The following is a 144,179-nucleotide window of genomic DNA, read 5'->3' as shown; positions in this document are numbered from 1 at the left end:
TAATATACAAGGGAATCCCCCTAAGATTAACAGCTGATCTTTCAGAATAAACTCTGCAAGCCAGAAGGGACTGGCAGGACATATTTAAAGTGATGAAAGGGAAGAACCTACAGCCAAGATTACTCTACCCAGCAAGGATCTCATTCAGATTCGACGGAGAAACTAAAAGCTTTACAGACAAGCAAGAGCTAAGAGAATACAGCACCACCAAACCAGCTTTACTACCAATGCTAAAGGAACTTCTCTAGGCAGGAAACACAAGAGAAGGAAAAGACCTACAATAACAATCCCGAAAAAATTAAGAAAATGGTAATAGCAACATACATATCAATAACTACCTTAAATGTAAATGGATTAAATGCTCCAACCAAAAGACAAAGACTGGCTAAATGCATACAAAAGCAAGACCTGTATATGCTGTCTACAAAAGACCCACTTCAGACCTAGGGACACACACAGACTGAAAGTGAGGGGATGGAAGAAGATATTCCATGCAAATGGAAATCAAAAGAATGCTGCAGTAGCAATTCTCATATCAGACAAAAGAAACTTTAAAATAAAGACTATTACAAGAGACAAAGAAGGACACTACATAATGATCAAGGGATCAATCTAAGAATAAGATAATAACAACTGTAAATATTTATGCACCCAACACAGGAGCACCTCAATACATAAGGCAAATGCTAACAGCCATAAAAGGGGAAATCGTCAGTAACACAATCAAAATAGGGGACTTTAACACCCCACTTTCACCAATGGACAGATCATCCAAAATGAAAATAAATAAGGAAACACAAGCTTTAAATGATACATTAAACAAGATGGACTTAATTGATATTTATAGGACATTCCACCAAAAACAACAGAATACACTATCTTCTCAAGTGCTCATGGAACATTCTCCAGGATAGATCATATCTTGGGTCATAAATCAAGCCTTGGTAGATTTAAGAAAATTGAAGTCGTATCAAGTGTCTTTTCCAACCACAATGCTCTGAGACTAGATATCAATTACACGAAAAAAATCTGTAAAAAATAAAAATACATGGAGGCTAAACAATACATTACTAAATAACCAAGAGATCACTGAAGAAATCAAAGAGGAAATCAAAAAATACCTAGAAACAAATGACAATGAAAACATGACGACCCAAAACCTATGGGATGCACCAAAAGCAGTTCTAAGAGAGAAGTTTATAGCAATACAATGCTACCTCAAGAAACAAGAAACAGCTCAAATAAGCAACCTAACCTTACACCTAAAGCAATTAGAGAAAGAAGAAAAAAAACTCCCAAAGTTAGCAAAAGGTAGGAAATCATAAAGATCAGATCATAAATAAATGAAAAACAGATGAAGGAAACAACAGAAAAGATCCATAAAACTAAAACTAGGTTCTTTGAGAAGATAAACAAAATTGATACACCATTAGCCAGACTCATCAAGAAGAAAAGGGAGAAGACTCAAATCATAGAATTAGAAATGAAAAAAGAGAATTAAAAACTGACACTGCAGAAATATAAAGGATCATGAGATCACTACAAGCAACTCTATGCCAATGAAATGGACAACCTGGAAAAAATGGCAAATTCTTAGAAAAGCACAACCTTCTGAGACTGAACAAGGAAGAAACAGAAAATATAAACAGACCAATCACAAGCACTCAAATTGAGACTGTGATTAAAAATCTTGCAACGAACAAAAGCCCAGGACCAGGTGGCTTCACAGGCGAATTCTATCAAACATTTAGAGAAGAGCTAACACTTATCCTTCTCAAACTCTTCCAAAATATAGCAGAGGGAGGAAAACTCCCCAACTCATTCTACAAGGCCACCATCACCTTGATACCAAAAACCAGACAAAGATGTCACAAAGAAAGAAAACTACAGGCCAATATCACTTATGAACATAGATGCAAAAATCCTCAACAAAACACTAGCAAACAAAATCCAACAGCACATTTAAAGGATCATACACCATGATCAAGTGAGGTTTATCCCAGGAATGTAGGATTCCTCAATATATGCAAATCAATCAATGTTATAAAACATATTAACAAATTGAAGGGGAAAAACCATATGATCATCTCAATAGATGTAGAAAAAGCTTTCAACAAAATTCAACACCCATTTATGATTAAAAAAAAAAACCCTAGAAAGTAGGCATAGAGGGAACTTACCTGAACATGATAAAGGCCATATATGACAAACCCACAGCCAACGTCATTCTCAATAGTGAAAACTAAAACCATTTCCTCTAAGATAAGGAACAAAACAAGGTTGCCCACTCTCAGCACTATTATTCAACATAGTTTTGGAAGTTTTAGCCACAGCAATCAGAGAAGAAAAAGAAATAAAAGGAATCCAAATTGGAAAAGAAGAAGTAAAAGAGTCACTGTTTGCAGATGACATGATACTATACATAGAAAATCCTAAAGATGCTACCAGAAAACTACTAGACCTAATCAATGAATTTGGTAAAGTTGAAGGATACAAAAGTAATGCACGGAGATCTCTTGCATTCCTATACACTAACAATGAAAGATCAGAAAGAGAAATTAAGGAAACACCCCCATTTACCACTGCAACAACAACAAAAAAAATACCTAGGAATCAACCTACCTAAGGAGACAAAAGACCTGTATGCAGAAAAGTATAAGACACTGATCTAAGAATTTAAAGATGATACAAACAGATGGAAAGATATACCATGTTCTTGAACTGGAAGAATCAACATTGTGAAAATGACTATACTACCGAAAGCAATCTACAGATTCAGTGCAATCCCTATCAAACTACCACTGGCATTTTTCACAGAACTAGAACAAAAAATTTCACAGTTTGTATGGAAACACAAAAGACCCCAAATAGCCAGAGCAATCTTGAGAAAAAAAAATGGAGCTGGAGGAATCAGGCTCCCAGACTTCATACTATGCTACAAAGCTACAGTAATCAAGACAGTATGGTAATGGCACAAAAACAGAAATATAAATCAATGGAACAGGATAGAAAGCCCAGAGATAAACCCATGCACATACGGTCACCTTATTTTTGATAAAGGAGGCAAGAATATACAATGGAGAAAAGACAGCCTCTTCAATAAGTAGTGCTGGGAAAACTGGACAGCTCCATGTAAAAGAATGAAATTAGAACACTCCCTAACATCATACACAAAAATAAACTCAAAATGGATTAAAGACCTAAATGGAAGGCCAGACACTATAAAACTCTTAGAGGAAAACACAGGCAGAACACACTATGACATAAATCACAGCAAGATCCTTTTAGACCCACCTCCTAGAGAAATGGAAATAAAAACAAAAATAAACAAATGGGACCTAACGAAACTTAAAAGCTTTTGCACAGCAAAGGAAACCATAAACAAGATGAAAAGTCAACCCTCAGAATGGGAGAAAATATTTGCAAATGAAGCAACTGACAAAGGATTAATCTCCAAAATTTACAAGCAGCTCATGCAGCTCAATATCAAAAAAACAAAACAACCAAATACAAAAATGGGCAGAAGACCTAAATAGACATTTCTCCAAAGAAGATATACAGATTGCCAACAAACACATGAAAGGATGCTCAACATCACTAATCATTAGAGAAATGCAAATCAAAACTACAGTGAGGTATCACCTCACACCAGTCAGAATGGCCATCATCAAAAAATCTACAAACAGTAAATGCTGGAGAGGGTGTGGAGAAAAGGGAATCCTCTTGCACTGTTGGTGGGAATGTAAATTGATACAGCCACTATGGAGAACAGTATGGAGGTTCCTTAAAAAACTAAAAATAGCACTACTATACGACCTAGCAATCCCATTACTAGGCACTTACCCTGAGAAAACCATAGTTCAAAAAGAGTCATGTACCACAATGTTCATTGCAGTTCTATTTACAGTAGCCAGGACATTGGAAGCAACCTAAGTGTCCATCGACAGATGAATGGATAAAGAAGATGTGGCACATATATACAATGGAATATTATTCAGCCATAAAAAGAAACGAAATTGAGTTATTTGTAATGAGGTGGATGGACCTAGAGTCTGTCATACAGAGTGAAGTTAGTCAGAAAGAGAAAAACAAATACCGTATGCTAACACATATATATGGAATCTAAAAAAAATGGTTTGAAGAACTTTGGGGCAGGGCAGGAATAAAGATGCAGACGTAGTCAATGGACTTGAGGACACGGGGAGGGGGAAGGGTAAGCTGGGACGAAGTGAGAGAGTGGCATGGACTTATATATACTACCAAATGTAAAATAGATAGCTAGTGGGAAGCAGCCGCATAGCACAGGGAGATCATCTCGGTGCTTTGTGACCACCTAGAAGGGTGGGATAGGGAGGGTGGGAGGGAGATGCAAGAAGGAGGAGTTATGGGGATATATGTATACGTATAGCTGATTCACTTTGTTATAATGCAGAAACTAACACACCATCGTAAAGCAATTATACCCCAATAAAAATTAAAAGAAAAAAAAAAGTTGAGTTAAAGAATGGGAAAGTTAGGATATAAAGACACAAATGGTGCACTATGAGAAAAATTTAACAAAGTTAAATGTAAATAACTATTGTTAGTTGGAGTAAAAAGTTGAACAAAAACATAAAAAATAATGATTGAAAGAAGAGATATTGAAGGTAGCATGTATTCAGTTAAGAATGGCTGAATTCCGTGCACCGCAACCAAGCATAACCCCTGCTCCCTGCAACTACAGAAAGCCGGCATGCAGCAACGAAGACCCAATGTAGCCAAAAAAAAAAAAAAAAAAAAGAATGGCTGAATTTCAGATTATAACATAGATGAAGACTGCAGCTTTCCATTACTAGAGCAGATAAAACTAAAGAAAACAGCCACATTCCATAAGACTAAGAAAATATTTTTTAAAAGATGAAGGACTGAAGATAAAATATTTGATTGTACTACAAAAAGCTTACATTTCTCTGTTACAGTACAAAGATTTTCAAACTGAATTAAGAGACATAATCTAAATACACACTGCTTCCAAGAGACATACCTAAAATAAAATGGCACTAAAATGTTTTTAAAGGATAGGAAAAGATTTATCAAAATGAGAACAAACTGCTTGTAACTAAAATTTAATAGAATCAAGAATTGACTGTCCGACACTAACAGGATTTTACTATTCCAGTAAATTCTTGCCCAGGAAAATAAAGTTTCAAATAACATTACTGTTATTGTGAACTCATAAAAATCCATTATGAACTCATTAAAATCCAGTTATCCAAACAATAGACAGCTCAACTTGCCTCCTCCTTGGGCATTAGGGTAAATAACTCCCTTCTCAGGAAAAGTGATTTCTCAAGTAGGTAAACTTCTCTGTTATCTAAGAACTGTTTATTCATCAAGACGTCCTTCAAAACTCTCATCTTTCTATGTCCACCTATCCTAAACTATAATATCAAAAACTTTGCACAATTGTATTCAGGTTCCTGTATTGAATACCCACCTTAAACCAAACCACAAAACTCCTTAAATATCCACCCATAGGTGTTTTTCTATCTTACTGCAGTTAAGTAATAAAGCCATCTTCAGTTGAACAATGTCATTTGAGTGTTATTTTCTGAACTGTCAGTCAACAAAATAACCTCAAAAAGTTAACACCAATTATCAGTTAAACTAAATGCTATTATAATTAAAAACAAATTTGGATGTTATTTTATGTTGATAAAAAGATGTCATCCACAACAAAGAAACAACAGTCACAAACCTTTAAATGCTAAATATGAAGTCAAATATAAATCAAGTTCAGAGTATTAAATAAAGAAATTGGCTGAAACAAAATAGTTTCTGCACAGGGAGAACTTCTGACAGATCAAGTAGTCAAAAAAGAAAAGAAAAATAGCAGACAAATGCAAATTAAAAAGTCGGAATGATGATTTCAGACAAAAATCAATGTTCAGGCAAGAAACAATAAACTGATAGGTAGCATTTCTTACTGAGAAGTAAAATAATTCAACTAATAATTTTTTGACAAGAATCAGGTTTTTTTTTTAAATTAAGGTATAGCTGATTTACACTATTAGTTTCAGGTGTACAACATAATGATCCAGTATTTGTATAGATTATATTCCATTTAAAGTTATTACAAAATAATGGTTATAATTCCCTGTTCTATAATGTATCCTTGTTGCTTATCTATTTTACACATAGTAGTTGTATCTCTTAATCCCATATCCCTATTTTTCCCCTCTCCACTTCCCTCTCCCCACTGGTAATCACTAGTTTGTCCTCTATACCTTTGAATCTGTTTCTGTTTTCTATATATATATTTATCTGTTTCATCTTTTAGATACCACATATAAGTAAGATCATACAGTATTTGTCTTTCTCTGTCTGACTTACTTCACTAAGCATAATATTCTCTAGGTCTATCCACAGTATTGAAAATGGCAGAATTTCATTCTTTTTTATGGCTGAGTAATATTCCATTGTATATATATTTCACTTCTTCTTTATCAGTTTGTCTGTTGATAGACACTTGATTTGCTTCCATATGTTGGCTATTGTAAATAGTGCTGCTATGAATATTGGGGTGCATGTATCTTCTCAAATTAGTGTTTTCATTTTTTCCAGACATATATCCAGAAATGGAATTGCTGGTAGTTCTATTTTTAGTTTTTTGAGGAACCTCCATACTATTTTCCATAGTGGCTGCACAATTTACATTCCCACCAATAGTATACAAGGGTCACTTTTCTCCACATCCTCGTCAACATTTGTTATTTGTAGACTTTTTGATGATAGCCATTCTGACAGGTGTGAGGTGATATCTCATTGTGGTTTTGATTTGAACTTCTCTAATAATTAGCTATAAGCATTTATTATATGCCTGTTGGCCATCTGTATGTCTTTTTTGGAAAAATATCCATCCAAGTTTTTTTTTCCCATTTTTTTAACTGGGTTGTTTGTTTGTTTGTTTGTTTTTTGATACTTAGTTGTATGAGCTGTTTATATATTTTGGATATTAATCCCTTGTGAGTTATATCATTTGCATTCAGTAGGTTGTCTTTAAGTTTTATCGATTGTTTCCTTTGCTGTGCAAAAGTTTTAAGTTTATTTAGGTCCCATTTGTTTATTTTTGCTTCTATTTCTTTTGCTTTAGGAGAATGATCCAAAAAAAATATTCCTGTGGTGTATGTCAGAGTATTCTCCCTATGTTCTCGTCTAGGAATTTTATGGTTTCAGGTCTTACATTTAGGTCTTTAAACCATTTTGAGTTTATTTTTATATATGGTGTGAGGAAGTGTTCTAATCTCATTCTTTTATATGTAGCCATCCAGTTTTCCCAGCACCACTTATTGAAGAACCTGTCTTTACTCCACTGTATTCTTGCCTCCTTTATCATAAATTAATTGACCATAGGTGCACAGGTTTATTTCAGGGCTTTCTATTCTGTTCCATTGATCTATGTGTCTGTTTTTGTGCAAATACCATGCTCTTTTGTTTACTGTAGCTTTGTAGTATGGTCTGAAGCTTGGAAGCATGATACCTCCAGCTTTGTTCTCTTTTCTCAACTTTGCTTTTGCTATTTAGGGTCTTCTGTGATTTCCATATACATTTGTTCTAGTTCTGTGAAAAATGTTTTGGGTATCTTGATAAGGATTGTATTAAATCTGAAGCCCAGGGTAACCAAAATATTTTTTTTGGTTTTGGTATAAGGGTAATGGTAGTCTCATAGAATCAATATGGGAATATTCCCTCCTCTTCAATTTTTTTGAATAATTTGAGGACAGGTATTAGCTCTTCTTTATATATTTGGTAGAATTCTCTTGTGAATCCATCCAGTCCTGGACTTCTGTTTGCTGGGATTTTTTTTATTACAAATTCAATTTCAGCATTAGTGATCATTCTGTTCAGATTGTCTGTTTCTTCTTGATTCAGTCTAGACAGGTTGTATCTTTCTAGAAATTTGTCCATTTTTTTCTAGGTTGTCCAATTTGTTCATAGTATTCTCATAAATTTTTGTATCACTGTAGTATCAATTGTTATTTCTCCTCTTTCTCTTCTTATTTTGTCTATTTGGGTCCTTTCCCTTTTCTTCTTGGTGAGCCTGGCTAAAGATTTATCAATTTTGTTTATGTTTTTTTAAAAAAGCAGCTCTTGGTTTCATTGATCTTTTCAATTTTTTTTTTTTTTTGGTCTCCATTTTATTTATTTTCTCTCTGGTCTTTACTATTTCCTTCCTTCTGGTGACTTTGGGCTTTGTTCTTATTCTAATTCTTTTAGGTGGTAGGTTAAGTTGTTTGAGATTTTTCTTGTTTCTTAAGGAAGGCCTGTATTTCTGTAAACTTCACTCTTAGAACTCTTTTTGCTGCATCCCACAGATTTTGGAGAGTTGTGTTCCCATTTTCATTTGTCTCTAGGTATTTTCTGATTTCCTCTTTGATTTCTTCATTGACCACTGGTTTTTTGTAGCATGTTGTTTTGTCTCCACATATTTGTGCTTTTCCCATTTTTCTTTCTGTAATTGATTTCTAGTTTCATACCACTGTGGTCAGAGAAAATACTTGATATAATTTTTAGCCTCTTAAATTTGTTGAGACTTGTGGCCTAGCATGTGACCTACCCTAGAGAACATTCCATGTGAACTTGAAAAGAATGTGTATTCTGCTGTTTTGGATAGAATGTCCTGTAGTTATCTATTAAGTCCAAATGATCTGTTGTGTCATTTAAGACCACCACTGCCTTACTGATTTTCTGTCTGGATGATCTGTCCATTGATGTAAGTAGGGTGTTAAGGCCTCTAGCTATTATTGTATTATTGTCAATTTCTCCCTTTATGTTTATTAGTATTTGTTTTATATATTTAGGTGCTCCTGTATTGGGTTCATATATGTTAATAAGCATAATATCCCCTTCTTGTGTTAGTCCCTTTATCATTATATAATGTCCTTCTTTGTCTTTTGTTGTATCCTTTGTTTTAAAGCCTATTTTGACTGATATGAGTATTGTTACCTCTGTTACCTTGTATTTTCCTTTTGCATGAAATATTTTTCCATTTCCTCACTTTCAGTCTGTTTGTGTCTTTAGCTCTGAAGTGAGTCTCTTGTAGGTAGCACATAGATGGGTCTTGTTTTTTAATCCAATCAGCCACTTTATGTCTTTTGATTGGAGAAGTTAGTCCACTGACATTTAAAGTAATTATTGCTAAGTATGTACTTATTGCCATTTATTACTTGTTTTCCAGTTGTTTTATAGTTTTTCTTTGTTTATTGCTTCTTTTTGTTTCTTCCCTATGGTTTGATAGTTTCTTTAGTTTCTTTGTGTTCCTTTCTTTTTGTGTGTATCTATTGAAGGCACTTGATTTTTGGTTACCCTGGGCTTCATATATGTTGACCTATAACTTTATCTACTTGATTTAAACTGGTAGTCATTTAAGGTCAAACATATTCTAAAAGATCTTTCAGGACTTTGAATATATCATGCCACTTCCTTCTGTCCTGCAAAGTTTCTGTGGAAAATTCAGCTGATAGTCTTATGGAGATTCCTTTGTGTATGACTGTTTTTCTCTTGCTGCCTTTAGAATTCTCTCTTTAGGTTTTGCCATTTTGCTATGATATGTCTCAGTGTGGGTCTGTTTGGGTTCAGCTTATTTGGGACTCTCTGTGCTTCCTGTGCCTGGATATCTGATTCCTTCTTCTGGTTTGGGAACTTTTCAGCCATAATTTCCTCAAAAACATTTTCTATCCCCTTCTCTATCTCTTCTCCTTCTGGGACTCCTATAATGCGAATGTTGGTCAGCTTACTGTTATCCCAGGGATCTCAAACTATTTTCATTTTTGTTAATTTGGGTTTTGTTTGTTTTTGGCTGTGCCATGCAGCATGTAGCATCTTAGTTCCCCGACCAGGGACTGAACCCATGCCCCCTGCAGTGGAAGTGCAGTCTTAACCACTGGACTGCCAGGAAAGTCCCTTGTTTTTCTTTTTGTTGTTCTGAGTCAATGATTTTCATTATTCTACCTTCCAGATCACTTATGCATTCTATCACTCAGTTTGCTATTCACGCCATTATTTTTTACTTTAGTTATTGAATTCTTCATTTCTGAATGGATCTTTTTGTATTTTCTACTTCCTTGTTAAAATTTTCACTATGTTCATCTATTCTTTTCCTTAATTCAGTTAACATTCTTATCATCAATGCTTTGAATTCTTTATCTGGTAAATTGTTTATTTCTGTTTTATTATTTATTTTTTCAGGGTTTTTCTCTTGCCTTTTCAACTAAGACCAGTTCCTCTGCCTTTTCATTTTACTTAACTTTCTCTGCCTCTATGAATTTAGGTGAAACAGTTACTTATTGCAGTCTTGAAGTGGTATTCTTATGTGGGAGGCATTTCTATACAGACTGTGTGTGTTCAATGCCTTTGGTAGGAGAGCTGGATTTGACATATATGCAAGTCACATCTTTCCTCAGGGTGTGTTGACAGCTATCACCTTGGTGGAGGTGGCACTAGAGATGCAGGAGCTAGAGGAGGAGATGGGTGTGAGGTGGCACTTCTCTCTGCTCACTGGCCTTCACTGCCTATGAGTGTCTGAACCCAGGTTGCTGGGGCAAAAGTCCTGAGGGTGATGCCCGAGCTAGCTCTGTTTTCTTTAAATGTGCACTTTCCTCTCTCTCAGCACCAAGACTCTCGCCCCAGAGTGGGGGAGCAATGAAGCAAGGGAGGCCTGCAAGAGCTCTCAGCCCATGTTGGCCATAGAGGTCCGAGTATCTCTGATGCACTGCCTGTGCAGATGCCCGCAATTGTTTCCCTCACTCTGCTCAGATGCAGCCATGGATCAAGTCACCTTTGTCCCTCTCAGCTGATCACTCCACATAGACTGCCACACTCACTCTGTTGTGGAACCACACCTCAGGGCAGGCGGGGCCTGCATGAACTCTCAGCATATATTGGGGCATGAGCAGTGGTGGAGTGGCCACCACCAGATTTCTGGGCTACTTCTGAGGCACTGCTTGAGTAAGCGCCAACAATGGCCACCACTGCCCCACCCAGGCTCCACCCCGGGACCAGGTCACCTGTGTCACATGGCCAAATCTTCTCCCTGGTCAGGGCAGCCCTAGATCTAGTGCCATGCTTTGATGTGGAGTAAGGAGGGCTGGAGCATTCACTCAACTCAGGACAGTTTCAATCCACCCTTTCCATGCTGCTCCAGGAAAACCAGTATGTGTACACTCATCGCAAGCAGAGTCCAGGCTTCCCACAGCCCTCCTGTTAGTACCAACAGTCTTCCCACCAGTCAATGGGGCTTGTCTTCCCTGTGTAGGTCCCCAGGACTGGGGCACTCACTCTCCCAGGTGGGTCTCCAGCTGTGTATTCTCTTTTCCTCTGAGTCCCCTCCCAGGGTACAGGTCCCAACCATATCACTTATCTTCCCTTCCTACCTAATTACATGTGGGTCTTTCCTATAGCCTTGGTTATATAGGAGTCTTTCTGTCAGTTCCCAGTTCGTTTTCAGTGAGAATTGTTCCACATGTAGATGGATTTAATATGTGCATGTGGGGTGGTGAGTTCCACGTCCTCCTACTCCACCATCTTGATCCGGCCTCATCTCATACTTTTCAATCCACAAATATAGATTAAACTCTGTAGCCTACAAAAGAAAATAGTATCTTCCCAAATGTATTTTGACCAGTGATTAAAAAAAAAAAAAAACTGATAATATATCACTCCGTAATAGAGAAATCTCAAATTCCTAAAGCAAATACTATTCAAAACACAGACACTGGTCACAGTGCCATAGAGCAGGAAACTAATAATTTATTTTAACTAACCAAAATGAACATGTAAAACATCCACCTACATAGCTATTGACTTAAAGAGCAAATTAAAACCATTACACATCAAGTAGAAAAAAAATAAAATAAGAGAACTATTAACCAACACTTATGGGTTATAGCCAAAGCTATTTTCACCATAATAAAAGCTTACTATTTTCTAGAAATGGTTGTTAAGTACATTATATGCATATTCTTGTTTAATTTTAACGTCTTTTTGAGGGAGGTATCACTACTATCTTTAGTTTATACACACTGAAACTGAGGTTTAGAAAGCATAACCTTGTAAAATGAAATTGGATTTATTGTGGGACTCTATTAACATATCATCTAGATCAAAGTAGGAAAAACATATATATAATCATTGCAATAGATGTCCAAAAAATGCACTTAATAAAATTCAATATTCATTCCCAATTTTAAAATTTTAAAGCAATTTCATGAACTAGAAATAGTATTGTTAGCATTATTAGAATATATTATCTATGTAAAGCCAAGAGCAACATCATACTTAAGAGTGAAGCTCAAGAAAAGCATTTCCCGAAGTTTATTTCATACAAGGCATTTTTGAAAAAGATCAAGGATTCTGCACTCATGTAACTGTGGAGAACTTGAACACTGTAAACTCTCCTTCCACATTTCACAATATATGGGCATATTTAAGGCCCTGGGAATCCCTGAAGTTAAAGAAAAATAAAATTTGTTTAACCTTGTGTTTTTCTAACTTACTTGGTCACAAAATACTGGTCCAAAATATCACCTATTAATATTCTACTGAGCACTAGGGGAAAGGCATTCCTATTAAACTACAAAGCCAAACAAGGTTGCCTATAATCACATTTAACAGTATTCTAGATCTGTGGCCTACAAAATGAAATAAAACCAAAATGAGTCAGGTCATACACTATGAATACTCTTGTTAAACATACACATAAAATGAGTAGAGGAAAACACACCAAAATGATAATAGTAATTATCTCTGTGTGATCAAATGACAGCTGATTTTATTTTCTCCTTTACATTTCCTATATTCTCTACAATAAGCATGTATTATTTTAGAATTAAAAAATTTTATTAAAACAGTATGTTGAGACTTCGCCCAAACAGAGAAAATTTTCTCAAAAAAATCATGAAACTAAAAATAGATAAAGTCAATAAAATACTGATAAAACCAATGTTAAGCACATCTGAAACTCTCAACTGAAACTTGTTCAATTGGTCTCTTATTCTAAGCTCACTCTGTATGTAGAAGCGAGTACAAACAATTATCAGCAAAGAGAAGTTAATTACAAATAATAGAGAAATAATCTGGCCCAAACAACAAAGAATTAATCCAAGTAGAAAAACAAAGAAAATCAGCTGAAAAGGGACTAATGGCTTAACGAAAAACAAATCTGGAGTAGTTGAATGATTTGAAATTTACAAAAAGAAGGAAAAAAAAAACCCATAAAAACATAGTATCTTCATAAGAACCAAAAGATGTGCCAAATTCGATGCCTAATATGTTTCTGCCCTCACTCGTTTTTGCATTGTTTCTTTTTCTATTGCCAAATTGATCTTTGCTGGCACTCCAACTATAGAAATATGTATTGATTCCTTTTCTATATATCAGTATAATAACTAGAGGCAGGGGTTATCAACTGGTAAGTTAATTCTAAAATTAAACAACAAGTTATTTAGAATTAAGTGACAAGTCAGAATGAGAGGTGAAGTGGGGTAGGAGGAATGGTTTGGTTTATAAAAGAGAATAACAATATGGTCCTTGCTTTTAATGAATTATAATTGACTTTCAGCTAACAAAAAAAATTCCTTAAAACAACTAGGAAGGGGCTTCCCTGGTGGCGCAGTGGTTGAGAGTCTGCCTGCCAATGCAGGGGACACGGGTTCGAGCCCTGGTCTGGGAAGATCCCACATGCTGCAGAGCACCTGGACCCGTGAGCTACAATTACTGAGCCTGTGCGTCTGAAGCCTGTGCTCCACAACAAGAGAGGATGCGATAGTGAGAGGCCTGCGCACCACCGTGAAGAGTGGCCCCCGCTTGCCTCAACTAGAGAAAGCCCTCGCACAGAAACGAAGACCCAACACAGCCATAAATAAAAAATAAATTTAAAAAAAAAGGGGGCTAATTAAAGTGATTTGAATTAAAAAAAAAAAAACTAGGAAAAAAATGTCAAAGAAATGTGAGTACTAGTAAAACTGGAAATTAAAATGGGCATTTTTCTATCTCCACTTTATCTGAGACCCAAAAGATTCAGAACAAAATAATAGATGGCAAGTACTCCCACATTCCATATCAGGTGCTAGGTCAACTACATGAAAATTAGAGGAGATAGTTGAAAAATGATTTTGCAAACCTTAGCACTTTAGCCTCCTAAAATGTGGAAGAAGAATTCAAGTTAAAGCAGGAAAAAAGAAGATAATTTCTTTGAAAAAAATAAAAATTCTATGCACCTCCATGTTCACAGCAGCATTGTTTACAATAGTCATTACAACATAGCCGTTGCAGCATAGCTATTTACAATAGCCAAGATATGAAAACAACCTAAGTGTCTATCAATGAAGGAATGGATAAAGATATTGTGCCATGTATATATATAATATTCCATGCATATATATATATGCATGCAATGGAATATTATTCAGCCATTAAATTAATAAAGAATGAAATTGTGCCATTTGTGATAACATAGATGGACCTCGAGGGCATTACACTAAAAGAAATAAATCAGACAAAGATGAATACTGTTTAATCTCTCTTTTATGTGAAATCAATCAATAAATCAACCAACCAACCAAGCTCATAGATATAAAAAACAAACTGGTGGTTGCCAGGGGTGGGGGTGGGGGGAGAGGGTGGGAGGAATGGGTGAACGGGTTTTGCTTTTGTTTTTTAGTTTAAATAAATTGAATTTTTAAAAATTCTGTGGCATTTTCTCTCCATCATCCCTCATCCCCACAAGGAAATGGAGGAAGGCCTTTGAACACCTCTTGGAGAACTTGATATTTATCCCCTGAAGTTCAGGAAGACACAAGGGTTTAGTGTTTGACACATTTCTGGGAAATGTTAGGGCAAAGACCACTACAATAAGCCAGACATGAGATGCTACAGGAATTAGCTACTCCTGTTGTACAAGGAGAGAAAATTCCTATAGTATTCTAGTAATTTCACTCTACTGCTCCGTTTCCATCTGTATCCATCAATTGATCTTGATCTATCCTATTCTCCTATTTACCTACTTTCAGCTCACCTTACCCAAATTTAATTCAATGCTATACCTCCTCTACCACTCCAAGGTTTTTGCCTCAAGTTATTTCATATGAACAGGAAAATTTCTTTCTTTCATCCTATATGCTGCCATTTTGCCTGCCCATCCAATAAAGATTGAACTTATTTTCCATCATTTAAATGCTAAAGGATATCATTTACATTCATCAAGTGGTTCTCCAAAGGCTTCTAACTGATACAAATGACATTTTCCATTGAAGGGAATAAGTGTTTTTCTCCAAAATATGAAAATGGCTCTGATTCCATATCAACTTCTCCTTTGGATCATAGTTCAAATACAATTAGATTTGACCACATGTTAAAGAAAAAAACTTAAGTACCTTATCCTATACTTTCTTCATTTCAGTTTCTCAAATAACCTTGTCTGTAGTATCAGAGGATAACACTCAGAAAAGTGATAATAAGTGCCCCCAAAATTCAAAGATAAATAACCAGCTCATGTAAAACACATTCTTTTTACTTTTGTGGTTTTATTTTGTCCATTGTCATGCCAAGAAGGAATCAAAAAGGAACTGACTTCTGACAAATTTTTACTTCAACCAGTTTGCACTAAAGGATTAAATTGAAAAAAATCAATGAGAATGGCAACTCCATTAAAACAATTAGAAATTAGAGATATGAGTGCCAAAAACACAGATTGAGATGGCATGAGAGTTGTTGTTATTTTGGGGGTTTCGGGTTTGTTGTTTTCACCATGGAGAGCTCATGATTTCAGTTGTCAAACCAGTAATATACTGTAAAACAGAACTGCCAGAAACCTTTCATAACTGAATTTTGGCATCACACAGATTATCATGTTAGACGAGTGAAGCTTCAGAAAATTCTGTTTTTCCAGGAACCTATGAACTGAGCCATTCTCCAGTATAAGCTCATAAGCCATGAATTTGATCCATTAACCATTCCGGAAACACAAATACCACAATTCACAGAAAAGCAACATATGTCAGAACATGAAAACATTTAACATACTATAACAGAATTGCCTACACGACTCATTTTATCAAGGGTTCAAAATAATTTAAGAACATCCTATGCACAGGAGACCAAAAGGATTTTTTAAAATCACTTTTATCACTTTTGCATTTACAATCAGAGTTATAGGGGTAGATTTATTCAAAAACAAAAATATTTTTTAAAAACTTTAATCTTTGACCTGAACTCTGAGCCTGGGTCCTTAGCCTCTGGTGTTAGATTAAGTATAACTTTTTTTCTTTATCTTTGAAGTATAATTGACAAATAAAAATTGTATACATTTAAGGTGAAAAAAAAAACTTTACTCTTTAAGGAGATATAGTAAACCATAATAATCACTTGGTGCCAACAAAAACCTGGCCCAAGGTAATGTTAATTCTAAATTGGATAGAGATCTATCAGCTGAACCCCTACCCAGAGAACAGAAGGAGGATAGAAAGGAAAGAGGCAGTAGGGTCCAATTATCCTGCTCTTTGTAAACATTCAGGGGCAGCAGTAGCCAAAATTGTCAAGTAGATTAAAGAAGTCTTTACTATACTGAGCCTCTCTATTCACAGACCGTGTTCCTCTTTTAAGAAATTGATCACTTCCACTTACAAGTCTCTCAGTGTCTTCAACTATCTCCACCCTTCTTGCTTGTTTGTGAAAAGAATCTTATAAGCTTATTAGTGATAAAAAAATTTTAACATTATTATAACTTTGCTTACATACAGGCTATTTTCACTCAACTTAGCTCGTGGGATCCTTACCACAACTCAGGGAGGGTATAAGAATCTCTGTTATACAGGTGAGAGACTTAGCAAAGAGTGGAGGAGTAATTTGCTAAATGTTAGAGGTAGGAATGGGGCCCCCATTTTCTGGATTTAAAGCAGCACAATATTGTGGTTAGATTGTGGGTTCTGGAATTGGACTCTCTAGATGTGATCCCTGGCATCATTCAAATAGTTGTGTAATCTCAAGCCAGTCACCCAGTCTCTCTTAGCTTCAGTTTCTTCACCTATACAAATGAGAATAATTCAAGATTCTACCTTATTGAACTGCTGGGATTATTAATTAATGCATGTAACATGCTTAGTATAATGTCTGGAATATATTAAATACTTAGTAAGTGTTTGGCTTTACAACCATTATCATTCCTTCTATACTTTGCTACCTCAGGCTTAATCATGAATTTCTACAAAAAATGAAGCCTGAATTTAATGAAAACTGTCTCACTTTTACAGCATCAAACAGAATAAAGGTAGTTAGTTTGGGCCTCGTTTTATATTCTGTTTGTTTCATTTTAGTTTTTGCTGGGATAAAGTAGGGGAAGGGCCCAGAGCTAAAAGTCTTCCCGGAATCTCTGAAAGCTTAAGATGCAGACAACAACACTATAGATTCATAGACACAGATTTCTGTACATAAAATTGAATTAGCCTAGGTATTTTAAGCAGAAGGGAACTTCATGCGAGGAATCAGACACTCATGAAATCTTTAGAAGCGCTGGAGTATAAGAATGATTGAATTCAAGGGCTTACTTCTAGAGCTGCAATCCAGAACCAGGAAACTGCTGCTGCTGCTACGACTACCTGATGACACTCAGGAAGCTTCTGACTAAGCCCTGGAACCTAAATCCAGCCACCCTGCCTCTGCCTCTAGACACCCATGAGTCGGTGGATGACAGTTAGAATCCTGAGTTTGGCTGCCACGACTGCCTCATGGCAGCACCATCTTGTCTGTCTCCACAAACAGCACCAGGAAGTAGGCATCTGTCTCATATCCACAGCTCAGATTAGTGGAATCTTACTTGCATGAAGCAAATGGGGCTGGGAGATGTGCTTTTAAGCTTTCCAGGCCCTCACGGGTAGTTGAAAAGAGTTGGAAATGATACCCAGCATAGTCCCTCTCTTTGGCTTCTCCACATCCATATATATCATTTGATATAAAATAAATTCTAAATAACAGTAGTAAAAACTACATTTTTCCACCTAGTACAATGTAAACATAGCTTATAGAAACATTAAATAGTTCATCCTTTCCTCAAAAGGAGAATCCAAAGATTTCAGCCATTAGATCTATCTCTATCTCTGGATGATGTTTCTTTTGTTACAGTTCAGTCACAGTCTGACTTTGACATTCTGTTACCTAAGGACTCAGCTATAAATTTAACTATCATAAATCAACATCAAAAAACAAACAACCCAATTAAAAATGGGCAGAAAACTTGATTAGACATTTTTTCAAAGAAGACATACAGATGGCAAAATCACTAATCATCAGGGAAATGCAAATCAAAACAATGAGATATCACCTCACACCTGTTAGAATAGTTATTATCAAAAAGACAACAAATAACAAGTGTTGGCAAGGATATGGAGAAAAGGGAACCCTCATGCACTGTTGGTAGGAATGTAAATTGGTGCAGCCACTATGGAAAACAGTATGGAGAGTTCTCAAAAAATTGAAAATAGCACTACCATACAACCAGCAGTTTCACATCTGGGTATTTATATAAAGAAAACAAAACAGTAAATCAAAAATATATATGTCCCCCTATTGTTTATCGCAGCATTACTTACAATAGCATAGATATGGAAACAACCTAAGAGTACATAGATGAATGAATGGATAAAGAAACTGTGGTATATGTGTACACTGTATTATTCAGCCATAGGGACTTCCCTGGTGGTCCAGCGGTTAAGACTAGGTGCTCTCAGTGCAGGGGGCCTGGGTTTGATCCCTGGTTAGGGAACTAGATCCTGCATGCTGCAACTAAGAGCCTGCATGCTGCAAATAAAGATCCTGCACACCACAACTAAGATCCAGCACAGCCAAATAAATAAATATATTTTTAAAAAGATTATTCAGCCATAAAAAAGACTGAGGTATTGCCAACTGTGACAACGTGGATGGACATAGAGGGTATTATGCTAAGTGAAATAAGTCAAACAGAGAAAGACAAATACTATAATTTCACTTATATGTGAAATCTAAAAAAAAAAAAAAAGAACAAACATAACTAAACAGAAACAGAGTCACAGATACAGAGAACAGGTGGTTGCCAGAGAGGAGGGGTAAGAGGAAGAGAGGAATGGGTGAGAGAGATTAAGAGTTAAAAACTTGCAGTTACAAAGGAAATGACTCACATGTATGAAATGTACAGTGTGGGGAATATAGTCAATAATTATGTAATATCTTTGTATGGTGACAGATGACAACTAGACTTATCATTGTGATCATTTTGAAATGTATAAAATATCAAATCACTATTTGTATACCAGGAACTAGCAAAATGATGTAGGTCAATTATACTTCAGACAAACAGACTCATAGAAAAAGAGATCAGATTTGTGGCTACTGGGCAGGGGGTGGGGGGAGGGAATCAAATGAATGTAATCAAACAGTATGAAAAAGGTACAAACTTCCAATTAGATAAATAAGTACTATGGATTTAATGTACAACATGATAAAGATAATTAACACTGCTGTACATTATAAATAAAAGTTATTAAAGGAGTAAGTCCTAAGAGTTCTCATCACCACAGAAAACTTTTTTTTTCTTTAATGTTTTATCTATACTAGATGATGGATGTTCACTAAACCTATTGTGGTAATCATTTCATGATGTTTAAGTCAAATCATTATGTAAGTCAAATCATTATGTTGTACACCATAAAATTATACAGTGCTTTATGTTAATTATATCTCAAAACAACTGGAAGAAAAAATAAAAAAATATTTTAAAATGTTCCCTCTAAAAAAATTAAAAATAAACATAAATTTAACTATCACCAACACACTGACTATAAAGTGGCAAAGGAAAGGGAAAGGATGCTTATTAATATATTAATGAATATATATATTCTCTATATATAAATATATAGAAGATGTTATGGAAACCAAAACGAACTTTATGACCAACACAATATGTATATATGTCTGTGTGTGTGTCTCTGGGTGTGTATATATATAAATTTAGAGTCTTGTTTTGTAAAACTGACTAGAAGGTGTAACTGTGATCAGATCAGAAGTAAATGAAAAAGAAATGAAGGAAATGATGGCAAAGATCAGTAAAACTAAAAGCTGGTTCTTTGAGAAGATAAACAAAATTGACAAACCATTAGCCAGACTCATCAAGAAAAAAAGGGAGAAGACTCAAATCAATAGAATTAGAAATGAAAAAGGAGAAGTAACAACTGACACTGCAGAAATACAAAGGATCATGAGCGATTACTACAAGCAACTATATGCCAATAAAATGGACAACCTGGAAGAAATGGACAAATTCTTAGAAAAGCACAACCTTCCGAGACTGAACCAGGAAGAAATAGAAAATATAAACAGACCAATTACAAGCACTGAAATTGAAACTGTGATTAAAAATCTTCCAACAAACAAAAGCCCAGGACCAGATGGCTTCACAGGTGAATTCTATCAAACATTTACAGAAGAGCTAACACCTATCCTTCTCAAACTCTTCCAAAATACAGCAGAGGGAGGAACACTCCCAAACTCATTCTACGAGGCCACCATCACCCTGATACAAAACCAGACGAAGATATCACAAAGAAAGAAAACAACAGGCCAATATCACTGATGAACATAGATGCAAAAATGCTCAACAAAATACTAGCAAACAGAATCCAACAGCACATTAAAAGGATCAGACACCATGATCAAGTGCGGTTTATCTGAGGAATGCAAGGATTCTTCTATATATGCAAATCAATCAATGTGATACATCATGTTAACAAATTGAAGGAGAAAAACCATATGATCATCTCAATAGACGCAGAAAAAGCTTTCGACAAAATTCAACAATCATTTGTGATAGAAACTCTCCAGAAAGTAGGCATAGAGGGTACTTTCCTCAACATAATAAAGGCCATATATGACAAACCCACAGCCAACATCGTCCTCAATGGTGAAAAACTGAAACCATTTCCACTAAAATCAGGACCAAGACAAGGTTGCCCACTCTCACCAATATTATTCAACATACTTTTGGAAGTTTTAGCCACAGCAATCAGAGAAGAAAAAGAAATAAAAGGAATCCAAATCGGAAAAGAAGAAATAAAGCTGTCACTGTTTGCAGATGACATGATACTATACATAGAGAATCCTAAAGATGCTACCAGAAAACTACTAGAGCTAATCAATGAATTTGGTAAAGTTGCAAGATACAGAATTAATGCACAGAAATCTCTTGCATTCCTATACACTAATGATGAAAAATCTGAAAGTGAAATTAAGAAAACACTCCCATTTACCATTGCAACAAAAAAAATAAAATATCTAGGAATAAACCTACCTAAGGAGACAAAAGACCTGTATGCAGAAAATTATAAGACACTGATGAAAGAAATTAAAGATGACACAAACAGATGGAGAGATATACTATGTTCTTGGATTGGAAGAATCAACATTGTGAAAATGACTATACTACCCAAAGCAATCTACATATTCAATGCAATCCTTATCAAACTACCAATGGCATTTCTCACAGAACTAGAACAAAAAAATTCACAATTTGTATGGAAACACAAAAGACCCCGAATCGCCAAAGCAATCCTGAGAAAGAAAAACGGAGCTGGAGGAATCAGGCTCCCTGACTTCAGACTATACTACAAAGCTACAGTAATCAAGACAGTATGGTAATGGCACAAAAACAGAAATATAGATCAATGGAACAGGACTGAAAGCCAGAGATAAACCCACGCACATATGGTCACCTTATCTTTGATAAAGGAGGCAAGCATATACAGTGGAGAAAAGACAGCCTCTTCAATAAGTGGTGCTGGGAAAACTGGACAGCTACATGTAAAAGAATGAAATTAGAACATTCCCTAACACCATACACAAAAATAAACTCCAAATGGATTTAAGACCTAAATGGAAGGCAAGACACTATCAAACTCTTAGAGGAATACATAGGCAGAACACTCTATGACATACATCACAGCAAGATCCTTTTTGACCCACCTCCTAGAGAAATGGAAATAAAAACAATAATAAACAAATGTGACCTAATGAAACTTAAAAGCTTTTGCACAGCAAAAGAAACCATAAACAAGACGAAGACAACCCTCAGAATGGGAGAAAATATTTGCAAACGAAGCAACTGACAAAGGATTAATCTCCACAATTTACAAGCAGCTCATGCAGCTCAATATCAAAAAAACAAACAATCCAATCCAAAAATGGGGAGAAGACCTGAATAGACATTTCTCCAAAGAAGATATACAGATTGCAACAAACACATGAAAGAATGCTCAACATCATTAATCATTAGAGTAATGCAAATCAAAACTACAATGAGATATCATCTCACAGCAGTCACAGTGGCCATCATCAAAAAATCTACAATCAATAAATGCTGGAGAGGGTGTAGAGAAAAGGGAACCCTCTTGCACTGTTGGTGGGAATGTAAATTGATACAGCCACTATGGAGAACAGTATGGAGGTTCCTTGAAAAACTAAAAGTAGAACTACCATACGACCCAGCAATCCCACTAGTGGGCATATACCCTGAGAAAAGCATAATTCAAAAAGCATCATGTACCACAATGTTCATTGCAGCTCTATTTACAATAGCCAGGACTTGGAAGCAACCTCAGTGCCCACCAACAGATGAATGGATAAAGAAGATGTGGCACATATATAAAATGGAATATTACTCAGCCATTAAAAGGAACGAAATTGAGTTATTTGTAGTGAGGTGGATGGACCTAGAGTCTGTCATACAGAGTGAAGTAAGTCAGAAAGAGAAAAACAAATACCGTATGCTAACACACATATATGGAATAAAAAAAAGAAAAAGAAAAACAAGTTCTGAAGTACCTAGGGCCAAGACAGGAATAAAGACACAGGCCTACTAGAGAATGGACTTGAGGATACGGGGAGGGGGAAGGGTAAGCTGGGACGAAGTGAGAGACTGGCATGGACATATATATACTACCAAATGTAAAATAGATAACTAGTGGGAAGCAGCTGCATAGCCCAGGGAGATCAGCTTGATGCTTTGTGACCACCTAGAGGGGTGGGAGGGAGACGCAAGAGGGAGGAGATATGGGGATATATGTATATGTATAGCTGATTCACTTTGTTATAGAACAGAAACTAACACACCATTGTAAAGTAATTATACTCCAATAAAGATGTTTAAAAAAAAAAAAAAGAAGGTATAACTGAGATTTATAACTTCCTTCCTCAACCACACATTCCATATTCCCTCTGCCCTCAACCAGATCTTAGCTAGTATGTGTTTTATACCTGGTGAGGATGTGCAAACCTTCAATCTTGGGGTGTCTTAGCCATGAATAGTCTTGCCAGTGTTGGGTTGCAACAATCTTTCATTAACTTTTCTATTTGGCAGCAGAGCATTGGAGACACTGCTGAGGATGCCCTGGGTTCCACACGTATTTCTTCTTGCCTTCACAGAGTAGCAAAACTCATGGTGGGCAGGATCAGTCACCGAGCTAACACAGCAGCCATTATTTTTTTTGCCTGTTGGTTCAGTGGCATGAGAGTCCAAAATGGCCAGGAGACCATCTCAATCTTCAGGTTCAACTGACGCATTTTTTTGTGTTCCTTAGTGGAAGCATACATCCATACTAAGACCTCTAAACCATCAGAGTTCAAGGTTTCTAGGACATTTACTTGGTGTAAAATGCCTAGGCATTTTGGCTTTGGTCAGATACAATCTGTTTCAAGATGGGAATCTCAAATCACAGGGTGACTTGTCTCTCATAATCTGGCATTCAGTCTCCATAAAGGCCTAGTAGTAAGCCAGGAACTGCTTTGCAGAAGGAAAACAGTTATTTGCAAGACAAAAAAAGGGGGAGTGTGATAATTAGTTTGGCTAACTTGGGGAGTAACAGAGTCCATTTATTCAATCAAATACTAGGCCTTGCTGTGTAGGTATTTTGTAGATATGGTTAACCTCCACAATCAGTCGACTTTAAAAAGGAGATTACCCTTGATAATGTAGGTGGGCCTCATCCAATCAGTCAAAAACCCTTTGGAGCAAAACTGAGGTTTCCTTCCATGAAGTTTTCCTCAGGATAGCAGCATTAGCTCCTATCTGAGAGTTTCCAGTCTCAGTTTTCCTTCAAGTTTCCTTCCTTCAAACTTCAGACTTTCCAGCTCCAACAATCAATTAAGCCAACTCCTTGAATTAACTCTATCTATCTGTATCTATCCATCCATTCTACTTGTTCTGTTTCAGCCAGGAAGAAGGGAGAACCCTGGCTCATACAAAGGCCATGACTGTCTTCAAAATCCTGGGGGACTGCAATAAATTCTCTACACAGAATCCCCTTCTGCAATTTAAGACCCTTGGATTCATAAATCCCAAGGTTAAGTAAAAGGGATCTTGGGAGAACTGATTGCATTATAGCCTACAACAGCTGAGGAACTCTTCTTGCTTTGGACCACACTCAAAACTGGCAATCTAGTGGGATTATTGGGTCATAGCAGAGGGCCAAAATATGGTATATATTGCCTCCAAAATATTAAAAAAAGCCTATAAAGTATTTTGTATGTGTGTGTGTGTGTGTGTGTGTGTGTGTGTGTGTTTTAGGAATTACAAAATCTATCAACTTGGCTTTGGCTTTAAATGGGGTATCTTGACTTGCCCCATACCACTGGATTCCCAAAAGCTTCACTCAAGAGACAGACCCCTAAATTTACATGGAGTTTATCTTCCATCCTCTGGCAAACCTAAGTCTTATAAAGGCATGTAGGGTGATACTAATCAAAGTGTGGTCCACATATCTGTGCTGGTCTGTAACCTGTTACTGGTCCACAATGAGTATAGAAATTGAGAGTAGGTACATAGAAATATTTATGGAAATTTTACAGAATGTAATAAAATAATTGGATTTGTATTTTCACACCTTTTTAATTTAATTTTTCTAGTAATATATTTTTATTGTATTTTATAAATACAGTAAGTGAGAGAGTGGCATGGACATATATATACTACCAAAAAGTTTGAATGGATTGGAAAATATAAAAAATTGGTCCATCATCCTTAATTATTTGATAAGCACTGATCTAGGATACCTGCTACTTTCTCCTCACCAGATTCTATCAGCTCAATGTTATCCATATGGTAGACCAATATGATAAAACTATCAAACGCCCTATGGAGTAGATTGTAACAAAGAGTGGGAGAGATGACATAGCCCTGAAATTAGAGGTATATACGACTCTGTTCTTGTCAGGTTAAGAGCAAACAGTTTCTGATGCCCCTTGTTTGGGGAGAAAGGGAGAAAAAGTATTCAGCATAATTACAGCTGCATGCCAACCACTGTGTTGATTTGCTCTAGCAAAGAAACTAATTAGAATCACCACTTGATTAAAATAATTGGGTTTTACTCTCTAAAACCAATCCATATCCATTCTATCTCTGGTGGTAGCACCAATCTCTGTGATTCTCTCCCCTAGATATAGAGTACTGCTTTTGATTTACTACTTTGAAAAGTAGGGGCAGTTCCAATAGTCTTTACTTGGCTTTTAATACCAAAAGAGCCCTTATTCCTTTTATCACCTGATCCTCAATAAGACATTTTAACCTGAGGACCATGGTGTTTTCTAGATCTCTAGGGATTATCAATATTTTAGAGTCACTAATCAATAATCCTTAAAATAACTAGTTTTTTTTTCCAGTGTTCAAGTGTCAGGAAAATGGCAAATCACTTGGGAAAGGCTAGGAAAAAGATTTATTGAACATACTAACAAAAGTATTGCAAGTACTTTTTCAAAAGGAACCATGAGTCAAGAAGTTGTAGGTGTGAGAACTCTCTCCAGTCTGAGATTTGAATAGGGATCCTTGTCTCTACATCATGTCAACTCAAGCCAGTTTCCATTCACCAGATGTAAAGGCTTTATTTTAGTTGTTTTAGTTATAAAAATAAACAGAACACTAACAGCTTGCCCATTTGATTTAATGTGGAAACCGTGATCAGTTAGTCCCCACAAAGCTCCCAGCCAGTCAAACCATTCTGATAATTATCCTTACTCTGCTTCGTATTGAATTGGCTGAATTGTGCCCCCCTCCCCAAAATGTTTATGTTGAAGCCCTAACCCCAAGTACCTCAGAATGTGACTGTACTTGGAGATAGGGCCTTTAAGAGGTTATTAAGTTAAAATGAGGCCATTAAGTTGGGCCCTAAACAATCTGACTGGTGTTCTTAAAACAACAGGAAATTTGGACACACACAGAGACACCAGGGATGCACATTAACAATTCTGCATCCAATTCCAATGTGTGGGGTTTTTCCCCAACACCACCAAGCAATTCTCCAACACCAGGTGGGTGTCCTAAAATTCAACTCGGTTATGACACTATCTACCCAGAGATAGCAACAGATTCCACAGGTTAAGTGCTTGGTTCTCCAAGACTGCCCCTCCACACACACACACACACACACACACACACACACACACACACACACACACACTTCAGACACTATTCAAAAGTTCAGGCTGTCACCTGTGTTCTGACTAACCAGCTATATAGATCAGAGGTTCCAACTACCCACTGCTAGAGTTCAATTAATTTGCTAGATTGACTCACAGAATTCAAAAACATTTTACTTACTAGATTACCAGTTTAGTATAAAAGGATATAATTCAGGAACAGCCAGTTGGAAGAGATGCATAGGGCAAGGTAAGTGGGAGGGTCTCAGAGATTCCACACTCTGTGAGCACAACACTCTCCCAAACCTCCACACATTCCACAGCCTAGAAGCTCTCCAAACTCCATTCTTTTGGGTTTTTATGGAGACTTTAATACATAGGCATTAAATCATTGGCCATTGACAATTAATTCAACCTCCAGCTATTCTCCCTCTCCTGGAGGTCGGGGGTGGGGGTTGGACTAAAAGTTCCAACCCTCCAATCACATGGTTGTTTCCCCTGGCAGCCAGTCTCCATCCTTAGATGCTTTCCAAAATTCACTGCATTATCATAAACTCAGGTGTGGTTGAAAGTGATTTTTTATGAATATCAAGATACATTTATCACTCTTATCACTTAGGAAATTCCAAGGGTTTTAGGAATGAAGACCAAATATATATTTCTTATTATCAATCACAGTATTACACATATGCACAAAGGAAAGGCCCTGTGAGGACACAGTGAGAAGGTGGCCATTTGCAAGCTGAGGAGAGAGGCCTCAGGAGAAATCAAACAAGCTGACACCTTGATCTTAGACTTTCAGCCTCCAGAACTCTGAGAAAGTAAATTTCTGTTGTTTAAACCTCCTAGCTTTAAGTATCTTATCACAGCTCTAGCAAACTAATGTGTCCACTACTGAACTTTTTAAGAATGCTGCTGCTTCCTTCACTAATGTATTTCTCAAAGGCTTTGTGAAGGAAACGTCCTCTGAGTTCTTTCAGAAGACACAGGAGGAAGAAATGAGTAACATACGATAAAATATACAGTTGACCCTTGAACAACACAGGTATTAGGGGTGCCAACCCTCCACACAGTCAAAAATCTGAGTATAACTTATAGTCATCCCTCCATATCTGCAGTTCCCCCATATCCACGGATTCAACCAGCTATGGATCATGTAGTACTGTGGTATTTACTACTGAAAAAATCCTTGCATAAGTGGACCCACACAGTTCAAAAGCATGTTGTTCAAGGGTCTACTGTATTTCAGCACTCATCACCCGAAGTCTTTGCATTCTTTTCTCCACAGAATATTTGGCAAGTTAACTTTATTTGGTGTTGACTAGCACTGAGTTCAGATTTTAGCCAATCAACCAAGTAAAAGATAAGTGTTAACTTGTTTGAGGTTAATTCCACGCAGCAGATGGCCTCTTATAAAGTATCACAGAAAACGTCCATGGTCAAGCACAGAAGGCTATCAATACTAAGTTGGCACTTAAGACCATTGCCTTACTCCATCATAATGCTGCAGTTGTGAGGCTTGAACCCCAATGGCTTGATCACACCACCAGAGAAGCTAGTGATCCTCTATGCCTGAATGCTCAAGTAGCAGGTGATGGCCACTCAAATTGTTAAAACAATTCCTATCTCCTTGAGCTGGCATACTGAATATAGAACCTCTTATAAGTCTACCCATATCCTTAAATTTAGCCCAATATAAAGATCTATTTTCTCCTCTCTGGTCTAGCACAGTTAGAATCCACACTTATACAGGTTTTCCAGGTTTCTGCTGATAGTTAACAATTTTTTTCACATGTAAGCCTTTTCCTCTGGATCAGACGTTGTAATGCTCCTGAGATATGCTGAGATTGACTTATGTCAAGGTGATGAGAAATGGTAGGGATGCTGTATGGGGAGAGTTGACATGGCCTTTCAAGGTAATTGCCTCATGAGAGATCGTTAAGTTGTCCATTGAATACAGGACCAGTCCCAGAGGTAGGAAGGACAGGCTGCAACTGCATCTTATGGTAAGGGAGACTCAGAGGAGTTTGGGTGCTTAGACTACTCAGATTCATTCAAGTCCACTCAAATATCCCCCATCCCAATTCTTAGTGTCTCAGTCTGTCCCAATCATCGTCCAAAGATTGACCCAAAAAAAAGAAGACTTGGTAAGGCTGTGAATTCAACTTTTGTTATAAGTAAGCAACTCATAAGATCAGATTGCAGTTTTATCAGCCTGCAACTTTAAGAAATTTTTCTAGAGTCACAGAAAGTTCCTGATCACAGCCATACCACCCCCACAGCCTTTGCATTTCTTATTCCTATTATAGGAGTCTCTAGTGGAAGCCCCTCAGTCTTCCAGAGCCTATATTCCATGGGCACTTTATCCCTGGGGACCCAAGGTGAGAAATTCAGTAACATTTGCCACTGTATGCTACTGACTATCAGGATCCAATTATCTGGTAATACCATAAATATCACTGCCTTTAAATCCAACCAAGTCAAACAACCAATCCAAACTCCCATCAGTCAAAATTTGGTCCAAGAAACAGACTTAGTATTTTTAACAGATTGGAACTTAATATAGGGAATCAGATGTTTACAAAGCTCTAATAAAAGCTGGCGTATCAGGAGTCAGAGTGACACCACTGGAAAGTTTGACGTTAGGAACACAGTGTTGAAACTCCATCCAGGAGTCAAGAAATTGCCACCACCACTTCCACAGCTTTCTCTTGACACCCACAAAGCTATGACTAGACTCTGAAACACTGATCCAGGGACTGTAGCTGCCTTCCTACACTCGCATCTGCATGACCTTGCTTGCCAGCTACATTGGCACCAGGAATATGACCTCTGCCTGACTTCCACCTTCCAAATCTCTCGAGTACATGCTATTATCAGAACATAATTTTCTTCCATCACCACAGCTGCGATAGATTCTTGGAAATGTATTTTTAAGGTTCCAACCTGTGTAATATAGGAAGGCACATAAGAGCATGAGACCTGAGTCTCAATTGACTAAATCCAGCAAAAATTCAACCACTTAATTCTCCTGGTCATCTAGAAGTTCTCTTCAATACAGCAGGAAATTTGCTGCCTTCTCCAGAACATCAGCTTATCCAGAGCTACCCCGACAAGAACAACAGTCTCAGATCTGAGGGTTTCTTATAAGTTAAGGGGTCACTGTTTGGGTTTTTTTTAATTGTTTCTCGGGTTTTCAAACATCTCTTTCTCAGCCTACTTACAAGAGCCTCTTTTGAAAAAAGAGAGTACAGTCAACACTTCACTGGCTCACAAAGTTACTTTGTTTTTGTATGCTAGCTTGCAAGCCTGGACTTGAGTACTAGTACATATTCTATGTATTATAGAAAAAAAAGAATGAGAAAGAGGCTGTATTCCTTTCCCAGGGCTGCCACAACTAAGTACCACAAAATGGATGCCTTAAAACAACAGAAATGTATTCTCTCGCAGTTCTGGAAGTCCAAAACATCTGGATGCCAGCGGTGTCATGCTAATCTCTGAGACAGAGTGGAATCAGTCTTTGCCTTTTGCTAGCTTCTGGTGGCCACCAATCCTTGGCATCCGTTGGCTCAAAGCTTCATCACTCCGATCTCTGCTTCTGTCATCGCATGACACTCTCCCCCGTAAGCCAGCGATTCTCCTCTTCTTATAAGAGCCTACCCTAATCAGTATGATCTCATCTTAAATTAATTACATCTTCAAAGACTCTATTTTCAAATAAGGTCACATCCACAGGTGCCAAGGGTTAGCAGACACAGTTCAACACATAACAGAGACAAAATGTAAGTCTCACAAAAAGTCAGAATAATCAGCAGCATGACTGTTCCCTGAAAATTTCGAGAAAAATGGCAGGTGAGGGTATGTCATAGCTTCAAGTATGATCATGGGCTTGAGTAATCTACATTAATATATGCAATTATACAAATAAAAAACACAGGTGTAAAAGATGCCAAAATTGTAAATTGAATTAAGAGAGATCAGTCCTAAGGAAAAAAAAAATCCTTATCTCAATGATATAACCCTTCTCACGGCACTAATTTTATCCAAAATAAATATAAAAATTCCTCTAAAAAGAGACTGATCAACTGTATAAATATGGACATCTGAAACTTTTTTGTTATATTTTTGTACACATCTTTTTTATAATTTCCTAGCTTCTAAATCTAACCTTCATTTTGACCTACTAACAAAGGTACAAAGTCTGTGATTCCATGTATTCAATCAACAAATATTTATTGACCACCTACTATGTGACAAGTGTTGGATGCTGGGGATTCAAGTTTAAGTAAAGCATGGTCTCTTCTCTCAAGATACCTCGTGGCAGTCTAAGAAGAAGTACTGAGTCAATACACAATTAGAGGGTCATATTATAAACGTAGATGTTAAGTACAGGGTGATATCAGATCAAGATAATAGCTAAATAACCCAAGCTGGAGGTGGGGTAGTCAGGAAAATCTTTGCACCCAGAGGAAGCAATTCTAGAACTAAATTATAAAGAGTGCAAAAGAGTCGGCAAAGGTGTTTTAGGCAAAGGAAACAGTATATGCAGGTACAAATTGTGAGCGACAACTCAGCACATTGGGCAAACTGCAAGAAGCTCAGTATGACCAGATTTAAATGAGAAGTGTGGATGGCAGGGGCCAGGGGGTAGAGGGAGGGCAGAGTAGTTATTGCTAAAACAAGGTCTAAATTATGAAAAACCTCCATGACTAGGGCAATGAAGAATGTGGTAAACTTAACCAGTGTTCACCAATATTCATTCTCCTCTCCTCTGAGCACATGAAAGAACATACTTCCACAGCTTGGAGTTAAAGGGGATGGAGGAGGTGTCTATATGAATAGTTCTTACCAATGGGCTGTGACAGAGTGATATATGTCACTTCTGGTCCAAAGCATAGAAAAGCAGCGTGGCACTTCATACGCTCTCTACTCTTGCTGCAGTGACCAGCAGTATCTAGATGGCTGGGCCTGTGCTAGCCTGGATCCTTGAGCAACTGTAAAGCAGAGCATCGACCCCATCCACCTGAACCATAGGGGCCATGCAGAATGAAGAAGACTTAAACCTTTGCTTTGTAAAGCCATTGAGATCTGCAGTTAATTTGCTGCCACAGCATAACCTAGCATTAACCTAAGTGAGGATGCAACTGCAAGAAAATTTCATCAAGAGAATTGCTTAATAAGACTTGTATTTTAGAAAGATCACATTGGCTATGAGGTAAAATTTAGACTAGTGGGGCCAAGGTTGGATACAGGGAGACAAATTAAAGGCTATTCCAATAATTCAGAGTTAATGGATACTGTCTCCCATGTTAGCCTAATTTACCTCTTTCCAACTAAACCTTAGGACACCAAGCATTGGGTAATCCCAGGTCACAGCATGACAGATGAGGCTTCCTTGGGCCCAGCCCTCCTCCAGCTTCACTGCATGTAGAGATTCCCTGCCAAACTCTTGTACTCAGGCAAAGAGTCTAAGATTAGTAAAAGTCTGGTTATGTTAAGAAAACCTGTGCTAGTAGAAAAAGTGCGTATGACAACTTGCCCTAAATTACTCTGAAAATCCCTTCTTTTGTGCAGCACTTACTCTGAACATGCAGCATTCTGAAATTCAGAACAGAAGAACGAGAGGGAAGAAAGCCCTCAGGTACCATTCACTGTCTGCCTATCCATAAATTGTTCAAAAATCTGGCCAAGATCTCCCTGAGCGTCACATGAAACACAAAGAAGTTACTAAGATGAAGGTACCATAGAAGCCAATATAAATGATCAATATGTGTGGGTGTTTGGTGTTAACAAATAATAATAGTGCACCATGGTGACACCCCACATAGTTACTGAACCAGCTGGAAATAGCCATATTTGGAGATAACTCTAGTCTGGGATTTAGACCTCCAGGCTACTAGGCTAGTCTGATGGTGAGACCCTTAGTGACCTTGAGCAAGCCACCCACCTTCAATGTGTCATTTCCTTTCACTAGCATAACAATGAGATTACTTTTCCCCTCAAGAACTCACCTGAGAGGTTGTAATTTATTAAGAATTTCAAATCTCTTTCATACACAAAGCCTGAAGTTCAAAGCAGTTTTGTATATGCCTAGACAGGGAGCCATAAATGCATTTGGTCTATACCAAGGGATTACTCTGCCATGTGTTACTGTTGAGAAATGAAGGACTTATATTAAAAATGCATAATTTAATCAAGAGAAAACCACTAATCAGTAGGAAATATGCAACCTTGATGTTATGGGATTTTTTTTTAATGTTCATGTTATTAGAGCTGCCACAATTTCTTATGAATCTATTGCAATGAAAATTAATGGAAGGGAGAAGTTTTGAAAGATAAAATGGGATCAAACCATGAGGTCCTCAGGAGAGTCTGACCCTCCTCAGAGGCAAATTCAGAGAAGTAAAGGCAGCATGACAGACACCAAGGCTGATTTTTCAGTTTCTTTTTCCAGCTGAAAATTACAGATTTGCAAGCTAAGTTGTGCACTCCTTCAGAGTTCAATAAACCATGTGGTCATTCTACTGAACCAGGTATACATAGTGGCAGATTATAAAGGTCATCTATAATACAGCCTCAGTTTGTCATGCACTCTCTGACTTATGTGTAGAGCTGGCAAAATCCCTGAAAATTCTAAGTGATCTTCTCAGGCCTTCCCATGGGTCAATAATTAGGTACAATCTTCCAAACAAGACTTTATGAGATGCAGCAGGGAGTCCTGTTTGAATCTTAGTCATGAACAAGCACATTTGACAATTTCATTAGAACTTCACTGGCAGGAAAATTGTTTAGAGGTTTAGGGCTGGGGCAAGTGGGTGTGTTTGGGCGGCGGGGGGTGGGGGTTCTCTTTTTTATTGTTTTTTGCTGAGAGAAAATGCAGAATAATAGATAAGGCAGAAAATAGGAAGAACAAAGTGGTGTCTCACTAGTTCTCAGCTGGAACCATCCAGGCAGCCACTGCGATTCGGAGCCCAGGGAAGTGGGGTTGGAGGAATATGACTTTGGCAGCTGTCAGGCAGGTTTGATTTGAGGAGAGGGGAGCACAGTTCAGGCCATAGCAACTCTCCTGTTTTTGAAGAACATAATTTTAAAGCTGTAAATTTGAAAAGCCTACTTACCACGATAACTCTACTAAAGTGTTTTTGTGGGCAGCAGTGGTGAGAATAGTTGTGTGACCTTTCATTAGCTGCATGTGCAGAGCTCCTCAAACTTCTAACTCATTGCCAATTTAGTCTCCCCAAGGGAGGATCAGGATCACTGGCTCTGGAACATTTAGTTTTCCTTTATGTGACTCAATAAGCGTTTATTGAGCACCTGCAGTGTGTAAGTTCCAGGCACTTAGAAAAAAGCTAAGAATGAGCTGCAACACCACCCTTCAAACTCAGAAGCTATTCTTCATCACTAAAGCCTTTAAAAAAGAAAACCTGTCTGGGAGAATGAAAAAGAGTGATGGGAGTAGATGGGCAAAAGAAGTTATGAGGAATCTAAAAAAAAAATACAACTGAACTTATTTACAAAACAGAAATAGACCACAGATATAAAAAGCAGACTTATGGTTACCAAAGGGGAAAGGGAGGAGGAAGAATAACTTAGGAATTTGGGAGTAACATATGCATTTGGGAGTACTATATATAAAATAGATAAACAACAAGGACCTACTGTACAGCACAGGGAACTGTATTCAATATTTTGTAACAACATATATGGGAAAAGAATCTGAAAAACATTATATCTGTACGTGTAACTGAATCACTTTGCTATACCCCTGAAACTAACACAACATTGTAAATCAACTACACTTCAATAAAAATTTTAAATTCTTTTTAAATTTTTAAAAATAAAAATAAATGAATTATATGCACCCTGGCAGGTGGGATGAAACAAAGAGAGGATAACAGGTGGGTGCTTGATAGAAAAGTGGGGGTCTTAAGTGGAAAAAAGGACTCATTTTCACAGTTTGCTAATTGCTGATCCCAATATTAAACAATTCATCTTAAATGTTATCAATCCTTGCTTTAAAAAGTGGTGAAAATAATATATAGGGTACCTTGCTTTTTAGAAAATCTCTGAGCTACCAAGGTTAAAGTAGAGCTGGGCATCTCAGTGGTCAAGTGGGTCTTCCGTGCATTGGTTCACAGGGCCATAATCTTCGTAAAGCTACAAGGGACTTCATAGGTGTGGCTCATACATTCTGCCTTCTACCTTTCTACTATGGATACTTAGGAAGGAGATTTTAGTTAACTGTGCAGGTTTGTTGGCAGAAGCAGAAATTATTCTAAGAAGCATGATTCTATTGTCACTTGATAATCTTTCTAACTCCAGGACACAAGTTCCTAGAATTATATTGCCTCTGTGGTCTCAGTTCATTCCAACTCTTCTGGCAGAGGTGGGACTGTATATCTCAGGCCTAGATTCCAGAATTAGGAAACCAATTGACTTTCTCCACCTAAGTGCATGGTAAATGAGACAATGTTAATGACTGTTTAATGATTTAGTTAACGTATTACACTGGCAATGTATAACTCTGGAAGAAATTGTTATAATGTTTTTGCCTATACTGCAATTTGCAAACTGGTAATAGAAAAAAATTTATCTTATCGTATTCCAGATAACAAATTTTCATATTTCCTTTTCATTTTAAATCTTTGTGTATTTATGTTTTGTTTTCCCAATATTAAGGTCATGGAGCATAGGAGTAAAGTCTCATAGCGCAGAACTATGCACATACTAGCTGCATCAAAACATGATTTACTCCTGGCTAATCAAAGAAAACATAACTTATATTGTTTAAACCTAACATAGAACATGGTAATCTTTTTTCAATTTAAGAAGTAGGTCAATACCTGTTGCAATTTATTCTTTGTATTTAAAATACTTTTTCAATTCCCACTGAGGCTATTTTATCATTTCTCATGGTATTTCATGCTTTATGAAGAACTTTCCCACAGTAATCCTAGGGAGCAGAAATTAGTCCTATTTTATAGATGAGTTTCCTAGGACCTAGAAATGATAAATATCATGTCTCAGATAACACAAGAATGAAGTAGTAGAAATGGAACTGAATCCAATGTGACTAAATCCTAAAACGTTTGTCCTGAACTCCCTTCCTCCTCCCCCTCCTTCCTTCCTCCCACCCTTTCTTTCTTTCTTCCCTACTATTGCTTATGATATCTTTTTTGAACATATATAAGCTGTAAGGACTTAACCTCATTTTTCCTTTAATATCTTATCAGAAAATTAGAAGGAAAGAACATAAAAAAGAAAGGAGGGGAGGGGAGAAGAGAGGATGACAGGGAAGGAAACTTTCTTGACCCAGTGTTCCCCTCTGGCTACTGTCCTTCTCTTTACAGTAAAATTCCTTGAGACAGTTCTCTGTACTAACTATTTTCAATCCTTTCCTTCCTTTCTCTCCTCTTCTCTATCACCAAGTATTTCCCCCATCATGCCACTGATACTGCTCTTGGTAAAGCCAGCAAGACCCTCCACATGAACAATTCTCAGACCTCTCAGCATCACTGAACACTGTTGCTCACTCTCTCTGCTTTAAAACACTTTCCTCACTCCACTTCTAAGCCACCAGCTTTCCCTGGTTTCCCTCTTTCCTCTAGGGATGCTTTCCCTCAATTCTCTTCAGTACTTTCTCATCATTACCCCAACTTTCAAATTTTGAATTTCCAGAAAACCACGGTTCTGGATATTGGTTCAAGACGGTGGAGTAAAAGGACTCACTCCCACTTGACAGAGCACTGGAATCACAATTAACTGCTGAACAATCATTGACAGGAAGACACTGGAACTCACCAAAAAAGATACTCCACATCCAAAGACAAAGGAGAAGCCACAATGAGATGGTAGGAGAGGCACAATCAAAATAAAATCAAATCCCATAACCACTGGGTGGTGACTCACAAACTGGAGAACAATTATACCACAGAAGTCCACCCACTGGAGTGAAGGTCCTGAGCCACACGACAGGCTTCCCCACCTGAGGGTCCAGCAATGGGAGGAGGAATTCCCAGAGAATCAGATTTTGAAGGCTAGAGGGATTTGATTGCAGGACTTAGACAGGACTGGGAGAAACAGAGACTCCACTCTTGGAGGGCACACACAAAGTGGGTGCATCGGGACCCAAGATCAAGTGGGATTTATGCCACGGATACAAGGATTCTTCAATATATGCAAATCAATCAATGTGATACACCATATTAACAAACTGAAGAATTAAAAACCATATGATCATCTCAATAGATGCAGAAAAAGCTTTTGACAAAATTAAACACCCATTTATGATAAAAAGAACTCTCCAGAAAGTGGGCATAGAGGGAACCTTCCTCAATGTAGTAAAGACCATATACGACAAACCCACAGTAAACATCGTTCTCAATGGTGAAAAATTGAAAACATTTCCTCTAAGATCAGGAAAAGGACAAGGATGTCCACTCTCGCCACTATTATTCAACAAAGTTTTGGAAGTCCTAGCCACTGCAATCAGAGAAGAAAAAGAAATAAAAGGAATACAAATAGGAAAAGAAGAAGTAAAACTGTCACTGTTTGCAGATGACATGATACTATACATAGAGAATCCTAAAGATGCTACCAGAAAACTACTAGATCTAATCAATGAATTTGGTAAAGTTGCAGGATACAAAAGTAAGGCACAGAAATCTCTTGCATTCCTATACACTAACAATGAAAGATCAGAAAGAGAAATTAAGGAAACAATCCCATTCACCACTGCAACAAAAATAATAAAATACCTAGGAATAAACCTACCTAAGGAGGTAAAAGACCTGTACTCAGAAAACTATAAGACACTGATGAAAGAAATCAAAGATGACACAAACAGATGGAGAGAAATACCATGTTCCTGGATTGGAAGGATCAATATTGTGAAAATGACTATACTACCCAAAGCAATCTACAGATTCAGTGCAATTCCTATCAAACTACCAATGGCATTTTTTACAGAACTAGAACAAAAACTCTTCAAATTTGTATGGAGACACAAAAGATCCTGAATAGCAAAAGCAGTCTTGAGGGGAAAAAATGGAGCTGGAGCAATCAGACTCCCTGACTTCAGACTATACTACAAAGCTGCAGTAATCAAGACAATATGGTACTGGCACAAAAACAGAAATATAGATCAATGGAACAGGATAGAAAGCCCAGAGATAAACCTATGCACCTATGGTCAACTAATCTATGACAAAGGAGGCAAGGATATACAACGGAGAAAAGACAGTCTCTTCAATAAGTGGTGCTGGGAAAACTGGACAGCTACATGTAAAACAATGAAATTAGAACACTCCCTAACACCATACACAAAAATAAACTCAAAATGGATTAAAGACCTAAATGTAAGACCAGACACTATAAAACTCTTAGAGGAAAACATGGGAAGAACACTTTTTGACTTAAATCAAAGCAAGATCTTTTTTGACCCACCTTCTAGAGTAATTGAAATAAAACCAAAAATAAACAAACGGGACCTAATGAAATTTAAAAGCTTTTGGACAGCAAAGGAAACTATAAACAAGACGAAGAGAAAACCCTCAGAATGGGAGAAAATATTTGCAAATGTATCAACAGACAAAGGGTTAATCTCCAAAATATATAAACAGCTCATGCAACTCAATATTAAAAACACAAACAACCCAATCAAAATATGGGCAGAAGACCTAAATAGACAGTTCTCCAAAGAAGATATACAGATTGCCAACAAACACATGAAAGAACGCTCAACATCATTAATCATTAGAGAAATTCAGATCAAAACTACAATGAGGTATCACCTCACACTGGTTAGAATGGGCATCATCAGAAAATCTACAAACAACAAAAGTTGAAGAGGGTGGGGAGAGAAGGGAATCCTCTTGCACTGTTGGTGGAAATGTAAATTGATACAGCCACTATGGAGAACAGAATGGATGTTCCTTAAAATACTAAAAATAGAATTACTGTATGACCCAGCAATCCCACTACTGTGCATATACCCAGAGAAAACCATAATTCAAAAAGACACATGCACCCCAATGTTCATTGCAGTACTATTTACAATAGCCAAGACATGGAAGCAACCTAAGTGTCCATCGACAGATGAATGGATAAAGATGTGGCACATATATACAATGGAATATTACTCAGCCATAAAAGGAATGAAATTGGGTCATTTGTAGAGACGTGGATGGACCTAGAGACTGTCATAAGGAGTGAAGTAAGTCAGAAAGAGAAAAATAAATATCGTATATTAACACATATATGTGGAACCTAGAAAAATGGTACAGATGAACTGGTTTGCAGGGCAGAAATAGAGACACAGATGTAGAGAACAAATGTATGGACACCAAGGGGGGAAAGCGGTGCGGGGGCAGTGGGGGGGATGAACTGGGAGATTGGGATTGACATGTATACACTAATATGTATAAAACAGATAATAAAACCTGCTATATAAAAAATAAATAAATAAAATTCAAAAAATAAATTTGGAATTTCCAATGACTTAGTTTTTGCTTTTCTATCTTATGATTTCATCTGGTCTCATGTCTTTTAATGCCATCTATGTGCTAGTAACTACCAAATCTCAGTCTCCATCCAGGACTTCTCCCCTGAACACTAGTCTAGTGTACCCAAATGCCTATTTGGCATCTCCACTTGGATGTCTAACAGACATCTCAAAGTTAACATGCCCAAAACTAAACTTTTACTATTTCCAACCAAAATCTGCTCACCACACAATCTTCCCCATCTCAGTATCAGTACAAAAACCCTGGAGTCATCCTTGACTTCTCTCTTCCTCTCACACCACACACAAAATCCACTAGCAAATCTTGTTAGCTCTACTTTCAAAATAGATGCAGAATCCAAATAATTCTTAAAACCACCTCTGCTGCCATGCTGGTCCATGCCACCATCACATCTTGCTTAGATGGTTGACACAGCCTCCTAACTAGAATTCCTGCTATTGCCCTTGCCCATCTTCCATCTATTGTCAAAACAGCAGCCAAAGGGATCATTTAAAATATGTCAGTTCATGTCACTCCTCTGCTCAAAACCCTCAAGCAACTTCCCATCTCACTTAGAGGAAAGTCTAAAGTCCTTACAGAGACCTCAAGGCCATACACAACCCAGCCCCCCAGCCCTTCTCTGGCCTCATCTCCCTACACTCCACCTTCCTTACACTGGCCTATTTATTCCTATCCCTCAAAGAAACCAGGCACTTTCCTACCTCAGGGTCTTTGCCCTTGCTGGTCACTCTTCCTAAAATGCTCTTCCCACAGAAATCTGCATGACTTGCTTCCTCACCTAATCAGATTTTTCCTCAAATGCCATCTTCTTAGTGAGGGCTTCCTGAGCACTCATCTGAAATTTACAACCATACACACGTGCTTCCTCCTCCAGTTTAGTTTCCTCCTTAATGCTTGTCACTATCTAACATACTATATATATTCAATTTATCTTGTTTAAGATCTCTCCGTTTCAAATATTTCAAATGCAGAGATTTTTGTCTGTTTTGCTCACTGCTATATCTCTAGCACTAAAATTAATAGCAGACACCTAGTAAATAATATAGAAGTAGACAGGAAGGAAGGAGGGAAGGAAGGAAGGAAGAAACAAAGGGCAGAAAAGATTGCAAGGATCATTAAAGCACAAGTTCCCCTCTCAGAGTGAAAACAGCAACTAGCTCCTTCTTTACATTTAAATCATGGGTGACTTAAGCCTACCCCAGGAACTTCCTGGTGGTCCAGTAGTTAAGACTCCGCATTTCCAATGCAGGCGGCTGGGGTTCAATCCCTGGTTTGGGAACTAGATCCTGCATGCCGCAACTAAGAGCGGGAGCAGCCAAATAAATAAATATTAAAAAAAAAAAAAAAAAAAGAAGCCTACCCCATTGCTTCCCAAGTAGATCTAGATAAACAGAAACCATCGACCTCTAAAGAACAAGTGGCATCCTCTTAACTAAATGCACTTTTTAAATGCCCATATGAACCAATTAAAATATGAAGTGGTTCCAAAAGCTTTTATCTTAGACAACAAACTAGGAACAGAAGCCAATGCCCAAGCTGCCCCTCGACCTCACGCCGTGCTAAGCTCCATGCTGGCTCTAGATAAATGTTAAATTGCAGCTATACCTCTTTTTATTTCCCCAAACTAGGTTTTGATTTATCTTACTGCAGGTCTTGAGCATCTGGAATTTTCCCAAACGAACTGAAATTCCTCCATCAGTAGAACTACTGCTGCTCATTACCTGTGTTAATTTCATCTCTTTCTCTGCATTAGATAACCCCATCTGCTGCAATTCCAGCTGTGAGGAGGGAGAAGAACAAGAGCCTGAGCAGACCTGATGCAGAGACACTGTGGGATAGCAACAGTTCTCTCACAGGGAGAAAGGAAACGTGTAACTCGAAGTGGATACGGCTAGACTCACCTAGCCGGGAAAAACGTTGTCTTAGTGTTAATCACTCAGATTTTAAATGTTCAGAGTTCATTATTTTAAAAGTTCATATTTATACAACATCATAATGTCCAGTATAACTTACTGATAAATTCATTTTTATATTTATTATATAATACCATATCTTATCAAAGCAGATGCTGCATCCAACTGCCTATGACCTAATTCCCAAAAGAAAGGTGCCAGACTCACGCACCGAATTTTCAAATATGGGTTTGCAGAACTTTAAGGAAATGGCAGGCATAATATGTCAAATGGCAGATGCTCAAGAAATGTTAGTTGCCTCTCTGCCCTTCAAGGGAACAGCCAAGCCTGGTCGAGCTCATTTGTACTCCGTCGACAAAGTTTCTCAGCAATTGCCTTGTTAAGAGAAGCCACACCTGGCGTTACAGCCCTGCCCCCTGCTGCCTTCTGAGGGCCTTCCTGAGGCTCTGGGGAGCTGTTAAAGCATTTTCTTCCTCTTAGAATAGAATGATAAACCAGGTTGTAGTCATTCAGAATAATACTTCAGCAAGCTCAATTAACATCTGGTAGGCAAGAATATGGTTTCTTTCTAATTTGCCCCTTCTCTAAAGGGGAGGGCTGGGCATGGAAAGGAAGTAAAGGCTCTTGCAAGCTTTGATCCTTCTCTTAGAACAGAATCTCTTTCTCTTTCTCTTTCTTTTTCTCTCTTTCTCTTTCTCTTTCTCTCCCTCCCCTCCCCTACCCCCCTCTCTCTCCATCTCCCTCCTTTGGCACCAAGGAGCAAGGCAGACCCTAATGATGTTTAAAACTGATCAATTCTTTACCACTAATATTTTCATAAGTGAGGCCACAAAGACACTCAGGCAAAAACAAGAAGTATGCTAACGTGTCTTCAGTGTGCGGTTGCCAGATAAAATACAGGATGCCCAGATGAGTTTGAATTTTAAATAAATAACACATCTTTTTTAGTATAAGTGTGTCCCGAATATTGCATGGTACATATTTATACCCAAAAAAGTATTCATTTTTATGAAATTCACATTTAACCTGGCATCTTCTACTTTGATATGCTAAATCTGGCAATCATACTTCCTTTCCTCCTCCCTCTTCCCTCTTCCTCCCAGCTTCTTCCCCTGAAAACTGGTTTGGGGTGGGGAGACCACCCAATCCAGCCAGCTGGGGACAGCCAGGAAGGGTTCCCAGAGGAGATGAGACCAAACAAAGTCAGGAAGAATAAGCATTATACAAAAGAAAGCTGTGAAAGGGAAAGGGGAGGAAAGGAGATTTCCAAGCAAAGGGAATGGTATGACCAAAGGCACAGAAGCATAAAAATCCATGCATGTTATAGACATTACAAATTGCAGTGTTCCTGGAGTATGAAATACAGGACGGAGAGTAGCAGTGATGGGAATTACAGAATAAGTAGGAGTAGATCACGGCCAATGTGCCAAGATCAAGGGCCTGTTGTTGCAGAGCTCTTGAAATGTTTTAAGCAGGAGATTGTTGTGATCCAATTTGCTTTTCAAATAAATCCCTTTTGACATCATGTAAAAACTACTTGTGAGGAGGATAGAACTGAAGGCAGAATTACTTCTCAAGTAACTATGATAGGCTGGAGATGATGAGAGACTGAACTGGGGTTGTGTGAGAGGGATGGACAGTTGGGAGACAAACTTGGTAAAGATTGATGAGGAAAAAAAACAATAGAGGATCTGACGACTGATTGAATATGATGGTTGAGGAAGAGGAGAGATCCAGGACCACCACATGGGTTCTCCTTGGATAACAAGACTGGTGGTAAAATTCCAAACACAAAGGGGGCAGGTTAGGGAGGGAAGTGGAGGATCAGTTACGAGTTCAGTCAGGAGAAGATAACGTTGAAGCGCTTACGGAACATCAATAAGAAAATGTCCAGTAATTATTTCAACACATAAATCTGAGATTCAGGACGGCAAGGTTAGGGATAAAGATGTGGTTCACATTAGAACAAAAGTTTATATTTCTCAGTTAAGGTTATGTTTGCCCAGATATAATATAGTTTTAACAGAATAAAAATCAGTTTGTCTAGATCCAGAGGTGTGGAGTCCAGGGCTGATATAAGCTGTCTCAGGTCTCGAGAGGCTCCCAGTGTCCTGCATCACCATCCTCAGTGCATGGCTTCCATCCTCAAGGTCATGTCCTCGTCCAGTGTGGCTCCACAAGCTCTGTCTATCATGCCTGCATTCCAGGCAGCTGATCGAAGGCAGGGAGGGCGGGAGAGGGCATTTTCCAGCACCGTTTAGGAGCCTCCCCTGGAATCTCACACACCACTTCTGTTTGTGACTCCTTAGCCAGATCTCAGATACATGGCCCCACCTAGGTGTGATAGAAGTTAGCAAATGTAATCTTTTAGCTGAGTCCATTAACCCCCTGTATAAAATCAGGGTTCTGATACCAAAGAAGAAGGATGAGGGGATGTTGATTCAATAAAGAGTAATCTCTGTCACATGGCAAGAATGAGTAAGATTAAGGAAGAAGGGCTTCCCTGATGGCGCAGTGGTTGAGAATCTGCCTACCAATGCAGGGGACACGGGTTCGAGCCCTGGTCTGGGAAGATCCCACATGCCGTGGAGCAACTAGGCCCGTGAGCCACAACTACTGAGCCTGTGCGTCTGGAGCCTGTGCTCTGCAACAAGAGAGGCCGTGATAGTGAGAGGCCCGTGCACCGTGATGAAGAGTGGCCCCCGCTTGCCGCAACTAGAGAAAGCCCTCGCACAGAAACGAAGACCCAACACAGCCATAAATAAATAAATAAATAAATAAATAAATAAATAAATAAACTGCTCTTTAAAAAAAAACAGTTATCATTTCAAAAGATTTAAAAAAAAAAAAAAAAAGATTAAGGAAGAAAAAGAGTAAAAATATAGTAGGTCAAGAAAGACCCCGGGAGAATGACTTAAAGGGCAGGCAAAGGAAAGAGACTGAGGTAGGAAAATAGAGGGCGGGGAAGAATGCAGGGAAGGAAGTACCTTTTCCACAGTTTTCCAAATAATGACTATTAAGCCTTCTACAGTAGAATCCGTATTGCATCTACAAGATTTAAACTGATGTTTCTGAGGGGTTTTTTCTAATTGATTATTCACATTCCCAGGAACAGTTTTATATTACAAACTTCCTTATGCCTGATGTCGGTGGTCATTTAGCTTCTTCTAAATAGGCGCCTTTGGAAACCACATTAGCTCCTTCAAGCCAGCAGAATATGCTGAGCAGCATGCTTCCTTGATCTTCACTTTCAGATGCTGAAATACTTTAACTCTATGGCTCATCCGAAAGTGTTGGTTTAATGAGAACAGTAACAGTAACAAACAGTAGATGTCAAGTTGGAATGCTTAGCACAGACCAGAAACAAAGTTTTACTGATATCTCTCAATAAAACAGTTCATTATTGAAAGTTGTCTTTAAAGCAGAATTCTGATATTGAAACCATATTTTTCTCATTCCCTTGTGCTTCCTATGGAAAAAAATCAGCCCCAGAGGTATAAAACAGAACAGTCCTCGAGAGCCAAGTATCCCCTCCACCAAAGGGAATGAGAAAATGAAACAGGAAAGAGAAAAAGATATCATTAGTCATAGTGTACAGGTTTGTGCTCTATAGATAGAAAAAAAGAAATTAGCAAGCCTGTCAATGAAAGGCAAAGCAGGGCTAAATGGAGGACAAGAAGGAGAAAAGAGACTCACTATCATCATCACCTACCAAAGCCAGCATGAGTGTACTTTCAAGGTCTGGTAATGTTACTTACATGGTCCTTTCTCTATTCTCCAGCACTGTCAAGAATAGTGCCTTCCAGCTCATTAATTATCCTAACTGTTAATAAAACTGTATGCATCTGTAGTGGACTAAGTTGGCAAAGTATTTTAAATGCAATGTGGCATTTTAAGTCCCTGAAGGCTCTTAAGCCTCCTGAAGTTATTAGAGAGATAATATTACATAATCCCATTTTACAGATAGAAAGGCAGATGCAAAGGGGCTGTACCCATCTGTGAGACGAAAGGGGTGTAGCTGAGCTTTTCACTCCCAAAGTCCTATAAGCCTATGAGAAGTACACAGATACTGACAGATAACATTAGAGCTCAGGGTTTGTGATTCCAAGATCTCACTTCCCTCAGAATATCACAACAGCAACTAATATATATGGCTCCTGTGGGTTGCCAATATTCAAATAATCAGTAGAATGCACAAGCAATAATTTTACCTCTTACTGATGATAAGAAAGTACGTTAATGTATCACAGTTTCTCAGAAACATCCTTATAAGAATCAGTTACACTTGCTGGTGTATATGGGGGAAACCTCAGTTTTCCTCTGGTTTTTCTCTCACACTACTGCCCCACTCACAACACCTCTGATGCCAGATGTGTAGGCGTCTTTCCCTACAAGGATCAATTCTCTGTGATACCAGCTGGGTGTCCTACAATTTAGCTCAGTTCTGACACTGTCTACCTGAAGATGGCATCAGATCCCACAGATTAAGAATTCCATCCCACAGGACGGCCTCCCTCCCCCAATCACAAGTCCAGGTTGTCACCCGTGCTTCTGACCAATGAGTTATATACATCAGACATTCCCACCAGCTCCACCTTGGGTTCAATTAATTTGCTAGAGTGGCTCACAAAACTCAGGAAAGCAGTTTACTCGCTCTTTACCAGTTTATTATAAAGGGATATGATAATGGATATAGATAAACACCCAAATGGAAGAGGTGTGTAGAGCAAATTATGTGGGAGTTCCCATGCCCTCTCCGGGCACACCACCCTCCCAGAACCTCCACCTGTTCATCAATCTGGAAGCTCACCAAACCTTTTGAGATTTTTATGGAGGCTTCAGCATTGTAGGCATGATCAATTGTTAACTCCATTTCCAGTCCCTTTCCCCTCTCTGGAGAATGGAAGATAGGGACTGAAAATTCCAGGCTTCTCCTAATGGCTTGGACTTTGTGGTGATCACCCGGGAAATTCCAAAGGATTTAAGAACTCTGTGTCAGGAACCAGAGTCAAAGACCAAATATTAGAACAAAAGGTGCTCCTAGTGCTCTTATAACAAATGGAATTAAAAGGGCTTTTAGGGACTCTGTGTCAGGAACAGGGGGCAGAGGCCAATATATATTTTTTCCATTATCTCACAAGGTATATGCAAAAACACTAATAAATAAAGTGCTGATTAAGACTGTCTCAGGGGCTTCCCTGGTGGCGCAGTGGTTGAGAATCTGCCTGCCAATGCAGGGGACACGGGTTCAAGCCCTGGTCTGGGAAGATCCCACATGCCGCAGAGCAACTGGGCCCGTGAGCCATAATTACTGAGCCTGCGCGTCTGGAGCCTGTGCTCCGCAACAAGAGAGGCTGCGATAATGAGAGGCCCGCGCACCGCGATGAAGAGTGGTCCCCACTTGCCACAACTAGAGAAAGCCCTCGCACAGAAACGAAAACCCAACACAGCCATAAATAAATAAAAATTAAAAAAAAAAAAAAAAAAAAGACTGTCTCAGGTAACAGAGAGCCCATTATTCTTTAATTTTCACATTTAGGTATTGTTATGCAATTAGGGATCTCAGAAAACTAGCTCTAGAAACTTATATCATCCAAAGTTTTTCTGAAATTATGTACATGACGGATTTTAACTTTGATTAATCCTCTTAGATAAAAATATACAACATGGTTCCTTCCTTTTCCCTTCCCTTCCCCATTAGATTGTCTTTCGGTATTTGATTACAACACTGTTGCACAAACCACCCCTCCAGGTGGTTTACCAACCTGATTTTTTATTCAGAGGCAGATGAGAAATGTAATAGTAACACGTACAATATTCTCCAAATTGACCTTATCTCTAATTTCAGGACTAATAAGATCATTCACACACATTAGATTATTTTCAGACATCTTGCCTCTATGCTGATTCCAAAGTTATAGGTTTAATACCTGTGCCATAGTCATTGTTATAATCTATGGTAAGTACAAGTTTCCTATTGCTGCTATAACAGATTACCACAAACTTAATAGCTTAAAACAACTGTATTTTAAAGTTCTAAGGTCAGAGCTTGACGTAATAGGTTTAGTGGATGTCTTAGTCCATTTGGGCTGCTATAACAAAATACCACAGATGGAGTAGTTTACCAATGAAGAAAATTTATTTCTCACAGTTCTGGAGGCTGGAAGCTAAAGTCTGGGGCCCTCTTCTGGGTTGCAGACTTCTCATTGTATCCTCACATGGTGAAGTGTCTAGGGAGCTCTGTGGGGTCTCTTTTATAAGGCACTAACCCCATTCATAAGGGCTTCATTCTCATGACCTAATCATCTCCCAAAGGTCCTACCTCTTGTTACCATCACATTGGGCATCAGTATTTCAACATATGAATTCTATGGGGACACAAACATTCAGACCATAGAAGTAGGCTCAAATCAAGATGTCAGCAGGGCTACATTCTTTTTGAAGGCTATAGGGGAAAATCCATTTCCTTGGCTTTTCCAGCTTCTAGAGGTTGCCTCCATTCCTTAGTTCATGGCCCCCTTCTCTATCTTCAAATCCAGAGGTGTAGCATCTTCAAATCTCTCTCTAACTCTAACCCTCAGTCTCCTGCCTCTTTATTTCACTTGTGATTGTACCCTTATGATTATTTGGGCCAACCTAGATCATCCAGGATAATCTCTCCATCTCAAAATCCTTAACTTAATCACATCAGCACAATTCCTTTCACCATATAAACTAACATATCCACAGTTCTGGGGATTGAAATATGACTTCTTTTGGAGATCATTATTCTACCAATCACAGTAACAAGGAAAATCGGTGAGAGAATCTTAGCGGATCATCTACACTATTTAAGAAAGAAATCAGACTACTTTGGGCAAGTTTGTATCATTATGTTCTTTAGAAATGGTAATGCTTCCTATATTCCCAGTCACTTCAAATAGTTAACCATCTTCTACAAAAGTCTTAACTTATTCCCAAAGCAGTAACATGAAACATAGAGAGACCATGTCTTTACATGGGTCTTAAAATGTACAGCCTTAACCCAGCAAACCTTAACTTCTGTTTTTCAAAAGTCAAATGCATGACTAAAATCATTGCTCTGCCATATAATCAAAGGTCTTAGGACAGAAACTAAAGTCTTTTACTGTGATTCTATGCATTGTCCACAGAACTGGGAAGTAACCTCTGCAGAAGAAAAGTATCAGAGTTACAAAGAACAAAGATTATCTGCTTTACTTTCCACACTCAGGCAGGTAAGAGAATCTATTCTGGCCTTAAAGTTCCCCAGAGGTTTCTAATTTTTCTGAAATGAACACTAGGGGTGTGTGTGTGTGTGTGTGTGTGTGTGTGTAGTTAGTTTGTTTAAAAGATCTCGAGAGGAGAAAAAATAATTTACCTCAGTAACCTTTCAAATAGGAAATTGTTTTGATTTTCCTTACACTGACTAATCTCTATGTGGCTGTCAGAGGATACTATTTAAGTAGAAGGCAAGAAAAAGAAGTCAGAAACCCATCTTGCTCTTGCTCAGAATAGCAATAGAAAAAGAGGAGAAAATACTAGGACAGTTTTTACCAGTCTCTTCTTCCTGATACAGAAAATTTCAGCTTAAGGCAGAATGAATTTTAATCCCTTTACCAATTTCATTCATGTCCAAAAGTATTTTAACAAAATCTTGAAAAACGTACACATGATATGTTCAATGAAATATACATAGACATAAGTATAACTCTTATTCTTAATGGCATAGACATAGTTCTTATCCTAAATGTCTATATTCTTAGAATCAGAGATAAGGTGTATGTATGGCTGAGATTGGGACTCTGGACTCCTAAAACAGGTTTCATTACCTACTATCTATATGACCTTGGGCAAAGGACTTGACCTTTCTCGACTTTGTTTCCCTGTATGTAAAGTGTAGATAATAACAGTACCTATCTCACAGGGTTGTTGTGAAGTGCTTAGTGCAATGCCCGGTACCTACCAATAGCACAATAAATGTTAGCCATTATTATAATCTAAAAGTTATGCCAGAATTTGAAAGAGATATATCCCAAATAAACATCCATCTGAACCCCAAACTCAGTCCTAGGATATGAAAAAAGTTAAGGACATGCATATGAATCAGCGGGTAATTAGTCGAATTTTTGTTCAAGTCTTATTTTGGCTTTGCTGGGCCACCTCCCTTCAATTTATCCTTCTCATTGAGAAATCTGCTGAGAAGAACTTTTATCAAATATTTCATTGCTTTTATGCCATGAGTAGAAGAAATTGATAAGGCATAAAATAATTGAGAGCTGCTTTGTTTTTCCTAAGGAATTAACCCTTAAACATCTTAGGATTGCAAAACAACCACCAACCCCTGGGCATTGTTTGATTCCAGAAAATCAAGCAAAACCAGGGTTTTATTGACTTACACTCTGGTGTGGTCTCAGAACAAAATTAATTTCCAAATGCAACAAAACTGTAGGAAAGAGGCCAGGCATATGGAAGGAGATCAATAAATATTGTTACATGAAGGACAGGAAAGAGGCAGAGAGAGAGGAAGGTACAGGGAGAGAGAGAGAAGGAGGGAGGAAGGAAGGAAAGGAGGGTTGACTCCTGTTCTCTAGAGACAGAGGATGATTCATGGCCAATCTTGGCCCTTCTTGCTCATTCACACTCCACCTTTTCCAGCCTCGCCCTTCCCACTCACACACACACACACACACACACACACAATCCAATCCAGAGTCTAGTCTTAAATTCATGGGTCCTCCAGAAATTGATCTTGGATGTGTGACCCATGCCCACACAAGCCGTTCAAGTTTCTACGTTTGAACTTGAATTGCTCTGCCGAAATTAACTTCCTCTGTAACAAAGATCTAAATCTATCTCTCCAGCAAGCAGTCCCTGACTTAGCAATGGGCCATTCACACAAATGGCTGTCATCACTCTTGTCCTATGCTCTATTTTACTGGAACATAAAAGCAGTCCAGAAAACACTTATGTGCTCGTAGAGAACCTATTGGTTTGGAAGAAAGGGTGGAAAGAAGTTATAAAAAGGTAGAGGTAGTATTAGTGACTCTCACCCTGGGAACAAACAGATTCCCAAGTAAAATTAATCTGGGCTAGCCAGTCCTCTTCTGCCTGATATCATTATTAAACCTGCCTGCTTGTGTGTCGTCTCACCTTGTTCTTTTGCCTAAAAGTCTATAAATTAGATATTAATTTGGGTTATTAAGCATTCTCCTTAGCAATGCAAATGCTTCCCAAAAAGCTACTATGCTTTCAGCCGTGAACATACTCAGTTTGAGCTAACTCAATCAGATTGGCTTCCTCCTAGCTCCTGGAAAGCATTTAAATTAAAGAGTTTTGCAAAGACACCAATTCAAAAAGATACATGTGTCCCAATATTCAGAGCAGCATTACTTACAATTGCCAAGCTATGGAAGCAACCTAAGTGTCCATCAACAAATGAATGAATAAAGAAGATATGGGGTGTGTGTGTGTGTGTGTGTGTGTGTGTGTGTATACACACACACACACACACACACACAATGGAACATTATTCAGCCATAAAAATAGAATGAGATTTTGCCACTTGCAACAGCATGGATGGACCTGGGGGGTATTATGCTAAGTGAAATAAGTCGGACAGAGAAAGACAATTACTCTAGGTTATCACTTATATGTGGAATATAAAAAATATAACAAAACAGAAACAGACACACATATAGAGAACAAACTAGTGGTTACCAGTGGGGAAAGGGAAAGGGGGAGGGGCAAGATAGGGATAGAGAATTAGGAGGTACAAACTACTATGTATAAAATGGATAAGCTACAAAGATATATTGTACAGCACAGGAAAAATGGCCGATATTTTATAGTAACTTTACACGGAGTATAATCTATAAAAATATTGAATCACTGTGTCATATACCTGAAATTAATCTACAATTGCAAATCAACTATACTTCAATAAAAAGTTTTTTTAAAAAAAGAGTTTCGATTCTGGAGAAAATCTGAAGGTAATTTAGGGGCATCGAGAACGTTTTTTCATTTATTTATCTGTTTATTCGTTCATTCAAACGTACTGAATGCTTCCAGGCGCCAGGCCCTGTTCCAGGCACTGGAGCCCTCAGTGGCTAAGGGTGGCCATGCTGGTGGGGGGCGGGCAGCATTGGTGTGCCACAATGCAGGGCTTCGGACAGAATGAGGGTAACAGAGTCTGTAATGGGAATTCCTGAGAGGTCAAAAAAAATGTTAAATTGAGGTAAGGGACGGAAATGGAAGGGTGACTGACAAATGTTATCTATTTGAAAAGTTTGTCTCACCATGGAAAGAGAGAAAAATACTTTGTCCTTTCTTCCTTGAATAGCCCACTGTTTCCAGGACACAAAACATAACAGAAATTGTATAAGATTTAGCCATCCTCTGGTCTTATGATAAAAATTCATTCCGAGCGGGAAAGAGACTTACTATTAATTTTATACCCTTTTAAGGTGTTTTAAGACTTGACCTACTTGCATTGAAAACAACCCTACAGTTATACTACTCCAGAACCATGATGATCGTGAGCTCCTTTCTGATATCAGTACTGATGATAACCTCAGAAATTACTAAAGAATACGAGGCTGAATCTCGAATGCTAAACACTGGAGGGTCCTATTCGTGTTGCATGACACTTGCTGTTAAGTTGTTTTCCTTACTGACTCATTCTCGTGTATCATTTGTGCCCTCCACGCACCTGCCTCTAGCTTGCTTCCTATCCTAATTTGCTGCTCTACTCCAGACAGTCTAACCTCTGCGAATTGTGTGTGAAACAGGAATAAATGGGAAGTCTGAGAAATTCTCCTGCAAGAAAAGTACATGAGTTTTAATGAATGAACTTTGTGACATTTATTTTAATGTTCAAATATTTTCTTACATCATTTCTCTGCTTTGTTCTGGGCAACTGAGGATGTCAGATAAACGACCTCCAGTTAGAAAGTACCATGTTGCAATTTACCATCATGAAATCTGAAGGGAAGCTCATAGTGGAAGAACTGATTCATTTGAGCAGTGATCATGATATATTTTGTGTTATTAAAAAAAAAAAATTCTTACCTGCCTTTGCTGTATTCAACTGCTTTTGCTGTATTCCCATTCTCCCATTAATAAGTGACAACTGATCTTTAGGAACAGGCAACATCAGTGAAGTCAAAGGACAAAAGCCAGTCTTCCACTCATAGGTTAAAAAAAAGGCCAATACACACCTCATATTATATTTGAGGTGTACAGAGAGAGTTTCTCTTTCCAAAATACGTTTCTTATCTAATTGCTGATTCTTTGTTAAAGCTCTGTCTGGCTTAAAGTTTCTTACTTCTTGTTATTAGGCAAATGTTCTTGCGATACTTTTGTTTTCCATATTAAAAAGTACAATAATCCCCTTAGCAGTTCCCTTAGCAATGCAAATGCTTCCCCAAAGGCAATGGGCTTTCAGTCTCGAACAGATTCATTTTGAATTAGCTCGATCAGATTGCTTTCCTCCTAACTCCTGGAAAGCACTTGAATTAAAGAGATATTTGAATCTGGAAAATATATATTTTTTAATTTATACATGAACCTTCCCTCCTGTGTGGAAAGACTGTAAACTATCTCTCCAAATCCTTCTCCCCTTCTTACACAGAAATAAAATTGTAGCAACCGTGTGACTGGCTAGATAGACTATATTTCCTACTTCCCTTGCAGTTAGGTGTGACGGCAGGACACAGCGGGCAGAAGTGATACGCTTTTTCCTGGACAGTGTCTTCAGACAGCCGGAAGACCTTCTCCACACTCTCCCCTTCCTTCCGAAAGCAAACAGGACACAGTGGAGACCCAGCATGCCCTGGGAGATGAAGTTCACGAGATCAAAGAAACTTGGGTCCTGAGTGTCCTTGTGAAGCAGAGCTGCCTAGCAAACTAGCTGCTCTCAAGTGTTCCATGGGAATGAAACAAATGATTATTTTGTTTGAGCTATTGTATTTGAAGGTCTTTTTGTTGGAGCAGTTTAGTTTTATTCTAACAAATACATCTAGAAGCAGCTACATTGTTTAGTTCTCCCTCTCCTATTGCTTCAACTTTACGCTGACTCCTTCCAGCTCCCAGGATTTATAGTGTAAAGCATTTTTACATGCTAAGAATACTTAATATTAAAAAATAACCATCTCTCAACTCTATATCCTCTACCATCTCCCACTCTATCTTTCTTCTTTCTGTCTTTGCCAGACCTCTTCAAAATATTGTTTAAACTCACTGTCTTTTCTTCTTCCATTTTTATTTAAGCATATTATCTGGCTCTGACTCCACCACGATCTTAAGGCTAAATCTTTATTATCTCATTTGTATGGCCATCCCTACCTGTTCATCTCACTTAGAGCTCACCTTCTGTGACATCCACCATCCTTATTCCTCTGTTTCCCTGGCTACTTCTTCCCAGGCTCCTGGGAGATTCGGATCCCTCCCCCTCTCCTTACATGTTAGGATAACTCACTCAGGACTGTGTCCCAGGCCCTCCTCTTTTGCCATTCTTCACTTCATACTCCTCCTACTTGATTTCCCCCCTCTAGTAGCTCTCAAATGGGTAGCTCCAGTCCAGATCTCTCTCCTGAACTTCCGGCCCTTCAGGCAATTGTCAACCATCCTCTGAATGTCCCAATGGTCCTTCAATTCCAGTATGTCTGAACACAAACTCCTTATCTCCCTGTCCCAGTGAATCACAACATGCTGAATCTCCCAATTATTTTTTGACTGTTTACTTCTCTCCATCTCTAATAAGACTATCTTAATTCAGACAGTACTTTAGAGTGATTTAAAAGACCATCTGAGTTCAAATCTCAGTTACACCACTAACTAACTAACTAACTAACTGTGTGACACTGGGAATATGTCTAAACCTCTCTGTACCTCAGTTTTCTCTTGTGTAATATGGGGACAAAAATAGTATCTGCCATATGATCCTAGGATTAAATGAGTTATATATATATAAAGTACTTAGAACAGTGTCTATCACACGTAACTGCTACTTAAGTGTTAGCCATCATTATCTCTTATCATAATAACCTCCTAATTTAATCTTTCTCAACAATTTTTTCTCCCACTCCAACAGTAACTTTAAGAATCAGTTTCTGAGAATTCCCTGGTGGTCTAGCTGTTAGGATTCGGTGCTTTCACTGCCGTGGCCTGGGTTCAGTCCTTGATTAGGGAACTGAGATCCCACAAGCTACATGGCGTGGCCAAAAAAAAAGATTCAATTTCTTCTTAATCTTTGACTGGCTTCCCATTGCCTTAGGATAAGATCCTAAGGGTAATTCCTTGACATGACTTAAAAGGCCCCTCACAATCTGACCCTACTGGCCTCTCTAGCTTCCCCCATCCTGTCCTACCCCTGCACTCTGTGCTCTTACCATTTTGGCCCCGTTCAGGCTCCTGTAACCCCTGGTACTTTCCAAGGCATGACAGTTAACACTAAGTGCTTGTGTCCACTTGTCTTCTCTCTGCTCCTCATCTCATTTAACCAGGAATTGAATGCAGATCGGAATTGTTTAACTAAGAAATGCCTCTGCAACAATGTAGTGCTTGTGCCCTGTTGTATTTTGTATTTAACAGAACTGATTCCCAACTGCTACCCTATTGGTCCTTTTGTGTATATGTGCCATGCAGAATCCTTGCCCTCTGCATTTAGAAATTTTTCTTATGCTGTGATATTCTCTAAGGATATCACTTGCATTTTGAGTGCTGGATCTTGGATGCTTGGCTCTTATATTCTGCATTTCAAACTAAAGATCACTTCCTATTTTACATTTAGAAACAATTCCAAGGATAGAGTACCCTTGCTTTAGCAGGCTCTGGGATAACCATGATCCTACCCTGACTGGTCTTAGGATATTGTGTGTATATGTGGCAGGTGGAAGAGATATTTGAGCCACAAAGCCCAAGCGATTATCCCCCTCTCTCAGCTCCAAAGTGTATAGAAAACTCTGGGGTCAAATTTCTAAGCGTAAATGCCCTCCTCAGCCTTTCATCATCCCTGAGCTGTCTGGGAATGGGTTTGGTCAGGCTGTTTAAGAGTCACACTCTCCTTCCCTCTTCCACACTGTAGGCTACTCATCATGCCTTTGTGGAGTCACCTGTTCTTTGGTTTCTGTGTTCCCTTGTAATCCCCTCCTCTGCCACTGACTGCGCCTAATACTTTGAGTTCCGGTTCCAAAGATACAACATTTCCATAACGTTCATTTGAAGTAATATTTGTATGCAGCTTTAAAGTTTTCAGATAAAGCTCTTCCATATGCTTTATCTCATTTAATATAAAAGGCTGCATGGCACTGCAGCCAGAGAGCATGCTGTGGAACCCCGAGTTCATAATCCCCGCTCAGCCGTTTACTGGCTGTGTGACCTTGGCTGAGCCCAGGCTAGGTTGAAAGCAGTAGCTAAACCCTCTATTTCAGTTCATACCCCATAACTAAGACAGCCTTGGCTTCATATCAGAGTTTGTAGAAGAGATTAGGTTCAAGAATCCTAATACTTGAAAGGCTCAAAATCAGAAGTTATCTCTGACTCTTCCCTCTCCCCACCTTCCCATACCAATTACGAAGTCTGAGTGACTCTTCTACTTTTATGCTTCTTTTATCTCCCCTTCACAGGTCTCCCTATGTCTCCCATTCCCTCTTCCCAATTCAACTTCTCACTGCCAAGAGAGTGAGGGTTATGAAAAAGTATAAGACACCTTGCAGTCTTGTAATTCATTTGAGAAGAGGGCGTTGTGCTTTCATGGGAAAACAAACTGTGTGAGGCAATAAATATAAACAAGAAGGGCAATGGAAAATCAGAGGAGAGAAATCACATCCAGCTCAGGCTGTCAGGGAATATGTAAGGGAGGACATGATTGATCTGAGCCCTGCTTTCATTCATTCATTCATTCATTCATTCGTAAATGTTGATCCAACAAATGCTTACTGAGCACCCACTTTGGTACTAGGAATACATCTTCACTCTTCAATGCAAATCAAATACAATACTTCATGTATGCAGTAAGTTTTTAAGATCCTTGAGACTGAAAATTTTATTACAAATAAAAGTCACTACCTATACTAAGAACACCAGTAAAATTGTTAAACAACCACTGTATTATTTACAAGACAGTCACAAATCTAAAACTAGTAAGCATGATGTAAGAGAAAGAAAACTGCCACAGAGGCCAAAGGTGGCCAGCGCAGCTGACCTTGAGACTAAGGCCAGGGAGGATGTACCCCATTATTTAGGTCATTATATTTGCTTCAGTCTCGTTTGTTAATTAAAGAGTCACTCCTTGTTTCCCCCCTCAACTTACTTTATAACCAAGAAATCAAAGCTGAATGGAGGCTGACTGACATCAGCAGTTCCCTCTGGTTCATTAGTCCTGGGTGTTCACAGTCTGTTCTTATTGGCTGGTTTCAGGGCCATATCAGCTATTAAATATTTTGCAGATCACACTTGTATAGAGACATGAGTTAAAGTACTAAGATAGTGAATATCAAAAGAACATTCTGGCCTTCACCAAAACTGGGAATTTGTCTCCTGTTCTCCATGCCAGATGGGCCTCCTCACTGTTCCTTCTCTTGCTCTGTAAAATCAAGTTCTCTTCTCCTCTCCATCCCCCCACCAAACACAGTCACAGACAAAAATCTGAAGCTTAGTCAGATAAGGATAAACACTTGGTAACAATTAATGTCTCACATCTTCCAGGTGTCCTGTGTTTTAGGAAGGGACAGAGCCCTCCCAAAACAATAGCTATAGTAAGCTATTTATTGAATAAATGCTTATTGCATGAAGAGATCTACCGAAAGAACAATAAATCAACATCCTATAGGAGAATCTTCTGGGCAAGTAGCAGGTCTTTCCAGTGTCTGAAAATTATACACATAAGAGCTGCCTATTCAATCTACATTAAAAGCCAATTTTAACCAAAATCCCTTCTCATAGACTCTGTGAGGATGTGCCAAAATGAAAAATAATAATAATAATAATAATGTAGGGCCAATTTCCTTCACATATTCTCTAGCTGTGAAACTGCACTTGTAAAACATAGCATAAAAGGAAGGCTTCACCTCTCTGACTCTCCACCTAAAGAAGAGCTCCAGAATAGCCACGGATTTGTTTCCTGTATTTTTTGTTGTTCCTAGGTTCTAAATCCAATTCAAATACTGTTTGAGCCTCGTTTGCCAGAAATAATTTTAATGGCAGTCTCTTCAGTTTGACTCACAAACAAGAACAAAACGAGGCCAGTGCAGCTAATGTTGCATCAGGAACATAAGCTGTAGCAAGAACCCCATGGGTTCACTTCAGGGTGGGGCAGAAGGGGAGGGAAGGCTGACCGTGGAGGCCACGGGCTGGGATCTTGGCTTGAATCTTGGCTGGTACAAACTGGTAAAATGGGCCACGGCGGTGACAGAGACTCCAATTTCCTATTTGCAAGGGCAGACTGCTCTCCAGAGGAAAACGTAAGCAATTTTGCAGCTGCTTGGGCTCCTTCTGAAGTCCCATAGTGGTACCCAAGACACCCACCCATTATAAAATGTCACCCCACCCCTGCCATCACTCTTAATCTCCCAGCCCTGCTTAACATTTCTTGGTGAGTACTCCTTATCTCTTATCTGTTCATTGTCTACCTCCTCCCATCAAAGTGTAAACTCCATAAGAACAGAGACCATTTAGTTCACTGCTGTAGAGCCAATGCTTGAAACATAGTAGATTCTTTGATAAGTGTTTTTTAGTTGAAATGAACAGAAAGCACATTACCTATGGCACTGATACAGTGCCTTGTATTCTTGGGTAAGACCTCTCTTTTCATCAAAAATAAAGCAACCTCTTTTCCACTACCACCAAAGAATTTGACTTTGCTTAGCTAGCCCACTACTACTTATTTTTTCTAATTTTTATTGAAGTATAGTTGGTCTACAATGTTGTGTTAATTTCAGGTGTACAGCAAAGTGATTCAGATGTGCATATATATATATACATAGATGTATATATAGATAAATAGAGAGATGTATATATAGATAGATACACACACACATTCTTTTTCAGATTCTTTTCCATTACAGGTTACCACAAGACACTGAATATAGTTCCCTGTGCTATACAGTAGGTCCTTGTTGGTTATCTATTTTATATATAGTAGTGTGTATCTGTTAATCCCAAACTCTTTATACACTTCTTGGGAAAAGCTCTGAAGAAGGAGACTTTGTTCAGGAGCCTATCTTTACGCATTAGGTCACCTCCCCACTTACCTGTACCCTGGAATCAGATTTTCTCTTTGCTTTTTATACATATTTTGTTTCTTTCCCCACATTCATCTCCTTTCAAGACTACAGAGCAAAAGAAAAGGCAGAGGAAGGAGGGTAGCTTAAATCAGAAATGGTGCTACTTGACTCTACCCATCAAGCCTGCCCTGTTAACTTCTGTGGTACCAAGATGGCATGATTTTGTGACAGAATCAGACACCACCCATTCCATTCTCCATTATCACACCTAGATTGAATTAATTAAACTGTTACGGGAAAAGCTGTCTCCAGAAGTTTGGGTGTCTGATCTCTGGACTCGTTTCAGATGTCCTCAAAGAGCCTTGATTTCTTTACCTCTAAAATGAAAGCGTCGGACTTCCCTGGTGGCGCAGGGGTTAAGAATCCGCCTGCCAATGCAGGGGACACGGGTTTGAGCCCTGGTTCGGGAAGATCTCACATGCCACGGAGCAACTAAGCGCCATAACTACTGAGCCTGAGCCCTAGACCCCGAGAGCCACAACTACTGAGCCTGAGTGCCACTACTGAGCCAGAGCGCCACACTACGGAAGCCCGCGCACCTAAAGCCTGTGTTCCGCGACAGGAGAAGCCTCCGCAAAGAGAAGCCCGCGCACCGCAACGAAGAGTAGCCCCCGCTCAGCGCAACAAGAGAAAGCCCCTGCGCAGCAACGAAGACCCAACGCAGCCATAAATAAATAAATAAATAAATACATTTATAAAATGAAAGCGTTGTTCTACCAGTAGTTCTCGGAGGGGCCATCCAGCTCTAACATATATAAGGGTTACCTGTATGGAAGTGAGACCGGAAAGTCGAAAACCAGCCTCAACTGAGTGGTGCCAGGCTTAATACTATGTTCGGGATGTCATAATGGGATCCGTTTGAAAATAATCTATCAGATTTTCACACTCTCTACCTAAGTCAATGTCATCCTAGAGCTAATTTGTGAACCTTGATAAAGTCTGGGCAGTAAGATCTTCAAAAATATTATTTCAGTGGAATCACTTTATATGGTAACTTTGAAAATGTCAACAGCAGGGGCCGAATGGAGGTGCTCAGGAGGTCCACGCATTTGCCATTTCAAAGGCTTAGCTCTCAGGGGAGGGGTGGGGGGCAGCCTGCTGAGCTCCATATTCTGTACAAACGTTTCCAGAAATATTTAGCAAATAATAGGGCTCCGCCTGGGGCCGTGTGTTCAAAGGCACCACATTGAGCCAAGGACCATGAAAGATGAGGATGCCAAGAGGAGGCCAGGATGCTGAAAGTGCTCTGGATTTCAGATTGGGTACCTGCTTCCTCTGTAGGACTTCCAAACACACACAGGCAGGGGAAACCGCAGAAGCCCATCTTAAAGGGAAAGTGTTTCATGCTTGCCAGAAGAAAATAACGTCATGGTCAATGTCTGAGTAATATTCAATAGCCTTCCACCATGCAGCACGTCTGTGAAACAGTCTGACAACTTGAGAAAGGAGGCCAGAATTCACTGCTTGCCAGACTAACACCCATCAGTTTGAAAAGCTCTGAAATCCTTCCTGACTTGATGCAAGAAAACTGGTTATGGTTAAAGTGACAGTAGTCTTTTTTCTCCTGCATTTTATATCTAAAGACATTAGTTTTTAGCTCTGAATTTGACCAGAAATTCAAAAGCAAACAGATAAAATTAAGACATAATAATTTCAATTAATTTTATGAGAGGAGAGATAGCATATGGTGTTTATCCACCTTAAATTCTCTAAAGAGTGAAACACATAAAAATACTATTGGACTTTATAAGTAATAATAATGAAAACATACATTAATTCATATATGTTCCACGTACCTTTTGATAACATACAATGTTCTAGCCAAGCAATGTCCAAGTTTTGAGGACCTTTAAATGTCTGAGATCAAATTCCTGTCATCAAGAAGCTTGTAAACTAGTGCAAGAGAAAGGCATGTACACAAAAAAGTAGTAAACAATGCAGTAAATACCATAGAGGTAAAAAAAAACAGAAGTATATGGTTGGAGCCAGAGGAAGGAGTCGCTTTCCAACACTGCAGGAAGACAGTGGAGGTGTGCGATAGCTTCACTACACCTGTTGAAACCCACACCTAAAAGATCAGTGAAGGTAAATATTCCTGTTCAACCTTAGACAGCAGCAGCGAAAGAAAGGTTTTTTGTTGTGAAAACTCCTCAAACGTTTTTCTTTCAGTTCCATATTTTTGGAGGTGAAGTTCTTTATTTTGCTCCCCTCTCCCAGGAAACCTTGTATACCACTTTTTAGTCATCTTTTAAAAGAAAGCCTTTCGAAATACGAGTGTTAACATCTGAGAAACCCCCCTGGGCCTGTGGGAAGCTTCCCGCTAAAAAGTCTCTCATGCGCTTTTGCTTTTTACTGACCTCTAGTGGGCATGTGTTGCTATGGCATTGAAAACCAAAAAATTTATACCTAGGATCATAATCCTCCAAATTGCGTTCAATGAATTCCATCACCTATCTTGCCCTCTTCTGCCTGCATACTTACTTCTTCCACTCTCTTTTTATGTAACTGTAAGCACAAACTTGGATCCAATGCAAGGTCATGATGTACAAAATACCCCTCCACACATGGAAGTACAAATAAGAAACCTTTTCCACATAGTGCTGATTTCAAAATTATCTTACACGAGACAGTGGACCTTAATGGCAATTATCAGAGCAGGGAGTCCCATGGGGTTTCAGCCAAAAATTGTAAAAAATTCTTTCTTTTGATACATCTTCCTTCCCAAACAACGAACTTCCCTACCCATCCTTATCTTGTCCGAAAGAAAATTACATTCAGCCCAAGTTTCAGCTCAAGAGTTTATTGCCAAACAAAAAAATGCTCCTTGTGATTTGTGAGGCAATAGAAAGGGGAAAACTCCCTCATCTATACCCACCAGACAGCAACTCCTTTGTTCCTCTGTACCATTTCTCCTGAACTGCTTTCCATAAAGAAGAAATAAACTTGATCTAGTAAGGCATTAATAGATTTGATTAGATTTGTATGGCAAATGGCTGGGTCATTGTGTCAGCTAGGGTATTCTAAATGTTAATGCGCGGGCTGCTCGCCATTCAACAGATTGGAAACTGAGACAAGACTATGATAAACACCTCAGTGTCACAACTTCGCACCATAATACTTGGAACCTGAAAATAGATAGGACCCTTAAAATAATGGTAATTAATACAATACTTTTTTAAACTGGAGGGAAAAAAAAAGAGTATATGTAGGAATCACAGGACTCAGGTCAACCAAATGGTAGAAAAATAAATCTACTGTGATAAGACTGGGACCACTTCCTGTAGGACCAATGGGTTCCAGGTAACATCAAGCCCCCTAGTTCATATCTGCCATGTGAAAGAAGGCTCTAATTTTGAAATAGCACGTATCAAATTCTGTAAGTCTCTCTCTCTCTCTCTCTCTCTCTCACTCCCTCTCTGCATGTGTACATATATATGCCTTTCCTTCTGTTTGGCTGGTACTTTAAGCATAGTTTAGTCTAGCCTATTGGGTAATCCCAAAGTGGTCCCAGCCTAGAACGTAGTTTCCCCTCAGCAGTCTAATTACAACTGAATAAGTCCTGACATAGCAAAGAAGGGCTGCATTGTGGGTACATAAGAAATTAAATCAAAATTTAGGAGAGTTTTGCCCCAGGGATTTTGCCATTCAACAAAAAAGCTGACAGCAAACTTTTGTCCGTCTGAGGTCAAGCATAGTTCTGCTCCCACCTTTGGAGATGTAACAACAGATAAATGTTCCCAAATAGATATCAGATAACCTTTATATGGGTATAACATTTTTAGTCCACTATTTAAAAATCCACTGCAGTTACAGCAATTTTGATCTGTGGAAGGAAGAACTGCATTTTAACTAAGGGTATTAGCAAATTAAACCTGAGAAAGCCTTTGTAAAGATGTTAGGTCCCAGAGCTACTCACCCTTTGAAAGATCATTGAGTAATTATGGCTCATTATGTTGAAAGGAAGGCCATTTGGTGAATGGCTTAGAAGGAAAGAGACCCCTCTGGCTGATTTTGGGAGATCAGCTCGGTGCTTTGTGACCACCAAGAGGGGTGGGATAGGGAGGGTGGGAGGGAGGGAGACGCAAGAGGGAAGAGATATGGGGATATATGTATATGTATAGCTGATTCACTTTGTTATACAGCAGAAACTAACACACCATTGTAAAGCAATTATACTCCAATAAAGATGTTAAAAAAAAAATTATGTGAATCTAAAGTCCTGCAAAAGAGGTCAAGAGATTCATAATCCATTTGCTTCTCTTTTGGCTTTGGAAGCGAAGAATATAGCGTATTCTCTTCAACTCCCAAAGACCCTCCTATTATATTTCATTATATCAACATTTATGCTCAATGCAGATAACCCAAGTCTTCTCTCAGGGCCACTGTTGGATTATCCAATAGCTAAACTAGCAATAGGCTTAAAGTCCAAGCAAAGCAAGAGCACCAATGGGAGAGAGAGAGAGATTTTTATGAATTCACATAGAATATGTGATATTTCAAAATAAGGACCAATAGAGTTATCATGGGGAAAAAACAGAACTTTGTTGAACATCCTTACACATCATCATTATTATCATTATTACTATTATTATTATTATTTTGAGCAGCAGTACAGCATAACAGTTAAGAGCATGAACTCTAGAGTCAGTCTACCTAGGATTGCATCCCAGCTCTACCATGAACTATAAAATGGGCATAAAAATAGTGCCTACACATAGGTTTGCTATGAGAAGTGAATGAATTAATGTATGAAGAGCACTTAGCAGAGTGTTTGACACTCAATAAATGCTGTGCAAGTTTGCTATTACTATTATTCTGCAGTTCATATACTGTTTTTTTAATTTCAGTACAAAAGGGTGGGGAGGGGGCATAGCCTCAAAATCTTGCTTTGCTCAGAGCTTCTAAAGTCAGACACTGCCTTGCCCAGGGTAATGACAGATTCTGACTCTACATACAGTGAACATTTCCATGAAATCCATTGAAGTTAAAGGAAAAATTCTTAAAATCACAAAGATTTTTCAGCTCTAATGTGCCTAACCAGACCCAAGGGGAAAGTCATACACTTTAATAGGACAATAATTAATATTTATAGTACAAAAACAGAGCAGCTTCACCCTGAACCTTATTTAGGGGTATCTGCTGGAATCTCTATCAAAAACTGTGTTTCTGGGGCTTCCCTTGTGGTGCAGTGGTTGAGAATCTGCCTGCCAATGCAGGGGACACGGGTTCGAGCCCTGGTCTGGGAAGATCCCACATGCCGCGGAGCAACTAGGCCCGTGAGCCACAACTACTGAGCCTGCGTGTCTGGAGCCTGTGCTCCGCAACAAGAGAGGCCGCGATAGTAAGAGGCCCGCGCATCGCGATGAAGAGTGGCCCCCACTTGCCGCAACTAGAGAAAGCCCTCGCACAGAAACGAAGACCCAACACAGCCAAAAATAAATAATAAATAAAAAATAAAAAAAATAAAAACTGTGTTTCTGTCACTTAACAGTGGACAAATCATAGGCCAGCTAAGGACAGTGAAACCGCTCCCTCTTATGAACAGACTTTTTAAATCCTGTGCCCAAGGGGCTATTTCCACTGCTTCTTGCTATGGAATTATTTAGGAGGAAGAAACCTGGCCCCTGGAGAACTATTTCCTCTTGGGTAATTAACCGATACAGAGATGATTGGAGACCATCAGGTGTGGATTGACTCTTGGCCTATAGCCAGACCAGGTGAAATTTAAAGTGAGCCTCTCCACAGTTCCCTTGTTGGTGTTGAACACAAATGGAATTTGGGATATCAAAGCCAGCACTGCCTTCCAAGACTTGACATCAATAATTTAAGGCTAGAAATTCACTCTTGCTTTGTGATAACAGTGAGCAGAACAATTGTTCTGCCCAACGATGCCCAAAAAAGCCCTTAAAGACCTTTTTGCCTCTGCCTCAGCTGCCCCTGCTTGAGAATAAATCTATCCTTCCATCAGTTTTATCCTATTTCTGCCCTGAAGACTCTTTCAAAACAAGCCTATTCCTTCTTTCCTCTTCAAATGAAGATACCTATCCTTAGAAAGACACCGTAGTCCTTTTGGCCATTTCTGACATAGCTTGTTGTTGAGTCCTTCAGCCAGCTCTGGCTCACTCTCTTTGGAACAAGTTCTAATGTGTTTGTGTTTTTCTAAAAGTATGATCCTTTGATCCGAATGTGACACTCTAAGGATAAGTAAAGGGAAACACTCTACTCTCATTATATGTCATAGATTTCTAAAAACCCCGACTTTGCTTGAATTGACATTTTTTAAACCATTTACATGTAAAGTTTAACTGTTGATTAAAATTCCAAGATCCTTTTAGAAATTCTGATGCTCCTGTCCTTAATGCTGATGTTTTCAGTAACGATGGGGATTTCTTTAATCCAATTTCTGAAAGCCCAAATTCTAGAAACCAGTTTTGAAAACCCAGATTACTTCCACGACATTCTGAACCTCAGTTTCATCTTAAAGTGGGATTATACTTTCTCCTTTCAGAGGTGTATTAATTTGTTAGGGCTGCCATAACAAAGTACCACAAACTGGGTGGCTTAAACAATAGAAACTAATTTTCTCACAGTTCTGAAGACCAGAAGTCCAAGATCAAGGTGTTGACAGTGTTGGTTTCTTTTGAGGCCTCTCTCTGTGGCTTGTAGATAGTCATCGTCTCCCTGTGTCTTCACATGGTCATCCCTCCGAGTATGTCTGTGTCCTAGTCTCCTCTTCTCATAAGGACACCAGTCACATTGGATTAGAGCCCACCCTAATGCCCTCATTTAACCTTAATTACTTCTTTAAAGACCCTATCTCCAAATACAGTCACATTCTGAGAAACTGGGGGTTAGAACATCAACATATAAATTTGAGGGGGGGAGACATAACTCAGCCAATAACAAAGGTGATTGCGTAATGAAAGGAAATAGTGCTGGAGTCGCATGGAGTGAGTCCTCCATAAATGCTTGTCAAATGCCTGAATCAGATGAAGGACCTCCTTCCCCAACCCTTGAAAAACTCTTCCCTAAGTTGTTTTGTTTCTTGTTGTTGTTGTTTGAGGGTAGGGATCAAATCCTAATTATTCTTAAATCCCCACAAAGAAGTTCCACAGACTCATACAAATAGTTGATCACGAAGTCCCTCTTAAATGGAATTGAAATAAATTTAATTGGATCAACTAAATGTTTTCCTTGCCAAAGGAAACTAAGAGCCGTTACAAAGACCCCATTCCTATCCATATTCCAATTCTTTTTTGCTTCCATTACATTTATTTTCCATTCTTTCCTCTTTCACTGCCCCTACTGCTGTTCCTCCTTGTCATGTCCTACAACAGAGCAAACTTATCAAACATCTCCCCATCTTCTAACCTCTTTGTAGCTGTTGCTTTTCTCCTTCCCCATGCACTTTCCAGGATGTTGAGTTGCTCTGTGTTGATGATCAGTGGCTAATTTCCTTTTTATCAGGAATAAAGGAACCCATAATTGCCTCTTGCAATACCACTGGCATAATCCTGACACTAACACATCACAATGAACAGGAGGCCCATTAATAAACATGCAGTGCTGTGAAGAATTTCACTGATCCCTCTCCAGGTCATTAAATCTATACATGTTTGATGGTAATAAAGGAGAAATGCGGAATGATAATGGCAGCTGTAGGAGGCTGCTGCTCTCCTATTCTGCCTTAACCACAAGACAGGAAATGATCCATGTATTTTTTAAAATATGTATATATTCTACTCATTATTACTAATTTCGAATGCCTATGCATATTTCACAGGTAACTGGTTCATAAATAAAACTCAGGCTGAGATTTCAGCATTAAATTCTTTCAACTTGAAGTAGGAACATGGAATCCAGGTTGATTAAACAAGAAGGAGTGATGTGCTCTAACGAAAAGTTTTTGTGTTGGGGAGACTTGGAGGGCAGGTGCTAATCAAAACCCATTTAGGTTTGTCACTTTTTATGGTATAAATAAAGGATGTTGCCCTATGTTGATAAGCAAAGTCAGATTCTAATTCCAGAACAAATCATCAAGCCAATAAAGATAAAACAGCCTTACAAGTTTATTCTTTAAAGCTAAAAATCAAAGGAATAATTCATATCATATAAGACAGGTCAAAATTACTTTAGACATTCTATTTCTATTTCTTATCTCACAGATAAAGTCAAACATAGACCATATATCAGAAAATAGAATGTTTAAAATACCTAATGTTAAAAATCAGCAAATTCTATCATATCCTACAGTGGGGGCTTGCATCGAACCAAGACAGACAAAAACACTGCAGTAAACCTTTGACCAATTGAACAGTCAATGTTTGTGATTCATATACCCTTCAGCAATCACAGAATTACATGATTTACAGTAATTTTTAGTTTTGCTGAGACTGAATTTGAATCACATCTCTCCCCACCCTTCCCCTACCACAAGTCTAATAGGATGAAATAAATCACAGAACTGGTAAATTTACCTGGCCACTTGACATTTGTTCATTTTTCAGCACTGATGTTCTTTTTCTCTTCTCCCACTTATAGCAACTCTCACAAAATAATTCTTTTTAAAAAGATGATGACTTGTTGGGAGATAGGGGAGTGTGGCTTATATCAGATCTGACCCTGAAGAGAAAACCAAATGATAAGGGTAACAATGGAGTGTTGAGAAAAATGTAACACTTGCCAGTAAATTGCAATTTTGATGGACTACGCTTAATCTGAGTAAAGTCTGAATTTGGTTGAAGACTGACATGAATGTGCTCACTCTGACCTTTATTTCAAATCCAAAAAGATGAAATCTGAAACTATTTGAGTGAAAGCTTGAGTGGGAACAAAGGTGATTTACCCAAGTTAGAGAGAACAGTGGCGGTTTCCTCTGAAGCCAGATCTCCTGGATTTGTTCCAAGATCCATTACTTTTTTATTGGGAGGGCTATCGTAATACTGTGAGCACATCTCCTGTGTCTCTGCCTGTGGCTTTCTCTGGCCATCAGAGCATTCTCAGCCAAAAAATGCCAGAGAGGTAACATGCTCAGGAGCAACTGTCAACTAATGAAGGACAGAATATCATGGGTAACTATACTAGCTGCTTTCCCCTCAGTGGGACGATTCTAGGTGTGCCCCAGTTTCCTAAAAAGTTCCCTGCAGGACTAAAACCTGGTTGTGCCCAAAATAGTAACCTGCTCATGAATACAATCTTGTTTGGCTTTCCTCCTTTCCCTGTCTCACTTCCCTGGTCCCTCACCATATTTCCTAAGATCTCCCCTGAAATAAAATACATACTCCCAGATCCTTGTCTTGGGATCTGCTTTTGGAGCAAATCTAAACTGAAGTACATAAGTTTCCCAGCTTTGGGAAATCCCATATTCTCTTTCTCCCCCACAGCACAATACTTGCTGTGAAAGGCTCTTGGTCAATCCCAAGGTTCTATTTTTCTCAGAGGGTGAACTTTATATTCACTCTCATCTATGCGACTAAATCACAAGTCCATACCTCTAGTTCAAAGGTATCTTTGCGGGGAGTCTAAACAGAACCTAACCAAAGGTTGGCATAAAATTTAGTTTTTATTGCCTCCTCTTCAAGAATTAGGCATCTACAAATGGTTATCAAAGAGCCCCATCCTTTCTCTTTCTATGTCTTATCAGTAGAATAATGATGGATGTGAATTGGGGTAACATAATAAATGGGTGTTTGGCCATTGTGTATGTATTTTAAAGGTAAACACTGGTCCTAATGGTTCCTCTCTCTAAACCTAAAAACAATGTTTGTGTCTCTAAAACAGGGGTACTAGCAGTACCCACCTGAAAGAATTGATCTGAGGGTTGAAGAACTGATGTGGTCATCTAAGGTTGATATTGGCAATGTCTATCAAATTGAAGGCTCTCAAAAGATGCTATGTCATTAATATTATTATTGGAAGGGAGAAATCGGGTTTGAGAGGATTGTTTAACCACTTCAGTTATTTTTATTACATTTTTTGTTAAGAATTGCCACACTACTAATTCTATGTTTTTCTGTAGTTATCAGTTGTAATATTTCTCTTCCACTTCTAATTTTATTTGAGTATTTTTTTTCTTAGCCTAGCTAAACGTTTGTCAGCTTTATCTTTTTGAACAACTAGCCCTTACTTTTGTTGTTCTTTTCTACTGGTTTTCCAGTCTCTATTTCATTTATTTCTGCTCCTATTTTTATTATTTCCTTCCTTCTGCTAACTTTGGGCTTAGTTTGTTCTTATTTTTTTACTTCCTTGAGGTGTAAACTTAGGTTGTTTATTTGAGAACTTTCTAATTTCTTAATATATATGTTCATTCCTAAAAACTTTCCTCTCAGAACTGCTTTTGCTGCATCCCGCAATATTTGATGTGTTGTATTTTCATTTGTTTTGAAATAATTTATTTCCCTTCTGATTTCTTCTTTGACCCAATGATTGTTTAGAAGTGTGTTGTTTAGTTTTTATGTATTTGTAGACTTTCTCACTTTCCTCTTGTTGATTTCTAGTTTCATAGCCTGTGGTTAGAAAAGATAGTTGGTATGATTTCAATCTTCTTAAATTTGCTAAGATTTGCTTTTTGGCCTATCATAGGGTCTATGCTGGAGAGTATTCCATGTGCACTTGAAAAGAATGTGTATTCTGTGGATGTTGACTGGAATATGTCCATTAAGTCTATTTGTCCTAAAGTGTGGTTCAATTGCAATGCTTCCTTGTTGATTTTCTGTCTAGACGATCTATCCATTGCTGACAGTGGAGTATTGAAGTCCCCTAAACTTACTGTACTGTTGTCTATTTATCTTTTAAAATCTTTTATTAATTGTTTACTATATCATGGTGCTTGGGTGTTGAAAGCATACATATTTATGATTGTTATATCTTCTTGATGTATTGACACCTTTATCATTATATAATAACCGTTTTTGTCTCTTATTACCCTGCTTGGCTTGAGGTCTATTTTATCTAATATAAGTATGGCTATGCTCTCCCTCTTTTTGTTTTCATTTGGTTGGAATATCATCTTCCATTCCTTCACTTTGAGCCTACGTGTATCTTTAGACCTGAAATGAGTCTTCTGTGGGCAACATATAGTTGGGTCTTGTTTTCTTAATCTATCCAGCCACTCTGCAACTTTCAATTGGTGAGTTCAATTCACTAACATTTAGCATGATTATTGATATGTAAGATTTACTACTGCCATATTATCTTTTGTCTTACTTTGCCTTCCATTGTTTTGCTTTCCTTCTGTTTCTGTCATCCTTTGTAAGTTGGTGGTTTTCCATAGTGATTTGCTCAGTGTTTCCTTTTTTTATGTTTTGTGTCTCTGCTCTAGGTTTTTGCTTTGTAGTTACCATGAGGTTTACATAAAACATCTTGTGAGGGCTTCCCTGGTGGCCCAGTGGTTGAGAATCTGCCTGCCCATGCAGGGGACACGGGTTCGAGCCCTGGTCTGGGAAGATCCCACATGCCGCGGAGCTACTAGGCCCGTGAGCCACAACTACTGAGCCTGCGCGTCTGGAGCCTGTGCTCCGCAACGGGAGAGGTCACGACAGTGAGAGGCCCGCACACCGCGATGAAGAGTGGCCCCCGCTTGCCGCAACTAGAGAAAGCCCTTGCACAGAAACTAAGACCCAACACAGCCAAAAATAAATTAATTAATTAATTAAATTAAAAAAAAAAAAGTAAAAAGAATCACTCTCACAGAAAACAAAAAAATTAAAAAAAAAAAAAAAAAAACATCTTGTGAAAGAAAAATGTTGCCTGCCATATCAGTAAACAAACGATGTTGCAGCCATCAAGCCACTACAGCTGCCCCTGTGGTGAGCCCTGACAGCACTCAGGATGGAGACAGACACGCTGCCCGCTGCCAAGGCCTCAGCCACTGCAGCCGCCTCCAGCGTTGCACCCTGAGGGGACTCAGGAAACTGGCTCTAGACAGCTAAGGTGCATATCGAAGGAATGATTTCAATGAGTCCAGACTCCTGCATCTTCCCATTCACAGAAAAGCACTAAATTCCTTAACTTGAGATGTCCAGCTTTCTTTAATTAATAGTAATCTTTTGATGTTCTGACTACCTGGTTTTTGTTGCAAAACTCCTATATTTCCTGGCTCCTCCCTTACCTTTTTGGAGCAGTCCCTCACAGCTATCTGAGAGGCTGCCTCCTGCACTTTAAGTTCTCAGAAAGTCCACCAAATAGAACATAATCCTCAACTTTTAGGTTGTGCATTTTTGTTTCAGCTGAAAATCTCATAGATAAAATAGACCTTTTTCTGCTGATAGCAATTTCTCTTCATTCACCTATAAAGTTTCCATCCTTTTACTCTTCCCCTTTTATATTTTTGATGTCACAAATTATCTTTTTATGCTGTAATTTTGTTACCAAGTTGTAGTAGCTATTGTTATTTTTAATGCTCTTTTCCTTTAACCTTTTTGCTATAGTTAAGAGTTTAATATACTCTTCATAAAAAGTTACAGTATTCTGACTGATGACATTACATTAATTAGAGTTTTGTGTACTTTCATCTTTTCATTTCAGCTTGAAGAACTCCTTTCAACATTTCTTGTAGGCAAGACTAGTGGTGGTAAACTCCCTCAGCTTTTGTTTATCTGGGAAAGCTTTATTTCTCCTTCATATCTCCTTCATATCTTCATATCATATCTGAAGGATAACTTGGCTGGATATAGTATTCTTAGCTGGCAGTTTTTATCTTCCAATATTTTAAACATGTCATCCTACTTTTTCCTGGCTTGTAGAGTTTTTGCTGAGAAATCTGCTGATAGACTTTGTAGGTTACTGTCTTTTTTCCCCTGGATGTCTTTAAAATTCTTTATTATTGACCTTCAGTAGTTTTAATATAATGTGTGTTGGAGAAGGTCTTTTTGCATTGAGATAATAAGGTGTTCTATTAGCTTTGTGGACATGTATATCCAGTTTCCTTCCCCAGGTTTAGAAAGTTCTCAGCTATTATTTCTCTAAATATGCTCTCTACTCCCTTCTACCCCTCTTCTCCTTCTGGGATACCCATTATTCTTATGTTGACTTTTCTACTGGAGTCAGATTCTTCTCATAGGCTTTCTTCATATTTTAAAAATCTTAGTTCTCTCTCTTATTCTACCTGAATCATTTCTATATTTCTATCTTCAAGCTCACTAATTCTCTCTTCCTTATGATCTGCTCTGTTTCCAGTGCATTCTAATGTATGCTTCATCTCATTTATTGAGTTTTTCAGCTTCAGAATTTCTGTTTGGTTCTTTTTTAGAATTTTAATCTCTTTGGTAGAGTAATCCTCCTGTTCATTAATTTTATTCCTGAGATCATTGTATTGTCATTCTGAGTTTTCTTGTAGCTCATTGGATTTCTTCATAACAGCTGTTTTAAATTCTTTATCAGTTAGAGCACAATAATCCATGTCTTTGGGTTTGCTTGCTGGAAAACGGTCATTTTCTTTTAATGATACTGTATTACCATGATTTTTTATAGTGTTTGATAAAAAGTGCCTCTGTTGCTGCAGTTGAAGTAGCAAACACCTCTCTTATTTAGGCAAAGATTTGTTTACTTTGATTCTAACAATTCAACCAGTTGGTACTTAGGAGACTTCCTTTTGTTTTTCAGAAGGTGGTGCTATAATCAAACGTTTGGTTCTTTTAGGAAAGGTGACTTACTGCTAAGGTTGGGAGCATGCACATAAAAAAAGTGTAGCAGCAGAGCAGGCGGAGGTGTGTACTTAGCACTTGGGGCTTCAGTTATGCCTATGACCTAGTAGGGGGCTCCTCAAGTTGGGGGATTCCGAAGGTCCATGGATGGTCGTCTTACCTCCAGAGGCAAACAGCAAAAGACATTTATCTTCAGTTCTCCCTATCTGCCTATTTCCCTTTTTTTCCCTCCCGCAGTCAATGAGGTCTCTCCTCAGAGAGAGCAACTGGTCCCTCCAGCTGCAGCACACATGGCCAGGCAGATCCCCCACTCACCACCTTCACCCTCCAACTCCTCTGCCAGGAAAGCCCTGCTGCCTCACTGCCACACCAGCCATAGCCTTCTCTGTCATCGCCGCCTCTGCCACCACTAATTCCCCTGACACTTTCCTGGCTCTGCCACCACCTTCACAGTCCAATCCTTCCACTTTCAGGTGCACAGATGGATGAATCCCTAGGATGTCCTGGTATGCTGTGCAGAGGCACTGGTTTTTTTTTTTTTTTTTCAGTTATGGATGCCTAATCAGTTGTAATCAAAGGGGAGAGAAAAAAACTCACACCAACATAATGCTAACATCACTCTTCAAGACAGGTTCCTTCACACTGCAATGTTTCTAAAATCTGGATATAATCATATATATAATGTGTATATTTTTATATGCTTAAATGTCTTTTGTTTTCCTGAAAAGCTTGTTTTAAATTGATGTTGCATCTGATAATCAATAGCATCTTAAAACTGAGCATTAAAAATATTTTAATGTAAAAAATACCCCCAAAATGAGTATTATAGTACATGCTATTAGTGCTGTTGACCAGGGAGCCCAAGAAAGTTTTGTGATATATCACTGACAAATATGAAGTTTCTACTATTCTTGAGGTATGATTGTGTCACCGACATCACAACTCCATGTGTGCTGACTAATGTTTTAAACCAAAAAATTCACACTTCAAGAAACAGACATGATGTGGAATATTAGCCTGTATCTACACATAAATTTCAGTAACTGCGTTATTTTATAACCCATTTGTGGGAAGATGTTTATTTGGCACGTAAGCAGAAGCTCATGTTTCAGTGAATCTAGTGTCTGCAATCTCCCTGTCAATAGCAAATAATAAGGTTAAGATTTTTTCCTTTAATATGTTGAAATTTTTTATAAGCCATCACTGTTTATACCTGATTTACTTGATAACTGGTGAGGACCCTGGTTAAATTAAATTACTTAAAAAACAAAGTACATGTGTAATCAGCTAGACTGACAAAACTCAAGGATCTATACTTACTTTGAAAAACATTAAAGAAGGATAATACTTCATCATGTAATCACAGCCACATATTCTCAAAAATAAACACTATGTGAACAGCTGTTCTATTCCAAATATGCCTATAGATCAACAAACCTCCTATTGTTTATTAAAAGTTGTTTCCATTTCTTTTATGTGTTTAAACTATGTTTTTTAAAAGCTGTTTCTATTTGTCTTATGTGTTTAAACTATGTTTACAGTTGGAAGAATTGTCCCTAAAAAAAAAAAGACTGAACAAGACAACTAAGTCTTTGTAGCTCTCAGCTTCCTTGACTTTGAATATAAAGTTCTTTTCAGTGCATAAGTCTTATGAACAGGTAGTAAGGAAAAGTGGTGAGTTCCTCGGGGAAAGGAAAACAGTTAGATATGGAAAGTGTTAGAAACAGGGTAAGAATAGTCTAACTGAACAAACTCCAGTCATAGGAAAATCAAGGGAAGTATCACTATCTTATTACAAGGAGAGTTTCTAAGAAAACTCAGAAGGATCACTAAGGAAATTGACCAAATTCTGCTTCTGCAGTTATGGTTAATCTCTAAAAATGAGCAGTCAAACTGATGTGACAACTTTTGACCTTTCTCCATCCAAATACACGCTAATAGCTTTGAACACCAAAGTAAAGTCAGGACCAAATTGCCTGAGTTTGAATCCTGACTATGCCACTTTCTAGCTGTGTGACCTTAGGAGAATTACTCTGCTTTTCTCTGCCTCAGTTTCTTTATTTGTAAAATTGATACAAGTATATTATCTATCTCATAAGGTTGAAATTGATTAAATAAATCAACATATGTTAATGCTTTCACTGGTGCCTGACACATTCAAAGCAATTAGGTTTTCTATTGTTAAATGTATAGATGTTTTATTCCTTTACATTCTTATATAAATGTATAGATGTTTTATTCATATATATATATATATATATATATATATATATATATATATATATATATATATATATATATACATATAGCATGGTCATATCTTAAAGTATTAATCTAATTGTATTTTGGGCATTTCCGTACCCGTTTCTTTTCTTACCTGAAGCCAAAGTGCTCCTTTTTCTCATCAAACACACTAAAGAGATTCAAGTAAGCACTTAGTACAAGTGCCAGAGGAGAATTCTATATCGCATATAAAGTACCTCCAAAGGACTAGCTAAGACTGGGCAGTAGAGAAAAGAAGGAGAGTGTTTCAAAGAGGAAATGAAGAAGGGACCAGAGGGATGAGAAGTCCAAAGTAGGAAGAAGACCAAGAACATTCATCACAGATCAACAAAAAGCAAAGAGGGAGAGCCTCTGAAGACAGACTGTTTTCCATCATGGACCACCCCTTTATTGTCCCATGAGGCCCCTATCATGGACCCCACACTTTAGAGGACCCCTCTCTGGCCCTCTTTCAGCTGTGCACCCCTCAGCAGGGAAGGCAACTATGAACACAATGGGAAAAAGCCCACATGGAGCCTGGACCCCTTCCCTTTTTTATAACATATTCCAGAGACCTCATTGTCCCTAAGCTGCTTGCAGGACCTATACCCGCATCTTCCTGGGGTGCTGCCACTGGTATGGTCAGTCCTAGACAAAAGGGGTGGCCACAGGGAAGGTGCTGGCATGGATATGCTCAGAGCCTGGATTTGCAGGCTAAGGTGTCAATAGAAGTGTACATGAAGCTCCTCACAATGCAGGATGGAGCTGGGAGTGGGGAGAGAACGTGGGGCCAGCTGCAGACCAGGGCTTGGGGATATATCTTCTCAGCCGGCAGGATTCTGGTATGGAACTCCACTATGTGGGAATTCTAAATTAGAATCTGGCCTTCCACGTCATATTGAAGGTATATTTGTCAAGATAATATGGTAGAAGAATGGATAAAGAATATATATATATATATTATATATATAATAGTTGCAGACTCCTTTTTTAAGGAGTCTTAAACTCCTTTCTTAAAAAAGAAAGAAGAGGAGACTACCTTCAACATGGTGGAAGAGTAACATGTGGAGATCACCTTCCTCCCCACAAATACATCAGAAATACATCTACATGTGGAACAACTCCTACAGAACACCTACTGAACGCTGGCAGAAGACCTCAGACTTCCCAAAAGACAAGAAACTTCCCATGTACCTGGGTAGGGCAAAAGAAAAAACAGACACAAAAGAATAGGGATGGGACCTGCACCACTGGGAGGGAGCTGTGAAGGAGGAAAAGATTCCACATACTAGGAAGCACCTTCACTGGTGGAGACAGGGGGTGGTGGGGCGGAAGCTTCAGAGACACGGAGGAGAGCACAGCAACAGGGGTGTGGAGGGCAAAGTCGAGAGATTCCCGCACAGAGGATCGGTGCCAACCAGCACTCACCAGCCCGAGAGGCTTGTCTGCTCACCCGCCGGGGCGGGCAGGGGCTGGGAGCTGAGGCTCTGGTTTCGGAGGTCAGATCCCAAGGAGAGAACTGGGGTTGGCTGTGGGAACACAGCCTGAAGGGGCTACAGCTGGCCAGGAGGGAGTCCAGGAAAAAGTCTGGACCTGCCTAAGAGGCAAGAGACCATTGTTTCGGTTGTGCGAGGAGAGGGGATTCAGAGCGCCGTGTAAACGAGCTCCAGAGAAGGGCACGAGCCATGGCTATCAGAGACAGGTGTGAAACACTAAGACTGCTGCTGCAGCCAACAAGAAGCCTGTGTGCAAGCACAGGTCACTATCCACACCTCCCCACTGGGAGCCTGTGCAGCCTGCCACTGTCAGGGTCCCATGATCCAGGGACAATTTCCCCAGGAGAACACACGGCGCACCACAGGCTGCTGCAATGTCACGCTGGCCTCTGCCACTGCAGGCTTGCCCCACATTCCGTATCCCTCCCACCCCCCCCCCAGCCTGAGTGAGCCAGAGCCCCCTAATCAGCTGCTACTTTAACCCCATCCTGTCTGGGAGGGAACGGACACCCTCAGGTTACCTACACTCAGAGGCGGGGCCAAATCCAAAGCTGAACTCCAAAAGCTGTGCAAACAAAGAAGAGAAAGGGAAATTTCTCCATGCAGCCTCAGGATCAGCAGATTAAAACCCCACAATCAACCTGATGTACCCTGCCTCTGTGGAATACCTGAATACATAACAAATCATCCCAAAATTGAGGCGGTGAACTTTGGGAGCAATGATATATTTTTTTTTCCTTTTTCTCTTTTTGTGAGTGTGTACGTGTATGCTTCTTTGTGTGATTTTGTCTATATAACTTTGCTTTTACCATTTATCCTAGGGTTCTATCTGTCTGTTATTTTTGGTTTTTGGTTTTTGGTTTTTGGGTTTTTTAGTATAGCTTTTAGTGCTTCTTATCATTGGTGGATTTGTTTTTTGGTTTGGTTGCTCTCTTCCTTCTTTCTTTCTTTCTTTTTATTCTCTTTTTTATCTTTTTAATTTTTTTATTTTTAATAATTCTTTTAATTTTTATTTTAATAACTTCATTTTCTTGCTTGCTTGCTTGCTTCATTTTTTTTTTTCCTCACTTTTCTTCTGACCCATGTGGCTGACAGAATGTTGGTGCTCCGGCCAGGTGTCAGGCCTGTGCCTCTGAGGGGGGAGAGTGGAGTACAGGACATTGGTCCACCAGAGACCACCCGGCTCCACGTAATATCAAACTGCGAAAGCTCTCCCAGAGATCTCCTTCTCAACACAAAGACCCAGCTACACTCAACGACCAGCAAGCTACAGTGCTGGACACCCTAAGCCAAACAACTAGCATGACAGGAACACAGCCCCACTCATTAGCAGAGAAGCTGCCTAAAATTATGATAAGGTCACAGACACCCCAAAACACACCACCGGATGTGGTCCTGCCCACCAGAAAGACAAGATCCAGCCTCATCCACCACAACACAGGCACTAGTCCCCTCCACCAGGAAGCCTACACAACCCACTGAACCAACCCTAGCCACTGGGGGTAGATGCCAAAAACAACAGGAACTACAAACCTGCAGCCTGCAAAAAGGAAACCCCAAACACAGTAAGTTAAGCAAAATGAGAAGACAGAGAAACACACAGCAGATGAAGGAGCAAGGTTAAAAACCCACCAGACCAGGGCTTCCCTGGTGGCGCAGTGGTTGAGAATCCGCCTGCCAATGCAGGGGACACGGGTTCAAGCCCTGGCCTGGGAAGATCCCACATGCTGCGGAGCAACTGGGCCCGTGAGCCACAACTACTGAGCCTGCGCGTCTGGAGCCTATGCTCCACAACAAGAGAGGCCGTGATAGTGAGAGGCCCATGCACTGTGATGAAAAGTGGCCCCCGCTCGCCGCAACTAGAGAAAGCCCTCGCACAGAAACGAAGACCCAACACAGCCAAAAATGAAAATAAATAAATTAATTAATTTAAAAAAAAAAACCCACCAGACCAAACAAATGAAGAAGAAATAGGCAGTCTACCTGAAAAAGAATTCAGAGTAATGATAATAAAGATGATCCAAAATCTTGGAAATAGAATGGAGAAAATGAAAGAAACGTTTAACAAGGACCTAGAAAAACTAAAGAGCAAACAAACAATGATGAACAACACAATAAATGAAACTAAAAATTCTCTAGAAGGAATCAGTAGCAGAATAACTGAGGCAGAAGGGATAAGTGACCTGGAAGATAAAATAGTGGAAATAACTACTGCAGAGCAGAATAAAGAGAAAAGAATGAAAAGAATTGAGGACAGTTTCAGGGACCTCTGGGACAACATTAAATGTAGCAACATTCGAATTATAGGGGTCCCAGAAAAAGAAGAGAAAAAGAAAGGGACTGAGAAAATATTTGAAGAGACTATAGTTGAAAACTTCCCTAATATGGGAAAGGAAATAGTTAATCAAGTCCAGGAAGCACAGAGAGTCCCAAACAGGATAAATCCAAGGAGAAACACACCAAGACACATATTAATCAAACTATCAAAAATTAAATACAAAGAAAAATATTAAAAGCAGCAAGGGGAAAACAACAAATAACATACAAGGGAATCTCCATAAGGTTAACAGCTGATCTATCAGCAGAAACTCTGCAAGCCAGAAGGGAGTGGCAGGACATATTTAAAGTGATGAAAGGGAAAAAGCTACAGCCAAGATTACTCTACCCAGCAAGAATCTCATTCAGACCCGACGGAGAAACTAAAACCTTTACAGACAAGCAAAAGCTAAGAGAATTCAGCACCACCAAACCAGCTTTACAACAAATGCTAAAAGAACTTCTCTAGGCAGGAAACACAAGAGGAGGAAAAGACCTACAATAACAAACCCAAAACAATTAAGGAAATGGTAATAGCAATACACATATCGATAACTACCTTAAAAGTAAATGGATTAAATGCTCCAACCAAAAGACACAGACTGGATGAATGCATACAAAAACAAGACCCATATATATGCTGTCTACAAGAGACCCACTTCAGACCTTGGGACACATACTGACTGAAAGTGAGGGGATGGAAAAAGATATTCCAGGTAAATGGAAATCAAAAGAAAGCTGGAGTAGCAATTCTCATAACAGACAAAACAGACTTTAAAATAAAGACTATTACAAGAGACAAAGAAGGACACTACAGAATGATCAAGGGATCAATCCAAGAAGAAGATATAACAATTGTAAATATTTATGCACCCAACATAGGAGCACCTCAATACATAAGGCAAATGATAACAGCCATAAAAGGGGAAAACGACAGTAACACAATCATAGTAGGGGACATTAACACCCCACTTTCCCCAATGGACAGATGATCCAAAATGAAAATAAATAAGGAAACACAAGCTTTAAATGATACATTAAACAAGATGGACTTAATTGATATTTATAGGACATTCCATACCCAAACAACAGAATACACTTTCTTCTCAAGTGCTCATGGAACACTCTCCAGGACAGATCATATCTTGGGTCACAAATTAAGCCTTGGTAAATTTACGAAAATAGAAATTGTATCAAGTATCTTTTCTGACCACAACGCTATGAGACTAGATATCAATTACAGGAAAAAATCTGCAAAAAATACAAACATATGGAGGCTAAACAATACACAACTTAATAAACAAGAGATCACTGAAGAAATCAAAGAGGAAATCAAAAAATACCTAGAAACAAATGACAATGAAAACACAACACTCAAAACCTATGGGTTGCAGCAAAAGCAGTTCCAAGAGGGAAGTTTATAGCAATACAATCCTACCTCAGGAAACAAGAAACATCTCAAATAAACAACCTAACCTTATATCTAAAGCAATTAGAGTAATTAGAGAAAGAAGAACAAAAAAACCCCCAAAGTTAGCAGAAGGAAAGAAATCATAAATATCAGATCAGAAATAAATGAAAAACAAATGAAGGCAAAGATCTATAAAGCTAAAAGCTGGTTCTTCAAGAAGATAAACAAAATTGATAAACCATTAGCCAGACTCAACAAGAAAAAAAGAGAGAAGACTCAAATCAATAGATTTAGAAATGAAAAAGGAGAGGTAACAATTGACACTACAGAAATACAAAGGATCATGAGAGATTACTACAAGCAACTATATGCCAATAAAATGGACAACCTGGAAGAAATGGACAAATTCTTGGAAAAGCACAACCTTCTGAGACTGAAACAGGAAGAAAAAGAAAATATAAACAGACCAATCACAAGCACTGAAATTGAGACTGTGATTTAAAATCTTCCAACTAACAAAAGCCCAGACCGGATGGCTTAACAGGTGAATTCTATCAAACATTTAGAGAAGAGCTAACACCCATCCTTCTCAAACAATTCCAAAACAGAGCAGAGGGAGGAACACTCCCCAACTCATCTACAAGGCCACTATCACCCTGATACCAAAACCAGACAAAGATGTCACGAAGAAAGAAAACTACAGGCTAATATCACTGATGAACATAGATGCAAAAATCCTTACCAAAATACTAGCAAACAGATTCCAACAGCACATTAAAAGGATCATACCCCATGATAAAGTAGGGTTTATCCCAGGAATGCAAGGATTCTTCAATATACGCAAATCAATCAATGTGATACACCATATTAACAAATTGAAGAATAAAAACCATATGATCATCTCAATAGATGCAGAAAAAGCTTTCAACAAAATTTAACACCCATTTATGATAAAAAACCCGCCAGAAAGTAGGCATGGAGGGAACCTACCTCAACATAATAAAGGCTATATATGACAAACCCACAGCCAACATCGTTCTCAATGGTGTAAAACTAAAACCATTTCCACTAAGATCAGGAACAAGACAAGGTTTCCCACTCTCACCAATATTATTCAACACAGTTTTGGAAGTTTTAGCCACAGCAATCAGAGAAGAAAAAGAAATAAAAGGAATCCAAATCGGAAAAGAAGAAATAAAGCTGTCACTGTTTGCAGATGACATGATACCATACAGAGAGAATCCTAAAGATGCTACCAGAAAACTGCTGGAGCTAATCAATGAATTTGGTAAAGTTGCAGGACACAAAATTAATGCACAGAAATCTCTTGAACTCCTATACGCTAATGATGAAAAATCTGAAAGAGAAATAAAGGCAACACTCCCATTTACCACTGCAACAAAAAGAATAAAATACCTAGGAATAAAACTACCTAAGGAGACAAAAGACCTGTACACAGAAAACTATAAGACACTGATGAAAGAAATTAAAGATGATACAAACAGTTGGAGAGATATACCATTTTCTTGGATTGGAAGAATCAACACTGTGAAAATGACTATACTACCCAAAGCAATCTACAGATTCAATGCAATCCCTATCAAACTACCAATGGCATTTTTCACAGAACTAGAACAAAAAATTTCACTATTTGTATGGAAACACAAAAGACCCCGAATCGCCAAAGCAATCTTGGGAAAGAAAAACGGAGCTGGAGGACTCAGGTTCCCTGACTTCAGACTATACTACAAAGCTACAGTAATCGAGACAGTATGGTACTGGCACAAAAACAGAAATATAGATCAGTGGAACAGGACTGAAAGCCCAGAGATAAACCCATGGACATATGGTCACCTTATTTTTGATAAAGGAGGCAAGAATATACAATGGAGAAAAGACAGCCTCTTCAATAAGTGGTGCTGGGAAAACTGGACAGCTACATGTAAAAGAATGAAATTAGAACACTCCCTAACACCATACACACACAAAAAAAAACTCAAAATGGATTAAAGACCTAAATGGAAGGCCAGACACTATAAAACTCTTAGAGGAAAACTTAGGCAGAAAACATAGGCAGAACATATGACATAAATCACAGCAAGATCCTTTTTGACCCACCTCCTAGAGAAATGGAAATAAAAACAAAAATAAACAAATGGGACCTAACAAAACTTAAAAGCTTTTGCACAGCAAAGGAAACCATAAACAAGATGAAAAGACAACCCTCAGAATGGGAGAAAACATTTGCAAATGAAGGAACTGACAAAGGATTAATCTCCAAAATTTACAAGCAGCTCATGCAGCTCAATATCAAAAAAACAAACAACCCAATCTACAAATGGGCAGAAGACCTAAATAGACATTTCTCCAAAGAAGATATACAGATTGCCAACAAACACATGAAAGAATGCTCAACATCACTAATCATTAGAGAAATGCAAATCAAAACTACAATGAGATATCACCTCACACCGGTCAGAATGGCCGTCATCAAAATATCTACAATCAATAAATGCTGGAGAGGATGTGGAGAAAAGGGAATCCTCTTGCATTGTTGGTGGGAATGTAAATTGATACAGCCACTATGGAGAACAGTATGGAGGTTCCTTAAAAAACTAAAAATAGATCTACCATACGACCCAGCAATCCCACTACTGGGCATATACCCAGAGAAAACCATAATTCAGAAATAGTCATGTACCACAATGTTCATTGCAGCTCTATTTACAGTAGCCAGGACATGGAAGCAAACCTAAGTGTCCATCGACAGATGAATGGATAAAGAAGATGTGGCACATATATACAGTGGAATATTAGTCAGCCATATAAAGAAACGAAATTGAGTTATTTGTAGTGAGGTGGATGGACCTAGAGTCTGTCATACAGAGTGAAGTAACTCAGAAAGAGAAAAACAAATACCATATGCTAACACATATATATGGAATCTAAAAAAAAAATGGTTATGAAGAACCTAGGGGCAGGACAGGAATAAAGACACAGACATTGAGAATGGACTTGAGGACATGGGGAGGGGGAAGGGTAAGCTGGGATGAAGTGAGAGAGTGACATGGACATATATACACTACCAAATGTAAAATAAATAGCTAGTGGGAAGCAACCACATAGCACAGGGATATCAACTTGGTGCTTTATGACTCCCTAGAGGGGTGGGATAGGAAGGGTGGGAGGCAGACACAAGACGGAGGAGATATGGGGATATATGTATATGTATAGCTGATTCAATTTGTTATGAAGTAGAAACTAACACACCATTGTAAAGCAATTATACTCCAATAAAGATGTTAAAAAAAAAAAGACACACCCCCAGATGGATAATGAAGTTAATTCAGGTCCTGATATGGGGAACAGGAAGCAATGCTATGGGCCAAACATAATAATAGAGCTACAAAAGCAGACGGATAGCAGTGACTTGGATGACGAGAGCCCTCGGCACATTATTGACCCTTTAAAGGGTCACGGAATGAACACTGGGGCTTCTGGAGACCTTCTCGGCTCTGTGGTTAAATCTGAAAGCAACAATAGTAATTCACCCTCGAGCACTGGTCACGTGCCAGGCAGTACCAAGAATGTTCTTGCACAGCTTGTTTAATCCCCAGAATTACCTACCCTAATAAAGTTATTATCCTCACTTTGCAGATGAGGAAACTGCTTAGAGGTTATAGAATGGGTGGAGGGTCAGAAATGGTAAGTGGCTGAGCTGGGCAAAGAAGACAGGTCTGGTTTGCACTAAAGTGCCTACTCTCAACCATTCCTAACACAGAAGGACATGTGCCCATGAAAACATCAACTTTGGCAACAGCCTTCTGAGTCATCTTTCCCTGTGTTCCCACTGGACAGATAAGAACACTGAATTCCACAACTAGAGGGTGACTTGGCCAGGTGATACAGTGATGGCGGCCCATCCCCCACTATTTCCATCACCCCACAACAAGGTCAGCAGGTCAGAGGGAGTGTAAAACCCACTCATGAGTTCCCATTGCACTTAGGGTAAAATCAGACCTCAGAACTGAAAGCTACATAATTCCCTGTCCCTGTACTAAGAAATACTAAGTCTGGGCAGACTTTCCTGTCCATGTTTAAGCAATACTGAGCATCAGCAAAGATAACTTAGCTACTTGCTCTAAAAAAGACCCGCTACTGGAAGAGAAATCTGTGAACCAATTGAAACAGACTAGGTATGAAGATGAACAGCAAGACTCACTTTAGGACCCTCTCTTTACTGTGTTCACAAATCCGAGGCATAAACAATTCCATGTCGTAGACTCTGCTTAATCCCAACTAATTCTCTGCCTGGTAAAACCAGCCTTAAAATCAGCAAGCCCAGGCCCTAAAATTCTATAAATAGTCTCCCCTGACCTTCACCTTCTGAGACATCGCTAAAACTCTGTCAAGGTTGTGTTCTCATTTATTGCAGTAGATCTAGTAAACATAGCTTTGCTTGAAAAGAATAAAAAAGAAAGAAAGAAAACTTGCCATTTGTGACAACATGGATGAACCTTGAGGGCATTATTCTAAGTGAAATAAACCAGACTCAAAAAGGCAAATACTGTAGGATCTCACCTGCATGTGGAATCTAAAAAAGCCAAACTCTTAGAAGCAGAGAGTAGATTGGTGCTTGCCAGGGGCTGGGGTAGCGGAAATGGGGAGATGTTGGTCAAAGGGTACAAACTTCCAGTTATAAGAGGATTAAGCTCTGGGAATCTAATGCACAGCATGGTGACTATAGTCAACAATATTGTATTGTATACTTGAAAGTTACTATGAGAGTAGATCTTAAATGTTCTCATCATAAGAACAACAAAAAAAAAATGGTAATTATGTGAGTTGAAGAATGTGTTAACTATCTTATTGTAGTAAATATTTTGCAATATATACATGTATCAAATCACATTGTACACCTTAAATTTACACAATATGTCAATAAAGCTGGAAAAAAGATAATATGATAGAATATATTTTATTTATCCTTTTGCCAAGTAATTTATAACTTTTAAATATTTAGACTTATAGTATATGAGCCTCCGTGTGTACTGTTGCTCTGGATCCCATAAATGTATTTAGGGTCATGCCTCATGAGTAGGGGGGAGATGGCCATGCCATTGTCACATGCACGTTTACAATTAACTATGGGATTTCTGCAACCTAATCAAAGCAGTCATATCACTAGACTTGAAGCCCCAAAAGGCAAATATCATATCTGTTTTACTCATTGCTATATACCAAGGGTTAGCAAAATATATCCCACAGGCCAAATCCAGCCTGCTGCCTGTTTTTGTACAGTCCATGAGCTAAAAGGTTTTTACATTTTTAAATGGTTGGAAAAAAATCAAAAGAATAATATTTCATGGCAACTAGAAATGACATTAAATTCAATTTTTAGTGTCTATAAATAAAGTTTATAAGCCACACTGATTTATTTGTGTATCATGCACGGCTGCTATCATGGTATAATGGCAGAGTTGAGCAATTATAGCCAGATATCTTATGACTCACTGCCTAATATTTGTTCCCTGGCCCTTCACAGAAAAAGTTGCAGACTCCTACTACATACCCAGTACTTTTTAGAATATCTGGTACATAAGGTGTTCAATAAATGTTTGTTAAAAGAATAAATTAAAGGATGAATGAATGTCATCTAGTAACAATTCATCTGAATCACTGTCAGATGTCATAACTGTAGCCCCTTCTCAGCGGGAAGGGCTGCAATTCACATAGAGTAGAATTAAATGTCATAACCACATGTTATAAGTGATATATAGTTTGAAATAAAACTTTGATTGAAAAAGTTGTTTGGTGCATTTGGAAATACAGAAAGTGACTCCAAGATGCCTCACAGTGTAGTAAAACTTTGATAAATTTACCAAGGTCCAGGGCTTAGTGACTTCATGAAGGCTGAGGTTCAAACTTGGTTGATCCTAAAGGGAACCAGAGAGAACCATCTCTCTCAGGAACAGGATGCAGGAGGCAGGAGTCCCATTTGTTAATTTATCTCATAAAATACAACTAGTATTCCCCCCAGAATCCTATCATATTCTCCCTCTAAGGAAGACCTACCTGGAAGAACAAATTATGAACATGGTATTAGCTGGTTCGATGGATTAGTGGCATCAGACTGGACTGCCTGTTGTACTTGTCTCCACAGAGTTGGAGGTGATTCCACATGACCCAAGCCTCCTTTTCTGTGGTCAGTGCTCAGGTGAAGATCACCAGCCCTTGCTGATGGATATTCCCCTTGTCTATGCTTCCATAGCTGACCTACCTCACCTTATGTGTGGCATATTCTTCATTACATACACGTGCTCATTCCATCACACTACAATCAATTCTAGGAGGCCTGGGACTCATTTTGACTTAAGTTGACTTTGCTTATTTCTACTATAATTTATTATATATGTGTTGATTTTATAAATTAACATGAGGTAGGAAATATTATTTTCCAAGTTCCAACAGAGGAATGAGAGACAGAAAAAACTCTCTACACTATACTGTCAAATAGGTATGTAACACACACACATACAGTAAGTGTGTATTTTCTACATATGACACATTTACCACATGTATACACATAGAACAAAAACTTGCTAATTTTAATTGCTCTAATATACATCTAAAAGAATATTTCGTTGCATTTGGCACTGAGGTTCTCAAGTGATTAATACTGGACTTATATAAAGTTGCAACAACTAACTTTCAAAAGGAAAACATATTAAAGCTACCATAAATGGTGTGCTAACAATTATAAAAAGCCATACATGGTTTTATAAGTAGCAAATTGCAATTAGAACACTAAATGATGATAAACTCATTGTGGGAGAAGACAAGGCATTTAAGCAATTACTTAAGTGCAGTGATGAGCTAAGTGTAGCTCCATATTTAAAAGCAGCCCACATGAAAAATAATTTTAAATAACTTCAGCTAAAATTCTCCCAGTGCTTTCTACATGCCACACAAATTATGTTCATTGCCTTTTATTTAATTTCACAGCTCTATGATATAACTACCATTTTCTTTATTTTTCCTGGTAAGAAAACTGAGGCAGTATTGTGAAAAGATTATACTTCAAGTGCTTGATTCAGACTATTTCAGTTTAAATTATGGCTCCACCACTTATAACTGTGTCATCTTAAGTAAGTTATTATCCTCTCTGTACTCTAAGTTTCTCATTGGTAAAATGAGATAATATTTGTAACTGCCTCAGAATGTTGTCGTTAAAGATAAAATTAGATAAAAAGATAAAATGGTGAAATAGTTAGTAGAACATCTGGCATGTAACACCTCCTTGAGAGACGTTTGATATTATTAGAAAAGTTAGATAACATCATGAGGTCATAAAACCTGCAAGTTACAGGAGCAAGACTAGGACCTGGGTCCATTTCATTCAAAACCCACGCTCTTAACCTCTAAACTCTAAGGCATTTGTTTACTGAACAACTGGTGAGGTTACATTAAATGATCCTAAGACCCCTGAAAGTCTATTCCTCTTCTTCAAAGATCTCAAGATCGTTTTCAGGTTTTTTCCCCACCTACTCCCCCTGCCAAATAAATGTCTGTTAGAGAAGAAGGAAAGTGACAAGGACATTCGTTTTCTATGGGTAGAGCAGACACTGCAAAAGGTAACCCGGCTTGAGGTGCCTGACTGCATCCTGCCTTAGAGAGTGATTGGCCTTGCAGCTAAGGGGGCCTTCACGGCAGGCGATTATCAGAGGGTACCAATGCAGGTAGAGCCGGAGCTGAAGGGGAGCTGCCACAGTGGAGTCAAGAGAGGACCACACACAGCACTAGTTGATTGAAAAACATTTTGCCCCTTTTCTGTAATTTTCCTCCCCACCTCCAAACCAACCCCCAGTACTCTCCCAAGCCCACACACCACCGAAGGGGCAAAGTGACAGACTGAGCTGGGGGAGGGGGCAGTGGGAGGAAGCAAAACAGATCATGCTCACTGCCTCAACGCACATGCCACCAGAGGTCAGGCCAGGGCTGGGAGAGGGAAACGGTGAGTCAGACGAGAGAGTGGATTTCTAACTTAGTCTGGACTGGATACTTTTATACCTTAGAGTAGCTGGAAAGTTATGGAGCAGGAAAGGGAGAATCAACCATCCAGGGGAAGGCACTAACTAAAGAAAAGCAAAACTGTTTCATGCTTGTACCCCACCAAATTCAGGCAATTTCATTAACTGATGGTATAATTATATAGTTTTATAAAACTATCAGTGTGTTTATTTGCTTAACGTTCATATCTCTCACTAGACTACAAGTTCCATGGGGGCAGGGTTTAGTCCCCCAGTAGCAGCCCAGCACTGACACACAGTACGCCTGTCATCAATATCTGTTGAAGAAATAAATGAATCTACAGACGTTAACTCTCCTGAATTTTCATTTTAAAATTCTTGATAACTCAGAATAACCCCCCAAAATGTGCTTTGTTGCATTCACATATGAAAGATACCCTAATGATCAGATTAATCGCTTAAAAAATTAGACTTTGAGGCATGAAAAAATTTTTGAAAAAAAAAGAGAGAGAGAGAGAAAGGAGAGAGAACCTTCTGCTGGGGGATTCCTTTCCTCTGGGAATGTTATTTTAAATATAAGTTTGCTATTCCTTGGAAGAAGAGGACTGTGGGAAAATAGCATAGGATCAATCTGATGGGAAAAAAAAGCCTCCAATAAGTAGCTGTTGCTTGTTCCAGAGAAAAGGCAGATGGGGTGGGAGGTGGAGGAAGTTACTTTTTCCTGTACTTTCCTCTTCTCATTATAATGTCTCTCAAGGTGATTTCATCCCAGAGTGATCGAAGTCCCTGAAATTTCAAGAACAGGCAGGCCTTCTTTTACAAGCAACAGTAAAAAATTTTGAGCAGCTAAGCATGTTACTAGGGAATTAATGATAAATCTGTACAGATTGATATTCCCCTAGATAAAAGGAAAGAGAAAATATTTAAAAACCAATGCTTTTGGCATGTAAAATGAAAAACTAATGGAGTGTTTATCTCTCCCAGGAGGGAGGGACACAGCACTTGCTTTTATTCCCAAGACTGAAGCCTGCCACGTGGCCTAAAGGACAGGGTGCTGGTCTCCAGCATGTGATGCTAGGAGAGCAGTAACACTGACCTAACCAAATAGCACGTGCTGAGGAAAGAGGCCAACAGGCTTAGGTTAGAATGCCAGTTAAACCACTCATTAGCTGTGTGACGTCAGCCAAGTAACTTAGTGTCCTTGAGCCTTAGTCTTTGCAAGAGAAAATGGGGATAATAATACCTACTTCCTTATGAGAGGAGAACAAAACAGGAGCTTCTGCATACTGGCTAGGATCTAGTAAGTACTCAGGAAATTCTTAATTCTTTTCCCATGATGTACATTTTTCTACTTAATTTAATTTTCATCCAAAAGAGCCTCTTTACTCCACACAAACTACCTACTAACTCACATACCACTCTATTTTAATAACAATTCAAGGTCTATAAACTCGGCATATCTTTCTTATCCAACTTTATCATATCAGGTTCGATAGACATCAGTTCCTTAAAAGTGTTGATCATGGTTCTTTGGATTTCATCTCCTTCTACCAACCCTCAATCCCCACTGCCATTAGTCACCAGTAGATTATAAGAACTGTGAAGCCTATATTTCTATATTTTTCTCACCATTGTACCCCACTATCCAACACAGAATTGAACACTTTGTAGGTACTCGGTAGATATCTGTTACCTGAATGAATGGATGTAAGATATATTCATAAAGACAAGGTAACTGTGGTATCAAACACCCTCAACATCCCAGTGTCTTAGGCCAATAGATGTGTATTTTTCATATATCCACCGTTGAATGTGGGTCAGCATGGTACTATGCTCTGAAGATACTGGGATCTTTTCATCTAGCATTTTTACTTCCTCCAGGGCCTCCAAATCCACCTCTAAATCTTCTATATCCAACCAGTAATTAAAGAAAGAGGAATCCAATAAGAATTTCCAAGAAGATTACAGGGACCAGGTCCAGGAGTGATATTCATCATGTCCCCTCACATTCTATTGGCCAGAACTCAGGCATATGGGCCCATCTCCCTGTAGAAAAAGCTAGAAAATGTAATAAAACTGTGTTCCCAGAAGGAAGAGGGGGACTCTAGCCAGTCTCTCTCACTTAACAATTCAGTCCATATCTGTTGAGTGACTAAGTGACCAGCATTAAGAACTGGGAAGACAGTTTCATCCAGCAATAACAGCCAAAGTTTGGGACCAAGATTCTAAGAGGGAGGGAAGCTGGGAAGGAAAGGAAACAAACAGGGTAGAAGAAACCAAAATCCAAAATAAGCCACCAGAACTAAAAATGAAGGCAAAAGTTCTACAGCTCCAAAGACAACGGCCGACATCACAGCTTAATACATAAAATATCAACATCAAACCAATGGCAGCAAATGTAGCTGTCCAAGTCATACCTGCTTCAAGTCCATCATATTCCAGAAACTGAAGCAGGCTAGGTTTCATGTGAGATCAATGTGCCTCAGTGTGCAGAATTAGGAATTTAGAGGCAGGGACTGCCAGTAATGCAAACAACCAAAGCCATAAAAGCTGCTATTGACTGTCTACAAGCCTACTCACTAGCTATGATTGGGAAACTTATAGATCCTCCAGAACCTTAAGCTCCTGGATTCCTTATTCCCTGCAGACCAAGGGACAGATTCTAGGAAGATCATGCTTTTCTGGAAGGAAAAGGCCTTATCTTAATCAGTTTGAGTTGCTATAACAAGATACCATAGACTATGTGGCTTAAACAACAAACATCTCTTTCTCACAGTTCTGGAGGCTGGAAGTGTGAGATCAGGGTGCCAGCATGGCTGGGGTCTGGTGCAAACACTCTTCCTGGTTACAGAAGGCCATTTTCTTGCTGTGTCCTCCCTCACATGGTGGAGAGCAGAGAGAGAAGCAAGCTCTCTCATGTCTATTCCTATAAGGGCACTAATCCCAACAGCAGGGCTCCACCCTCATAACCTGATTACCTCCCACAGCCCCACCTCCAAATACCATCACATTGAAGGTTAGGCTTCAATACATGAATTCTGAGGGGGACACAAACATTCAGCCCATAGCAGGCCTTATCCTGGAGGACTGGTGACAGATGCCCTGCATTTACCCAGGAGGCAGGGGCCTGCATCTCCAGCTGTCACCTTGATGAGGCCCCCTTGTCTGAACAAGAACAGGTCCAACACTTCCTATGCAATTGCCCTGCAGCCCTGCCCTTGACAGGACAATGAGAAGATCACTCTCCTTTCTCACTTTCAGGTTTCCCTTTTCAGCACATTTCCCCCCTGCCAAGCACAGTAATTAGGGGGCTTAATTGTAACTTTGTTTTGGTTAATTAGCCTCAAAGCTGACTTGGCAGTTATTGAGACAGTGGAGAGGGTTCTGGATGTATTTAGTGTTCAGACCCCTCCACTCTCTGGGATTCCTCTCTCTGTCAGAAGCAAAACTTCAAGTTCAAAACTGTCTATGTTAAAAAATGCTTTATGTGTCTAACTAACTATTTGTCACTTTGAGGTAAGTACAAAGATAAAATCTCACCATCTTGTGTTAAGGGGATGGATGTGTGTCTTTATAGTGCCATGGACCAGGAAACTCAAGAATCAATTTCTAGAATCGGGAACAATGACAAAATTGTCTAATATATTAATTTGTGCTGTGACACATTACTCATGATTTAACCTTCCAAATGGTTTCTCAAAATCTTACAGCAGCCCCAATGAAGTTTTCTTAGGTCTCTACCTCCAGAAATCAATGTGAAAACTGATGCTGGTAGTATTTAGCCCAGCAGAGCAGAGTGGAAAGTCACAAGAAGATTTGTGGGAAGAGAGTCCAACCAAAAGGTTGAAAACCTGAATTCGGATCTTATTCCTGCCACTAACTGGCTGATTAGGACTCTCAGGCATCCAACTGAAATGAGCTTAAGTGAAATAGGCAATATTTTAGCTCATGTAACTGAGAAGTCCAGGGATTGGTCCTTAGACCCAGCTAAATCAAGGAGGTCGAATCATGTTGCCAAAGCTCTGTGTCTCTTCTGTACTTGGCCTCTTTTTACTTTCTATAGTGACTCTATTCTGCAGACAATGTGTTTGAGGTAGCTAGGGAGACAGCCAATGGCAGCTCCACGTGGACCAAGCCTTACAGCTCTCAGTCCCATTAGAAGAGAGTGCTTCTCTCTTTGAAGATCCATTAGCAAATCTTTCCATTAGTCTCTATCTCATTTGGGTCATGGGCCCACCCCTGAACCAATCACTGTAGCAAAGGGATAAAATAATCAGAGTCCTGAAGGCTGTGTCTTATACCCCTTCCTATGGTAAGACAGAGGGAGGGAAGGGGATCAAAACACAGTGATAGAATTTTCATAACCACATGCAATGGGGAAATGTGGTCCAAGAAATGAAAGATTATCAGATGCAAAGGAAGGATAGGATGGACAGACAAAAACACCATTAATTTGCACCATCACTTATTTAAACCAATAGCTTATTCTATCTGAAAAATAGGCATAAGAATGTCTCTATTCACTTGACATGGAAGTGTAAAGATAAAGCAGCAAAAAATGGCTCAAAAAAAGAACTTTAGGGAGAAAGTATTTGTTAGATGCTTTAAAAAAAATAAATTACACCACTTGTACACTTTTATTGATAGTATAAATCTGCATCAACGCTTTGGAAAACAATTTGGCATTGTCTTGTAAAACTGAATATTCATAAACCCTACAACCCAGGAATTGCACTTCTAAGTGGCAGAGACAGAGGTGATCACAAACATTCCACCTGCTCCCCTGCGGTTCTCACCCTTCCTCTCTCGCATTAGGTTTGGTCATATGGCTACTTCAGGTAAAGGAAATGTGTCCACTGTGTCCCTCTTCCCCTGCTAGGAGGCGATAGAGTCTCAGATTCTCGAAGACACAGCTAATGATGCTGTAGCCTCAGTTAGCCTCGGTCCCTGAGACTCCCCCACCAAGACATCAACCTGTGTTGTATGAAGCCATCTATGTCTAGGGGTTAATTTGTTATCACAGCATAACCTGCTCATCCTGTCTGATGCAATCCTCACAAGAAACATTCGCACACGTACAGGATGACCATAGCAGTTACAGTTTGTAACAGTAAAAATGTTCATGCAACTCAAATGCCTGCTGACAAATATGATGGATAAAAAAAAACACAGTATATTTACACAGTAAAATATTACACAGCAGTAAAATACATTGCTACAAGCAACATTGTGCATAAATTTTAACAACATAATGTTAAGTGAAAAAAAGCAACTCCTAGGAGACTACGTATTCAGTTTGCTGCCCTCTCATTTGAGTTCAAAAATAAGCAAAGAAAAATATATTATCTAGGCATATAGATAATTGTTTTTAAGCAAGAATATGATCACAAAAATCAGTATGGTGCTTACTTGGGGAGGCGAGACAGGAGATGGGAGAGGGAAGAACACACAGGTAAATATGGTTATTGGTAACTGCAACGGACCGAATATTTGTGTCCCCCCCCAAAATTCATATTGGTTTGGTCTGGTTTGACTCTAGGAGGATGAAGATGGTATCTGAAGAATGAGACTCAGACCCACAGAATCTTGTCAAGGGAACGAATTCCTCCAACTTTCAGTTTGCAAACTTGACTCCTCTCTATAGAAGGGGCAGCCATTGGCAAGATTGGGAAGCTGTTGGAATCTCTTTGGCTAATCCATCTCCTAAACTTATGCCCTTTTTCCTTATACCGATCCTCTCAACCTCTTACTTTAAGATGCCCTTCATCTTCATATTCTCCCCAGTGTCTCATCTGCCAAAACACGGTTTTAACAACAAGCCTGAACTCTTTTTCTCTGTAATGTATTCCTCTCCTCTCCACTCTCTAAACACTCTCCCAGGGCAATCTCAACAAAAATAGCTTCAACAGCCCCTATATGCTGATATATTCCAAATTTACACAATTCTCTTCCGAACAACAGAATGGTAACTTGGCTCATTTGTCATCTCCATTTGGTGTCTGAAAGACACCTTTAAGTCAAAACATACAATATTCATCTTTAACCTTCCCCTCAAATTTTTTCTTCCTTCTTCTCTTTAATTAATGCTACCACTAGTTACCCAGTTTCCAGAATCATGGATCTGAGGTTAATCCTAGACAATTTCCTATCTTTAGATGCCTCAGACAATGTTGTTACCTTTCTCATGGGACACCAGCAGCAGTGGCCAGGGCAAAAATGAATGTCTAGAGAAGACCTGTGGATTTTAAGACTATTCTTAAAGACATGTGAATCACCCCCAGGAGTCCCCACAAACAGCCAGGAGGGATTTTAAGGAGACCAGGTTCTACGTTATCAGGGAAAGCTATGAACCAGAGGAATTTAAGTTACTTAATTTTACCCATAGGCTGGTAAGTTCTAGAAATATTCAAATTACATCGTTTGATGTCTGTTTCTTCCACTACATTGTAAATCTCTAGAAATTATGGATTGTGTTTCATTAATCTTCAATTTTTCAGTGCCTTTCATGGTACGCAAAATATTGTAGATACTTGACACTATCTACTATTTAAATGAATAAATCAGTATAACCTGTAACTTTGTCAGAGCTATTTACATTTGTGTGACTGAGGAAATGTGGTGGCATGAGGAGCCTTCCCCCGTGTCTCAGATCACAGAAGGAGCCCATACATCAGATCCATCCCAATGAGAGCAGCTTCCAGAGCAGGGCTTCCTGATTGCTTGTCAGCAAGTCATCTTGCCTTGTACTTAACCTGTTTTCCAGCTCCACAAAAATAAGAAAAAAAACAGCATAAAAAAGGAAGGGGAGAGGTGAGAGTTCAGGAACAAATCACTCACTATGCTTTGGAAACATTTGCTTCAGAGCATTTGGCAGTGCGATTCATAACAATTTTGTCTTTTTTTTTTTTTTTTTTTGAAGCATCAACAAATAATGTCATAAAAAGAAGCACAATACTTTCACAGAATGTAAATGAAGTGAAATAAAGACGATGTTATTTCTACTAGCATCAATATTCACTGGTCTGGTTAAACTTTATAGAAATCATGATGAATGGATGCCTGCTTATGGTCAGGGGAGCGTGGTGTATTTTTTGTAAACTATCCACCAGAAACTGATTATTTTCCCTCTTCTATAATTTTAGTGTTGTTTTTTAAAGCATGTTCATTTATTTACCTTGTGGGATTCCACAATTTTGTCAGGTCATTTCCTTTGTTATAAGAACCAATATCAGATGTTCATTGTGGTGACACTTGTAAAGCCACCCAGTGGAACACAGTGAGGCCTGCAGTCAATAAATAAATAAGGTTGACCTGAAAAGAATAGTGAAAGCACAACTTCTCCCCACGAGTCACTACTGACTGTTAACAGCTCTACAAATGCCATGAAAAGAACACTGTGCCCATGGCAACCCAGCAGTTGAACTCCGATGGTAACGTGTTTTTTTTTTCGATCTTGGAAGAGAGGTGCATGTGTGATCACACGCCTCCCATAGCTCATAATAACTTCTAAATCTGGCATTTCCTGATAATGCAACAAGCTTATAAAACAGCTTTCATCCAAGGCCTTAAAACGGCCTAAAATCAAGCAAGTATTATCAGCATTTGAAAGATAAGAAAACCCCCAAAGGGTATGCAATTTGCCCAAGGTCAGACAGAAACTTACTAAAGCAAAAATACAGCTCAAGGTAACCAAATCCCTGTCTGTTGTTCTAATTAGACAATCCTCTCCTGGGTTGGGCTTGAAGCTCTGCCTTAGGTTCTCAAAAAACCTCTGATGGATCACTAAGTCCAGGGAATGTTCCCCAAGAGCAGCTGTGGTTAATTGAACATCTTGCAACTTGCAAGTTTGTTATTAGTCTCATTAATTAGTTTAAAGCATTTCTCACAAAACAAATTCTCAAAACACATGAAAATTAAGGAGTCCCCTCCCCTTGTTTTATAATCTCATTAAGACGTTAAAAAAATTATAATTGAAATGAGTGTATGACACTTTTACATACAACTCAATAGAAAATAAAGTCACCAGTTGTACTGAGTTAGGGTAACTGCAAAGAGGCTATCCACAAACAGTCCCTTCATGATGCAGAGAGTGTTCTGAACTAAGTAGCACAAAGTTAATAGGAGTAAATTGCTTAAAACAGGCAAAGCATTCAAAAATACTAAGTGATAATGTCTAAGACATTTTTCCTTTCATCTCTGTGCTGCTGCATTTGGTATTCCCTAAATCGTGACCATCTTTCCTCTCTCATCTCTCCGTCACCACGTTAACTCCCAAAAGACACAACTTACGTATCACCTCTTTCCTGAATGCTTGTCTGCCCTCTCCATATTCTGTCTCATGCCTGCAGACTAAAATATAGCCCTCCTCTCTGCTCCCATGACCCTCTTGGCTTCTCTTCCTGTGCTTAAATGGCCTCTCCTGTGCACTAGACTGAGCTTCAAGAAAGCAGGAAAAGTGTTTCCATTTGTAAAGGTGGGAGAGAAGCCAGGAATTATTTCTCATCTCCTGTGATCTAGCTTGAGACACAGAAAAGTTTAGGAAAATTGTCCAAAACTGGAAAAAGGGATTTCAGCTTCAACACGTAAAGAGCTTAGAAGTTGTCATTCTTATTACCCTTACAACGAGGAGAAAGCTAAACAAACTGAAAATCAATGACTTTTCTTGAACCCATCAGAGAGCTGAGGTTGCAGGTAAAACTGCCAATCCAAAGTCTGGAGAGACAGGTTAATCCAGAGAGTACAGCTAAGATCTGCTTACCTGGAGTAAAAGCCGCCAGAGCCATAAGCTGGAGGGAACAGTTAAAGGGCAATTTTGATGAATTGTTGGAGGCTGAGTGTGGACTAGTGTGGTTGTGATAAACTCCTGGGAGCTGCAGTCTTAAAGGACCCTCACACTTCTCTGGGTTTTATCTCTGGGAACCTGCCCGGTTCTCATGGTGAAGAGCCAAGAAAATACCCTCTTTGGCTTTGGCAGGGACAAGAGGAAAGTAACTGTAACCGTTGTGAAATACCCAGAGCATTCTCCATAACAAAGACCTAATTTCTAGGGAAAAAGACTTTACCAGAGCCTATCCCACCTGGGGATGGGCTTTTCCCTGACTCCAACCCCCTCCAGCCTTATATCACATAAGGAGTAAAAGTAAAACTGAAAAACACTTCTGACAATGATAGCCAAGGCCCACGAAAAGACTAAAATTTAACTTTAAGATTGTAAAACACTTTCCTTGCCTGTACCTTACCACCCCACTGATAGAGCTTCAGTAAAATGGCAATGGATTACAGCTGAAAAGGCTGTGAAATGAAAACTCTGTGTAAGGAGTTCTTAGGGAAGACCAAAGACAACAGGGGATTGTAAGATAAGGACATTCAAGGGATCTGAAGACTCTGACACATACAGCTACAGCTGTAATTCCTCCCTCCTAGGCTAACTTGTCCCTCCTCCCCACGCAATCTGTGATCTGCTTTCTTTTTTTTAAAGATTTAATTGTATTTATTTTTGGCTGTGTTGGGTCTTCGTTGCTGTGCACGGGCTTTCTCTAGTTGTGGCGAGCAGGGACTACTCTTCGTTGTGGTGTGCAGCCTTCTCACTGCAGTGGCTTCTCTTGTTGCGGAGCATGGGCTCTAGGCACGCGGGCTTCAGTAGTTATGGCACGCCAGCTCTAGGGCGCAGGCTCAGTAGTCGTGACTTAGTTACTCCGCTGCATGTGGGATCTTCCCGGACCAGGGATTGAACCCGTGTCCCCTGCATTGGCAGGTGGATTCTTAACCACTGCACCACCAGGTAAGTCCCTGTGATCTGCCTTCAATCACTATAGATTACTTTGCTTTTTCTGTAACTTCATGTAAATGGACTCATACAGTATATTCTTTTATACCTGGCTTCTTTCACTCAGCATAATTATTTTGAGAATTATCCACATTGTAGTATGTATCAACAGTTGATTCCCCTTTATTGTGACCATGGATTCCATTTGTGGATATTCCACAATTTATCTATTAACCTATTATTTGGCTATTTGGGTTGTTTCCAGCTTAGAGCTATTACAAATAAAGCAGCTGTGAACATTCATGTAAAAGTCTTTTTGAATGTATACATTTTCATTTCTCTTATTTAAATACTTAGTAGTAAAATAGATGGATTATACTATATGTATGTGTTTATTTAAGAAACTGACAAACTGTTTTACAAATTATTTGTACCACTTTTCATTCTTGTAAGCAACGTATGAAAGTTGATTTCATCCGCATCCTCAGCAACATTTGGTTTTGTCAGTGTTTTTAATTTTAGCCATTTTAATAGGTGTATAGTGGTACCTCATGGTTTTAATTTGCATTTCCCTAATGACTAATAATGTTAAGCATCTTTTCTTGTGCTTTATTTACCACCATATATCTTCCTTACTGATGTATTTGTTCAACTCCTCTGCCTGTTTTACAAATGATATTTTTGTTTTCTAATTGTGTTCTAAGAGAGTTCTTTACATATTCTTGATACAAGTCCTTTATCAGACATGATTTGCAAATATTTTCTCTCAGTCTGTGGCTTGTCTTTCATTCTTTTAAAAGTGTCTTTCAAAGAGAAGTTTTACTTTGTTAAAGTCCAATTGATCAGTTTTGCCTTTTCTGAACCATGCTTTTGGTGTCATATTTAAGAAATTTTTGCCCAACTCAAGGTCATGACAGTTTTCTCCTAAGTTTTTCTCCTAGGAGTTTTATAGTTGTAGATTTTGCATTTGGTTTTATGATCCATTTTAAGTTAATTTTTGTATATGATACAAGGTATGGTTTGAAGTTCTTTTTTTGGTTTGTTTATTTTTTTGGTTTTTTTGGCACATGCCTATCCTGTTATGCCAGCACCACTTGTTGAAAAGGCTACCCTTTCTCCACTAAATTGTCTTTACACCTTTGTCAAAAATCAGTTGTCCATATATGTGTGCCGTATGTGTGTGGGTTTGTTTCTGGACTTGCTATTCTATTCCACTGATCTATTTGTCTGTCTTTGCACCAGTACCATACTCTCTTGATTACTTAGCTTTACAGAAAGTCCTGAAATCAGGTAATGTTAGTCCTTCAACTTTGTTTTCCTTACTTTTTTTTTTTTAATTAATTAATTTATTTATTTTTGGCTGCGTTTGGGTCTTTGTTGCTGCACGCCGGCTTTCTCTAGTTGCGGCGAGTGGGGGCTACTCTTCATTGCGGTGCGCAGGCTTCTCATTGCAGTGGCTTCTCTTGTTGCAGAGCACAGGCTCTAGGTGCACAGGCTTCAGTAGTTGTGGCACGTGGGCTCAGTAGATGTGGCTCGCGGGCTCTAGAGCTCAGGCTCAGTAGTTGTGGTGCACGGGCTTAGTTGCTCTGCTGCATGTGGGATCTTCCCGGACCAGGGCTCTAACCTGTGTCCCCTGCATTGGCAGGCAGATTCTTAACCACTGCACCACCAGGGAAGCCCTGTTTTCCTTTTTAAAGTTTGATATACAACTTTGGCTATTCTAGGTCCTTTTCCTTTCCATATGAATTTAAAAATCAGATCATCAATGTCTATCCAAAAAAATAAAATCTTGCTGAACTTTTATTGGGATTTCATTAAATCTGTAGATCAATTTTGTAAAAGTTTACATCCTAACAATAGTGAGTCTTTCAATCCATAAAAAGAGTATATTTACTTAGGTCTTTAATTTCTTTAATTTGCAGATCTCAGTGTACAGATATCGCATATCTTTTAACATATTTATTCCTAGGTATCATATATTTTTGATGGTATTATAAATAGTATTGCTTACTTAATTTCAATTTCTAATTGTGATCAAAGTATATAGGAATACAACTGATATTTTATCTTGCATATGAGGTAAAGTTACCTAATAGTTCTACATTTTGGGGTTTTTTAGCTTTCATTAAATTTTTTACTCTCAGAAAAAATGAGAGTTCTACTTCTTTTTTGCCATTAGGATGTTTTTCTCCCCCTTGCTTTATTGCATTGGCTAGAACCTCTCCTATAATGTTGAACAGAAGTGATGAGAGCACATTCCTTGTCTTTTTGCTGATCTTGCAGAGAAAAAATTCACTCTTATGTTTGATGTTATATGTAAGTTTTTTGGCAGCGCCCTTTATCAGATTAAGGAAATTTTATTTATTCCTGTTTTAGTGAGTTAGTAGAGATGTTAAATTTTATCAAATAATTTTTCTGCATCTATTGAGATAATCATATGGATTTACTTTTCAAATTTGTTAATATGGTAATTTAATTGATTTGGGGATGTTAAACCAACTTTGCATACTAGGATAAACTCACTTGATCATGCATACGCTTATGCTACATTTTTTGGATTTAGCTTGTTTTTGTTTAGAATTTTTGCATCTATGTTAATGAGGGATATTAGCCTATAGTTTTCTTTTCTTGTATTGTCCTTATCTTGTTTTGGTACCTAGTTATGATGACCTCATAGAATGAGTTAGGAAGTACTATCTTCTTTTCAATTTTCTGCATGAGCTTGTGTAAAATTAGTACTATTTCTTCCTTAGATGTTTTGTAGAATGCATCCATAGAAAAGTAGACAAATAAAAATAATAATTACTCCAACTCTGTCACCCAGAGACAATCACTATGCCTACGCCTGTGTAGATTTGAGATTACACACTATACTATGTTAAAATAACGGAAAATTACAAGTTATCTAAATATGCAACCATAGAGAAATGATTCCATGAATGTGGTTCATCTATACAATGAAATATTATGCAGTCAATAAAAATATTGTTTCAAGTATTTTCAATTATATCTAAGTTTAGTTAATGGGATGGGAAGGTGGGCTTTCAATTATTGTTTTAGGGGACTGGTTTTTGTTTTCCTATTGTTGCTTTGTTTGTTTTTGTTTAATAAAACCATAACGATACAATCTAGTAAAATAGCCTTTTAAAGATACAACAGTGTTCTGCCTCCCCAGGATTGAGAATTCAATTTACCTTTGGATTAAATTTGGGGTTTTTTATGTTGAACATGATCTTCAGTTTCATAAATGTAAAGAAAGTATTCACTGAATAGCCTTGAAGAAAATTGTGACACTGTGACATTACCTGCATTCAGCTGTTTTTTACTTAGAATAATTTTTTTTTTTTTTTGGTGGCTATGATTGAACCACAGCTGTCTCTATCTCTTTATTGTGTTCATACAAGGAGGAAAGGAAAAAGATTTATCTCTGTATAGCTTCGTCTTATCGCTCTATGTATAACTCAGGTGTTGCAAATTGCTAGCTGCTTTTGTCAGGATGTGTATTGAACAGTTTCTTATGAGTGTTGTAGGGTAAGAACAACAGGACTGCAGAAAAGACATATATGAATAATATTTGATGCAAGAAAAACAGAAAGTAAAACTAAACTGGACTTTGGGTGTCCTTTATGTAGTATTACTTAAGATTAAATCACCCCAGATTAGCTGATGTTTGATATTCTGTTCTAATGTAAATTTCCTACAGTAGTTTTCACACTGTTGTGGATGGGAATAGAGTCTCCTCTGGATGAAGTAGATATTCCCTCTCCAGTCATGCTGGGGAAATGCCACTTAGGATGGAAAGTAAGAATTAGGAACTTAGCTCAGACTGAGACAAGTACCTGAACTTGAAGACACAGACGTTCTCGAAGTTGACACCTGTCCAATGGAACACACAGTGGGAGGTAGCCTATTAAAGTATTTTCAATTATATCTAAGTTTAGTTAATGGGATGGGATGGTGGGCTTTCAATTGTTGTTTTAGGGGACTTGTTTTTGTTTTGCTATTGTTGCTTTGTTTGTTTTTGTTTAATAAAACCATAATGATACAATCTAGTAAAATAGCCTTTTAAAGATACAAAGTAGCCTTAGTCAGCAGCCACTGTACATTAGCCCCTGTGTTAGACTAATTATTCCATGATATTATTATTAGTTCATGATATTCAGCAAAGTCTTGCTCCAGGAGGCAGCTGGGTTTACACTGTGAGAAAGGAAGGGAAAGGCCTGGGAGTGAAAAACAAAAGGAAGAGTGGTGCCTGCCTCCTAGAGGCCTGAGCTGGGGGAGCATCCGCAGAAACTAACAGAAGAAAGGAGCGCCCGGAAGAGCACAGAGGCCGCGACACGCTGGGTACAGATTACTGGAGGGGAAGATGAGGGGCCTGTTACCAAACGTATGTGGAAAAGTAATGGGGAAGTCCTTAGAGTGTTGGTGGCTTGAAGAGAAAGAAACAAAGTGTGAGATCGTTTGTGGGGGAGAACAGAAAAGAGAATTTAGTTGGGTAACATAGCTATGTTTAAATCCTGGCTCTGCCACATACTAGCTGAGTGACCTAGGGCAAGTAGTTTAGCCTCTCTGTCCCTTAGTTTCCTCATCTGTAAAATGGGTATAGTAGTAACACTACCATAAATGGATTGTTCTGAGGAGGACATGAATTAACACACATCAAGGGCTCACCGTAGCATTTATCTATGGAAATATATTCATGATGTATTCAATGAAAAATGTCACAAAATACTATGTTTATTTTAATTACATTGTCAATATATGTAGATACATAAAGAGAAATTATAGAAAAATATACTCCAATATCTCTGGATTAGGAGATTACAGGCCCTTTTAATTTTTTCCTTTTCACATCTCTACTTCTGAAATTAGCTCTAGTTAACTTTTATAATTAAAAAAAACTTTTTTTAATATATAATAAAAGAGCAGTATAAAAATTCTGGGAAGTTGACTGATAAAAATCACATTCTTCAATATGCCCCAAGAAATTAACTTTAAGTGTAAAATGCCCTAAGAACTCACAGAGGAGGAGTCTCCATTTGCTTGTTTACCAGTATGATGTTTAAAAGTTATAGTGCCTGCTGTTACCCAGCTATCCCTTTTAAAATGATTCCATCCTTGTCAGCAAAGGAGTCTATGCTAGAATCACTCTCAGTGAATAGGCAGGGAATGGACAGACCTTTAAAGATGGTCACCTGGTGACACAAAATCAGCTGTATGTTAACCTCACCTTGAAACACTGGATAACACTGACCACTTAGTATTGGACAAAAAATAGAGGTACTCTTTATACACTAACTGCCTAAATTTTCACAACAATCATATGGAAGGTACTACTATTGCCAAAATGTTCAGTAGGGTCCAGGAAGGTTAAATAACTTGCCTAAATCACACAGCCAGGAAAGGATCAAACCAGTATCCAAACAAAAGCCTGGGCATATGCAAGCAGGCACCGCAGCTGATCTCAGACTTTCACCTATAGGAACTCAGAAGCACGTGTGCACACACACTCTACACGGGAATTGAAAGAATCCTCGGCACCCGTTATAACCCACTATTCCCAAGGTTTTTCCAGCACTGACCTGCAGACTTCAGAACTCTATATTAGCTTACAATTTTGAAGCTAAATGGCAGAAGAAATACCGTCAATAAAAACAATGAAACACAAGAACAACAATCACCTTCCGATGCAAAACATCTAAAACCATATATTATAAGTTTAGGAACTAAGTATTACAGCATACCTATTCTTCTTATCCTTAAAAACAAGACAACAGGCCCAAAATGGAGTCACTTCTGCTAGGCCCCATGTCACCAAACCAAGACTTAATTTCAGCTTTGGCTTTCCCAGAAACAGAATCTTAAACCAGTCAGTCAAGAATCACATAATCAGCACCAGTAGGTAATCTGCCTGATAGACCCCTACCATCCCCTAAAGGAAAGTGACTTTGCCATAACCACCCTTCTTTTTTGTTTAGTGTAACTTTCTCATTCCCACTCACTTCTGACTGTAAAAGTCCTTCATTTTGTACAGCTCCTGGAAGCTCCTTTCTCTCTGCTAGATGGGATACTGCCCGATTCATGAATCATTACATAAAGCCAATAAGATCTTTAAAATGTACTCAGTTGAATTTTGTTTTTTAGCATTGTCATTATAGAATGTAGATGCCATTCATTCATTTGCTCATTTATTCCACAAATATTTCCAGAATGCCGTTATATTCCAGACACTGTGTGGTAAGCATTGAGAGAAGACTCAGTGGTTCACCTGGAAGTGATTTATTTATTATTTCAAACTCCTCGGATCACCACCCACTGAGATTCCGCATTAACAGAAAGAGAACCACACCTGCATGCACAAGCATCCTTCTGCAGGTATGTTCACATAGGCACGGGTTCTCTCATGTGCCCTAAACAAGGTATGGATCCTGTAGTCTACCTTGTTAACATTCATTAAAATTTTATATCCATCTCTAGGAATTACGATGAAAGCAATTACACATACATTGATAGGGTTCTGGACATGTTACCCCCAAAATATGGCACCTTGGCATATTGAATATTTTAAGTGGAAGGAGTTTCAGAAAACAGCAGAAGCAAGAAGGTCACATTGACCATCCCCCCACAGCCTTCTCCCCTGAAACAGGTCATATAACCCTCATGTGGGAGGTGCCATCCCTATACTCAGAGGAAAGGAGCATCCTTATCTCCAAAGACAAAGGGACACCAAGAAGAAACCGAACAAACAGACCTTGCCAAGTTTCCCCCAGTTCACTGCACTTGCCCTGTACCCTGACCCATCGCATGTCTACACGAGGGCCTGCTTTTTGTCAAATCTTGCGTAAATATTCAGGTGTGTTTCTTAGGGTCTTCATTTACTTAACAAAGCCTCTTAAACCACATAAAACTTATATAAATCTGTACATTTTTCTCCTGTTAATCTCTGTTGGTTTAATTTTCAGACCCAGCCAGGGAGCCTAAGAAGATCCAGAAAAAGTTTTTCCTCCCCTACAATATACAAATGAAGGGGACTGCATGGAAAGACACTGATATCCAGCAGGTATCTGTGTAACTGAGGGCCCATTTATCTCCAATGATTCTTTTAAAAAAGGTCTGTGAAAATTACCATCCTCCGTGAATGGTAAATCCAAGTCCGATTTTACACGTTGAGGGCACTTTGTTTTGAGGGTGATGGTGTCTTTCTCTGTCTTCAAATGCAGGGGAAGCTCCCTTTGAGCACAGCCTGCATCCTTTATTGTGGAGGGCCCGCTTTGTAATGGTGTCATTATCTTGCTGAGGCCCAAGAGAAAGTGTTCCTTCTTTCCTGCATTAAAGTGCCTGCTCCTTGACTCAGTTATTAAAATGAGGGAGCAAATAGCTCCTAGTTCTAATTTTCCTTATCAGTCTCCACAGGGCCCATTTCAGGCTGTCTGTGAAGTGTTAGAATGCAATTGTGTGCTTGAATAAAAAGGAGAAACTGAATTAGAGCCTCTTAAGACCATTATATTGTCTTATTTAGTGACACTGTTTGCCTCACCATTACTAAGCAATGAGCTAAATGTTCTTTCTGAGTAATAATGACACCACATTTAAATAGCACTTTCCTCTTTGCAAAGCACTTTCACATGTTATCTCTCTTGATCCATGCAACAACGCTGGAGCAGATCAGGCCGGTGTTCTAATCATCAATTTACAAAGGAGGGGACTGAATTGGGGTTAAGTTATAGCTTTAAAACTTCAAAGCCAGGATTTGAAAGCAGATGAGCCCAGAATTGGAGCAGAGCTCGTCTCTCCTTTGTTGGGTGCCACAGGTGGCCATCCCAGCTCATCAGAAACTCAACACTGAGCCTCCCTGACACCTCTGGGTAGAAGCCCCCGGCCCTAACTTAAATGATTAGTCCTTGAGAGGACAGAAACGAGGCAAATCAGAAGCACTTCACATTAGTGGGCAAAACATGTTTGTTATTAATCCATACATTATGGAAGACAAGCCATTTTTAAGGGGCTTAAGTTTTTGAACAGCTACTTTAACTATGTGTATTTATGTGAATATTTTCATAATCTGTTTAGATATTCTGTCATATATCAAGAAAGGTCCACATTTTATAGAACATTTCAATGTTGTCACAAATGATCTTTGATTGCAGATGGCTCTAGCAGGTACATATGTTTCTTTTAGAAATAAACATGATCCTGGAAATATTTGTGCAAACCAATTTTATGACAAACTAAACTTTATGAGGAGTTTTTCTTATTTTACACAGTTCCTCTAAGATGTTATTTTATAACGCAAATAATTTCTACTTGACTAACTTCACTGATCAATTTGCTTTGTAAGTATAAGGTTATTTTCAAGCAGAATGCACATATATGACATTTAGATATTTCAGCTGTTTCATTTAAATCAGCTATAGCATTTGCTGAGCGCCTCCTGTGTGCTGGGACTCTCTAGAGATTGGGAATTCAAAGACAAAAATACAAATCCTTGTGCTCAGGTTGCCCACAACCCGAGGTGGGAAAGAAACTAACTAGGAAGATGTTCTTATTCCCCATTTGATGGTTTGCAAATCCCCAGCAATTTCTAAAAATATTTGTGTCATTACCAAAAATGGGTTGCATCATTACCAAAGATAGCATCTTATCTAGAAAGCGAAGCTTTGGCAAAGATCGAGATGGTAATATTTCGGTTGGGGGTTGAAAGGCCAAGGCAGAGGGTAAGAGGGGAAGGGAAGGGAAGCAAGGGAAGATGTGATATGATTGATAGAGTCACGCACCACCATGTGGCTCTCCCTTCACAGGGAGCCAGCAAGTTGTCCAGCAAGTGATAAAAGATCCACTGAAGCATATTTATGATTTTAAGAGTTTATCTGAGCAAAAATTCTCTCAAATTGGGCAGCACCAAACTGGAAGTGGTTTGGAGTGTCCCATTGATAAGAGCTAGAGGAAAGACTTTTACAGAGAAGAAGTAGAAGCAAAACAAGGAAATTATTTCCTTGGCTATGTCACAAGCAGTTGTATTATTTGGGAAAATTTAGTTGGTTGTTTCTGATTGGTTGTCCTTAGGTTTTGATTTCTTAACCTGGAGGCATTGCAGGCTAAGTTTTCGGGTCACTTACATGGGCTGCTAAGGTATCAGTCTAATGGCCTCCTTGTTCAATTAATTTAACACAAGCATGTTTATTCTATATGGGAACTTCTCTAGAAAGGCTATAAGAAGGAGCTAATCCTCAGAGTGGTTCCTGGAAGAGAGAAAGGAAAGAGAGTTTATGTGCCAGGCTCCCATTTTTTAATTGATCAAGGTTCACCCCCATGGAAATCTAGATTGTGCAAATCAGTCCCTTTTGTTCACTAAGGAAACAAGTTACCACTCCCAGGGGCTGGTGTTGCATTCACATTCAAGCATGGAGGGAATATCTGGTGAAGTGAGGGTGAGGGAGCCACTGAAAGAAAGGGGGGGAGAGAGGAAGGGAGGGACGGAGGGATGGAGGAAGGAAGGAAGGAAAGGAGAGACTTTGAGAATCATATTTACCTTTGATCCCAATTTAGCATCTCTTCTCATTTCTATGTTTCAGACTCAATACATAAAATAATTACATGAATTTCCCCCCAGAACATGCTAGTTGGAGATGATAGGTGAGACTGCTTTTTTATATGGTCTTAAAGAATCATGTTTCTCTCCTCAGAACACTTTCCAGTTTATGGTCATTAGCATTATTTATTAATATCTGTAGCTTCCACTAAATAGTAAGTTTTTTATAACAAGGATCATATCTGATTTTTATTTCCATTATACCTCCAGTAGCTGGCACTTAGTAGGAGCTCAGCAAATGAATGAATCAGTGAATGGAAGTGAATGGATGAGATGAGTGCTCCAGATTTAATCACTGAGTTGTAAGCACTCAGATACGTCTCGGCTGGCTTCTCTGGTGATGCTGTTACACAGGTGTGAAATGTATTTATTCTTTGTCATATTTTTTGAATAGTCTGTTTCAGTAGTGTATAAACATTAAATGATCTTGCTTTTTTCCCTTTGTGTGTTAAGTTCTCCTCTCCTTCTTTTCTGTTTCTAGCCCTTGGCATTTTCTAACAAGGGAAGGAACTCAAGGAGAATGGTATCTTTTCATCTAGGGCTGCTGCTGTGGTCTCTGTAAGACAAGGACGCCCTCTGGCGGCAGCTGTCTAAATGCTGGCTCTCGTGGGGCGTGAATGTGTGCGTGCTTTTTAATTTATTTTTGGTCAGTTGGGTGTGGGGGTTGTTCTGCCAAGGTCGCTGCTCTGCAGAGTTCCTTGAGTGGGAGGTCTGCTCCAGCTCAACTTCCCCAACACCCCCTTAGCTCCCACTTCTGCTGGTCCGCCCCTCAGGCCCTTGCTCCTGCAGTCCCCTCTCCCGGCAACCAGACCTTTAGGCAGATGAGGGGAAAGTATTGGCAAGACGGCTCAGGCCAAGCTACCTCTAATGTATTCACTTGTCAAGGAGGATTTCTTCACACTGTTATGGTGGTGTGAAGGGGTCAGGGATTCCTCTCCGCGACAAGAAAGGGAAGGGAAAGAAGAGAAGAGGGAGAGGAAGAGAGAGAGGGGACGGGAGGGGAGGGGAGGGCAGGAGAGGAGAGGAGAGGAAAGGAGAGGACAGAAGGTAAGAGAAGGTATAAAACTGGATAAAATTATCAAAAGCTCCCATTTCAGGGAACTAGACATCCTCACTCGAAGCTATCAATCTTTCCGAATCCTCTCCTCCATCTGATTTTCTGGCCTTTGTCCTTTGCATTCAAATCACTGCCAGGTGATTAGATGCCTAAAGCTAATCTAATTCCTGTGGTGGCGGTATTGATAAGTACGAATGCTGTAATGGTTTAGGCTATCCAGATAACACATTTGCAATTTACTGGGTTCTTCAAAGCCTTATCTGTAAGGAAGAGGGGAAAATGATCATTTTGAGCACTATTGCAAATCATTGAGGGAGATATTTTAGATGAAAACGGAAATGATTCTTTCAGTTCTTCCTAAATTGTATCATTTATCTAAGTTGCTGCCTCCTCTCCCTAAAAGCCTTGCAATCTGTATTTGTAAAGTTAACGAGAATTTTGATAATTTTATAAGATTTTTGTGACACATTTTGAAGTAATTGCAGACCTCCTGATGTCCCATAAAACCAGGGGTTGACATTCTCTGCACTAAATAATTAGATAGTTTGTGGAAAGCTTATACATTAAGGTACTTCCAAAATGAGACCAAATACCAAAATTCTTCCTCCAGAGCCTTGGTTCTAAACCTTAAATTATTCTGATCTGCTTTCACAGGAGCTACACGTGACAACTGAGTATAATCTCTAGAAATACTATAAATTAGTTGGTGTGTTATATCTTTTTCTTTGCTAAAGTTAAACTTTTATCATTAGTTGGAAATTGAGTTGTTTAGATTGCAGGTTCAGAGCTCCACCTGCTGGTATAATATGTAAACTCATGCACCTTTCCTTGATAGCTAATACAGGTCTCCCTCGTATTTTGAAAGTTCGCTTTTCAGAGAAAGACAAATATCATATATCACTTGTATGTGGAATCTTAAAAATTGATACAAATGAACTTATTTACAAAACAGAAATAGACTCACAGACATAGAAAACAAACTTATGGGTACCAAAGGGGAAGGGGGAGAGGGATAAATTGGGAACTTGGGATTAACAGATACACACTACTATACATAAAATAGATAAACAACAAGGACATACTGTATAGCAGAGGGAACTATATTCAATATGTTGTAATAACATAATATAATGGAAAATAATATAATGGAAAAGAAGCTGAAAAGAATATAGATATATATGTATAACTGAATCACTTTGCTGTACACCTGAAACATTGTAAGTCAACTATACTTCAATTTTTTAAAATATCCCCCCAAAAAAAAAAAAGAAAGTTTGCTTTATACCACTCTGCTTTTATGAAAGACCTACATTAGTACCTGTTGCTATGGGAAAGAAATCTGAAGAGGATTTTCACTTTCATGAAAGAAGGTAAAAAGCAAAAATAGCATTCAGTGTTTGTTTTGCAGTGAGCACTTATAGAGGCAGCTCACACCCCTAGCTGGGAGAGCGGTACCTCTAAGTTCCCTCCTGGGAACTACACACAGCATCCCAGCATCAAGCCACCATAGCTTTGAACTGTGTCTGTGAGCATCTGTGCTTTATCTGGGCTTATTTTGTGTGTCTGTTAGCAAGATGTGTGCTAAGGTAACTGCTGCTTCACTTTATGCCATTTCACCTTAGAAAGGTTTCACAGGAATGCTCTACTTTTCAATAGCAGGGGAACCTGTCCTCTGGTCAGATTTCTATTACTAAAAATCAAAACAATAAAATTTAATTTCAGAACAAAAGTAATTAACATACATAAAAATGTGTTCATCCTGTTCCTGAGATTATTCAAAATCTTCTAAGGAAAAAAAAAAACAAAAAACCACTGTACTCAGAGCTAGAAAACTTGGCTCTACCAACTTCTAGCCAGGGGACCATGTACGAGTTTTTAACGTCACTGAGCCTCAGGTTTCTAATCCATAAAATTTGGGTTACAAAAACTGTTCTAGATGAATTCCTCCTCCCATTGCCGGATCCCCAGGTTGGGAAGCCTGACGTGGGGCTCAGAACCTTCACTCCAGTGGGTGGACTTCTGTGGTGTGAGTGTTCTCCAGTTTGTGAGTCACCCACCCAGCAGTTATGGGATTTGATTTTATTGTGATTGCACCCCTCCTACCGTCTCATTGCGGCTTCTCCTTTGTCTTTGGATGTGGGGTATCTTTTTTGATGGAGAAATTGAAGCACAAAGAAGTTAAGTAATCTGCTCAGGGTCACATAGCTAGAGATCTACAGAGCCAGATATCAAACGCAGGTAGGCTGACTGCAGAGCTGGTGCTTTTAACCACAACACAAGCTGCATCTGCTCTGGGAGGCTGAGGAAATGGAACTCAGAAGGAAAGAGGAAATGCAAGAACCAGTGTTATCTCTTCTATAGACACTTACCCTGAAGATGCCTCACCTGGTGATTTCTATAATCCATGGTGCGAATCCATGGTGCCCATGACATGATGGGCAGGGAGACACTCAATCAGGGCCAGGAGGCTTCCAGCTTAGAAGGGCACTTTGCCAGAGTATATATACCTGGACTGAGAAAGGAAAACTGCATCTCACCTGGGAATTGGTCATCTCTTCTTCCTCAGCAAGGTCAAGGAGTTAAGGAGGCAAAGGTGGAAAAGAAAGGAGCCATGAGACAAGCCTGCCTTGCAGCTCCCAGAGTGGCCATCTGGGACAACTGTTCAGCCTCACCTGAACCATTCCCTCAACCAGCCTGCCCTACGCTGCCTTCTCTTCTCCACACTACAGACTGTTCACCATCTCAGGCCACGCAGCATGGCTTGCAGGATTTTAGTTCGCCAACCGGAGATTGAACACGAGCCCTCGACGGTGAAAGCGCAGAGTCCTAACCACTGGACCACCAGGGAATTCCCGATTGCAGTCTTAAAAGCCAGAGGATCCAGTGAAGCTATGCCCAGATTCCTGACCCACAGAAATTGTGACAATATAAATGTTTGTTGTTTTAAGCCACTAAGTTCTGAAGTAATTTGCTATGCAGCAGCAGATAACAGATACATTCAAGAGGGTTCCAGAGTGGGGCAACATGGAGCTGAGGCCCCAGCCTGTCCGGCCTGGGCAGGTATTATGGGACAGATTCTTAGAAATGGAATTGCTCATTTAAATGGTATGACAGGGACTTCCCTGGTGGCGCAGTGGTTAAGAATCTGCCTGCCAGTGCAGGGGACACGGGTTCGATCCCTGGTCTGGGAAGATCCCACGTGCCACGGAGCAACTAAGACTGTGCGCCATGACTACTGAGCCTGTGCACTAGAGCCCACGAGCCACAACTACTGAGCCCACGTGCCACAACTACTGAATCCTGTGCGCCTAGAGCCCGTGCTCCGCAACAAGAGAAGCTGCTGCAATGAGAAGCCCGTGCACCACAACGAAGAGTACCCTCCGCTCACCGCAACTAGAGAAAGCCCGCATGCAGCAACAAATAAATAAATAAATTTATTTTTTTTAAAAACTGTTCTGGATAAAATAAGATACCACAGCATGCTGCGGAAGGAAGAAAACATGCTGAGAGTTGAGGAGTGAATGCAGAATGAGGAATTTACTCACATTGATCCCAAGTCCTGCAAGATGAGATTTGCAGTTTAGTGGAAAAATAAAAGAAGAAGGTACTGGTAAGAGAATAAAAGACATCATACAATGGATATACCCTGATGGGAAAAAAACCTAAAACCTAGACTTGGGGAAAAAATGAAAAGGCAAGAAACTAGAGATCATAATGAAGTGAGAGAAAAGGTAAACTGTAAATAGGGAAGTGAGAGGTCCTGAAGGATAGATGATGGTTAGTGACTCATCCCAGAGCATTCCAGAGGATGACAATGTCACAAACGTGAATAGAGGTAAATGTCACAAGATTACAGGTACCACAAGGCTGGGTGTTGGCTATATTGTCCAATGGATGTTGATGGCAGCAGGAAGACAAGATCATCAGCAGGAGTCCTTACGAAATAAAAGGGTGAGACCAATACAAGAAGGAGGAGTAGAAAATAATATAGGCAGATTGCATCAGTGCCAAAGCAGGTGAGATTTTTGCTTGAGAATGGCAGTTTCCACAATCAATCTCTCACTCCATGTCTCCCTCTCTCAGTCTCTTTCCATATATATATATATATATATATGTATATATATATATATATGTATATATGTATATATACATATATATATATACATATATATATATATATATAGTCGAAAAGTCTTCCTGTAGTTTTAAGCTTTAATAATTCCAAAATTATAAATGCTACCAACTTCCAAAACACATCATTTGAGGGTTTAACTATTTAAATTGTATTCACTCTTATTAAGTTTTATGGCTTTTAAATATAAATTTCTCATTTTAATTTGCAGTTTCAGTCAACATTTGCCAGCTTCAATCAGAGGGACTGAATATATTTATTCAGCCAAGTTGATTAAGACCATCCGACCTACTAAGATTCACAAGTGCCCCCAATAATGGCAGGGGTGACTTTGATTCCTACTTCATTGAAAAAATATTTGATACAAGAAGGCTGAGTCTCCTTTCCTTCTCAGTATGACTGAGTTCATTCAGCAACACATATTCACACTTTCACACATATACAAGTATATACAGAGGCCAATTCAAGAGCCTTGACTGAACATGGGAAAGCTTCCAAGTTTGTTCCTGGAGGTGCACAAAACAGCTGGTCAACAATTAAGATGCAGCACCATTTCAATTTCAAAATATAAGTTTCTACTTCTGGGAAAATATTGTTAAATGTCCCAGGTAATAGCTTGGATTCCCTGACTTTTAACTTGTCCTTTCTCCCTTGTAAAAAGAAGTCAATTATGTTAAAAACGTATTTTAAGAAAACTGTAGTCAATTTTACTATATATATGGCTTATGTTATATATTAGATTGTGTCAGTATATTGTTTATTCTGTATTATGCTATGTATGAAACAAATTTTCTTATAGAAGTACAAAAACTGAGGCTATGCTATTTTTAGCTTGTGTTCAGGGGTGGGAGATTAGAACAGCTAAAAGCAAGGACTCTGGACTCAGATTACCTGGGTTCAAAATGTGATTCTACTACTTATTAACGAGGTAATCTTTGGCTAGTTAACCACCACTTTGAGCCTCAGTTTCTTCTACTATAAAATGAGGATGGTAATAATACTCATCTCATAGGTTCATGGGAAGGATTTTAAGAGATAACATAAGGAAAGTCATAGCAATACATCAGAATGTTGCCTTTTATTGTGTAATTAGCTCAACATTCTTTCCATCACCCCTCCCAGCTTCCATCCTCCTTCTCCATTAAGCCTAATAACCTGGCTTGGCTAAACAATAATTTGAAGTGGGAAGTTAAACCTAACTTACTCTTTTTTTTTTTTTTTTTTTTTTTATGGCTGTGTTGGGTCTTCGTTTCTGTGCGAGGGCTTTCTCTAGTTGCGGCACGCGGGGGCCACTCTTCATCGCGGTGCGCGGGCCTCTCACTATTGCGGCCTCTCTTGTTGTGGAGCACAGGTTCCAGATGCGCAGGCTCAGTAATTGTGGCTCACGGGCCCAGCCGCTCTGCGGCATGTGGGATCCTCCCAGACCAGGGCTCGAACCCGTGTCCTCTGCACTGGCAGGCGGACTCTCAACCACTGCGCCACCAGGGAAGCCCCTAACTTACTCTTGAATCTTCTTTTTCCAAATTCACTCAAGGAAAGGGTATTCCCTTTTCCCTAATCTCCTCTCCCTATATATGAATTTGGGGCCAGAATGTAAGATACTTAACTTCATTTGAATTTCAGGGAGATCTTAGCATATTTGAGCTCTGTGTCTACTCACTGTAATCGACTTTAAATGTTAGATCCTAACATTCTAACGTCAGATTCTTTTTAAACCAAAAAGAAATGTGGATTTATTCTTGGTAAGCCAAATCCTCATTCCTTGGTGTTCCCTGAACACAAATGAAATGGAGACTTTTTTAAAGGTTAAAATATTTTTGGAAACTGTAACTATTATGCTTAGCTTTAACTAATTAACCCTTCCATTGAATTAATGACAGGGTTAATTAGCTCAAACGGTTATATCATTTAGTTTGGAGAAAGAAAAAAGCTTCGGTGATTAGAATCATTCTTTTGCCATCTAGTGGTTTCATTCTCACACTGCAATGTGTTAAATAGATCTCTATAAAAGCTAGATACATTGTTCATCTATATAATTATTGTATCTCCGCATGGTATTTAAAGCTGCCATTTAAAACTACTGGATGATTGATTGCATTTGGTCCTTTTTCTCAGCATGCAATATACTCAAATGTTAAGCCTCGACATCCTTCTAAAGGAGAGAATGTTTTCGTATATAGTTGGTAATAAATGAGACAAGGTGATGCGAGGAACAGCCGAGTTCACAAAGGAAGGCTGAAACATACACAGTTCTATGGGCTTCTTACTAATAAGCTACATTCTCTGCAAGTGCATCATTTCTAGTTTTTATCAGGACAACTAAGGATATCCTTGAAAGACATAATCAACACAAATTAGACTAACTTGCAAAGTACTGTTGTTGTGTTATTGCTGTTGTTGTTGTTAACTTTCCATTCTCACATCAGGATGGCCACTTCCTTCACCTCCCTCACTTCATTCCACCTGCTGACAAGGAGAGAGCCTGGAATTTACCCTCCTCTGCAGAGACTTGCATTAACTAGGAAGACACAGCCTCAGGGTACCAGTGGAAGGTCAAGAAAAACATTAAGTTCTCTAATTCCTGGTTCACTTTTATTACCACCACAGGCTTAAAATATCATCTTATTTACATAGCACATATAAAACAAAATTCTCCTGTTTCTAAGACTCCAGAGATAAGCTTTGAAGCTAAAATAGAACCCACAGCTAAAACTAGCAAGTCTATAATTTCCAACTAAAACTCAAAATGAACATTGGACTACAGGCACATCCATCCTTAAATAATGCCTTGCTTTGACTCAGAGATAACATTATAAATGAATTCACTAGAAAAGACTTCCTAACCTGGATTAGTTAGCTACTAAACTAAATGGTTAGCTGAGTAATCTGTGTAAATTAGGTGCATAACAAACTACCCCGAAAGTTAGTGCCTCAAAACAAGAGTTCTGCAGGTCAGTAATTTGGTTCAGGCTCAGCTGGGTGATTTTTCTGGTCTTCATGGGGTTCACATATGCATATGTGGTCATTTGCTGGGTTGGCTAGAAGGTGGCTGGTCCAGGATGGCCTAAGCTGGGACACCTTGTCTCTGCTACCCATGATCTCTTGCCCTCCAGCAGGCTAGCCCAGGCTTATTCTCATGTGTCTGGGCAGGCTTCCAAGGCCTGTTAAGGCCGAAACTTGGAAGCATATGAGGACTCTTGAGACCTAGGCCCAGATTTGGTGCAATGTCATTTCTGCTTCATTCTGTTGGCCAAAGCAAGTCACAAGGCCAGCAGACTCACGTTGCAAAGGACATATAAACAAGAAGGCAAGGAGGATTGTGGGTTTTTTTTATTTTTGCAATCTGCTATTTTTATACCCAGCATATATAATTACACCATCCTTATTTGAATACTTTCATATTTGTTCCCATCCAGTTTAGAACCATGATGTAATGTAGCAGATTCCCAATGTTACCAAGACACTAATAATATTTCCATGGAAACTATTCAAGTCATTTTTACAAATTTTGTACACAATACCTATTTTAACCTGACCATATTGTATATTAACTCCATAGGTTGTAACTGGGGATTGATAATTAACTTCAATGCCACACATAAAATGTTAATGTGTTTCAGTGGGAAAAGTAGGGAACTAGGAATTGAATAAAATAGTTGCGTTTTGGTTCCACCTATGACCCCCTAAGATTGTGTCTTCATGACAAAACCTAAGGACCATGTAATTATCTGAATTCATAAACTCCACTAAATCAAAATTTAAAAAACTAATGAAGAGAGGAGAGGTGATGGAGAGGAAGAAGGCAAATGATTTTCTTGAAATATTCTTATTGAGAGGTAGCATGATAGAACAGAAAGAGCACTGGCTAGAGAAATAGAAAAGCTGGGTTCTGTTACCAGCTCTACCACTTATTTGTTGGTGACCTTGGGAAAGAATTTAATATCTGTAGGGCAGTGTTTGCTCATTTCTGTAAATTAAGGCAATGGATCTCAAAAATCCCTGCCAGCTGTTTTAAAAAAAAGAAAAAAAAATGTGTGCTGACTGTGGAGGGTCCTGAGTTCATGATATAATTACTATGCCTAATTCCCATCTTTCCCCACCCTCCTACTCCCTCCACTCCCCACACATCCTGGAAAAAAATTTCCAAAAATATGTATGTATAAGAATGGCTTCAATCCAGTTGGGCTAAGAGTAGTTGCAATGTAAATGGGAGAATTCAATATGTTAACATTGGTAGTGAGTGAAACTTGTTTACGGTCAGATTACAGAACAGATGAGTCAAGGCTGCCAACAGCAACAGTGTGACTGGGGGTGGAGGTGTGAAGAATGACGGTGACATGAAGGAAATAGAGGGTCTTCTCAGAAAATAGATGATCCAACAGAGAGTAAAAAACAAAGAAGGTGGATAAGACTTCTAGATAAACTCCTTGAATAGCTAGATAACCTCCTTGAATAGGGATTGGTGATTAGAAAAGTTTTGAAAGCCAATTGTCAGAATAGGAAAACAGAGTATATCTCCAGGGAGCTGAACAGGGCTGTGTGCCAGAAAAGAGGTGATTCAGAGAGATTTCTAGGAATGACGTTCCAGGAAAGAACCAATACTCAATTCAACTCAATAAATTCAACAAGGGTGTGTTAAGAGCCTACTTTATGCCAAGCAATATTCTTGCAGTAAAAGAAAGTTTTAAACACGTATCCTTATCCTCATGGAGCATTTTAGTAAGGACAGACCATAAGCAATACAAATTTAAAAATATACATATGAATTAGAAAAGTGCTAAGTGCTATGGGGATAAATAAAGCAGGAAAAGGCTTCTTGGGTGGGATTGGGTAGGTTGCAATTTTAAACAGGGCAGTTAGGACTGGAAGGTTTCAAGGAGAAGGTGGCATTTGAACAAAGACTAGAGAGGGTTGGGGGTTCCTATGGGTGAACATCTAGGGAAAGGTGTTCAAAGTGAAAGAGGAGGGAAGGGGGCAGGTCATAACCTTTGAAAGAATGACATAGCCCGAGGACATAAACGGATTAGAACCAAATGGGTCCAAGATGGCAGACAAGTCAACTTCCACTAGAACTTGAGCCTCAGTATACGCTCATTGTAACACATCAGCAAGCTAAATGACACACCCACAGGCGCCATGACAGTTCTAAGGCCAACCATAAGGATAAAAAGTGGGCACTGGCCCAATTCCTGGAAATCCCCACCCCTCCCCAAAATAGCTGGAATACTCCTCCCACTCATTAGCCTATGAAATTACCCACCCCTATAAAAACTGACAACCCCATACCCTGGTGCCTTTCTCACCTTCTGAGATGGCACACACTCTGTCTGTGGAGTGTGTTTCTCTATAGATAAGTCCACTTCTTACTTATCACTTTGTCTCTCACTGAATTCTTTCTGCGATTGAGACATCAAGAACCTGAGCTTCATTAAGTCCCGAAACCAGGTGTGTGATCTCAGTTGGAAGACGTGAGTTTTGGCCAGGTTCAAGTCCCGGCTGCATGGGTTCGAGTCCCAATCTGAGTTTTGGCCAGGTTTGAGTCCCAGCCACGTGGGTTCAAGTCCCAATCAGGGTTCTGGCCAGGTTCGAGTCCTGGCCCTGTGGGTTCAAGTCCCAATCTGAGTTTTGGCTGGGTTCGAGTCCCGGCTGTGTGGGTTCAAGTCCCAATCTGGGTTTAGGCTGGGTTCAAGTCCCGACACGTGGGTTCAAGTCCCAATCTGAGGTGCACAGTTTCAAAAGCAGACATGCCCCATGTATTCTAGGTCCTACAAAGAGGCCAGAGTAGCTGGAATGGGGTGAGCAGAGGGGAGAGATATAGAAGATAAAGCAAAGAGCTGGTGTGGGGGAATGTTGGAAGGTCACTGCAAGGACTTAAACTTTAAAGTTTAAGGAGCACCTGGGAAGCCAGGGGATGGTTTGAGCAGAAGTTTGACTTGATTGCCTTAGGGCTTTGGGCTCAGTCTGGCCTGGTTGGTTACATAAACTTATTTGTATATAAGAAGGGCAAACATAAAACAGAACTGAGATCTCCAAATCAGTTCATTCTTCATCCAATTAACAAATAACTGTTGACTGATCAAACATAAGCCTAAACTCTAGGGACACAACTGTGAGTATAATGCAGACCTACTATAAGAACTAAGATTTAGTGAGAGAGAGAAATAAGAAAAGAGTCATACCTCAGATGTAACTTTCCTTATTCTTCTGTAAGTAAACCTAACTTGCTCATGGGCCTCCATTTCCATGCAACAGGAAAAAAAAAAAAAAGTTGCTTATTCACTTGTACATTAAAAAACAAAAAACAGTTTTTCAATTTAGTTCAGTCTCTTTGGTTCTCCTTGGTTTGGGATCTTCCCCTCTCAGCGGGGTAAGCTTAAGTAACAGGAGAGAGGCAGCTCTTCCCATGTCAATCTGTTGTGTCCCAGAACCTCACCTTGGTCCTGCCTGTGAGTATCTCTCTTTCAGCCTTTTTCAGCTGCAGTGTCTGAGTGCTGGCTGTTCTCTCATTCCTGTCAACATCAGTGGTCCCCCCACCACTGATGACTTGGCTTTGCCCTGGCCCTCATGAATGGTGCTGGTTCTCTGTGACTTTCCCATGACCTCCAACTGGACCCCAGCTTTGGACTATTTACCTGCAAGCAAGTTAGTCCCAAACTTTCAGCCACATTCCACATATCCGTAAAGGACATACACATCTGCATTTACTTCATTCTACTCACAGGTTTCAGGGAATCAAGGAGGGTACACTCAAACAACCACTTCATATTGGAGAGAAGCACTGCAAGACATCTCCACCCAGCCTCTCTGTGGAAAGCCAAGCACAAAGTCACTCTGCTCTGCAATCCCCCAAACCTTTCTGGCTTATCTACTTTACCAAACCAAGGTGCAAACCCTAAGGTGGGGCAGGGAGTAGGCCCTACACCTGTTTCCATTCTTAAACTCTCCTCTCTCTCCCTAACCCAGGCTGCCACCCCAGCTGAAATAAGGGCACTTATCTCCCTCTGTGAGATCAATGCCCTGATATAGTCTGCACTCTCTCTACTCAATACCTTGGTCTCAGGATCCCTTTACACTATTAAAAAAACTGAGGACCCCAGAGAGTTTTACATGGGTTGTATCTATTAATATTTGATGTATTATAAATTAAAACAATTTAAAAATATTCATTTCCATAGGCAAAACATTCTCTGACATAAATTGTAGCAATATTTCCTTAGATCAGTCTCCCAAGGCAAAAGAAATAAAAGCAAAATAAACAAACTGGACCTAATCAAACTTAAAAGCTTTTGCACAGCAAAGGAAACCATCAGCAAAACAAAAAGACAACCTACAGAATGGGAGAAAATATTTGCAAACCATGCAACCGACAAGGGCTTAATTTCCAAAATATGCAAACAGCTCATACAGCTCAATATCAAAAAAACAAACAATCCAATCAAAAAATGGGCAGAAGACCTAAATAGATATTTCTCCAAAGAAGACATACAGATGGCCAACAGGCACATGAAAAGATGCTCAACATCGCTAGTTATTAGAGAAATGCAAATCAAAATCACAATGAGGTATAACCTCATACTGGTCAGAAGGTCATCATCAAAAAGTCTACAAATAATGAATGCTGGAGAGGGTGTGGAGAAAAAGGAACCCTCCTACACTGTTGGTGGGAATATAAATTGGTGCAGCCACTATAGAGAACAATATGGTTGTTTCTTAATAAACTAAAAACAGAGCTACCACATGATCCAGCAATTCCACTCCTGGGCATACATCTGGAAAAGACAAAAACTCTAATGTGAAAACAACATGGACCACAAAATTCACAGCAGCACTACTTACAATAGCCAAGACACGGAAACAACCTAAGTGTCCATCAACAGATGAATGTACAAAGATGTGGTATATATATACAATGGAATATTACTCAGCCATAAAAAAATGAAATTTTGCCATCTGCAACAACATGGATGGACCTAGAGATTGTCACACTAAGTGAAGTAAGTCAGACAAAGAAAGACAATATTATATGATATCACTTACTTAGGAGTATGGGATTAACAGATATGCACTACCATACATAAAATAGATAAGCAACAAGGATTTACTGTATAACACAGGGAACAATATTCAACATAATGGAAAATAATCTGAAAAAATACATATAAGTGAATCACTTTGCTATACACCTGAAACTAACACAATATTGTAAATCAACTATACTTCAATTTAAAGAAAGACAAAAATAAATAAAAATAAAATATTTATTTCCAAATTATTTTTAAAGTAACAATAAACCCATTACACATTAACATAACATACATAACATATTTCATAAGGAAAAAAAAACCTAAATGGACAAATTCTTAGGAATGCACAACCTTCCGAGACTGAACCAGGAAGAAATAGAAAATATGAACAGACCAATCACAAGCTCTGAAATTGAAACTGTGATTTAAAATCTTCCAACAAACAAAAGCCCAGGACCAGATGGCTTCACAGGAAAATTCTATCAAACATTTAGAGAACAGCTAACACCTATCCTTCTCAAACTCTTCCAAAATATAGCAGAGGGAGGAACACGCCTAAACTCATTCTACAAGGCCAGCATCACCCTGATACCAAAACCAGATAAAGATGTCACAAAGAAAAAAAACTACAGGCCATTATCACTGGTGAACATAGATGCAAAAATCCTCAACAAAATACTAGCAAACAGAATCCAACAGCACATTAAAAGGATCATACACCATGATCAAGTGGGGTTTACTCCAGGAATGCAAGGATTATTCAATATATGCAAATCAAACAATGTGATACACCATATTAAAAAATTGAAGGAGAAAAACCCTATGATCATCTCAATAGATGCAGAGAAGGCTTTCAACAAAATTCAACACCCATTTATGATAAAAATCCTCCAGAAAGTAGGCATAGAGGGAATTTTCCTCAACATAATAAAGACCATATATGACAAACCCACAGCCAACATCATCCTCAATGGTGAAAAACTGAAACCATTTCCACTAAGATCAGGAACAAGACAAGGTTGCCCACTCTCAGCACTATTATTCAACATAGTTTTGGAAGTCCTAGCCACGGCAATCAGAGAAGAAAAATAGATAAAACGACTCCAAATAGGAAAAGAAGAAGTAAAACTGTCACTGTGTGCAGATGACATGATACTATACATAGACTATCCTAAAGATGCTACCAGAAAAATACTAGAGCTAATCAATGAATTTGGTAAAGTAGCAGGATACAAAATTAATGCACAGAAATCCCTTGCATTCCTATACACTAATGATGAAAAATCTGAAAGTGAAATTAAGAAAACACTCCCATTTACCACTGCAACAAAAAGAATAAAATATCTAGGAATAAACCTACCTAAGGAGACAAAAGACCTGTATGCAGAAAATTATAAGACACTGATGAAAGAAATTAAAGATGATACAAATAGATGGAGAGATATACCATGTTCTTGGATTGGAAGAATCAACATTGTGAAAATGACTCTACTACCCAAAGCAATCTACAGATTCAGTGCAATCCCTATCAAACTACCAATGGAATTTTTCACAGAACTAGAACAAAAAATTTCACAATTTGTATGGAAACACAAAAGACCCCGAATAGCCAAAGCAATCTTGAGAAAGAAAAACGGAGCTGGAGGAATCAGGCTCCTGGACTTCAGACTATACTACAACGCTACAGTAATCAAGACAGTATGGTACTGGCACAAAAATATAAATATAGATCAATGGAACAGGATAGAAAGCCCAGAGATAAACCCATGCACATATGGTCACCTTATCTTTGATAAAGGAGGCAAGAATATACAGTGGAGAAAAGACAGCATTTTCAATAAGTGGTGCTGGGAAAACTGGACAGCTACATGTAAAAGAATGACATTAGAACACTCCCTAACACCATACACAAAAATAAACTCAAAATGGATCAAAGACCTAAATGTAAGGCCAGACACTACCAAACTCTTAGAGGAAAACATAGGCAGAACACTCTATGACATAAATCACAGCAAGATCCTTTTTGACCCACCTCTTAGAGAAATGGAAATAAAAACAAAAATAAACAAATGGGATGTCATAAAACTTAAAAGTTTTTGCACAGCAAAGGAAACCATAAAGAAGACAAAAAGACAACCCTCAGAATGGGAGAAAATATGTGCAAATGAAGGAACTGACAAAGGATTAATCTCCAAAATTTATAAGCAGCTCATGCAGCTCAATATCAAAAAAACAAACAACCCAGTCCAAAAATGGGCAGAAGACCTAAATAGACATTTCTCCAAAGAAGATATACAGATTGCCAACAAACATATGAAAGAATGCTCAACATCATTAATCATTAGAGAAATGCAAATCAAAACTACAATGAGATATCATCTCACACTGGTCACATGGCCATCATCAAAAAATCTACAAACAATAAATGCTAGAGACGGTGTGGAGAAAAGGGAACCCTCTTGCACTGTTGGTCAGAATGTACATTAATACAGCCACTATGGAGAACAGTATGGAGGTTCCTTCAAAAACTAAAAATAGAACTACCATATGACCCAGCTATCCCACTACTGGGTGTATATCCTGAGAAAACCATAATTCAAAAATACTCAAGAACCACAATGTTCATTGCAGCACTATTTATGATAGCCAGGACATGGAAGCAACCGAAATGCCCATCGACAGATGAATGGATAAAGAAGATGTGGCACATATATACAATGGAATATTACTCAGACATAAAAAAATGAAATTGAGTTATTTGTAGTGAGGTAGATGGATCTAGAGTCTGTCATACAGAGTGAAGTAAGTCAGAAAGAGAAAAACAAATACCGTATGCTAACACATATATATGGAATCTAAAAAAAAAAAAAAAAATGGTCATGAAGAACCTAGGGGCAAGATGGGAATAAAGACACAGACCTACTAGAGAATGGACTTGAGGATATGGAGAGGGGGAAGGGTAAGCTGGGACAAAGTGAGAGAGTGGCATGGACATATATACAGTACCAAACGTAAAATAGCTAGCTAGTGGGAAGCAGCTGCATAGCACAGGGAGATCAGCTTGGTGCTTTGTGACCACCTAGAGGGGTGGGATAAGGAGGGTGGGGGGAGGGAGACACAGGAGGGAAGAGATATGGGGATATATGTATATGTATAACTGATTCACTTTGTTATAAAGCAGAAACTAACACACCATTGTAAAGCAATTATACTCCAATAAAGATGTTAAAGAAAAAAAAAACTAAATTTTTCAAAACAAAAAAATATTGGTAAAAGGAGTGGCATTGTTTCACATTTTTGCAAATCTCTTTCATAGCTACTGAATAGATGTTTTAGTTCAGGCTGCTATAACAAAAATATAGAAAGGATGACTTAAACACCAGAAATTTATTCCTCACAGTTCTGGAAGCTGGGAAGTCCAAGATTAAGGCACCAGTAAATTTGGGGTCTAGTGACCTAGTATTGGTTTGCAGATGGATGCATGCCTGTTGTGTTCTCACATGGTAGGTGGTGGGAGAGAGAGAGAGAGAGAGACACTCCTGTCTCTTCTTTTAAGGGCACTAATCTCATCGTGAGGGCTCCACCTTCATAACCTAATTACTTCCCCAAAACTCCATCTTTGGGGTTTTAGGGTTTCAACATATGAATTTGTGGGGGACACGGCATGCAGTACCTCATTGTGACTCCATTTGGAGAAAGAGTCTTTAAAAAGGTAATTAAGTTAAAATGAGGTCACTAAGGTAGGCTCTAATCCAATATAACTGGTATCCTCATAAAAAGAAAAAATTTGGACACAGACACACACAGAGTAAAGACCACATGAAGACACAAGGAGAAGACAGCCATCTACAAGCCAAGAAATCAACCCTGCCAACACATTGATCTTGGACTTTTAGCCTCCAGAACCATGAGGAAATAAATTTGTTTTGTTTAGGTCACCCAGTCTTGGTACTTTGTTATGACAGCCCTAGCAAACTAATACACTTATCATTCACTTCTTTTTTTTTTTTTTTTTTTTTAAATGAGTATTAAGTATCTATGACATGTACTATTTTTTTTTTTTTTTTTTTTTTTATTTATTTTTGGCTGTGTTGGGTCTTCGTTTTTGTGCGAGGGCTTTCTCTAGCTGCGGCAAGCGGGGGCCACTCTTCATCGCGGTGCGCGGGCCTCTCACTCTCGCGGCCTCTCGTTGCGGAGCACAGGCTCCAGACGCGCAGGCTCAGCGGTTGTGGCTCACCGGCCCAGTTGCTCCGCGGCATGTGGGACCTTCCCAGACCAGGGCTCAAACCCGTGTCCCCTGCATCGGCAGGCAGACTCTCAACCACTGCGCCACCAGGGAAGCCCATCATTCACTTCTTGTACATCACAGTAAAATCTGATCATATTCAGAATTTTCTCTTTCCTTTTTGTTTTTTATAAATTTATTTTTACATTTCTTTTTATTTTTGGCTGCGTTGGGTCTTCGTTGCTGCATGCGGGCTTTCTCTGATTGCCATGACCAGGGGCTACTCTTTGTTGCGGTGCGCGGGATTCTTATTGTGGTGGCTTCTCTTTGTTGCGGAGCATGGGCTCTAGGTGCGTGGGTTTCAGTAATTGTGGCATGTGGGCTCAGTAGTTGTAGCTTGTGGGCTCTAGAGCGCAGGCTCAATAGTTGTGGTGCACTGGCTTAGTTGCTCCACGGCATGTGGGATCTTCCCAGACCAGGGATCAAACCCGTGTCTCCTGCACTGGTAGGTGGATTCTTAACCACTGTGTCACCAGGGAAGTCCTCTTTTTCCTTAAGATCAAGAAGAAGCGTATCATTGTCCACCAACTACTCTCTGTGAATAAGCATTGTGTGGATTATAATGTAAACACAATCTGCATACACAGCTGGTACTTCATTGAGCCCAATTTCATTTCCAAAACAAAGGGAAATTTGCTGTAAAGAAAAATCTAAACCTCTGCCTTTCAGGATATAAAACACTAGCTTTGACTTCTTTTTTCCCCCTCAGTCTTTGTTCACTAAAATTTAAAAAATTCTTAGGTCTAATCTCATGCAGGGTCACCCTATTACATTACTTTGGGGGTTCAGAGAAAGGAGAGTTCACATCTGACCAGGGAATGGGGAGTTTTAGGCGTGGCATTCAAATCAGGTCCCTAAAGGTGAGAAAGACAGGCAGAAATTAACAGGCAGTGTACTCTAGCTCAAAATATAAGATTAAGAAAATCAATGAAGGGACTTCCCTGGTGGCACAGTGGTTAAGAATCCACCTCCCAAGGTAGGGGACATGGGTTCGATCCCTGGTCCGGGAGGATCCCACATGCCGTGGAGCAGCTAGCCCGTGCACCACAACTGCTGAGCCTGCACTCTAGAGGCCCCGAGCCACAACTATTGAGCCCGCGTGCCTAGAGTCTGTTCTCCACAGCAAGAGAAGCCACCGCATTCAGAAGCTGGTGCACCGCAACAAAGAGTAGCCCCTGCTCTCCACAACTAGAGAAAGCCCACACGCAGCCACAAAGACACAACGCAGCCAAAAATAAATAAATAAATTTATTTTTTTAAAAAAGAAAATGAAATCTGGAAAGTTTAGTGTCTAAACCAATGAACGTGGGATTATCTCATTTCATTAAAGCATGTATATGTGTAGGGAGGTGGTGAGTAAAGGCTTAAAAAAAAGTATTCTAGAAACCAGTCACTGAAGATTATTATAGAGCTAAAGAATTTTGATATTAGCCCAAAAGGCAAGTACATTTCCACAACCCACTTGGGTCATTTGTTAAAAATAGAGTTTCCTGAGCCCTATTCACAAACAAATAAATCAGAATCTCTGCCAAATAAGCCTCCAGAATGCACACTTGCAGCTAGCTCCCCATGTATTTTTTGCCACACTAAAATTTGAGAACCACTGCATAAGTGGTTGGAAACTATTAAATGGTCCTGAAAATTTTTGAGCAAGGGAATCACCAAATTATGTCTATACTTTAGGATGACTAATCTAATGACAAAAGGTGGTATACATATAATAAAGGAAACATTATGGACAAGGCAGGAGATAGGTTTAGAAGGCTGATGCAAGAAACAATGAAGGCTGGGATAAGCGAGGATATAGAGGGCTCTATCTTGTCATATAAAACACAGGACAAAAGTAGAAATCTAGGATTTTATAACAATAATATCCAAGAGGATGAAAGAAAGGAAGCATCTAGGAAGACTAAGGTTGTAAGCCTAAGAAGCTTAGGTACTTAGAGGTAAGGTAGTCATAAGGAAAATCTTTCTGGGCATTTAACCAGAAGTACATGATGGATTCAGACTGGGACATGTTGAGTTTGAGATTCTGGTAGGACACCCAGAGCAAGATATTCAATGGTTGGTCTGAACTATAGACTGGAGTCCAAGAGTGAAGTAAGAGCTCAAAACACAGACTCAATATTTTTCTGGATAGAGATGATGGTTGAAGCAATGTGGGTGGATAACACTTGGCTGTTGTCTAGCCAACACAGGCCCTAGGGGAAAGTCACACAGAATCGGTGAACTTAATGAGAATATAGACGTTAGAAATTGAAATTGTATTACTAATGATATCGTTTCTTGCATTGTTAAGTTTATGATAGTTTATATTATGATCTGTAACTAAAATCACACCTCTGGGCCTTTTATATAGATTTATTTTAAAACTAAAAACAAACAGCCCTTAAAATGTAATGGTAATGAATACCATAATTTTCAGTGTAGAATCAAGTAGCATAACAGCCAAAGAAATGTGTGACTTGAGGCATACTGATCCTTACTGTCTCCAGTATCTTCTGTGTTCATCTTTGCAATTTTTTTTTTCAGGAGTACATTCTCAATTTTCTTCATATGATGTCCATTGCTCATAAACTTTTTGAGTGTTTTCATCTTGACAGTCTATCTTACCTTCACTTGATTGTGTGGCTGGATATAGATTTTAAGTTCAAAAATCCTTTTATCTCAGACTTGGAAGGAATTCCCTTTGTCTTACAGTTCCCAGTAATGCTGATGAACTGTCTGAAGCTGATTCTGTTCCTTTGTAAGGATCTTTTTTTATTTCTCTCTGAAAGCTTTTAGGATATCCCTTTTATCCTTAAGAGTTCAGAAAGTGTTATCAAAATGTTCCTAGATGTTATCTTTAAAAATTTCTTTCTCCTTGGCTCTTAGAGGATTCTTTCAATCTGGACTCTTCAGCTCAAGAAAATTGTCTTTATTGTTGTTTTTCTCCCTTCCACTGTCTGTTACTTCCTTACAGAATTTCTATTAATGCTGTACTTTCTGAATCTATCTACTATGTCCCTTGTCAATCATATTTCTCATCTCTTTATTATTTATCTCTATCTTTCAAGTTGCCAATTGCTTTTTCAACCATGTCCTTTCTAGTATTTATCACACCTACTGAATGTTTAAATTTCTAGTAACTGTCTTATCCTCTGATTGTTTCTTTTTTTTTTTTCACTGATAGCCATGCTTTTGTTTTATAGATTGAATTTCTTCTTTTGTACTTCTAAAGACACTAACTGGATTTTAATTTTTTTTTACTTTTTAAAATATTTTCTTCTCTTATCTGAATTGTTTCTGTCTCTTCCAGGATGGTTGTTGTGTCAGTTCATCCTGATCTATCTTTTTCAGGCTATATTTTTTTCCTCTTTGTATGGGTTTCTTCTGCAGTTTGGTTCTTCTATCTCCCGTAAAAATCCTTTCATTTGAAGAGGAGGGTGGGTTTCACATAAAGGCATGGCATTTGTCAATAGGCAGGCTTCTCTGTAGGGTGGATACCCTGGGAACCAACCAACAGGCAGACAGGGCTGCCATTTGACAAAATAAGGACATAAAGTATTCTAGCATTTTATACCCATGGATGCAGCTGCCTGTCCTTTAAACTTTCCTCTGTATCTATTTGTGAGGACCCGAGCTCTGTTCTACTTCTTTCTCAGGGTACAATACCCAAACCAGGAACCTGTTCAAGAATTTGCTCCATAATATTGATATACTGTACCTGGCATTTAATAGAAACAATGAAATTACCTTGCTGATTATTATTACTATTATTATTACTATGACAATTTTTAGAGTAGTTTTAGATTTATAGAAAAATGAAGTGGAAAGTACAGAGAATTCCCATATGCCCCCTCCCCTCCTAATACACCAGTGTTTCCTCTATTATTAACATCTTGCATTAGTGTGGTATTTTTATTATCATTGATGAACCATTACCTTGCTTTTCTTTCTTTTTTTATAAATTTATTTATTTAATTTATTTATTTATGGCTGTGTTGGGTCTTCGTTGCTGCGCACAGGCTTTCTCTAGTTGTGGTGAGCGGGGACTACTCTTCTTTGCAGTGCGTGGGCTTCTCATTGCAGTGGCTTCTCATTGCGGAGCACGGGCTCTAGGCGCGTGGGCTTCAGTAGTTGCGGCACATGGGCTCAGTAGTTGTGGCTCACAGGCTCTAGAGCACAGGCTCAGTAGTTGCTGTGCACAGGCTTAGTTGTTCCACAGCATGTAGGATCTTCCTGGACCAGGGATCAAACCCGTGTCCCCTGCATTGGCAGGCGGATTCTCAACCACTGCACCACCAGGGAAGCCCCAACCTTGCATTTTTTATTGAGGTATAAATGACATATAACAATATATTAGTTTCAGGTGTACAATATAATGATTTGATCTTTGTATATATTGCAAAATGATCTCCACGATAAGTCTGGTAAACATCTCTGTCATCATACATAGTTACAATTTTCTTTTCTTGTGTTGAGAACTTTAAGATTTACTCTCTTAGAAACTTTCAAATGTGCAATACAGTATTATTAACTATAGTCACCATTCTGCACATTAGCTCCCCAGGACTGATTTATTTTATAACTGGAAGTTTTTACCTTTTGACCCCCTTCACCCATTTCACCCGCCCCCACACCCCCCACCTCTGGCAACTACCAATCTATTCTCTGTATCTATGAGCATTGTTTTTGTTTTAGATTTTTTTAGATTTGTTTTTGATTCCACATATTAATGATTCTCTGCTTTGCATATATGCGTCATGTCTTCCCTGATTCAGACCTTTCGATACATAATGATTATATATATTATAATATATACATAGAGGGCTTCCCTGGTGGCGCAGTGGTTGAGAATCTGCCTGCCAATGCAGGGGACACGGGTTCGAGCCCTGGTCTGGGAAGATCCCACATGCCGCAGAGCGGCTGGGCCCGTGAGCCACAACTACTGAGCCTGCGCGTCTGGAGCCTGTGCTCGGCAACAAGAGAGGCCGCGGTAGTGAGAGGCCCGCGCACCGCGATGAAGAGTGGCCCCCGCTTGCCGCAATTAGAGAAAGCCCTCACGCAGAAACGAAGACCCAACACAACCATAAATAATTAAATAAATAAATAAATAAATAATATATACATAGAGATTGTATCTATATTATATATTATGTATATTAGATTATATATTATATAGATACATACATTCTTTAAAAATAATAGATAATATATATACTGAATTTATTTTGCTTTATTATAAATATAAATTTAGCATAAAATAATATTGATATTATAACAATAATTAATAATGTGTCCTTGAGCTTACACATTCTAATGTCCTGTCCGCTCACAATAAAAGTTAGTAAATCATTAAGTCCTTTGGATCCAGGGGCCTGATAAGTACCAACTTAAGCCAAGAGAATGGGTCTAATAGGTCAAATCAAAGATAATTTTACTGAGAAAGTAGCTGTTGTGCACTTACCAAATGCCTAGGCATAAGATGGACATTATTGGAAGATACAAAGAATTGTAAAGAATCATCCTTATGTTGGCACATGTATGGGTTATTTTCCTAATCAAATGTAAGCTACTTATAGGAGGTTACTGGGTCTTATATATCATTTGTATTTCACAGTTCTAAGCATTAGGCGATAAACCACTAAGCACCTGTTTGTACACAGTTTTCCATTAGAAATGGTATATTCTACCAGTTCTTAGAATGGCTTTCCTTAGTTGTGAATCAACTGCAAATAAGCACAAAACATTTGAAATTTAAACTAATTAGAACTACTAATTAGGAAAGAAAGTAAACTGAAAGAACATTTGGATTGCAATTTATAATGTGCAAAATTCAAATCAAAGTAAGTAGAAAAAAAGAACCTGTTACTTTTTTGACATTGTCTTGGCAATGACTTCTTGGATATGACACCAAAAGCATACATAATAAAAGTAAAAATAAACAAGTGGGACTACCTCAAACTAAAAATCTTCTGCATAGCAAAGAAAACAATCAACAGAATGAAAATGTAATCTACAGAATGGGAGAAAATATTTTCAAACCATATGCCTGATAAGAGGTTAAGATTCAAAATATATAAAGAACTCATACAACTCAATAGCAAAAAAAACAAAAACAAAAAAATGGGCAAAGGACTTGAGAAGACAAATGGCCAACAAGTATATGAAGATGCTCAATGTCACTAATCATCAGGAAAATACAAATCAAAATCACAATGAACTATCACCTCTTGCCTCTTAGAATGGCTGTTATCAAAAAACAAAAGACAACAAGTGTTGACAACAACGTGGAGAAATTGGAACCCTTGTACACTATTGGTAGGAATGTAAGATGGTGCAGCTGCTATGGAAAACGATATAGATTCCTCAAAAAATCAAAAATAGAACTACCATATGATCCAGCAATCCCACTTCTATGTCTATATCCTAAGGAAATGAGAGTAGGATCTTGAAGAAGAGATATCTGCACTCCTATGTTTCTTGAAGAATTATTTACAATAGCCAAGACATGGAAACAACTTAAAGGGCCATCAATGGATGAATGGATAAAGAAGATATAGTATGTACATACAATGGAATACTATTCAGCCTTTTTTTTTTTAAAGATTTAATTTTGTTTATTTTTGGCTGCATTGGGTCTTTATTGCTGTGCGCAGGCTTTCTCTAGTTGTGGCGAGCGGGGGCTACTCTTTGTTGCGGTGCGTGGGCTCCTCCTTGCAGTGGCTTCTCTTGTTGCAGAGCACAGGCTCTAGGAGCACAGGCTTCAGTAGTTGTGGCACGCGGGCTCTAGAGCGCAGGTTCAGTAGTTGTGGTGCATGAGCTTAGTTGCTCCACGGCATGTAGGATCTTCCCGGAGCAGGGCTCGAACCCGTGTCCCCTGCATTGGCAAGCGGATTCTTAACCACTGTGCCACCAGAGAAGTCCCTATTCAGCCTTTAAAAAGAAGGAAATCCTGCCATATGCAACAACACGAATGAACCTGGAAGACATTATGCTAAGTGAAATAAGCCAGTCACAAAAGGACAAATACTGCATGATTCCACTCATATGAGGCATCTAAAATAATCAAGTTTATAGATTCAAAGAATGGGATGGTGGCTGCCAAGGTCTTAGGGGTGAGGGAAACAGGGAGTTGCTGTTCAATGGATATAAGGTTATGCAAGATAAACGTGTTCTAGAGATATAGTGCACAACATAATGCCTATAATTAACAATACTATATTATGCACTTAAAATTCTGTTAAGAGGGTAGATATCATCTTAAATGTTCTTACCACAAAAAAAAAAAATGGGCACAGGAAACTTTTGGAGGTGATGGGTATTTTTATTATCCTGATTGTTGTGATGAATTAATGGGTATGCATGTATATCCAAACTCATCAAATTGTATACATTGAATATTGTAGTTTTTTGTATATCAATTACACCTCAATAAAGCTGTTTAAAAAGTGAAAAAGAATTTGTTATTTTAAGAAACAAACTCCTTTCATCCAAATTAACCTGGAGTGTCCTATCAACCTATGGTGGTTTAAACTTAAGAGGCAAGGCACTGCAACACCTGATAAGTCATAGGTATTTTAAAGAGGCTCAGATTAATGAATTTATCTAATCTATTGTTATGTGGCAGAAAAAAATGCTGAGGAAAAAGAAAATAATAAATGTAAAAGGCTGTAAAGAATATAAAAGACAGAGCCAAAGGAGAATATATTTCGCATGGGTTGCCAATAGTAAAAGCAACATTAAGACAAAGGGGTTGAGAAAATAAAGGGAAAAATAAGGGCAAGTTGTTTTTACATTGCGAACTGTCCTAGGGAATGGTTTTATAAAACAGCATTTGGCAGTTTTACAAAGTAAGCATAGTTATACCATACAACCCAGGCATCACATTCCTAGGTATTTGACCGAGTTGAAAACTTACGTTCACACAAAACCTGCACACAAATGTTTATAGTAGCTTTAGTCATAATTGCCAAAAATTGACAGCAACCAAATGTCCTTCAGTATGTGAATGGATAAACAAACATGGATGCATCCATACAATGGAGTTTTGTTTACAAGTAAAAAAAATGTATCTATCGGGGCTTCCCTGGTGGCGCAGTGGTTGAGAGTCTGCCTGCCAGTGCAGGGGACACGGGTTCGAGCCCTGGTCTGGGAAGATACCACATGCCGCGGAGCAACTAGGCCCGTGAGCCACAATTACTGAGCCTGCGCATCTGGAGCCTGTGCTCCGCAACAAGAGAGGCCGCGATAGTGAGAGGCCCGCGCACCGCAATGAAGAGTGGTCCCCACTTGCTGCAACTAGAGAAAACCCTCGCACAGAAACGAAGACCCAACACAGCCAAAAATAAATAATAAATTAATTAATTTTTAAAAAAACCAAAAACCTTCCAAAGGCTTCTCATCACACTTGGAATAAAAAAATTTAAAAAAAAAAAGTATCTATCAAGCCACCAAAAGGCATGTAGGAATCTTAAATGCCTATTGCTAAGTGAAATGAGCCAGTCTAAAAAGGTTACATACTATATGATTCCAACTACATGACATTCTGAAAAAAGCAAAACTATGGAGAACATAAAAATATCATTTTTTGCCAGAGGTTCAGGCAAAGGAGGAGGTGGTTAAATAGGCAAAACACAGGGAATTTTTAGGAAAGTGAAGCTATTCTGCATGATACTGTAATGGTAGGTACATGACACTACGCATTTATAAAAACCTATAGGAATTTACAGTACAAATAGTTAAATTATATGTATGCAAATTTTTACAGAATTATTTAGGTCAGAGTATCTCTGGATAGAATGCAGAATGTGACAAAACAATCTAACTATATTAGAAATGTATCAAACAACCTCACTGAAGGGGGTGAGAGAGATATGGGTGCTGACCCGAGAATGAGTGGAGTCTATAAGACTAAAGGCAAAAGAAACGGTATATAAGCAGTGTACTCTAGCTGATTGTTTCCTATGAGGATATAAATTAACAACTCTGAAAATGCTATACGTGTTTACTGGAACTGAACAATTGGTGAGAGCTAGGTTCTTCATTGTCCTAATGAGAGCTTATAGATAAGCAAAGGGAGAAGGCTAGAATGATCCATGTGGTAATGGATTAGAGTTGGAGACATCAGTATGAACTCATGTTTAGCTTAATACAATACAAATGGTTATGTATAGAAATATTTGTAGACATGTGTATGTACACAGGTTAGTATACATACATATATTATACTGCTCTATAAGCTGAGAGGGCTTATAAGGAACAATATCTGGTAGTAATGAGCACATCTAGCACCCAGATTTTGTCTTCTACTACCATTCTCTAATAAGAGGAACCAGGACAATACAAGATGAGCCTAGAGCATCTCACAGTGCCAGAAAGTAATAAAGTGCTAAAAAACAAAAACAAACCAACAACAAAAAACCCCATAAAACAAAACTCACAAAGATGTCAAAGGGACACAGGAACAACCTGAAGGATCTCCAAGAGCTGAAGCTAGAGTAATTTGAGCAATAAAATAAAGTAGTATTTGGTTATAACCTAAAGTATAAAATAAATATCCATTGAGTCCATACAGATATATTTGAATAAATGAATAAACATGAGAGAAGGGACAAATCTCCCATGCAGAGGAATTCCAAGTAATTTATGTAGGTATTCCACCCTCAAGGAGGGGAGCATTAACTCCCCACTTATTAAGTATGGGCAGCCTAGTTACATCATTCCAGAGACTACAGTATGGAAAGGGAAAAAAGGAACTTCAGCTCAGAGAAACACGACATACGCTACCTCAGCCTGGTGATTAGGTCAACATCAACAGTGGTAAGTCATGTTGATAGTATGACTTGAAATGATATGATGAAAATGGCATTTTACCTCTGTGTTTTTCCTCCCAAAACCCCATAACTTCAGTATAACCATGAGAAAAATATCAGACAAACCTCAAGAGGCATTCTACAAAATGTCTTACTAGTACTCCTCAAAACTGTCAGGTTCATCAAAAACAAGGAATGTCTGAGAAACTATCACTGTCATGAGGAGCTTTAAGAAAATCTTACAACTAAATGTAATGTGATATCCTAGAAGGGACCTTTGAAAACAAAAAGGACATTAGGTTAAAATTAAGGAAATCTGAATAAAATTTAGATATTAGTTAATAATAATGCATCAACATTGTTTTATTAATTGTAACAAATACACCAAAATAATAAAGGAAACTCAGTGTGAAGTGAGCACAGAGAACTCTCTGTACTATCTTCATAACTTTCCTGTAAACTGAAAACTTCTAAAATTTTAAAAGTTTATTGAAAAACAGTTAATAAAAGACTATTTCAAATTCCATTGGGCTGTAATACAAAGGGCTCACATTCTTCTCACATGGAAGTTTGATTCCTTACACTAAACAAAGAACTCTCAACTTTTGAGACACTGAAGGCAAAGGGAATATGGAATGGCTAGTGGAGGAGGAAAGTCAAAAAAAATCAGTCATATCCTAATCTCCAGTTGCAGAATCAAGGACAGAATATTTCTTCCTTAATGTATCATTCATGAATTTCATATTAACTGTCATCCCCTCTCTCTGCACTCTTTACCTTCAAAGTACATATATTTGATGCCCTGTTGGTAATTAACATTACCACTTAATCCTTGAATTGCAGAATATTGAGATAGGGTCATTATAGCACTGAAGGAAGAATTGAGATCACCTAATTAGACTGTGTTCCTTTGGAGAGGAAGAGTGTACTTATATTATGAACAATTACATTGATTGGAATAATTTTGGAAGTTTACATGTAGGAAGATGGGTATATTTGCCTATTAGGCAGCCAAAAATTAGGTCGTAGTGCAAATATATTTGAGTTTTAGCTATTTCCTTGATTTCCAAAAGCCCAAATAATTGTGGTCTCTCTGCCACTGGGTGTGGTCTTGGCAGTTTTGAGCATTCAATGGAAGCTTATGAGAGAGTTGAAGGTAAGATGGATGGAGTAGCAGCAATGGTGGCAGTGGTGGTGGGAGCAGTAGAAGCATCAGTAGTGGAAGAGATTTCATTTAGCTCCACGCTTAGTCCAGGTATTATCCTTTACTGACCCTAGTTCACCAACTCTCTATTATTTCCAAGCACTATCATCTACCCGCTACCCTTCTAATCAATTCCTCTTCTGCTCTGTGAGAGTTTCCATTTCTTTTTTTATTATTTTTTATTTTTATTTTTTAAATTTTTTGGCTGCGTCGGGTCTTATTTATGGCACACAGGCTCTTCGTTGCCGCGCACGGGCTTCTCTCTTGTTGTGGCACACAGGCTTCTCTCTAGTGTGGCATGTGGGTTTCCTCTTCTCTAGTTGTGGCGCATGGGCTCTCTAGTTGAGGTGCGCAAGCTCAGTAGTTGTGGTGCACAGGCTAAGTTGCCCTGTGGCATGTGGTATCTTAGTTCCCCGACCAGGGATCAAACCTGTGACCCCTATATTGGAAGGCGGATTCTTTACCACTAGACCACCAGGGAAGTCCCTCCATTTCTTTTAACAAAAAATATATTTTCTATGTTGTTGTAAAATAAAGATGAATGATATATATAGATGTATATTATATATACATCATATACACATGTATGAATATATATGGAAAAAAGAATGCACAAGAAGCATCAAGGAAAGTTATTTAGCTGCAATATGAGCTTCACGTGTGAGTATATTGCATTTTTTTCTAAACCCTAAATATATGTGTTTGTTATACAGCAGATCCTTCTTCTTTTTCCCCTTATCCATCCAGTATCACTTGTCTGTCTGGATTGTGTGCCAGTGTTCCACAGCCCATCCCTGCCAGAAAGGCATTTGCAGAGATATAAGTTGTCAGCTCTGGGTGCCTCTAAGTATGTGCCTTTCCTCTAAAAATTCAATTTTCAGTTGACGGTATAGCACTTTCATCTTGTTTCCTTTCTGAATTAAAGGGGAAAAGAAGACCTAGATAATCTCAGTTAACATAACCTGTGCTGCTTAACAAATTAGTTTTCAGGAAAATTAATGATGCATCCAGCCATAGGCAAGCTATTTGGATTCCTCCTTTTCCTACAGTGATAAAATAAATGAACAATGGATGTTTTCTAAGCAGTAGCTGACAAATTTGTTTGCAGAACACAGACTTTAAAACACTTACTCATGACGTCCCATTTCCAACATTAGTACCTATATCAACATAGGTTGGTCAAGGTTCAACTAAGTTTAATATTCAGAGGAGATGGCTCATTCACACACATCCATGATAGCTGTTAACACCAAGGAACTAGTTACAATCTTACGTCTAAAACTAGCATAATGTCCTCTCAAGTAAAGCACTGGTGGTAATGTCTTTCACAGACTGATCCAATAAAAATAGAAGAAAAAAAAAAGTTAAAGTCAAGAATCAGAATTCTTTTCTAATATTTCTTTCCTTTTCTTTCTCCTTTATGTTATAGTTAAGGTACTGCATTTTAAAATTATATTATAGACTATATTATAAATTTTGTTTCAAGGTATTAAAGGAGCAAAACAAAATATTTGTTACGGAAAGGGGGCTTTCGGTCTTATACAGTTTTTTTTTCAGATTTACTGAGGTATAATTGACAAATAAAAATTGTATACATTTAAAATATACAACTTGATGTTTTGATAGACTTAATACATTGTGAAATGATCTGTGTAATTAACTAATAAACATATCTATCATCTCATATAGCTACCATTATCTTTTTTGTGAGAACACTTAAAATCTACCCGCTTAGCAAATTTCCAGTATACAATACAGTATTGTTATAGTCACCATACTGTATATTATCTCTCTAGAAGGAAGGAGGAGGGATGGAGAGAGGCTGAGGGAGGGGAGGAGAAGTGACAGAGACTGTGTGTGCCCCACAAAGCCTAAAATATTTACCATCTGGCCTTTTACAGAAAAAGTCTGCCTACACTGTCCTTGCTATAAAGTTTCTGATTTCCTTCAATAAAGTTGTTTCTAGACTACTTCTTTTACTCCTACTCAGCAGTTTCAATTTACAATCCTGGAATTTCTTGAAGCTATTTATTTTCATTAATTTGGTTCATATCATAAAAATTATGAGTAAGAATTGATAGAACATACTCTAACATCAGAGAGGTGATACTTTTACTAACGTAAAATTCTCTTAAAGAGAAGAAAAAGCTAAATGTTGAAGAAATAAAGAACAGAACACATGTAAAAAATAACATCATTACCAGTTGCTCAAAAAAATGAAATGCTTACATGAAAATCTAACACAACATGTACGTGACTTGTATGCTGACCATACACAATGCTAATGAAATAAATAAAAAACATCTAAATAGATGGAGATGCAGTGTTCATGGATTGAAAGACTCAACATAGTAAAGATGTCATATTTCCCCAAAATGATGTAAGGTTTAACACAATTCTTATCAAAATCTCAGAAAAATTATTTGTTGATATAGACAAGTTTATTCTAAATATATATATGAAAAGGCAAAGGAACTAGAATAGCTAAAATCATTCTGAGAAAGAAGAACAAAATGGGAAGGGCCACTCTACCTGATTTCAAGACTTATTACGTAGATATATTAACAAAGACCATGTGGTATTAACAGAGGGGTAGATACAATGGATCAATGACACAGAATAGAGAACCCAGATCCATACAAATATGCTGAACTGATCTTTGACAAAGGTGCAAAAGCAATCCAATGGAAGAAAGATAGCCCTTTCAAAAATGGTGCTGGAGCAACTGGATATCTATAGTCAAAAAATGAATTTTGACCTAAACCTTAAATGTAAAATGTAAAACTATAAAACTTTTAGAAGATAACATAGGAGAAAATCTTTCAGAGCTAAGGATTGGTCAAGAGTTTGCATGAGGAGTGACATTAGCATGCAGTGTGATAAAATAGGAAGTCCCCACTCATAGTCCCTCTCAGCAACAATATTTTGGCAGCCATCCATAGGAAAAAATAAGTGGCTTTGTGGGGGCTTTGAGATCTGGGTAGGAGATTACGAAACCCCGATGGAATCCAAGACCAAAGACGGCTGTCTTGCGAAGTCACACCCAGGTCCAGGTGGTAGACTTGCTCACCTTGGTCCTGGCTACAGGCAAAACTGCCCTGCCCCCTGCAGACCCAGCTACAGCCCTGTTTGGACTTGTTCCTGACACCAACCCATGCCCACCATAAGAGGTCCACCAATCTTGGTCCCGGCTGTGGACCCTGAAACAGTCAGTGACCAGGCTCCAGTGCCTCTTAGCCACGGCCCTCCCTAGGGACCAAGTGGGAGACAAGAGTATCAATGCCCCAAGGCAGGCCCTCCAACACTGGTTCAACTGAAAATCCTAAAACAGCCCTGTAACCCAGCTCCAGCCTTTCTCAGCCACAGGATAAAAGAAATTGAGGAAGACACAAATAAATGGAAAGATATCCCTTGTTCATGGATTGGAAGAATTAATAGTGTTAAGATGTCCATACTACCCAAAGCTATCTACAGATTCAATGAAATCCCTCTCAAAATTTTAATGGCATTTTTCACAGAAATAGAAAAAACGCTAAAATTCATATGAAACCACAAAAGTCCCCAAGTACCCAAAACAATCAGGAGACAGATGATCAAATCTGGAGGCATCATACTTCCTGATTTTAAACTGTCTTACAAAGCTATACTAATCAAAACAGTATGGTATTGGCATAAAATAGACACATAATCCAATGCAACAGAATAGAGAGCCATACATATACACTAAACTAATCTTTAACAAGGACCCCAAAAATGCACAATGGGAAAAAAGTAGTCTGTTCAATAAAGGGTGTTGGGAAAGCTGGATATCCATATACAGAAGAATGAAGTTGGAACCTTATCTTACACCATACACAAACATTAACTCAAAATGAATTAAAGACTTAAGTGTAAGATCCAAAACTCTAAACTTTTAGAAGAAACATAGGGGAAAAGCTCCTTGACATTGGTTTTAGTAATGATTTTTTTGGATTTGACAGTAAAAGCACAGGCAAAAAAGCAAAAATAATTAAGCGTGATTACACCAACCTAAAAAGCTTCTGTACCATAGAGGAAAAATTCAACAAAATAAAAAGGTAACCTATGGAAAGGGAAAAAATAAATCTTATACTTGAAAAGAGATTTATGTCCAAAATATATAAAGCACTCATACAATTCAATAGCAAAACAAAAAGGAAGAAAAGAAAATTTAAATTAAAAAATAACCCAATTAAAAAAATGGGCAAAGCACCACAATGGACATCTTTCCAAAGAAGACATACAAATGGCCAACAGATATATGAAAATGTTTTCAACATCATTAATCATCTGGGAAATGCAAATCAAAACCACAATAAGTTACTACCTCACATCTGTTAGGAGAGCTATTATCAAAATGATAAAAGGTAACAAGTGTTGGCAAGGGTGTGGAGAAAAGGCAATCCTTGTGCACTGTTGGTGGGAATGTGAAGAGGTACAGCCTTTATGGAAAACAGTATGGAGCGTTCAAAAAATTAAAAATAGAATTACCACATGATCCAGCAATCCCTCTTCTGAGTATATATCCAAAGGAAATGAAATCAGGATCTCAAAGTGAAATCTGCACTCCGATGGTCATTGCAGCATATTTCCCGATAACCAAGTTAAGAACCTAAGGATCCTTGCTGGATTAATGGACAAAAAAATTATAAATTGAGAAATAAATATATATATATGTGTGTGTGTGTGTGTGTGTGTGTGTATATATATATATTATATATATATATATATAATATATATATATATATATATATATACAGTGGAATATTATTCAGCCATAAAAAAGAAAATCCTGCTATCTGCAGCAACATGAATGAACCTGGGGGACATTATGCTAAGAGAAATAAACCAGACACAGAAAGACAAATACTGTATGATCTCAGTTACATGTTGAATCTTTAAAAAAAATAAAGTCAAATTCATAGAACTATACAATGGTAGTTGCCAGGAGCTGGGGGTGGGGTAAAGAGGGAGATGATGGTCAAAGTGTTACAAACTGTCAGTAATAAGATGAGTAAATTCTGGGGATCTAATGTATAGCATGGTGATTATAGCTAATAATATGGTATTGTACACTTGAAATTTGCTGAGAGTAGATCTTAAGTGTTCTCACCATATACATGCAAAATATTAACTGTGTGAGGTAATGGATGTATTAATTAACTTAATTGTGGTAATCATTTCACAATGTATGCTTACATTAAATTATCATGTTGTATACCTTAAAAAATAAAATAGTTTGCTTGACACTGAAAGCATGATCTATAAAGAAAAAAAAATCCATAAATTAGACTTTACCAAGATTTAAAACTGTGCTCTTCAAAAGACCCGGTTAAGATGATGAAAAAGCATGCCACAGACTAGGAGAAAATATTTGCAAACCATATATCCAAAAATGATTCATATCCAAAATATATTTTTTATCCTTTTCCAGTTTTATTGAGATATAATTGACATATACCATTGTATTAGTTTTAGGTGGATATATTTTTTAAATAATCAAAATTCAACATTTAAAAAAATCCAAATAGAAAATGGTCAAAAGACAAGAAGAGACATTTCACTGAAAAGGATACATGGGTGGCAAATAAGCATATGAAAAGATTTTCAACATCACTAGTGAAATGCAAATAAAGATTATGATGAGATATCCCTACTTATCTATTAGAACAGCTGAAAAAACACTGACAATAGCAAATGCTGGTAAGGATGCAAAGAAATGGATATTTCATATGTTGATTGTGGGAATGTAAAACAGTACAACCAATCTAGAAAACAGTTTAGCAGATTGACATGGTAGAAATACCATATGTATTTCTGTGCATTTACCCCAGAGAAATGAAAACCTACACTTACAGAACAACCTATACACGATGTTCATATTATCTTTATTTGTGGTACATCCATACCAAGGAATACTACTAAGCAATAAAAAGAAATGAGCTAATGATATACACAACTTGAATGGATTTCAAGGGCATTATGCTGAGTAAGAAAGAGCCAAAGGTCATATACTATATGATTCCATTGATATAACGGTCTCTAAGTGACAGAATTGTAGAGATGGAGAATAAAGTAGTGGTTGCAGGAGGTTAAGATTAGGGGAGTGAAGGGAAGGGGAATCTATGTGATTATAAAGAGGCGGCATGCAGGAAAGCTTTGTGGTGATAGTTCTATATCTTGACTGCAGTGGTGTTTACACAAATTTACACATGATAAAATGACATGCAACCACACACATACACATTATACCCAGGCAAATTTCCTATTTTGGGCATTGTACTATAGTTACATAATATGTAACCATTGAGGGAAACTGGATGAAAGGTACATCCATTCATCAAGTAAATAGATAAAACTTGGAATACTACTTGACAATTAAAATGAACTATTACAAGCATCATGAAACTTTTGTGGGTGATTGCCATGATGGATGTCTATTGGATTTGCTCTCCCTCCCCAACTATAAACTAGCAAAATATAAAAAGTAACTATGTGCAGGCCTTGGGCAACAGTGCAGGGCTGTGATTCTTGAAAGGCATAAGGTTGGCTCCAAAGTCACCTAGTTTTATGTGCTTTCCAAAACTGGGTACAGGATAGAGTTCAAACAGAGCAGAAGTCTTGCTGGGCAGAAAAAACAGATTATAATTTGGGGCTGTTGAGACAGCTGGAATTGTGGAGCAGGATATCAGAGAAGAGAAAACTGTATTGAAAACAGAGCTCCAGAAATATGCATGGGGTACCCAAGAGCAATGCTGTGCAGTAGAACTTTCTGCAATGATGGAAATATATATATCTGTGCTGTCCACTATGGTAGCCATCAGCACGGTGTGGCTATTGAGCCATTGTAATGTGGCAAGTGCAACTAAGGAACTAAATATTTTATTTTGTTTAAACTTAAATGTCTACAGCATGTGGTTTCTGGCTATTGTATTAGCCATCACAGACCCAGAGTTTGGATGAGTAACTGGCTGCAAATGTGCAGAGCGAAATTCTGTGAGGCCTTTCTGTGCCTGGCTTATTTTACTTAGCATAATATAGTCCAGGTTCACCTATATTATCACAAATGGCAGGATCTTCTTTTTAAAGACTGAGTAATATTCTACTGTATATACTGAATAGAACATCTCTTTGTCAGAAGAGATCTGATTAATATGTCCATTCATTAAAAAATCTTTTCTAAATATTAGAGTCATTAATCAAAATAATTCAACAGAGAACTACGGTAAAAGGTACATCTATATTACTTTCCATGGGCTGTGGTAACAAAATAGTACAAACTAAGTGGCTTAAAACAAGAAAAATGTATTGTCTCACAATTCTGGAGGCTAACAGTCTGCAGTCAAAGTGTAGGCAGGGCCATGCCCTCTCGGAAACCTGTAGGTTTCACAGTAATGCTTCTGCTTAGAACCCATCATTCTTTTTTTTTTTTTTTTTTTTGTGGCTATGTTGGGTCTTCGTTGCTGCACACGCGTTTTCTCTAGTTGTGGCGAGCGGGGGCTACTCTTCATTGTGGTGAGTGGGCTTCTTATTGCGGTGGCTTCTCTTGTTGCGGAGCACGGACTCTAGGTGCGCAGGCTTCAGTAGTTGTGGCACACGGGCTTCAGTAGTTGTGCCTCGCTGGCTCTAGAGCGCAGGCTCAGTAGCTGTGGCTCACGGGCCCAGTTGCTCTGTGGCATGTGGGATCTTCCCTGACCAGGGCTCAAACCCGTGTCTCCTGCATTGGCAGGCGGATTCTTAACGACTGAGCCACCAGGGAAGTCCCAGAACCCATCATTCTTAAAAGGAGAGTCAGTGTGAAAGATCATTAGAGAATAACTAAGGCTTTCTTCTTAATGTTACCAGATGTACTAAAAATATGTAGAAAACTAAAGAGTTTTAGGGGAGAAAATAGTTAAATGTCAGAAACGAACTGCTAGCAGCTATTCCTGAAGTTATTTTAAATATCCTCATATGAACCAGAAAATCTTCGTTCCATTTGTCAGAATTATCATTCAACAGTATGCTTTAAATTTTGCTCTTATTTTAAAAATCAATGCAAATGTATTACTTTTCATGTGAAACTTGCTAGGCCATTTTCCACTATATTCTTCAATGTCTCCAAAAGAAGTTATAGAGCTTGGTATATGAATAAATTTTTTTAATCATTAGAGAAACTGGTATACTTACTTTCCCAAGTTAAGAGTTATATGACTGGATGTATTTCCATCTTTACTTAGACAGGCCAGAATTTTGCTCAGTCATCTGCAATGGCTTGTTTTTTTTAAAGTGAAGCATTTATTTTATTGATATAATTTACAGTCAAATGCATAAGTACAGTTCAATGAGTTTTTGACAAGTACATCTTACACCTAAGTAACCCACAAAATTTTTGTCACTCCTATTCTGTTCAAGTCTTTTCCTGTCAACGCCACTTCCATCCCTTGGGCCACTATTCTATTTATCACTGTAGATAGGTTTTATTTGTTCTAGAACTTTATACAAATGGACTCATAAAATCTTTCACTCAGCACAATGGCTAATATTCATTCACCATGGTATGTCTATCAGTTGTTCATTCATGTTTTATTGCTGAGTGGTATTCCATATGAACATATCACTTTATTTTCCTTTGGATGGACATTTGGGTTGTTTTCTGTTTTGAGCTATTATGAATAGCTGCTATGAATATTCTTGTCAAGTTTATAAATGGACATATGCTTTTGTTTCTCTTGGGTTGATACCTATGATGGAATTGCTAGGTTAAAGTATATGGTTAATGTTATGATAAACCACCACTTTTCCAAAGTCATTTCCCACCAGCAAATTATGTGAATTGCATTTGCTTCACACCCTTGTTGACATTTGGTGTTATCAGTCTTTAATTTTAGCCATTCCAAGTAGGTTTGAAATTTCTGTTTATGAAGATAAGCTTTATTTTATGTTTAGCTCTTATGTTTTATGTTATATGATCCATCTCGAATT

The sequence above is a fragment of the Balaenoptera musculus genome, chromosome 5 (genome assembly GCF_009873245.2).
Source record: "Balaenoptera musculus isolate JJ_BM4_2016_0621 chromosome 5, mBalMus1.pri.v3, whole genome shotgun sequence".
Taxonomy (NCBI): Eukaryota; Metazoa; Chordata; class Mammalia; order Artiodactyla; family Balaenopteridae; genus Balaenoptera; species Balaenoptera musculus.
Note: the sequence above shows the minus strand (reverse complement) of the source record.